The 138,954-nt window shown below is 47.2% G+C and overlaps 2 protein-coding genes across 16 annotated transcripts; one reads left to right on the top strand and one right to left on the bottom strand.

Moving 5' to 3' along the window:
• Positions 1-22,404: 22,404 nt before the first annotated feature.
• LOC137421371 (arf-GAP with coiled-coil, ANK repeat and PH domain-containing protein 2) lies at positions 22,405-56,887 on the bottom strand. 10 transcript variants are annotated; one of them, XM_078771473.1, is made up of 23 exons: positions 56,598-56,887; positions 56,316-56,392; positions 55,734-55,791; positions 55,205-55,324; positions 51,759-51,812; positions 51,433-51,491; positions 49,328-49,511; positions 49,181-49,225; positions 44,674-44,769; positions 43,785-43,859; positions 43,477-43,589; positions 42,903-42,954; positions 42,616-42,719; positions 42,060-42,168; positions 37,547-37,824; positions 37,381-37,450; positions 36,822-36,916; positions 27,593-27,795; positions 26,823-27,025; positions 24,531-24,640; positions 23,844-23,954; positions 23,555-23,616; positions 22,405-23,352 (listed from the first exon to the last, which is right to left on the bottom strand). In XM_078771473.1, the coding sequence occupies exons 2-23, from the start codon at positions 56,366-56,368 to the stop codon at positions 23,255-23,257; spliced, it is 2,352 nt and encodes a 783-aa protein (XP_078627599.1). In that variant the 5' UTR covers positions 56,369-56,392; positions 56,598-56,887; the 3' UTR covers positions 22,405-23,254. The 10 variants fall into 10 exon arrangements, with proteins under 10 accessions (XP_078627599.1, XP_078627596.1, XP_078627595.1 ...); XM_078771470.1 differs by having other exon boundaries at positions 27,383-27,795; positions 37,547-37,821; positions 56,598-56,885; XM_078771469.1 differs by having other exon boundaries at positions 27,383-27,795; positions 56,598-56,736.
• On the top strand, positions 27,798-101,717 carry LOC137421372 (uncharacterized). 6 transcript variants are annotated; one of them, XM_078771479.1, is made up of 7 exons: positions 27,798-27,859; positions 74,232-74,287; positions 77,593-77,697; positions 83,868-83,920; positions 98,771-98,864; positions 99,181-99,514; positions 101,218-101,717. In XM_078771479.1, the coding sequence occupies exons 1-6, from the start codon at positions 27,853-27,855 to the stop codon at positions 99,337-99,339; spliced, it is 474 nt and encodes a 157-aa protein (XP_078627605.1). In that variant the 5' UTR covers positions 27,798-27,852; the 3' UTR covers positions 99,340-99,514; positions 101,218-101,717. The 6 variants fall into 6 exon arrangements, with proteins under 6 accessions (XP_078627605.1, XP_078627602.1, XP_078627606.1 ...); XM_078771480.1 differs by lacking the exon at positions 27,798-27,859 and adding an exon at positions 73,650-73,709; XM_078771478.1 differs by lacking the exons at positions 27,798-27,859; positions 83,868-83,920 and adding an exon at positions 73,650-73,709.
• The last annotated feature ends 37,237 nt before the right edge of the window (positions 101,718-138,954 follow it).

Genomic DNA, 138,954 nt, shown 5'->3' on the forward strand with positions numbered 1-138,954 from the left:
GAGGGAGTTTGTTCCAGAGGCAGGAGAAAAGAGGAATGAAGGAGTGAAGGTGAGCAGAAAGTCTTGATTTTGGCAGTTTAACCATAAGAGGGTTGCAGGCAGATCTTGTGCGACCTGTAGGAATATTTGGGGGACAGAGCCCAGAGAGAGCTGGGGGGGGGGGCAAGGCCAGAGAGGAGTCGGTAGAAGACGGAAAGACCACCAACCTGCCTGCGGTGAGTGAGTGAAAGGCCCTTGGAGCTAGCTTCATCGTGGGAGATTCCAATGATTCTGAACGCTTTGGTTTCAACAGCGTGAAGACGAGCTAGGTGTGAGGCAGGAGCACCAGACCAGAGGGGAGAGCAGTATTCCATAGAGCTGTGGATGAAAGCCTTGTAAGTGGGTGAGGAGCTCAGGTGTACCAAGGAAGGACTTCGCACGACGGAGGATGCCCAGTCGGCGACTGGCTTTGGAGGCCAGATATGAAATGTGGTTTTCCCAGGAAAGATCATGGCAGATAGTGACACCCAAAAGCTTGAGTGACAGAACTTCTTGGAGAGGATTATTGAGTCGGTCTTTTCTTGAGTCGATTATTGAGTCGGATTAATGAGTCGGTCTTTTCGGAGAGACATCGTAAGAGTGTGAAATTTGTCAGGATTGAAAGACATGTTCCACTTGTTTGCCCATTCTGTGATTTTGTCCAGGTCTGCAGAGAGTGAGGAGGCTGCAGACTGCCGATCTGAGGGATGAGGAATGGAGCGACAGAGAGTAGAGTCGTCAGCAAAGAGATAGAGAGGATTTTCAAGAGAGTCAGAGAGATCATTGATGAAGACCAGAAAAAGCACAGGGCCCAGAACACTGCCTTGGGGAACTCCAGCCTGAACAGGAAGAGGAGATGAGAGAAACCCATTCAGGGCCACACGTTGACTATGACTAGAGAGGAAGTCTGCCAGCTATGCGTGGAGATTTCCATGGATACCAAAGGAGGAGAGTTTGGTGAGCAGAGCGGGGTGCCAGACCGTATCGAAGGCACGTGAAATGTCAAGGGAGACAGCTCTAATTTCCTGTTTGGCGTTGAGGACCTCCATCCATTGTTGAGAAAGCAGAAGCAGCATGTCCAGAGTAGAGTGACCAGGTCTGAAACCAAATTGATGGTCAGAGATCAAGCCATTGGAGAAGAGGAAAGATTTCATATCTGAAGCAATGATGGATTCCATGACTTTGCTGATAATTGGGAGAAGGCTGATTGGTCTGTAGTTGCTAGGATCTGTTTTTGCACCTTTTTTGTGCAAAGCGGTGATGTTGGCTGATTTCCAAGCAGGTGGCAGATGACCTTGAGCAAAAGAGAGGATGAAGAGAACAGAGAGAGGGAGTGAAAGAGCGGAAGAACATGATTTTAGGACCCGTGGGCTAATGCCGTCAGGACCAGTTGCAGAATCAGAGTCGAGGGTTGACAGAAACTTTTCCACCTTGTCAGGAGGAAAGGACACAGAGTCCAGGAGCAGCTGGGTACGACTGGGTACGGTGGGTACAGAGAGGGATGGGTTTGGGACACAAGATTTAGAGGCAAACACAGAGTTGAGGCATTCAGCTTTTTCACGTGCGGAGTCAGCCGTGTAGCCGTTTGAGGTGAGGGAGGGGATGGAAGGGGAACAAACACCAGAAACAGATTTGACCAGACACCACCAGGATTTGGAAGAGGGAGACAGATAAGAGAGTTCGGTCTTGAGAACGGTGAGATATTGTTTCCTGGCTCTCCTGAGGGTGGACACACACTTGTTTCGGGCTTTGTGAAAGGAAATGAGATTTCCTTCCGTTGGATTTGCTTTCCAGGAGACGAAAGCAAGTTGTTTCTGGGCAACAGCCTCACCACAAGATTCCGTGTACCATGGACGGGAGGAAGGGTATGACAACTGAAGACGAGATGGGATAAATCTGTGCATGAGAGAGAGCAATTTACTTTGAAAGAATTCCCAGGATGAGTTGATGTCAGAGGTGGTAGAGATGTGAGACCAGTCCAGATGATTGATGGCTGCTTGAAGACCGTGCCAGTTGGCCTGAGTGAAATGCCAGACTCGTCGACGCTGAGGAGGCTCTCTGAGAATGGTCAGAGAGGTGTCCACTTTAACAAGCACATGATCAGATGAGCCGATTGGAGCAGAAGAAGAGCAGCAGACATTTTCAGGGAAGTTAGTCATAACCAAGTCCAGAAGAGAAGATGCTCCGTTGACTGAGAACCGGGTCGGGAAATTGACAGATTGTGTCAGTCCCAATGAGTCGCAGAAGTCCTTTGCTGAAGAGCCATGGCTGGTGAGAGAGGTACCCACACCCAGCCAACTGGCATGGTGACAATTGAAATCACCACACATGAGGAAGAGAGAGTTGGGATCGGTAGATAGAAGTTGGTCCATATTATCAGACAGCGAGATGTAGATGGAGTCATCACTGTTTGGTGGACGGTACAACACACATATGAACAAAAGGTGGGAGCGAAGGGGAAGCCGTAGCCAAAGGTATTCCTGGGGGTGAGGTTGAGAGAGGGCAGTGGATGGTGAGTGAGGAAGAGAGTTTTTTTTATAAAGATAGCAACCCCACCTCCAGGACAAGGCTCAGGTCTATCATACCGGAGGAGGGAGTAACCTGGGAGAGATACCAAGGAATCAGAGACATCATGAAGGAGGAAAGTTTCTGTTAAGCAGATCACATCTGGTTTGTCAGAAGCAATCTGTATGGAGAGATCAGTCAAGTTTGAGCGAAGGCCCCGGATGTTTGAGGTCCATACCGTTAATGAAGAGGAAGGGGGAGCATCGGATACAGAACAGGGGGGGGGGGGGTAGGGTAAGATGTGGAAGAGGAGGAAGAGGTAGGGAGAGCTATTGAAGGTGTGTCAGAGATTTCAGAATAGCTTGGAGAAAGGGAAGAATGGGGCGGACAAAAGGTTTGATGGAGATTGGGTGAGGCACAGTGAGGTGTTATTTGAGGAGGGGGGAAGAGCGAGGCAGAAGGTTGGGGGAGATGAAGGTGAAAGTTGGAAGGGGGAAGAAGCAGGGAGGACGCTTTGAGGAGGAGGGGTGCAAGGGGAGTCTAGGAGGGGAGGAGCGAGCGAGAGTCTCGGAGGGGAGGAGTGTGGGGGGAGTTTAGGAGGGAGGGGAGGGAAGGGGCAAGGGGGGAGATTTGAAAGGGATGGGTGATGGGGAAGATTTGGAGGGGAGGGGCAAGGGGGTAGATTTGGAGGGGAGGGGTGATGGGGAAGTTTTGGAGGGGAGGGGTGATGGGGAAGTTTTGGAGGGAAGGGGTGATGGGGAAGATTTGGAGGGGAGGGGCAAGGGGGAAGATTTGAAAGGGATGGGTGATGGGGAAGATTTGGAGGGGAGGGGCAAGGGGGAATATTTGAAAGAGATGGGTGGATGTGGAAGATTTGGAGGGGAGGGGTAAGGGGGTAGATTTGGAGGGGAGGGGTGATGGGGAAGTTCTGGAGGGGAGGGGGGATGGGGAAGTTTTGGAAGGAAGGGGGGATGGGGAAGATTTGGAGGGGAGGGGTGAGATTGGATTTTGAAAAGTGTATGATTCATGGGAAACGAACATTTTTTGCAAAATGAGTTTGAGACCTTCGAGTCAAAAATACGTTTGAGGACGCTGAAGGAGGGGTGGAGGGCTGGAGAGTTTCGGGAATGTAGAAAAGAGGAACTGTAAGAGCTGGTATTTTTTTTTTTTTGGAATGAATAGATTTGGTGAGCAAGACGAAAGCATCCTTTTATAGGAGAAGAAGAAAAAGGTGTTATAATATATGACAGAATACAGTTCTTCAGGGGAGAGATTAAACATTTCTAACCACGTGATCGCGTGATCACGAACAACGTGAACGAAGAACGAACGAACAAATAAGAACTGAGAAGGAAATATTTTTTTGGGGTTTTTTTTTTTGAGTAGAGATATTAAACAAGGAAGTATGGGGTGAACGACTGGGACGAAACAGAGAACGAAAGAAATTGCAGCGCATTCGACGAACCGCTGAGAGAAAACAAAACCACAAGGTCGGAGACAGTAGCCTAAGCCTACTAGTACAAGTACTCGGCCTCAGAATACGCGACACGAATTAACCGACGATTGTGTATACATGTACGAAAAATTAACACCGAAAATTTTCCTAAAGACACGCTATAGGTACACACACCGAAAGATAGATACAGTCTCGACAAAAACACAATTGTGAAAAAATTACTTAGCTTCGAAAGCGAGAGCGCATGGACAGTTTCGAAAAGACGTGACCTCCGCGGTTCAGAGTTTATTAAATTTTTAAGTGAACTCATAGTAAAACCAGATATAATATGTATCCAAGAAACTTGGTTAAGGAGCCACATTTCATATAGGATTCCTAATTATTTGTTAATTCGCAGGGATAGAGCTAGGGGTAGTGGGGGGGGATGTGGGGTTTTTGTGAGGTCAGGAGTCCCTCATAGGGTTATAGATTGTCATGTGGAGTTGGAGTGTAATGTGGTTTTATTTCCTAGCCCTAGTGAGACCTTCTCAGTGGTTAACTTTTATAATCCGTGTCTCTCTTTGAATGTTCTTGCGCTTAAAGAGGTTTTATGCAAGTGCGAAGGGTCAATCTTTTGGTGCGGTGACTTCAATAGCCACAACACTCTATGGGGTTCTAAGCTCACGGACAGCAATGGTTCTTGTGTGGAGAAGGTGATGGACGACCTTGACTTAGTAATACTGAATGATGGTAGTGGAACTTTCATAAATCCAGGCTCTGGTCGGTCTTCCCCTCTTGACCTCACGATAGTCTCTGCCTCGCTTGCAGCAAGGTGTGAATGGCAGGTTCTTTCAGACAGTCTGGGTAGTGACCACCTTCTGGTGGTCACTCTCCTTAAATTGGAGAGAGATCTGGAGGGGTTGGATAGGCCTCCCTCTTGGAGTATTTCCAGGGCTAATTGGGGAAAGTTTTCCAGATGTTGCTCCGAGGTGGTCAAGCCTGAATTATTTAACGAGAATTCTGATATCTTCAGGAATAGTTTAGTCAAAGGAGTTTATCGCAGTGCTCTCGAGTCTATCCCCACTTGTAAAGGTCAGATCGGTCAGAGAATTAAAGTTCCCTGGTGGAATGAGGATTGCGCGAGGGCCATTAAGGCCAGAAAGTCTTCTTTTAAAAAGTTAGGAAATCCTTGCTGCTTCAAGATGCTATCGAGTTCAAGAGAAGAAGAGCTCAAGCTCAGCGGGTAATTAAACGTGCCAAGTCAGAGTCTTGGCGAACATTTTGTGCGTCTATTAATCCGGACACCTCCATTAGTTCTGTTTGGCGTAGGGCTAGAAGTATGTATGGTAGGAATGGTGGAGGGTGGTCGATAGCTTGGCTGGTCAGCAATAATGGCCCTGTTTACTCGAGCCAGGAGAAGGCCTCTGCTTTAGCGTCCTTCTTTTCAGATCAGTCAGGGGATGATCCTGTCGATTCGGAGTCAGGTGAGGTCAAGCGTCAGTTTGTCTCCCAGCATAAAGACATTCTCTGGGATGTGAGCCCGGACAACTCCCCGCTTAACATGGATTTCTCTCTGGGTGAATTAAAGCATGTCATTTCCAAGTCCAAGAATAGTGCTCCTGGCCCTGATTCGCTCACTCACTCTATGTTCAAGCACATGGATGATAGTGTCTTGGAAGTGTTTCAGGTGTTGATCAATAAGGTCTGGGAATCAGGAAGGCTCCCTTGTGCGTGGAAGCATTCCATAAATCATTCCTGTTCTAAAGCATGGTAAGGATCCTACAGATCCATCCTCTTACCGCCCTATAGCTCTTATTTCTGTTGTTAGCAAACTTATGGAGAAGATGGTTAATGAACGCCTGATATTTTATTTAGAAAAGAATAATCTGCTTAATAGATATCAGAGTGGATTCAGGAGGGGTCGGTCCTCTTCAGATCAAATAGTCTCTCTGGCGAATGACATTAGGAAGGCTTTCATCGTCCGCGAGTCGGTGCTGGGGGTTTTCCTTGATATTCAGAAGGCCTATGATTCTGTCTGGAGGGACGGTCTTCTGTTTAAGATTCACCAGTTAGGCATCAGGGGCAGACTTTTCTGGTGGGTCTGTGATTTCCTGTCTGGCAGATCTTTTCAAGTGCGTGTTGGTGCTGCGCTGTCCTCCGTGTTTTTCACTAAAAAGGGTATTCCTCAGGGTAGTTGTATTCGTCCCACCCTTTTTAACATAATGATAAATGATGTTGCCTCTCTTCCAGGGGTGCGGGGCAATTTGTCTTTGTTTGCCGATGATATAGCTATCTGGGTTCGGGGCAGGAACTGTGCGTTCATCTCCAAGCGCCTTCAGGCTGATGTTGTCAGTTTTGAGCAGTGGGCTGCAAAATAGGGTTTTGCCATCTCTGGGCCAAAGTCTAAGCTCGGAATCTTTACCCTCAAGGGAAAGGTTGAGGATGTCAGATTAACAGTCAATGGCACGGCTCTAAAAGTCTCTCCGGTGGTCCCCTTTTTGGGGGTGATCTTTGATAAGGGCTCAACCTGGAATACCCATTGTGCCAAACTTGTAGCTAAGTGCTTGAAGGGTCTCAACCTTCTCCGTTGTATCTCGGGAACTTCTTGGGGGTGCCCACCAGGATAGCCTCCTTATCTTGTACAGAGCTCTAATACGTTCGCACTTTGATTACGGGTGTCAAGCCTTTTGGGACATGTCCCTGTCCATCTGGAGGAGGTTGGAAGGAGTTCAGTCCAAAGCTCTCCGCATATGTCTTGGTGCCTTTAAAAGCTCTCCAGTGAGCGCTCTCCTGGTTGAAGCGGGTGAGTTGCCTTTGTCTCTTCGATGGGAAGTGTCTATTCTCAAATACTGGTCCAAATGCATTTCCTTCGGGGTAAATCATCCTGGCAGTTCTCTGTTCCTGGATTGCTGGGAGTATAATGCTCTCGGTAATCTCCGTCTGCTTCCCCCTTTTGGTCTCAAGTGTGTTAGGGCGGTTAAAGGGTTGGGGTTGGACCTCCCCCCGGTTAACTCAGCCAATAAAATGTCCCTATGGCCGCCTTGGACCCTTGTGGTTCCAAGAATTCACTTGGATTTACAGAGTATGACAGACAGGGACAATCCCGTCGTGACAAGTAACATGGCTGATGTATTCATTCACAAGTTTTGGAGTCAATCTCTCCATGCTTATACAGATGGCTCCAAAGATCCGGGTCTTGGCCGTACTGCGGCTGCCTTCTGCATCCCTGATGTGAAGGTGACCAAGGCTTTCAGGCTTTCAGACCACCTGTCGGTATTTTCGGCAGAACTTTATGCAATTGTTTTGGCTCTTGAATGGATTATAGACTTTTATCCCCTCAGCGCGGTCATATTTTCCGACTCTCTCTCGGCACTGATAGCGCTTCGGTCGTTCCAGCCTGGCAGTAGGAACGAATTGGTTCTGGAGGTAATTCACCTCGTAAGTTTGGCCCATTGGAGGGGCACGGTCGTCGATCTATGTTGGGTCCTGGCCCATGTGGGCATTGCAGGCAATGAAGTGTGTGATCAGGCGGCCAAACGTGCCCTCAATCTGGATTTCAAAACCCCGGTTCCGCTAGGCCAGGCAGACCTCTCTAATTTAATTAAACAGAAAATTAATGTTATATGGCAAAGTCAGTGGGACTCCTCCCCCAAGGGGAGGTGGTGTCACAAGGTGCATCCATCGATCGTGTCCTTGGGGTCGTCTCCCCGGCTCCCTCGCAGGGAGCAGTCTATCTTATCTCGACTTAGAATTGGACATCGTTTTCTCAATTTTTATCTTCACAGGATCGGGTTCCATCCCTCGGGGTGGTGTGTTCGGTGTAAGGTCCCGAAGATCTGGACCATGTTTTTTCTTTTTGTCCGCGTTATAATAATACTAGATCTCGTCTTCAGCTTTCTGTCCGCGCGGAATGGGGATCACGTGGTCAGGTCTGCCGGAAGCCTTTCGCTGGCTGGATCTGAAACATCCTGGGTTTAAAGTTCATCAAAGATACGGGGTTAGCAGTGCGAGTCTCTAGTTTTTCTAGTGTAAACCTCCTGGTTTTGTTTTGTTTGGATGTTAGGGTGCGTGGCGTATATAGAGCCTCGCGGCTCTGAAAGCGCCATTAAACCTTAAAAAAGAAGAAGAAGATATCGGGAGACCACTATTGCTTGGGTCCTCTGCGATAGTACTTCCTGGTTGCCGCGCTGCAGCTCGGGTGCTGTGCTTGGGTGCATCGGCTCAAGAAGTGTATTTCCGAGTTTTTGTACTCCAGTGAATTCCTGGCTGTCCAGTGGGGGTGTGCATGTAAGCGGCAGACGAAGGTAGGCTTGCATCGAGTATGCGACGCCATTTTGTTCTTTTTATGTATGAATGGAATACGGACGCTGTTGTTAAATGGTAACCGCATTACCATTATGTGTTCACTGTCTCGGCAGAGGTACAGTGGAGTGTTTCCACCATGTTCTGGGTAACCCCTGATCGCTTGTGAAAAGGGTATGTGATTTTGTTTTATGTCGTGTAAACAATTAGCGTTTTGTGTATAGTTGATTTGTATATTTATATTGGTGGGTAGTTGGGTTAAGTTAAACCCTTTTGGGGATGCTTTTATTTAAGTATGAGAAAGGTAATTTTATGTTTTCTTCACAGATATTTGTTCAGTGCTGTCAGCTGCTGTTCTTTTGATAGGTTTTATTACTTGGCTGCTATTTGTCTTTTGGGATATTCTCAAGTTTAATAAAGTGTTGTATTGTGCTCTCCTACCAAACTTTCAAATAAATTCTATTAATTTGAAATCTGTTTGTTCAGTTAATTGAACACTTACCTTTGGGGAATTGCCGTCAAATTACTTATTTAGGGTCTCCCACCCCATGTTGGGGAAGTGGTGTAGTCTGTAAACAAACTACCAGGAGCCCTGGACTCCCCTGGGTGTCACATTACAAGATTGCCTTAAAACCATCTTGACAAATGACAGAAATGTTGATTTTAAATATGAAAATTAAAATAATTTAACTTTTCATGTAGGCGCATCGGGAGAAATACATATGCACAATTAAATTGTAATTATATTGTTAAGGATCTCGGGGGTCGGCACTCCCCTTATCAAGGGGGGATTAATCCCTTTGTCCTTTAAGCTGGCCATCCCGAGTCCTGGAGCTATGACGTCGCTTCCGGTCAGCGCTGAATAGGGTGGTAGGCCGAATTGTTCCTATTACCTAATTACCAGCGTCTTCCGGGAAGCGAGGAAATGAGCCCCGCCCGAGCCGCGGCGTTAGTGGACACGCCGAGCGAAGCGAGCTGCGACTCAGGCCGTTAACAATGACTAACCCGATTCTGAGCGGTTCCTAATCGTGCCACAGGTACTCAATTGATAGAAAGGATGGATGCGATCGGATTAGGGAAAACCAAGAAAGAACAAGGTAATTTATTTACAAACCAAAAAGAAGAGGAAAGGAAAGAATGTACAGGGAGAAGAGGAAGAAGCAGGACACAGGGCAGTCTTAACTACACAGTCTTAACTCATGACCCCAGACAAACATACACACTCACGCGGGGATGGTAGCTGGTTGGGTGGAAGGTCCAGGTAGATGGTCCAGGCTCCAGTCGACTCCGGTCCAGCGGGCGAAAACCCGGCAGGCAGCTTCGCGCGTAGTTGGAACGCGACCGGACCTTACGTATGGCGGGGGGGAGGCTCGTGTCCTTCAGCGTACGTAACAAATGGATGGTCGTGCTAAACGCACCCTCTCAAAGTCCTTTCAATACGTTTGCAATGAGCGCCGCCGTACAATCCTTTCGCCACTGCCGTGTGCACGCGAGTCCTGTTACAAGAGCGCCGCTGAACAAGTCCTCTGTAGGCAAGCTCTCACGCAGTCCTCTGAAAGAAGTCCCTGTGCGCAGTTCGTTTGTAGTGCGCGTTTCCCAGCAAGTCCTTTCACCAATCCTTTTCGCGCGAGTCCTCCAGTAGAAGTCCATAAAAAGGCTTTGCGCTCGCGCTTATATAACGCGCGCCAAGATCACTCCGCGCTCCACCAAGGCCACGCCCGTCGGTGATCTTACATCAGCCCTGGTTGGCTGGTGGGGGCTTACCGGCCACACCTTTGACGGCTGGTTGACGGGCCACACCTTGTTCTTGGCGTCCCACCCCCTTTTTCCTCGAGCCTGACCGCATGGTCAATGGCGGCGCCTGAGCGAACGCCAAGGCAGCGAACGCTGCTGGCAAGGCGCGTAATGGCGGCGCTTGGAGAGGGAGGTCACAAAATGGACGGAATGGATTGGGACCTACTCTTATTTAATTGATGCAACGCAGATTCAACTATTGGAAACACGGCCTTAACTAAAACACATAATAATGAAATAACTGAGTTCCTATGGTGGCCTACGTGTTGCTTGTGGACTAACTAGGGGTGCTACCTTTAACGTCATATTTACAAGTGAGGGTTCTAAAACCGCAACACTATAAAAGGCCCAGAAATTGTAATCCAGATTTGCAATGGAAGAGTATGCATGTAAAACATACCCGTTTTTCATAGCAATGTACAATTAGTTGTATGGTGTACATCTAAACTATTCCAAATTACATACATGTATATAATAATAATAACAATAATAACAGTATTTATATAGCGCCTTAGCATGAAATGAACAAAGCGCTTCACAACATATCTTGAAGACTACAACTTACATTACACAATCTTAGAAGAATACGACTTAAAGCTACTTTTCAAAAAATACAATTAAGTTACTTTGGAAATAAATGTGTTTTGAGTTTTGATTTGAAAGTTTTTATGTTGTGTGAGGTCCGAATAGTTATAGGTAGTTTGTTCCAGAGGGCAGGTACTGAGCTGCAAAAGGCCTTGTCCCCGTATGGCATATGAGTTCTATTACAGACAAGGAGAGTCTTATCAGCGTGTGATCTTAAGTATTTGGCGTCATTAGAATGAGTGTGAGTATTAAAGACAATACTCACATTATTAAGTATTATTAAAGACAACAAACAAAGCCAGACAATAAAAGAGCGTTCCTCGTATGTATTCAATGCAAGGCCAGAACCCGCGAAGATCGGACAGGAAACAACATGGCGTCCACCGACCACGTGACCAATTTTTTTCAGGCTCTTCATGTCGCAACTCTCTATATAGGGACTCTAATTCAAATTACACCACCCCCATGCCAAATAAATAAATAACATATCCTCCAGCACATAGAGACTGTATTGGGAGGAAGAGGTGTACAATAATTAATTGATTAATTATGCAATTAAAATAAATAAATAATAATCGTAAAATAATTAATTTCTTAATCGATTGGCTAATCGCATACCTAAACCACCAGTGTTTCATCCGAAGGTAGAACTTTTTGAAAATTATTTAATTAAATAATTAATCGGGGAATTTTTTTTACATAATTGATTACTTTATTAATCAATAAATACCTAATCGATTTATTGATTAATCAATAAATCAAAAATACCCTTTACAGCCAAATCACTTGGACATTGTCATGTCCAAATATCAGCTTCATAGCTCAAAAGGTGCCTGAGATATTGTCCAGATGAGAAAGAAAATTATTAAGTGATTAATACCAAAACTAAATAAATAACAATTGTAAAATAATTAAATTAATCATCAACTGGCTAATAGAATACCGAAACTACCACGATTTCATCCGAATCTGTAACTAAAAAAATTAAGTCATTAATCAAATAATTAAATTATTCGATTAATTGATGAATCAATAAATCATAAATATCCTTTATAGCCAAATAACTTGGTCATTGTGTCCAAATATCAGCTTCATAGCTCAAAATATGCCTGAGATATTGCCCAGATGAGAAAGGAAAACAAGCGTTACGCCTCGGTCCCCCGTCAGTGAAGTGATGCGAGTTGACAAAGTGGAAGACGCAAGGCGGCCATCTTTGATTTTGACGTGGCGACCCAATTTTCAATAGCCTTCTTCCTGATGCCGAGATACACCCACACACCAAATTAGAAGTTGGTACCTCGCTTATTTTTCAAGATATCCCATGCACAAGGTTCAGACATACATGGCGGTGGCCATCTTGGATTTGGACGTGGCGACCCAATTTTCAATAGCGTTCTTCCTTATGCGTAGATACACCCACACACCAGATTAGAAGTTAGTAGTTCGTTTATTTTTCAAGATATTTCGCTCACAAGGTTCAGACATATATATGGTGGCGGCCATCTTGGATTTTGACGTGGTGACCCAATTTTCAATAGCGTTCTTCCTTATGCGTAGATACACCCACACACCAGATTAGAAGTTAGTACTTCGCTTATTTTTCAAGATATTCCGCTCACAAGGTTCAGACATACAAGGCATCAGACATACATGGTGGCGGCCATCTTGGATTTTGACGTGGCAACCCAATTTTCAATAGGGTTCTTCCTTATGCCTAGATACACCCACACACCAGATTAGAAGTTGGTACTTCGCTTATTTTTCAAGATATTCCGCTCACAAGGTTCAGACATACATGGCATCAGACATACATGGCGGCGGCCATCTTGGATTTTGACGTGGGTTGCACCCACACACCAAATTCGAATGCGGTCCTTCGCTTACGCACGCACGGACGGACGGACACACGGACGGCGGGGAAAACCATAGTCCCCCTTTCGCTCCGTGGACGACGGGGGACAAAAAATAAGTACTTAATTAATCGATAATAAATTAATTGATCAAAAAACAAAAAATAACGTTTTGCCAAAGCACTTGCTCACTATTGTGCCGAAATTTCAGCTTCCCAGCTCAAAGGATGGCTGAGATATTGCCCTGACAAACAAACAAATCAAAAAGAAAACAAGACGTCATGCAGAGCATGATACTTGCAAAATCCAACCCTCCCCTCCAAAAATGTTGCCATGGATACATCAAATTGTTAATTTCATCAAGATTAAAATTGACGAGCTTAATCAAAGCTCAGCTTAATCAGATTAAAATTGATGATTTTTCAGGTGTTGTTTTCCCAATTGGTTTCTCAATTTCCCAATACCTCAAATAGTTGGTTTCCCAATTTATTGACTCAATATGCAAATGCTATTAAATTTTCAAGTCAATTGGATGAAAAATGGCGATTTTATAAATATGACCTCCAGATGACCTTCAACCTCAATCAATAGGCTTCTCAATTGTGACGACCTCTATAACTTGAAGTTTTGTGACGATCGGTTTAGAATTGTGACTTGTCGGCCGGTGACAAACAGAATAACAAACGCAACCGACCAATATACTTGAAAAATCTTAGATTTTGCAAGTAACAAACAAACAAGAAATATGTCCTGCATAGCACGATACTTGCAAAATCCCTAAAATAAGTTGTTCGCCTATGATGACCTCAAAAATAATTGGTGGTTGAATTCAGTGACCAGATATGCAAGTCCTCTTAAAATTTCACATCACATGAAAATTGAGGATTTTAGAAATTTGACAAAGTTGGTGACCTTTGGCCTATGTTGACCTATTGACATTTTGACCCCAAAACAATCAGTTTCTTGCTTAAGACCAACTCTACCATTTGGTGAAGTTTCGTGAAGATCGGTTGGAAAATGTGACCTGTAGGCGACTGACATACAGACAAACAGATGAAAAATCACTCATAGAGCGACATTTGGCAAAAGAGAACAAAGTAGAATGGCACTCAGTAGAACATCCTTTTGACCTCACAAATAATTGGTGGTTGAATTATATGACCTGATATGCAAATAGTCTTCAAAGTTCAAGTTAATCGGATGAAAATTGCCAATTTTAGAGATTTGGCCTATGTTGACCTATGTTGACCTCAAAAATAGTGGTTGGTTTCAGTTAGCCGATATGAAAATCCTATTCAAATTTCAAGTCAATCGGATGAAAATTGAGGATTTTAGAAATCTGAAATAAGTGGTTGACCATTGGCCTACGTTGACCTTTTGACCTCAAAAATAAATAGGTTTTTGTCAGATCTACCATTTGGTGAAGATCCGTTTAAAATTGTGACCTGTAGGCAAGTATAAGTTAGCACACACACACACACACACACACACACACACACACACACACACACACACACACACACACACACACACACACACACATACACACACACACACACACACACACACACACACACACACACACACACACACACACACACACACACACACACACGATCAACATACTTGTCAATTTGTTTTTGTTTTTGCCAAGTACTTGTCAATATTCGACAAAAGCACAATTCTCTGTCTGTCTGTAACAAACAGACAGACAGACAGAGAATAATGCACAAGACCAACCAATATACTTGAAAAATCTTCGATTTTCGCAAAAATGCAAAATGCAATACCCTCTCCTATGGTGATTGAAAACTGAGTACTTACTCCCTTTCAATTCCACCCCACCTCCCCCTCGGTGCCCAGCGATGACGTCATGCAGCGCCTGGAGATGGAATAGGAAAGGAGCGGAGAGGTGTACAATGAAATGTCTTACCTGCCTTTGGATTTGAGCATTATTTGTACGAACCGTAGAGTCGTGATGGGGGAATTGTGTAGGATTTGGGACTCACAAGTATCGGTACGGCATCGTGTTTCAGCAATTTCCGAGGCTTTTCCAGGTAGTGAACCTGTTGATCAACTACCAATGCTGACTGCTCAAAAGAATCTTCACAAACACGATATTTTAAATGAACAGACGTTTTGATGTTTAATTTGGTTGTTCCGAGGTTTTTAAACCACAAAGCACATGATCATTGATGATCTTTAGGTGGGTCTATTTCCAGGTGAAGTAACAATAGCAGTAGAGATAGAGATGATCATTACAGGTGAAGTAAGACCAGGTTGTTAGCATACCTGCCTGCTGGACTCGGTCTTTTGGGTCCTTGTAGTCTTTCGAGTTTTTGTGGTCATTTGGGTCTACTGGGACTTTAACGGTCTTTGGGGTCTTAAAGGGTCTTCAAAGGTCGAAGGGGTCTCAGCAGTCGAGTTAAAAGGTACATTTCAATAGTATGTAATATGCCTAACATGTACACACACACCTCATCCATTTATAGTAGATATAGTCGAGGCTCATGGAAGAGCCATTCTTCCGCCAGGTGTCCCCTCAATGATTTCCCACTGTGTTTCATGTATTTATGGCTTTGCTTCGTCATGACTTCATCCTCGCTAATAACAATCTTCTTGATGCTTTACTAAAGCTGAAATAACCTGATCTTGATCAGCTGACCCAACGTGTGATGTATATATTTACCATATTCCATGATTACAATTTCAACACTTGTCACCACATCCGGTGAATTGCTCTATGAACCAGTACGCTATCCACAGGTACCAAGACACCAATTGATATTTAGATAAGAAAAAGGTTTTTACAAGTTTGTAGTTTTACCAGATTCAGAAATACTACATTTAAAGACATCACAAGGTTCCTTCTTTCGACTCGAGGTGAGACTGCCTGGAAGCAAAGATAATTGCTCGAAATTCTAATTCTTCATTAGTATAATATTACGATATACTTTGATATGGAAAAACTTTAGTACCTTACTGCAAAGGGAGATACATCTTCAGAATTAAGAGATATTCTGGCACTGCAAGCAGTAAGCTCAAGCATGGGGGCTTGGGTTTACAGGGGCAAGGTAGCGGAAATGCTTGGGTTTGTTTGTAGGGGACAAGGTAGCGGAAAGGCTTGGGTTTACAGGGGCAAGGCAGCGGAAATGCTTGGGTTTACAGGGACAAGGTAGCGGAAATGCTTGGGTTTACAGGGGCAAGGCAGCGGAAATGCTTGGGTTTACAGGGGCAAGGTAGCGGAAAGGCTTGGGTTTACAGGGGCAAGGCAGCGGAAATGCTTGGGTTTACAGGGACAAGGTAGCGGAAAGGCTTGGGTTTACAGGGGCAAGGTAGCGGAAAGGCTTGGGTTTACAGGGGCAAGGCAGCGGAAATGCTTGGGTTTACAGGGACAAGGTAGCGGAAATGCCTGGGTTTGTAGGGGACAAGGTAGTGGAAATGCTTGGGTTTGTTTGTAGGGGACAAGGTAGCGGAAAGGCTTGGGTTTACAGGGGCAAGGCAGCGGAAATGCTTGGGTTTACAGGGGCAAGGTAGCGGAAAGGCTTGGGTTTACAGGGGCAAGGTAGCAGAAATGCTTGGGTTTACAGGGGCAAGGCAGCGGAAATGCTTGGGTTTACAGGGACAAGGTAGCGGAAAGGCTTGGGTTTACAGGGGCAAGGTAGCGGAAAGGCTTGGGTTTACAGGGGCAAGGCAGCGGAAATGCTTGGGTTTACAGGGACAAGGTAGCGGAAATGCCTGGGTTTGTAGGGGACAAGGTAGTGGAAATGCTTGGGTTTGTTTGTAGGGGACAAGGTAGCGGAAAGGCTTGGGTTTACAGGGGCAAGGCAGCGGAAATGCTTGGGTTTACAGGGGCAAGGTAGCGGAAATGCTTGGGTTTGTAGGGGACAAGGTAGCGGAAAGGCTTGGGTTTGTAGGGGACAAGGTAGTGGAAATGTTTGGGTTTGTAGGGGACAAGGTAGTGGAAAAGCTTGGGTTTGTAGGGGACAAGGTAGTGGAAAGGCTAGGGTTTGTAGGGAACAAGATAGTGGAAAAGCTTGGGTTTGTTTGTAGGGGACAAGGTAGCGGAAAGGCTTGGGTTTGTAGGGGACAAGGTAGCGGAAAGGCTAGGGTTTGTAGAGGACAAGGTAGCGGAAGGGCTTGGGTTTGTAGGGGACAAGGTAGTGGAAATGCTTGGGTTTACAGGGGCAAGGTAGCGGAAATGCTTGGGTTTGTAGGGGACAAGGTAGTGGAAAGGCTTGGGTTTGTAGGGGACAAGGCAGTGGAAATGTTTGGGTTTGTAGGGGACAAGGTAGTGGAAAAGCTTGGGTTTACAGGGACAAGGTAGCGGTAGGGCTTGGGTTTGTAGGGGACAAGGTAGTGGAAATGCTTGGGTTTGTAGGGGACAAGGTAGCGGAAAGGCTAGGGTTTGTAGGGAACAAGATAGTGGAAAAGCTTGGGTTTGTAGGGGAGGAGGTAGCGGAAAGGCTTGGCTTTGTAGGGGCCGAGGCATCGGAAAAGCGTGGTTGGTAGGGGACGAGGTGTCGGAAAAGCTCGGTTTGTAAAGTAATCGGGAGGATGCATATACCTGAGTAACAATAAGTAATCATTTGCAATTTTGAATTTGCGAATCATTTGCCTTTTCCTCTCAGACATCTTTGTGTGGCTGGACCTCAAGACTGCTATGTGGAACGTGCCTTCCTACCAATCCACTTATAATAATAATAATAATAATAATAATAATAATAATAATAATAATAATATATTTATTTTATATAGCGCTTTTCAAGAAGCCCAAAGGCGCTTTGACAGAGTACAAAAAAACAAGTGCAAAAAGACAAAAATCAATAGGTAAATAATCAAAGCAAAAGGAAGGAGGAGGAGAAGAGATAGTCAGGGGTTAAATGCTGTGGGTTAAATGTTGAATGCAGTGTTGAACAGGTGGGTCTTGAGTGATGTTTTGAATGTGGTGAGTGAGGAGGAGTCTCTGATGCTGTGAGGTAGTGAGTTCCAGAGGGTGGGAGCAGCGATGGAGAAGGCCCTGTCCCCCCAGGATCTGAATTTGGTCCGCATGGGGGGGGGGGGGGGGGTCAGGAGGTTGGTACCAGCAGAGCGGAGGTTGCGGGTGGGAGTGTGTCTGGAGAGGAGGTCAGTCAGGTAGGATGGGGCCAGGTTATGGAGGGCTTTGTAGGTCAAGAGGAGGATTTTGTACTGGATTCTCTGGGGGATGGGGAGCCAGTGAAGCTTGTAAAGGACGGGGGTGATGTGGTCATGGGTCCGGGAATGGGTGAGTAGACGGGCAGCGGAGTTCTGAATGTATTGGAGTTTATTGGTGATTATTGAGGGCGAACCAAAGAGGAGGCTGTTGCAGTAGTCCAGACGGGAGGTGATGAAGGCGTGGAGGAGGGTTTCTGCAGCCGTGGAGGAGCGGGATGGACGGAGACGGGCGATGTTTTTCAGGTGAAAGAAGGCTGTCTTTGTGATCTGTTTAGTGTATTTGTCGAAGGAGAGGGTTTGGTCAAAGATGATGCCAAGATTCCGGATGTGAGGGGAGGTGGATACTGGGAAACCGTCGATGTTGAGGGCAAAGTTATGGGTGGATTTGGTGAGCGTTTTTGGGCCAATGATGATTATTTCAGATTTATCATAGTTAAGTTTGAGGAAGTTGATTTGAAGCCAGGATTTTATTTCAGTGATGCAGTTTGTCAGGATAGAGTGGGTGGCGGTGGAGATGGACTTGGTGGAGATGAAAAGCTGGATGTCATCGGCGAAGCAGTGGAATTGGAGACCATGACGGCGGATTAAGTGACCGAGGGGGGACAGGTAAAGGATGAAGAGGAGGGGGCCAAGAACTGAACCTTGGGGGACACCTTGGGGGAGGGGAGCAGTGGGGGATTTGCAGTTATTGATGGAGATGAACTGGCGTCTGTCGGAGAGGTATGATTTGATCCAAGAGAGGGCAGTGCCAGTAATGTTAAAGGTGGTTTCAAGTCGGGTGAGGAGGATGGTGTGATTGGTGGTGTCAAAGGTGGCGCTGAGGTCGAGGAGGATGAGAATGTTGAGGTTGCCAGCGTCAGAGGAGAGGAGAAGGTCGTTGGTGATTTTGAGGAGAGCAGTTTCAGTACTGTGCTTGGAGCGGAATCCGGATTGGAATGTTTCAGTACTGTGCTTGGAGCGGAATCCGGATTGGAATGTTTCATACAGGTTATTGGCAGAGAGGTGATGTTTAAGTTGAGTGGTTACAGCGCGTTCCAAAACTTTTGACAGAAAGGGTAGGTTGGAGATGGGTCTGAAGTTGTTTAGGGTGTCAGGGTTGAGTCCAGGTTTTTTCAGAATGGGGGTAACAGCAGCAATTTTGAGGGATGGTGGGACGATGCCTGTAGACAGGGAGGAGTTTATTGTTGCAGTGATAAGTGGAGAGAGAGCAGGAAGGGAGGCCTTGACAAAGCTGGAGGGGATGGGGTCAAGAGTGCAGGTGGCAGTTTTCATTCCTATGAGGAGTTCAGAGAGGTCAGTAGGGGAGACTGGGGAGAACTGAGACAGGGGTTGGCAGGATAAGGGGGGGCAGGTGGTTTGAGGGGGAGCAGGTGCGGTGGTGGTTAAGCTGCTGTAGATGTCAATTTTGCTTTGGAAGAATGAAAGGAAGGAGATGCAGTTGTCTACTGTGAATGACTGGGTGGTGGTGTCCAGGGGGCTGAGGAGTTTGTTTATTGTAGAGAAGAGTGCTTTTGGGTTTCCAGAGCCAGAGTGGATAATTTGAGAGTAGTAGGCGGAGCGGGCGCGGGAGAGGGCATCTTTGTAGTGTTGTAGGTGGTCCTTGTAGGCTTGGGAGTGAATTGTGAGACCTGTTTTATTGCGGAGTCTTTCAAGTTGGCGAGCACGAGTTTTCATCAGGCGGAGTTCAGGGGTAAACCAGGGAGCAGAATGGGTGAAAGAAACTGTTTTGGTTTTTATAGGCACAAGTTGGTCAAGGCAGGAGGAGAGAGTGTGGTTGTAGTAGTCAGTGAGGTCAGAAGGGGTGTGGAGGTCAACGAAGGGAGAAGTGGACATTTTTTTCAGAGAGGGTGGATGAGAATGAGGTAGGTGAAAGAGCGTTTAGCTTACGGAAGTTGATAGTGCGATAATGCCTTGGTGCTGGGGTGGGGATGTTGATGGTCATAGTGATGGCTAAGTGGTCAGAGAGGGTGAGGTCGGAGCCAGAGAGATGGTGCAAAATTAATCCAGTAGAGAAGACAAGGTCCAGAATGTGCCCACGGTTATGGGTAGGAAAGTTGACATGTTGAGTGAGGTTAAAGCAGGTGAGTAAATCAGTGAAGTCAGTGGTTATTGTGGAGTCAGTGGAGTCCATGTGGATATTGAAATCACCGAGGAGGAGGATTGAGGGGGAGAGGGAACAGAGCTGGGTCAGAAAGTAGGAGAAGTCAGACAGGAATGATGGGTGTGGTTTGAGAGGGCGGTAGACGACAGCCATGACTGACTGCGTGTGACCAGAGAGTTTAAAAGCCAGGTGTTCAAATGGTGGAGCAGATGAGATGGAGATGAGGCTGGTCTTGATGTCCTGTCGGTGAAGTACGGCAATTCCACCACCTCGGCCCTCCGAGCGTGATTTATTGATGTAAGAATATCCATTGGGTGTAGTGAGGTTGAGTGAGAAGTAGTCCAGTGGTTGTTGCCAGGTTTCAGTGAGACAGAGAAAGTCCAGTTTATTTTCCAGAATGTAGTCGTTCAGGATGAGGCTTTTGTTGTTGAGGGACCGGGTATTGAACAGGGTGAGCTTGATGTTGCTTTGTACGGTGGGGATGAACTCAGGTGATTTAGCCAGGGTTTGCAGACAGGAGGTGCGATCGTGTGCGTTGCTGTGACCAGGTGCGCTGGGACGATGAGTGGGAGTGCGCTGAGCCGACCAGAGTACGGGAATGAAGTGACCTGTTTGTAAATAAACAAACTTACGACCGGAGCCTCTATGAATGTATCTGGGTCGTCGCAGGAGTCCGTGGGATTTGATTGCAGAGATGCATGATGGGGTGGAGTGAGTATTGAGCAGAAGAAGCCTTGCGGCGGAGTACCTTAGAGCCATGCCAGGCAGGAGCGAAGGGACGAGTAAGAGGCCAAGGTTGAGGAGGACGAGTAGGCCTTGCCGCAGCGGCAAACGACCGCAGCCGCTAATCAAGACAGCAAAGGCTGCAGCGGCAAACGACCGCAGCCGCTAATCAAGCAAACCAAGACCGCAGCGGCAAACAGCCACAGCCACAAACAACGGCCACAAACAACGGGAGCGGGCCTGAGGAAACAGTGGAAGAGCCGGGCAGGCGAAGCCAGGAGCAGAGCCAGGACCGAGCAGAGGGCAGACCCAATGGCCAAAAAGCCACCACGACCACCAGAAAAGCAGACTATGTACAATCACCCAGTCGGAGAAGCGGCGAACAAGTAACGCCAGTGTCCTCTCCAGACCGGACCAATCATTATAGTAATAATAATTCATAATCCACAGCATTTATATCAGCTGACATACACTACATGGCCAAAAGTATGTGGACACCCGAACATCACACCCGCATGTGCTTGTCGAACATCTCGTTCCAAAATCATGGGCATTAATATGGAGTTGGTCCCCCCTTTGCTGCTATAACAGCCTCCACTTTTCTGGGAAGGCTTTCCACTAGATGTTGGAACATTGCTGCGGAGATTTGCTTCCATTCAGCCACGAGCATTAGTGAGGTCGGGCACTGGTGTTGGGCGATGAGGCCTGGCTCGCAGTTGGCGTTCCAATTCATTCCGAAGGTGTTCGATGGGGTTGAGGTCAGGGCTCTGAGCAGGCCAGTCAAGTTCTTCCACACCGATCTCGACAAACCATTTCTGTATGGACCTCGCTTTGTGCACGGGGGCATTGTCATGCTGAAACAGGAAAGGGCCTTCCCCAAACTGTTGCCACAAAGTTGGAAGCACATAATCGTCTAGAATGTCATTGTATGCTGTGACGTTATGATTTCCCTTCACTGGAACCAAGGGGCCTAGCCTGAACCATGAAAAGCAGCCCCAGACCATTATTCCTCCTCCACCAAATTTTACAGTTGGCACTATGAAATGAAATGAATGAAATGCATTCAGGCAGGTCGCGTTCTCCTGGCATCCGCCAAACCCAGGTTCGTCCGTCGGACTGCCAGATGGTGAAGCGTGATTCATCACTCCAGAGAACGCGTTTCCACTGCTCCAGAGTCCAATGGCAGGGAGCTTGACACCACTCCAGCCGACGCTTAGCATTGCGCATGGTGATGTTAGGCATGTGTGCGGCTGCTTGACCATGGAAACCCATTTCATCAAGAATCTCTCAACGAACAGTTGTTGTGCTGACGTTGCTTCCAGTGGCAGTTTGGAACTCGGCAGTGAGTGTTATAACAGAGGACGGACGAGTTTTACACGCTACAGCACTCTGTGGTCCCGTTCTGTGAGCTTGTGTGGCCAACCACTTCGCGGCTGAGCTGTTGTTGCTCCTAGACGTTTCCACTTCACAACAACAGCACTTACAATTGACCGGTCAGCACAGAGAGGCTTCTAGCAGGGCAGAAATTTGACGAACTGACGTTGAAAAAGTGGCATCCTCTAACGGTGCCACATTGAAAGTCACTGAGCTTTCCCATTCTACTAGAAGTACGGCCCATTCTACTGCCAATGTTTGTCTATGGAGATTGCATGGCTGTGTGCTTGATTATATATACCTGTCAGCAATGGGAGTGGCTGAAACAGCCAAATCCACTCATTAGAAGGGGTGTCCGCATACTTTTGGCAATGTAGTGTATCTGCTCGTGCTCCATTGTGTAGCAGGCCAGGCCTGCATTAAGGTCGCCAATCTCTTGGTCCAATAAACACCTTTCCTTTACATCACACGTCTACCACCAACAACATGTACCATTTACAAACACAAAGCGATACTACATGAAATGTTGCAGCATTTTATTACATACATGTGTGTGGTTTTTACATAATGATTTGTAGGTGTCTATTGCCCATCCTCAGCAAACTGGTTACCGATGAAACATTATAAATGTGACTGCCTAAACGAGCCACACTGTACGACTTGAGTGGTTGTGCCTGTGCCACCTTTTACCAACAAAGGGCTCAACCAAAGGACTCTCCCCCATGTGCACGAATGTAGCTTCACTGCACATGGAGCCAGTCATCTGAAAAGTGTCATTGGGGGGACATACGAGTTCATGACCTGGAAGAAAACAATCATATTGCTGTCCCTTCTTTGCCTATATTGCTCAGGGAATGACAAAAAGAAAGACGATTCACCTGTAAGAGTAGAGGGCCCTACCTGTAAGACAGGGCGTTCACCGCTTGTACTAACATCGGCGTTCAACGTCCGACATATTAAGAAGTGAGACAAGCAAGACAAAAATATACAAAATCTACCCTTCAGGGCTCTTCACTACTCTTTCGTCTGATCAAAAATAGTTGAAAAGTCAAAGCGAGTGGTGAACGACAACAGTAACTATCCGAGTGCTACGCACAAGCAGGTGTATACAATTCATATAGTTTACCTTTTTGGTGGTAGCAAAGTGAATAAAAAGCAACTTTTAACAACCTTTTTTTTTTCTTTTCTTCCAATAAAGCATTACCTTTGCAGGAATAGTTCGTTCCCAATGAAATATAGAGGAATCGAATGCTGGTACGGGGGGACCGGAGCAGGGCTGCGGGTCCATCAGGGATAAATAGTCGCGGGTGGTGAAGGTAACGTCTGCGACGAGACCCGGGTGGGCGTACAGCGGTCAAAGGGACGGCCGCGTCATGGAGGAGTGTTGTCGAAGCTTCGAGTCAGGCGGTCAGGCTCGTTGGAGGCGAGGTGTGAAAAATCCCTGAAGATATCGTGGTAGGTTGCGTCTCCTAGAAGAGCGCAAGGTATGCGAGGATGAACTGAGCACGAAATGTTAAAATGGCAACCAAGATGGTAAATGGGAAAATGGTAACGGATGCATTGTTTGTCCAACATTTGTCGCTTCAGATGGAAAGGCCGAGCATTTTTCATCGACGGACTACGTGTCGGGTGCAGGTGAGAGGTGTTGGAACAGTGTTGTGGGACGGATACCTTCCTGTGGGTACGGTCCCTCGGATTCTCGCATCTCTTCATACATCCTCGCCAAGCGCAATCTGTTTCCAACAACACCTTTAGATATGCAGGTACTGATCAAATTAAACATGGGATGGGGAGGGGAGAGATCCTCCTAGATTAACAAATGAAGATGTGTAAAGGTAGCACGGTAAGGGAAGGAAAGTGGGAGTTTGCACTCCAGACTCCACCCCATCCCACCTTCATGATATTTGCCTCATTTGTCTCAATAATAACATAGTTACAGGAAGTTGACCAGGATACGTACAGTGTAACGATATCTGCGTTCGCAGCCTGAACAGCAACGCTTAGAGGGTCCTGCCCAGCCTCGTCCAGAGCTATCTGACTTGCTCCTCGCTTCAGAAACATACACACCTGCCTGAAAGCACAGAGTGACGCCTCGTTGAAATGGTCCCTCTGTGGATAACATTTCATTTTGTGCATTCACTCAGTGACACTTCAGTAGCATAGCCCAGGTACGTGTCATTCACTCACAGTGACACTTCAGTAGCGTAACCCAGGTACGTGTCATTCACTCAGTGACACTTCAGTAGTGTAACCCAGGTACGTGTCATTCACTCAGTGACACTTCAGTAGTGTAACCCAGGTACGTGTCATTCGCTCACAGTGACACTTCAATAGCTTAGCCCAGGTACGTGTCATTCGCTCACAGTGACACTTCAATAGCTTAGCCCAGGTACGTGTCATTCAATCACAGTTAGCGCCACTTCATAAGCTTAGTCCAGGTACGTGTCATTAAATCACAGTGACACCAACAGCGTAACACAGGTAGGTACGTGTCATTCAATCACAGTTAGTACCACTTCAATAGCGTAACACAGGTACAAGTACATGTCATTCAATCACAGTTAGCGCCACTTCATAAGCTTAGTCCAGGTACGTGTCATTCAATCACAGTTAGTGCCACATAAGCAGATTAGACTGAAGTGCCTACCCGGTGTGGCCCAGGTATGTGGCATGATGGAGGGGGCTGCGTCCATGGTCATCCCGATGGTTTACCTTCGCGCCGTTTTGCAGAAGGAACTCGCAGACTGCCAGAGAGTTCTGGTTTGGATAGAGATCAAGCGTTAATCGCGAGCACATCTTTACCAAAGGGCCTCGAATGCCCACCACTCGTGAGCAACACTTTTGTCCTACTGATGCCATGTTGGCAGGATGGCCTAGAGGTGTGCACACTCGCCTACGAGCCGTTTAGCCTGGGTTAGATTCTGGCAGGACGGGACATCGATGCGTGTGCCATCCCTCGGATAGACGTTAAACTGGGTGTCCCATCTGCAAGCATTAGCTGTTGAATGGTAAAGATCTCACGGTGTCCTTTGCGAAGAGTGGGCGAGTTATGGCCAGCAACCCGATTATAAATTATTCCTATTCTACCCTACAGAGGGCGCTGCATCAGAGACACAGCCGCACCCTCGCCAATGATGCTAGTTGCACGCTTGTGCTGCATAAGTAAGAAGAAGCATTAGTCCGTGGGCTGAGTAGGGTTTACATGCACCCCCCCCCCACAACTTAACTTCCCGGGTATGTCAATGTACCCCCCACCCTAGGGGTTAGGAAAAACCATGTTAACAGAAAAAAAACTCATTCCCTCATAGTTTGACCTCTGGTGACCTAATTAGTGACCTCATTTGCATATAACACATCATTGTAAAGAGTGTCCCAGGACAAACATTTTGAGGGGTCATATGCAACCATAGGATGACTAGGTAAAAAGTTATGGCCATTTGAATTTCGCCTACCCCTAATTTTCGGAAATCACTGACACAGGGGGGGTAACATCAAAATATGCGTGGGAGGTACCTTGGGAATGTTTTTTTTCTGTTAACATGGTTTTTCCTAACCCCTAGGGTGGGGGGTACATGGACATACCCAGGAAGTTAAGTTGTGGGGGGGGGGAGGTGCATGTAAACCCGACTCAGCCCACGGACTACATCACCTGGTCTGAGTGAACATGCCGAATTGTGGTTAAATACTGAGTTACAAAACAAACGATGATGCAAACAAAGATTCGGAAAAATAAGCACTCGTTCAGTTTAACACATTAATTGACCCCAACCGTCCAGCATCATAACCCAACCGTCCGGCATCATAACCCAACCGTCCGGCATCATAACCCAACCGTCCGGCATCATAACCCAACCGTCCGGCATCATAACCCAACCGTCCGGCATCATAACCCAACCGTCCGGCATCATACCCCAAACTTCCGGCGCCATACCCCAACAGTCCGGCGCCATACCCCAACCGTCCGGCGTCATACCCCAACCGTCCGGCGTCATAACCCAACAGTCCGGCATCATAACCCAACCGTCCGGCATCATAACCCAACCGTCCGGCATCATAACCCAACCGTCCGGCATCATAACCCAACCGTCCGGCATCATAACCCAACCGTCCGGCATCATAACCCAACCGTCCGGCATCATAACCCAACCGTCCGGCGCCATACCCCAACCGTCCGGCGCCATACCCCAACCGTCCGGCATCATAACCCAACCGTCCGGCATCATAACCCAACCGTCCGGCATCATAACCCAACCGTCCGGCATCATAACCCAACCGTCCGGCATCATAACCCAACCGTCCGGCATCATAACCCAACCGTCCGGCATCATAACCCAACCGTCCGGCATCATAACCCAACCGTCCGGCATCATAACCCAACCGTCCGGCATCATAACCCAACCGTCCGGCATCATAACCCAACCGTCCGGCATCATAACCCAACCGTCCGGCATCATAACCCAACCGTCCGGCATCATAACCCAACCGTCCGGCATCATAACCCAACCGTCCGGCATCATAACCCAACCGTCCGGCATCATAACCCAACCGTCCGGCATCATAACCCAACCGTCCGGCATCATAACCCAACCGTCCGGCATCATAACCCAACCGTCCGGCATCATAACCCAACCGTCCGGCATCATACCCCAACCGTCCGGCATCATACCCCAACCGTCCGGCATCATACCCCAAACTTCCGGCATCATACCCCAAACTTCCGGCGCCATACCCCAACAGTCCGGCGCCATACCCCAACCGTCCGGCGTCATACCCCAACCGTCCGGCGTCATACCCCAACCATCCGGCGTCATACCCCAACCGTCCGGCGTCATACCCCAACCGTCCGGCGTCATACCCCAACAGTCCGGCGCCATACCCCAACAGTCCGGCGCCATACCCCAACCGTCCGGCGCCATACCCCAACCGTCCAGCATCATACCCCAATCACGGCTTGAATGAGGGGTGTCGTTCCCTTGGCTGTCCGATGCACATAGTTCACATCTCCTCCGTGAGCGATGGCGAGTGCGAGTGCCCGCAAATCCCCGCGCCGTGCCGCTCCTTGCAAAGCCAGACCGGGATCCCACTCCGCACAATCTTCAGATATTTCCTTCACTTCTACCTCACTCCCTCCCTCCTCCTTACCTGGAAACAACGTCAGAGTAACCGCTGCATGCGTGGAGGGCTCTGGCACACGGTAAACACCTCAAAAGCACTTGGCACACACCACTTGTGTGACGTGGCCTACTCATGCTTCCTAGAATGACCGAATTGGCGAATTATCCAGTTTGGTGGCCACGCGGGCAATGTAGCAGCGGCAATATCATTCGGGTGCATTTCACTGCATTTTGAACTTTGGCCTGTCCCTCCCTCTTTGTGCCATTGTATTTAAGTTGAGGTATTACGTGAAAATAACGAGTATTGTGCTCTTACCCAGTAATAACAACAAATCTATGACACAAACGAGTTTAAATTCTTGCAACAACCATCACTGTTGCTTGCCTGTGACCTCGCGAGAAGAGTCCTGCGATTCCAGATCTGACTTTGCTGACTGAACCACAGGTTTAAAACCAGGTCTTGAATTCCCACTGAGCCTCCATCGTCTCGGAGCTCTCCGATGACCACCACCAACCTCCTTCACCCGCTCTAACACCGCATCTTCCCGGTCGCACTCACAATTTGTCGATTCCATTTCACCCCCTTCTTCCTCACCATTTTTGTGCTCCGACACGGCCGTCTTTTGCCGCTGCTCGACCCCCGGCTCTGTTTCCAGTTGCTCGTCCTGCTGGTGAACACACCCCTCGTCCACATTGCTTCCTTCTTTCCCACAACCTCCAGGCTTCACACGCCTGGGCCGTGGACAAAGAAACCTCCTCTCGACATACTTGGCACGGATCCAGGCTTCTCGCTCTTTGCTGCGGTTTTGGGGAGAAAGGGAAGGGAGAATTGGAAGATGGGGAAGAGTTCAATGGATGAAAGGTGTGTTGAAAAGGTCCATCCGTCTTATCAGTTTACGATTGAGGAACAACTTATTTAAATGAAATGTTATATTTTGAACACCAATCAGAACATGAATAGGAAGATAATTAATTCGTTTTACCGTACTTTGGTTCTGATGTCATTCCGATCGCGCATGCGCAGAGTGAGATAGTATTTTTACTCTGTCTGTCTGGCAGTCAAACAAAATGGAAAATCATTCCAAACAGGAAACTTGCTGTTGTTAAGGACGTCATAATGGACACCACCAACAACAGGCATGAGGAACTAATGTAATGAAGGAGCTGCGCTCCAACGCGAGTCGAAAGAAGTGACGCGACCAAAGACGGAATTCGTCCAAGTTGCTTTATTGAAACAAAACAGCTCAGGTATTCTGACAAAAGCCCGTTTATCGGGCAGCAATATATATACACATTTATGTCGGGAAGTTTGCCCGGCAAAAGCTATACCGGGCATGCCCGGGTGTCAAGGGCGAGCCTTGGAAAGGCGAGTCTGGACCTGCCCGGGCGTGTTTGGCTGCGGCCTGGCAAGTCGAGGCTGGGCGTGCCCGGGCGCTCTGGACGAGCACTGGAAAGGCGATAGCGGGCATGCCCGGACGCTCAGGGCGAGCCCTGGAAAGGCGATAGCGTGCATGCCCGGACGCTCTGGGCGAGCCCTGGAAAGGCGAGAGCGGGCATGCCCGGGAAAGACGAGATCGGGCGTGCCCGGGAGGTTCGGGCGTGCCCGGGAACAGTGAGTACGGGCATGCCCGGGAGAGGCGCATCTGGCCGTGTTCTGGCCGGTGCAAGGCGATTGTGTGCATCCAGCGGTAACCGCTACACACGCCCCTCCAGAATCGACCTGCACCGGCAGGGTCAATTTAAGGGGGGTCCGGATGACCCGGCCGAAGCGACCCCTGGAGGGTCGTGGGGAGGGGTCCGACGTGGTGGTGGGTGGTCGAGCGGGGGGAACTGTGGACGGGGGGCGGCCTCGCCGCGGAGGAAGGGCCAACCGTGGTGGTCGGTCGACATCCATGTGCGCCGGTTTGAGGTGGTCCACAGAGATCTGGTCCGACCGGCCGCCAACGTCGACGACAAAGGACTTGTCGCCCCGTCGCAGGACCCGGAAGGGCCCGTCGTACGGCGGCCGGAGTGGCCCCCGGTGCGCGTCATGACGCACAAAGACGTACTCCGCTGTGCGAAGCGCCGGGGGGACGTAGGACTGGGGGCCACCGTGGCGGGACGTTGGCACGGGGGCAAATCGGCGGGCGGCCTCCTGGAGGTCCGAGCGCTGGTGTGCGGCGGACCAGGGACTGGTAGTGTCGGGCACGAACTCGCCCGGGACGCGGAGCGGCTGGCCGTAGACGAGCTCGGCGGCGGATGCCCGGAGGTCCTCCTTGGGGGCCGTGCGGAGGCCCAAAAGGACCCACGGCAGCCGGTCGGTCCAGGGTGATGCGGTGGCCCAAAACGTCAACGGTCGTCGTGCCGAAGTGGCATTTGGCCGGGTTGACAATTAAGCCGTGCTCGCTGAGGCGACCGAACAGTGTTCGGAGGTGGAGGAGGTGCTCGGCGCGGGACGTGCTGGCGACGAGGATGTCGTCCAGATAGACGAAAAGAAATGGCAGGTCGCGCAGCACGCCGTCCATTAAGCGCTGGAACGCCTGGGCCGCGTTCTTGAGGCCAAACGGCATCCTCAAAAATTCGAACAGGCCGAACGGCGTGATGACGGCCGTCTTCGGGACGTCGGCCGCCCGGACAGGTACCTGGTGGTATCCCCGTATCAGGTCAATTTTGGAAAATATGACCCGTCCCGCCAAACGGGCGGAAAAGTCCTGGATGTGCGGGCTCGGGTACCTGTCGGGGGTGGTAGCGTCGTTGAGGCGGCGGTAGTCGCCACACGGGCGCCATCCGCCCCCCGGCTTTGGCACGATGTGCAGTGGTGAGGCCCACGCGCTATTGGAGCGCCGCACGATGCCGAGGTGCTCCAACGCGTCGAACTCGGCCTTTGCCACGGCGAGCTTGGCCGGGTCGAGGTGGCGGGCCCTGGCATAGACCGGCGGGCCCGTAGTGGGTATGTGGTGCTCGATCCCATGCCGTACTGCGACGGCCGAAAACGTCGGCCGCGTGAGGGCCGGGAATTCCGCGAGCAGGCGAGCGAACTCGTTCGCCGTCGGGAGGGCGCACGCCAGTTCGGTCGGCGCGGAGCTGCTCATCGTGCACGCCAGGGAGCTGAAGGTCTCGGCGTTGACAAGGCGACGACGTTTGACGTCGACCAGCAGCCCGTGCACGCAGAGGAAGTCGGCGCCCAGCAAAGCCATGGGGACGCAAGCGGTCACAAAGGTCCACTGAAAGCGCTGGCTGCCGAAGCAGAGGGTGACGTTGCGCGGGCCGAAAGTGCGTATGGCCGAGCCATTAGCAGCGACCAAAGAGGGGCCGCAAACGGCATCCCGCCTGTCCTGCTCGGAGGCGGGTATGACGCTCAGTTGGGCGCCGGTGTCACAAAGGAAACGCTGTCCGGACGCTTTGTCCCGAATAAAAAGCAAGTTGCCCGAGTGGCCGGCGCTCATGGCTGGGAATGAACGCCGGCCCGGCCGTTTCCCGACTTGCCGAAAGTGCACGGGGGTCGGCACGTCCGAGCCTTGTGTCCGAACCTGGCGTGGTAATAACACCACGCCTGGTCAGGTGGAGGCCCCGGCCGTCGTGTCGGAAGCGGTCGGTGCGGCGTGGCAGCCGCCAGTTTCACCGGCAGTTCGGCCTCCAACCGCGCAGGGCGCTCGGGCGTCGCCTCGGACGGCGGCAGGCTCCAGGTAGCCGCGCCGATGTGTTGGCCCGCCGAGGAGATCTTATCGGCTTCCCTGGCGAGGGCGCGGGGATCGGTGATCGACGTGCCAGCCAGGGCGAGGCGTACCGGGTGAGGCAGCTGGCGAAGGAACAACTCGCGGAACAGAAAATCCGGAGAGTGCTCACCGAGCAACGAGAGCATATAGTCCATGCGCTCGGACGGGCGCGTGTCGCCGAGCTCGGGCAGGTCGAGCAGGCGCCGTGCGCGTGCCGCCGGTGAGAGGGCGAAAGCGTCGAGGAGGAGTGTCTTCAGCACGTCATACTTGTCGGCAGCCGGCGGGTGCTCGAGGAGGCTCAGGGCGCGGGCCGCCGTGGCGGAACCGAGCGCTGCCACGACGTGGTGGAAGCGGGTGTCGTCCGCGGTGATGCCTCGCAGGGCGAACTGAGAGTCCGCCTGGGCGAACCAAACAGCCGCGTGAGCCTCCCAGAAGGTAGGCAGTTTAAGAGTCACTGCCGTGTCCATGTCGGTAGGTCACCAGTGAAGGAGCTGCGCTCCAACGCGAGTCGAAAGAAGTGACGCGACCAAAGACGGAATTCGTCCGAGTTGCTTTATTGAAACAAAACAGCTCAGGTATTCTGACAAAAGCCCGTTTATCGGGCAGCAATATATATACACATTTATGTCGGGAAGTTTGCCCGGCAAAAGCTATACCGGGCATGCCCGGGTGTCAAGGGCGAGCCTTGGAAAGGCGAGTCTGGACCTGCCCGGGCGTGTTTGGCTGCGGCCTGGCAAGTCGAGGCTGGGCGTGCCCGGGCGCTCTGGACGAGCACTGGAAAGGCGATAGCGGGCATGCCCGGACGCTCTGGGCGAGCCCTGGAAAGGCGATAGCGGGCATGCCCGGACGCTCTGGGCGAGCCCTGGAAAGGCGAGAGCGGGCATGCCCGGGAAAGACGAGACCGGGCGTGCCCGGGAGGTTCGGGCGTGCCCGGGAACAGTGAGTCTGGGCATGCCCGGGAGAGGCGCGTCTGGCCGTGTTCTGGCCGGTGCAAGGCGATTGTGTGCATCCAGCGGTAACCGCTACAGTAACGTGTTAGATAAGGTGGTGATATAATCAACACTGCGGAAAATGGTGGTAAAATTGGAATCAATCTATTGATACGAGTTTTACAATCATTATTGGGTTTACTCTCCATGAAATGGAGAGTAACCTATTATTACTGCTAGAGTTTTTCTTATTATTATTCTTCCGCCCTATTTTGCACCTCCGAAAACTTCATAATTAATGTTCTCAGCAACCGCTGGTCGGATTGACAGGAAATTTTCATCAAATGATCGTCTCGGCTCCGATAATTTTTTCATGCTAATTATGACGTCATACGTCACGTGGTATGGGCGCCATCTTGTAAAACACATTCAACTTTTCCCCTCTGTATCTCCGAAACCGCTCAATGGAAAAATTTGAGGAATGGCTCATTCTAAAGAACTCTGCAATGGGAACAAAAAACATGTGTATCGAGTATATTAAAAATGCTAACGTTAAGAGGTTAGAATTCGTCAAACAAAATTTCTTCTCCCTCGAAAATGAGATTTTTTTCCCCAGATGCTTAGTTAAAAAAACCTCAGAATGCAAAAAATTTCGAAGTCATACGTCACATGGTTCGGCCGCCATCTTGTTTTTCATGAAAAAACACAAAAACCCTTTTTCTCCGCAAAGGCTGAACGGATCGAGCCCAAACTTGGCATGCATATTCGCACACCCGTGACGACCAAAAAAGCCTGCGAGCACGATGTCATCCGACACATGGTTTCAGAGTTATGACATTTTTAAGCTCAAACTAGAAATGGTATCACCTCCATAATTTGTGAAGATATCGAGTGGAAACTTTACAAAAATGTTCCTCATGGGGGGATGTTTCAATGTTACTTGAGACGCTTTGATAAGTCACATGGTTTGGCCGCAATAAATAATGGAAGGTAAATTTTAAAAAGCTTGTAACTCTTGAACCACTGCATTGATCGACTTGAATTTTTAATGCAATGTAGATCTCATCAAGCAGAACAAGTGTGCAAAATTTCAAGATGATTGGATGTACGGTCTCGAAGCTACAAGTCTTTATTATTGAAAGAAGAAACGCACCATTTTGTCCTTCCAGGACGTGATTACGATCACACGATCTCCCGCGGTCATTTGAACCTCAAATAAAATTATAATTGAAGATTTGTCAATAGCTGAGGTATATTAACAAACGAATGAAACAGATTTGGTCAAATTCTGACTTTTTTTTAACTCGATCGCATTTCACACAAAGTTGTGAGAAACTAAAGAAGAAGAAACCTCGTTTGGCTTCTCAGATAAATTAATAATTCTGTCTCTGCAATTTCAGGTTAATTTTCTTTTAAAAATCGCTTTTTCTGCAATCAGTGCATGGATTGACATGTGTGGATGTGTGCGTGTGTGTGGGGTGTGTGGGTGTGGGGTGGGGGGATGTGTGTGTGTGGGTGTGGGGTGGGGGGGATGTGTGTGTGTGTGGTGGGGGGGAGGGTGTGTGTGTGTGTGTGGTGGGGGGGAGGGTGTGTGTGTGTGTGTATATGTGGATGTGTGTGTGGGGGGGCGGGTGGATATGTGTGTGGGGGCGGGTGGATATGTGTGTGGGGGGTGGGGGGGTTGGGGTGTGCGTGTGGAGGAGGGAGGGTTGGATGTGTGTGTGTGTGTGTGTATGTGTGGAGGGGTGTGCGTGTGGGGGGAGGGGTGTGTGTGTGTGTGTTTGGGGTGGGGGGTGCGTGTTGGGGGTGGGGGGTGGGGGGTGGGGGATGTGTGTGTGTGTGTGTGTGTGTATATGTGGGGGTGGGGGGGTGGTAGGGGGAATGTGTGTGTGTGTGCATGCGTTTGTGTGGATATGTGTGTGCGTGTGTGTGTGTGTGTGTGCATGCGTTTGTGTGGATATGTGTGTGCGTGTGGGTGTGTGTGTGTGTGTGCATAGGGGGGGGATGTGTGTGTGTGTGTGTGTGTGTGGGGGGGGGGGGAGGGATGTGTGTGTGTGTGTGGAGGGGGGGTTGGTGTGTGTGTGTGTGTGGAGGGGTGTGCGTGTGGGGGGAGGGGTGTGGGGGTGTGCGTGTGGGGGGAGGGGTGTGGGGGTGTGCGTGTGGGGGGAGGGGTGTGGGGGTGTGTGTGGGTGGGGGTAGGGGGGATGTGTGTGTATGTGTCAGGGTTGTATCAAAAGTGGGGTTGTATCAAAAGTGGGTGCGAGTAAACCGGTCATCACTGCCAGCAGTTTTAAAGTGGCAGTTCTAGTTTTATTTCAATGTTCTTATTCACTCAACACTGTAGAACAAAATAGTCTGTCATAATACTTCCAAAAACCTCCACGTTTGCAGTGCGTACTTCAATTTAAAGGTTCAATGAGGTGGTGTTCAGGACTGCACCTGCACTACTTCAAAAGCACTAAACCTCCGCATTTTTTAAACGACCGTTAAAATTGAGATAAATTGAAGTAACAACACTGTGCAGCGTATTGTGTTCTATGAACTCCCTCGTTATTCAGGTACTTGTTCCACCTTTAACAAGTTGAAGCTTCAGATTCTGAGATCAAGGCACTCCCGATAGATCAGGATGCAGATGGGCAGAGAAACCTCCTAATCAAGGTTTTTATTATAGTGGGGCTGCTTAACTGATGAATTGTGCCTTTTCCCTTAAAAGCATGAAACTTGGCACATGGCTAGAATACCCGAAAAGAAAGATTTTTAGTCCAGGGGGCATCCCCAATTTCACCCCATATGGCGGCCATCTTGAAATCCAAGATGGCCGTCATACAAGACCTGTTTTGATGAATATCTCCATAATTAGAACAGATATCAAAATGGTTGAAGTGCCTATACCTACATTTTTAGGGTCTAGGAATCCAATGGCAACATAAAATATTCAATAGTATATGGCAGCCATCTTGAAATCCAAGATGGCCGCCATAACAGACCTGTTTTGATGAATATCTCCATAATTAGAACAGCTATCTAAATGGTTGCAGTGCCTACACCTACATTTTTAGGGTCTAGGAATCCAATGGTAACATAAAATATTAAGCAGTCATATGAAAATATTAATTTTGCATAGTATCATGCATACTTGCATTTTGCATAGTATCTGGGATGCTGTAACTGCAAGCACGACAACATCTGTGTCCACAGTTTGTATGAGGACCTTACTATGCCCTCTCTGTGTTGCATCAGCAGCATGTAGGAACATCCGACCATCTGCCTCTTCCTGAGTGCACGGGGAGAGTGATTCTAGATCAATGCGTGTTGGAGCAGTAAGAACCTCTGTATCAAGTGTGACAACTAGCTCCTTGCGCTGGTCTTCAAATGATTTAATTGTTTCATTGGAAAGGAAGCTGAAGAGTTCACGCTTGTTTTCATCAACTCGAAGAAAGTTCTGCCACTGTCCAGGAATTGCAACTGAGGTATCTACTCGTCGGCGAACCCCCTTGCCACGCTTTTCACGGGTCATGCTCTTAAGGCTGTCGGGTAGGTAACGGTCCCACACCAGATCAAGTCGGGTTGCAGATTTGTACTGTGAGAAAACAAATGGGATGAAGACCTTTTCGGCATATTTGCCAAATGTTTTGACTGTGCCAACATCGGGCTTTAGCTTTTGAACAATTACTGCCCCGTCAAGTATGACACATGTCACCTCTGGCATCTGTGTGCTTGATGGTGAAAGTTCCTCTAAGCAGTCCAAAAGGTCGCTCTTTGTACCAGGTCGAAGCTTCCCATCCTTGGACAGAGATGGAGGGAAAGATTGATTTTCATGACGGAAAAATTCATCCAGGTTTCCCTCGCGGGTTTGACAGGCAATATAGAGGCGAGAAAACAGTTGAACATCACTCTTCAATGAGGCTACCTTGTGTTTATCTGTCAGCTGGTCTGTTACTGATGAGAGTGATGAGCTGCCAAACAGAGGTAACTTTTTGCACGGGACGACATCATTCAAAGGCTTTGAGCGTTCAATCAGCCTCTCTTGCACAAATGACTCCAGAGCCTCCTTTCCCACTTTCACACTTTGTACGACTGATGCACTTGCTATATCCTTTGTGTCAAGGACCAAAAGGTCAGCGGTTTCTTCAAGAAATGGATTACCTAGCTCCTCGATAACTGATACAAGTGATCTGACATGTTTGTCAAAGGTCATCTGGGTGCTTTTATTCTGATCATGATGCAGTGATGGCGCTTTGCTTTCATGTTGCTCCTGTGCAGTCTCAAACTCATCAATCACCCTTGAGACCTCTGGACCTGCAACCATCCATCTTTGCAGAGCATGGGCATTGTCCAGCAGACCCACAGCTCCTCCATCTCCCTTGATACATGCATTGTTCTGTTCATGTGCATGATCTGTAGCAATTGAAGAAAATTTGCGTTGGGTCTTTTGTACTGTGAACATGCCAGCTCGGAAATTATCCAGAACTTTAGGGTGTGTCTTGTGCAAGTCCATCATATCACGCAAATGGACTGTGACCCATCTTGCATAGTGTGTATGGTCAAGAGCAAAGAACAACGGAAGAAGCTCCCATAAAGCATCTAAGTACATTTCAAAGTCAGCCTCCCTCAATGAGCGCACAAAGGTCAGGATGCTGTTCTCCAATGCCATCGTGAGACTCCAGTATTGGAACTGTGGGTGTTCCAATATGTTGCCATTGGATTTTATTTTGCCATTGGATTCCTAGACCCTAAAAATGTAGGTATAGGCACTTCAACCATTTTGATATCTGTTCTAATTATGGAGATATTCATCAAAATAGGTCTTGTATGACGGCCATCTTGGATTTCAAGATGGCCGCCATATGGGGTGAAATTGGGGATGCCCCCTGGACTAAAAATCTTTCTTTTCGGGTATTCTAGCCATGTGCCAAGTTTCATGCTTTTAAGGGAAAAGGCACAATGGATCCGAATTTTTTAGCTAAGCCGCCCAGCTATTAAGTTTTACTGCCCTACCTGTCTTTTTCAGGTACATCATTGCTCACACACCTTTAAACAGGTTACCCTTTCAGTTTGCTGTCAATTCATGCCACATCATAAAAACTCCAAACCGCCACATCACCACTCACTTCACTTTCACCATTATACGTTGATAAGATTAAACACCCCCCCCCCCCCCCCCCCCGGTCCCAAACCCCAACCCCTTGATTATACCCACCGAGAGCTTCCTGGGGGCGGCTTCTTTAGTGTGGATGATTCTGTGTTGCTCTCATAGATTTTGTTTATCTCATTGTTGCCAAGTTCACACATCACCTAACAACACATCGGGAGGAAACGGTGGAGGGATGTAAGTGATAGGCCGAGCATGAATGCAAGATTAATGTGTAGCACGGATAAATAGATATCACAATAAAACAGCCAGAAAACTGGAAAACTTGCTAAAAACGCGAGATAATACTATGTATTCGATTTGGGGACCAATTATTTATTAATTATACACGAGTAGACCAACTTTAAGAGAAATTATAAACGAAGAAACGCAAAAGAAGAGACAATGATTGGTGAGGGTAGGGAGAGTCTGAGGAATAGGGAGAGAAGAAGAATTTATGGAGCATACGGGGAGGGAAGGTTAAAATACCACATTTGTTTCTGTAATAAACAGACGTCCTGGTATTAAAACTGCTGTATGTCTCAGGAAGAACAGACTGGCCTGGGACAAATCAAAATACAAAAATAAGAAAAGAGTTAAAAGCTAAAGGCATTTTAGGTTCAGGTACCTTAATGAGTTCAGGTTCCCAGGTATCCAAAGTGAGAGAGCGCACTTTAGACAGGTGGACCCCGAGACTCCTGCACACAAAGGGATACAGTTACCTTTAGTACCTTGTACCACCCTCGGATCATAAAACATCTAGTTTTCAAGAAGTGTCGAATCGATCTCCTCACCGGTGTATTCCAGAACATTCAATACAGAGCGAGACCCCCAAATTAATGGAGGCCCACCGGGCGTCCTCCCTCCCGCAGTCGCAGCAGCACTGGTTTCCCTGCACCGCTTGTATCCGTCTCAGAGCCGAAGACGTCGGGGGCTGCGAGGTCGCGGCAGAAGGGATGGTCACTCCAGGATTCTGCTGCAAGGTGTCGGAGCCAGCTCCTATCCCAGGCTGATTGGCCTGAAGGGTAGTGTCCTCCGAGATGGGTTGCTGGCTTGGGGAAGTTTTCGCCTGCTGAGATAGTTGGTATTTGTGGAACAATGGCGAGGAAAAGAGAAACCAAACATAGTCGTGGCCAAAATTTTTGGCACCCTTGCACTTTTTTCAATTAACTCAGTTTTCTCTAAAAAGAAGTTGAAATTGACGAAAGTATTTGTCTCCACAATTCTTTATTTCACTGTTAATATTACAGAATCTTTGTTTTTGATTCAGAACATAATACATCCTTTTAAATCAGAAAATAAAAAGAAATGGCATTGACAAAATTATTGACACCCAAGACTTAATATTTGGTAGCACGGCCTTTGGACAAAATACCTGCAGTCAAGCACTTCCTGTAGCCATGAATGAGCTTCCTACATCTCTCTACTGGCAGTTTGGCCCACTCGTCTTGTGCAAACTGCTCCAGTTCTCCCAGATTTGAAGGGTGCCTTCTCCCAACTGCTGTTTTCAGATCTCCCCACAGGTGTTCAATGTGATTTAGATCAGGACTCATTGCTGAACACTTCAGAACAGTCCAGCGTTTTGTCTTTAACCATTCTTGGGTGCATTTTGAAGTTTGTTTGGGGTCATTGTCCTGCTGCAAGACCCATGACCTTCGACGGAGACCGAGCTTTCTGACACTGGGTTGAACATTGCGCTCCAAAAAGCCTTGGTAATCTCCTGATTTCATGATGCCATGCACACATTCAAGGCACCCAGTCCCAGAGGCAGCACAGCAACCCCAAAACATCACTGAACCTCCTCCATGTTTGACTGTAGGGAAGGTGTTCTTTTCTTTGAAGGCTTCATTTTGTTTTCTGTAAATATAGAGATGATGTGCTTCACCAAAAAGCTCTAATTTGGTCTCATCTGTCCACAGGACATTCTCCCAGAAGGATCTTGACATGTTCAGGTGCGTTTTGGCAAACTCCAGTCGGGCTTTCTCAGCAGTGGGGTCAACCCACTTTCGTTGAGTTGGTGACGGATGGTGCAGGTTGAAACTGTCATACCTTGTATCTGAACGTCAGCTTGAATCTGTTTGGCAATTGATCGAGGTGCTTTCTCCACCATTCAAACAATCCTTCTCTGCAATCCAAGATCAAGTTTTCTCTTGCGGCCACGTCCAGGGAGGTTGGCTACAGTGCCATGGGCCTTAGACTTCCTGATAACATTGCGTATGGTGGACATAGGAACATCAAGGTCTCTGGAGATGGACCTGTGGCCTTGAGATTGTCCATGCTTGTCTACAATCTTGTGTATGACCTCCTCAGACAATTCTCTGGTTTTCTTTCTTTTCTCCATTCTCATTGTGGTACACACAGTGACACAAAACAACAGAACGACTCCTTTTCTCCATTCAAACTGGTTGAATAAGTGATTTTTACATTGCAGGCACCTGCAACTCACCACAGGTAAGTTCAATTCCAAAGAAAAGGAGAACCACCTACTTGAAATCTAATTATTTAATTTAATTATTTATCTAATTAAACCACCTACTTGAAAAATTATCTAATTATTTCTCACAACTTCTAAAAAGTGCCAATAATATTCTCCGGGCCATTTTAGGATTTCTGTGTGGAATAAGCTGAAATGTCATAATTTTTTCAGCTTTTTTTGTTTTGTTCCACTGCAAACCAATGAAATACATGTGTGGATACCAAAATATTTTTTTATTTCAACTATTTTCTGGAAAAAATGGTGCATTGTTTGAAAAAAGTGCAAGGGTGCCAATATTTTTGGCCACGACTGTATATACATACATACATATTGTTACGTTTGTGGGGGTAGATGATGGAATACCATAGTACAGGTCGGATTGTACAGTACTAGCACGGACCGTGGACGCGTAGGAGACATCTTGATGTATTAAGCGGGGAAACTGGAGCTTAAGATTGTTTATGCGTCTCCACACGGGGAGTGGAGCTTGTGTTAACTAGGTAGGTTCGAAGGCTAGTTTGCCCCAGTATGCGATTGCCCCTTGTGGTTTTTTTTCCCCCGACGTTTTTACCTCTACCGCAATGCCAGCCATGCAAAGTGCTCCATTAAACCACAACAACCGACATAATCGTCAACAGTACCCGGACGTTACGATCGGCAAGTAAACCCAACCCAACCGCCCCATGGCTGCCAACAGGACCCGAACATTCCCGAACGACCGCTAAACTCCGCCTCCAAGGGATCGTACCCAACAGGCCACGCCCCGAGCTTCGTCATTGGTCAGTAGGACATGGAGTGATGTAATGGAGATCAGCAATTGGCCAGTGTGACGTCAGAGCGAGAAGGTTCAAGGGAAAGGAAGAGGAAGACATCTCGCTTGCTCTCTTGGTCTTTTGTCTCTCGGGTGGCTCGGCTGCTTGTGGCCCGTGTGCGCTTGTGAAGTTTTTGGAGCCTTTGTGGAACTTGTGAATAGTCGAAGAAGGAGGTGTTGCTGGTCTGTGGTGCTCCACGGGGGAGCTGGGGGGCCGTGTTGTGCTGGCTGGTCTGGCATTGAGCGGGAGACATTTGGCTGCTTGCTGCACGGCTCGGTGTGCTCGTGCAATTAACCGGCGCCATTTTTGACCTCTCGTCGACCGACCCCACAAAAGTGCACATCGAGACCAGAGCTGAGTGCCGGCCGACTAGAAAGAACATTTATTTTATTTTCTCTTTTCCCTTGTCTGTGTTTGTGTCTGATTGGAGACATCTCAAAGTAGAATTTAGTTTTACCTCACCTTTCATTTTCACCAATTTCGTATTGCATTAATTTTCATTAAATTATTGTTACATTTTATGTGTCGTGTTTCTTTGTTGTGGGTTTTGGAAATCAACCCGTGTGTTTTGTCCAGGTAAGCACCTTGTTTCTTTCACCCATGCACGATGGACCAACCGCTAGTTTCGGCTACGCGCCTCAGAGTTAAAACCATTACGGCTATTCATCATCCAGCGGTGTTAATCGCCGGGCTGACAGGACAATGGACAACACACACACACACACACACACACACACACACACACACACACACACACACACACACACACACACACACGGTTCATAAAATGTTACCCGCTTCCACATTCACAGCCCTGTGCCCCGCATATTCGCAGTTTTATGTGGCACAAAAAAAAAAAATCCTTCTAACAGCCATGCACACTAAAACATCTTCCATGCGTCACACTTAAAACCATTTCTAGCTATCCATAAACCGTTTTTCCCTCCAGCTGTATACATAACATAACACGTCTGAAAGCATCTTCCACGCGTCACGCATGAAGCCGTTGTCGTGCACGATTCAACATTCTTTTCGCAGGCGTATTCGTGGTTATTCGCGGGCGTATCTGCAGTTTTCCACGGAACGTTTGATTTTTCCCTTATGAATGACGAACCGTCTGGAACCTATGGAAGATGCGTTCTACCAATGGTATGGCAGAACCTTTTCCCATTGAAACAATGCCCCCACATTTGCAGATTTGACATTCATGGTATTTTCCAGGAACGTATCCCCTGCGAATGTCGGGCTCCGACTGTATATACATAAATGTAACATACTGAAAAACAAACCCCAATGTAAAGTATTTGGTCATCCCCATACCACCCACACCCTCTTCTTTCAACAATCCATATCTTAAAAATCATATTCACAACACTTTAAAGAAATCATCAACATGGGAGGTTTATTTGATACGAAGTGATAACGTGCCAATGGAGGGGAGAAATAAAAATGAATGTGACAACAAATACAAACGATAACCAATCATGACCTGAGAGTTCATTGCTAAGATAGGATGCTTCACAAAGGCACAACAAGGAAGTGATTTCGATATAAACAGACAGAACTAAACCCAGCAAGTTTCCTCCAAAGGAAATGCCGATCAGACGCGAGACTCGCGAAATGAAAAATAACATGAAAAATGAATCGGTACTCGTACTTGTCTGAAAACACAAAGTACATTTCAAAACTTTTAAAAGTCAATCTGCGCAAAAAAAAACCACTCCGATCGACCCATTGAAGAGGGCAAGGTCAAAAAAGGATGGTTAAAATCCGCGACTGACAAATTTTGAGGCAAAAACAGTGGAAATCCACAATTTGTCGGATAGATGGAGTGCCCCGATTGCCACGACAAGGAAGAAGGAAGTGGAAGACGTGAAAGGTCTAAGTTTGGAACCGGCATGGATAAGACGTCATCCGTCAGATACAAACAGTGCACGGTCAGGAACAGGTTCCCATATCACGTAAAAAGGAGGCAAGCAACCGAGTCTCAAGCCAAAGCATCCGTCCTCTGGCACTCACCTCTTCCTGTTTATCCGTCGTGTCGTTGTACGCAAGGTTAATGCTCGTCTGTACGGCTCGCACCCACAGCTCGCGCAGCTCCTCCGATTCTGCCTGGAGTACGCACGTCCTACACAGAGATGCACATGCTTGATCAGAATGACACCAGCTCACATGTGCTTTCCTACTCTAACTCACTCGGATGAAATTTTTTTTTTTTTTTTTTTGCACACATAGTCGAGGCTATCTCAGATGTTATTTGTAGATCTCATCAGACACCATTCATCTATAAAAGGATTTAAGCCTGGAACCCTTGGGATCCATATTAATGGTCCATCATGTTGTGATACACTTCACTTGTGATCGTTTTAAGGGTTAATGTGACTGCAATATCAACACAGAATGGCAAAGGTTCATGGAAGAGGTACAGAGTGAGATGCCAGTGCACCGATAATGAAGCAAAGAGGAACGGGTGGGAAAAGGGCAGAATTTTTTTTTAATCAAAGGGTGGGATAGAAACGTTCCATGTATTGGTGTCACAACCCAGAATGAGGGGATTCGATTCCCATTGCCTGACTTGGCCGGAGGAGATGAAACTTCAAAGCAGAATCGTCTCTCCGTCTCCTCGATGGGTTTCACAGAACACAACCGCAGATCCTCCACTACAACCGTCACAGGCTCCTGCAACCGCATCACCACAATAAGTCATGCTAATAACTAAGAAATAGAAGAATGGCAAAGACCCATTTGCACCAAGTACACCCCACAACGACTGTGGCACAAAGACGAGACCAGTTTACTACAGGGAGCATCACAAGAATGTCAGAACAAAACAAAAAAACACAATGTCGAACATTTTCCCACCTTGTACTTCTTCTGGTAAACCAACTGTCGGCTCTGAATGGAGAACCATCGCCTGAAATGCAGAATATAAAACCCGCATGTAAATGCAGTGTGCGGACACACAAACTAGCTCAGAGGTAGCGTACCTGCCTTATCGCCATCTTGTCTGGGTTTCAGTCACTACCCAACTACAAACTACCATTCTGGTGTTTTTGCAGGCAAACCATTGCACGAGTGCACGTGCCTACCGTCCCTCGGATGGGTCATTAATCCACGGGTCGTCTGTTCACGTTTGCCGGTGGATGTTAAAGATCCCGTGGTGCCTTTCAAAAAGAGTGGGCTATTGTGTGCCTGTGTCCTGGCCAAATTACAAAGTCATGCCCTGACGTACAACCATGGCTTTTTGGAAAGGGTGGTTCTCACCGTCCTACGGAAAAAGCTTTTTGGAAAGACCGATGGTCTGACAATGCAATATGGACCATGGTCCGCTGTGGTGTGTATTGTACTTGAAATACAAATACAAAGAAAGGTGCACAAGATGGGTGTTTGGCACCGACGGTTGGATACGTGAGCACACAATCTACGCACGTCCCACCTGTTCCACGTTTTAAATGCGTTGCTCGCACGTTTGAAGAGATAACCCTCCAGCACAACCCCTTGGGGAAGATCTGGCCGAAACTCCATTGTTGCCTCCCTCCAGCAGGGATCCTCAAGAAAGAGGATGGAAAAACAAGAACAGCAAATGAAGGTGGTGAAAAAGGAGAGGGAGACATCAAGGTGAACACAAGATGAGGGCAAAACATGAAAGTGAACATGAGGTGAAGGAGAAACATCAAGGTGAACATGAGGTGACCAAAATGTCACCATCATATGCCCCACACCAAGTGTGGAATTCGCCAGCACCTGCATTTCCACAGAGGCATGACTTGCTTCCATCTCCTTCCTTTCCTGACTTGCCACCTGCCGGAACTCATCCAGCTGTCATGAAAAGCGATAGAGAGAACAGCGATTGAGAGAAGACTTGAGAAGAGCGGGAAGCTAAAATCCCCACCACGGTGGAGTTGTCAGCATCAGGAGCAAAAAAAAAAAAAAAAAACACCTTTAGAGGCCATTTTTCCCCGCTAGCGGGGGTTGGCCTTTTTCGGGGACCATGGTTGTTGTTGTTTTTTTGGTCCCCTTTTTGAAGCAATGTTTTACGGCCGGATGCCCTTCCTGCCGCCAACCCTGTTTGTCGCCTTTTTACGACACACAGGGAATTACCAGTGAACTGGTACTCAATTAGCCGACCTCGGAAGGATGACAGGCTGAGTCAACCCCACTGGCGTTAATTCAGCGATCGACCGGGATTCTAACCCAGGATCCTAGGATCCTAAGCTGGCACCCTAGCCGCTAGCCCAACACCAGGGACACCGCTAGCCCAACACCAACACCAACACCAACACCAACACCATCAGGAGCAAAGACAAATCATATTGAAAAATAAAAAAAACCTGCCACGTAACGTCAGGTGGACGCTGTTATAACCTCTACATTCAGACAGGTGTCTATTACAATAAGCTAACCTGTACATTTATCTTTTAATCAAAGACATTGAGGCTCATTGGAAGAGGAGGCCAGAGGGTCTAAAGAGGAGCATAGCAATAATGGATGGCACAGATCAAGTGGATGAGAGACAATCAAGATTATTTATTTATTTATTTGCTTACAACACCTTCAGATCTTCGATCTACGAGTGGAGTCGAGGAAATTCTCTTAAAATCAGGTCGTAATGCCCTCCTTTGAGGTACCTTACCTTTACGGCCAACTGCTTCATTTCAGGTTCCAAATCGTTAAGCCAATCGTATCCCTGATGGAAGAAGGTGAACTGTGCACGCAGATAAGAGCACACCTGCATGGACAGGAAGGTAAAAGCGATGGATTTCCGTTATTGCTATACATTTTGCTTGCATTACAAAAATGGAACATTCACAGACTTAGTCTCGTGAAAAAGTAAGTACACCCATGTAAAGTTTTGACTTTTTCAATATATTTCAACATGCAGCTATTTCATCTTCATTTCAACAATATTGATAGGTAAAGGTAATATAATATAACAAATATCATGAAACATTTACATTTTGTAGTCGATTGTATCTTATCTATAATTCCAGTAATCTCTGTGTGTGTGTGTGTGTGTGTGTGTGTGTGTGTGTGTGTGTGTGTGTGTGTGTGTGTGTGTGTGTGTGTGTGTGTGTGTGTGTGTATGTCTGTGTGTTTGTCTGTGACCGCTGTTTCTCGACAGCCACGGGTCCGATATACTTGAAACTTGCCAGGTATATTGCTGGGGACCCGAGGATGTGCCTTTTCAAGGTTTCATATTAATCGGACAAGTAGTTACCGAGCTATGTCCAAAAAACGATTCAACCAATCAGAGAGCAGCGAGTTATCACGTGTGCCGAACGTGGCGAACAGACTCTGCCTCGGACGGCACATTTGAGAGCGTATTCATTTATTTCACGTTGGCAAACTATGTTGCCGCTATGTTGGCGTTAAACTATGTTTTAAAACTAATTAAAACTAATTTGCGATTCTTTCGCTTTCCTGCGCGTTTGTGCACGCTATGGCGATTTCTTTACCAAACTCCGCAAGCCGTTCGCTTTGGACCAAACCATTTCATGTAAATAGAGGGGGGGGATTGTCACCGTACTCGCAAGCCGTTCGCTTTGGACCAAACCATTTCATGTAAATAGAGGGGGGGGGATATAATTTTAGATATAGATATAGTACGGGCATGCCCTAGTCTATCTATAATTCCAGTAATCTCTGTGTGTGTGTCTGTGTGTGTGTCTGTATGCGACCGCTGTTTCTCGACAACTACCGGTCCGATATACTTGAAACTTGCCAGGTATATTGCTGGGGACCCGAGGATGTGCCTTTTCAAGGTTTGAAATTAATCGGACAAGTAGTTACCGAGCTATGGCGATTTCTTTACCAAACTCCGCAAGCCGTTCGCTTTGGACCAAACCATTTCATGTAAATAGAGGGGGGGGATTGTCACCGTACTCGCAAGCCGTTCGCTTTGGACCAAACCATTTCATGTAAATAGAGGGGGGGGATTGTCACCGTACTCGCAAGCCGTTCGCTTTGGCTTTGCGAATGGACCAAACCATTTCATGTAAATAGAGGGGGGGGATATAATTTTAGATATATATATAGTACGGGCATGCCCTAGTAATTTAAATAAACATAAATGCAAATTTCGCATGTGGAAAAAGTAAGTACACCCCTTTATTTATCACTACTTCAAATACCTAAAATTAGAATGAGGTGCACCAGCTCAGGTGCAAATGATTAGAACATTGTTACAGAGGATCTTGGAGGAACCTGTCTTTTTTAAACCTCAGACATTTAGTTTGGTTTGCTCTTTGTTGTTGACGTGTGCGGCGTCACCATGCCTAGATCAAAAGAGCTCTCTGAGGCCTTCAGAAAGAAGGTTATAGATGCCCACGAGTCTGGGAAGGGATTTAAAAAGATCTCAAAACAATTTTAAGTCAATCATTCCACTGTACGGAAGATCATCTACAAGTGGAGAAGATTCCAAACAACTGTCAACTTGTTCAGTCGAGGCCGCCCCCGCAAGTTCAGCCTGAGAACAGACCGCACGATGCTGAAAGAAGTCTCAAAGAACCCCAGAATGTCATCACGGGACCTACAGGTAGCTCTTGCCACTGTTGATGTCAAAGTGCACGAGTCTTCCATCAAAAAGAGGCTGCACAAATTTGATCTACATGGGAGGTGTGCCAGGAGGAAACCTTTGCTCTCCAGAAAGAACATCAGGGCAAGACTAAAGTTTGCCAATGAACACCTAGGCAAAGACCAGCACTTCTGGAACAATGTGCTCTGGATAGTTGAGTCAATGGTAGAGCTATTTGGCCACAGTACCAGAAGACATGTTTGGCGAAAACCAAAGACAGCATTTGACCACACGAACCTGATACCAACTGTAAAGCATGGTGGTGGAAATATTATGGATTGGGGCAGCTTTGCTGCATCAGGGCCTTGGCAGCTCACCATCATAGAATCCACTATGAATTCTTCATTGTAACAGAGGGTGCTTGAGGATAATGTGAGGCCATCTGTCGGAAAGTTGAAGCTCAACCAAAGGTCGACCTTGCAACATGACAATGACCCTAAATATAGCAGTAAATCCACCAAGGAATGGCTGAAAAGAAAGAAATGGAGGGTTCTGGAATGGCCAAGTCAAAGCCCAGATCTAAATCCCATCGAGATGTTATGGGGGGATTTGAAACGAGCTGTGCATGCAAGAAACCCCTCAAACATCGCACAGCTGAAAGAATTCTGCATGGAGGAGTGGGCAAAAATTTCTCCCAGTTGATGTCAGAGACTACAACAACAACACAACATGCATTTTAAAGGCCATTTTCCCTGCTAGAGCGGGGGTTAGCCTTGCGGTCCCCATGACAATCTTCTCCATTTTGCCCTATTTTCTGCATCTCTCCTTGTTAACCCCCTTGCCCGCATTTCTTCTTCCACCATCTTTAGCCAAGTCTTTCTCGGTCTTCCCCGTCCTCTGCTTCCTTCTACATTCATTTCCATCACTCTTCTCAACCAATCACTTTCATCCTTCCTCAACACATGACCAAACCATCTCAACCTGTTCCTCTTCACAGCATCAATCACAGGCTCTATTCCCATCATCTTTCGCAATTCATCATTTGTCTTCCTCTCTCTCAACGATACTCCACACATCCACTGAACCATTCGCATTTCCACCCTTTCCAACCTTCGTTGCTGCTCTACGTTCATTACCCATGTCTCGCTCCCATAAATCATAACACTTCTCACACATGCAGCATACACCTTTCCCTTCAGCTTCAACGACACTCCCCTCATCATCAGCACGCCACTCAGTTCCCGACACTTCTTCCATGCACATCTCACTCGAGTAACCGTTGCCGAGTCTGATCCACCTTCTCCATTCAGCATGTCTCCGAGGTAGCAAAATGTTTTCACACCTTCCAGCTTCACGCCGTCTCCAAGATCCAACTCAACATTTCCTCCATCTGCAGCTTCCTCTGTGCACACCTTACATTTGAATGTAGCTGCCACACTGGTTAATGACCCTCTCAGACCACTACATTTTTGATGAACCCACTCAGCGCACATTGTACATTGAATGGAGTTCACTCCGACACCCTTCCTACACACAGCAGACTGGTAGACGATGTCAGAGACTGGTAGACAGTTATAAGAAACGCTTACTTGAGGTTGTTTCTGCCAAAGGGGGCAATACCACCTATTAGAGCCAAGGGTGTACTTACTTTTTCCACATGCGAAATTTGCATTTAAGTTTATTTAAATGATACAATGGACTACAAAATGTAAATGTTTCATGATATTTGTTGTATTATATCACCTTTATCTATCAATATTGTTTAAATGAAGATCAAATAGCTGTATGTTGAAATATGTTGAACAAGCGTTACGCCGAGGTCCCCCGTCGGGGAAGTGATGCGAGTTGGCAAAGTGGAAGACGCAGAAAACATGCTATGATATGATATTTCGCTCACAAGGTTGACATACATGGAGGCGGCCATCTTGGATTTTGACGTGGCGACCCACTGTTGAATAGCGTTCTTCCTTATGCCTAGATACACCCACACACCAGATTAGAAGTTGGTACGTCGCTTATTTTTCAAGATATTCCGCTCACAAGGTTCAGACATACATGGCGGTGGCCATCTTGGATTTTGACGTGGCGACCCAATTTTCAATAAGGTTCTTCCTTATGCCTAGATACACCCACACACCAGATTAGAAGTTGGTACTTCGCTTATTTTTCAAAATATTCCACTCAAGGTTCAGACATACATGGCATCAGACATACATGGCGGCGGCCATCTTGGATTTTGACGTGGGTTGCACCCACACACCAAATTCGAATGCGGTCCTTCGCTTACGCACGCACGCACGCCCGCACGCATGGACGGACGGACACACGGACGGAGGGGAAAACTATAGTCCACCTTTCACTCCGTGGTGCGACGGGGGACAAAAATTCTAAACTTTACATGGGGTGTACTTACTTTTTCACGTGACTAAGATATAAAGGTGAGAGTGCAGGTGAAAGTAATAAATCATGTGAAGATCTGCAAGAATCAGGAGGATGAAGAGTTCTGTACAAGCTGGACATCTTCGACACGAGCCGCTTATTAATGAATCAAAATGGTCATTTCTTAGGACAGTCTTTTGATATGCGGTGTAATGTAAGAAACTAATGTTGTGCTGCGGATACTTACAGAATCGAGAACCACCAACTTATTCTTGGCTTGCACATCGTGAGTCTGCAGGGACACATGCAGTCATATTAATGGAGATACCCGGCACGGGATCATTGGTGTAGCCAATGACGAATCTCGATGAGGTGTGTGGCTATGTGGGCATACCTGAATGAGGTGTTCCAATGCAGTGTGCCTGTACGACTTGCGAGCCGCGAGGTACAGGTTGCGTGCCTCCTCCGCCTCGTGTGGCCGCGTACGTGGTACCTGGACGTGCCGAGCCAGAGCTATTTCCAGCTCTTCTGCCGCTCGCTCGAACGAACGCCGACTCTCCTTGAAGCCCCTCACGTCCCTGCGCAGCGCGAAGAGCTACAATGGCTACGTTGGCCTTCAAAACCGAGTCGAAAACATTTGAATAAATGCACGACATTAAAGTCACATGATATGCAAAGCAATTATTTTTAAGCCCATATAAGTTGCACAAACGTCCTAAACCACTCTTCAAGAACAATCAAGGGGAAAAACCACTTCAATGACAATTAAAATTCGATGAGCAAGGCCCAATATATCAAAAAACAAATCATCCGAGTGCTTCCTGAAACATCAGCATTTGGAGAAAACCCACAATGCAGCTATGCTCAACAGAAACGGTCATATCCGGATCAGTCACGCGAGTGCGGCAGTCAACTAGTCCTCCTCATCATCCCTGCCAATCAGATTGGACAAATATCTCCTCATTATTCCAGAGCAAGTTCATTGCAGAGCACCTGCATCCAAATTGGAACGAGACGGCAAAAGGTCATGTTATCGAGCCACGTTATCGTCAGCATGGTCAAAACGTCCTCAAAGCCCGAGAAAGAGTTCAAACGATTTCCTCCCATCATCCAAACCATCCAATCACCGTCACTGAAAGAATGAGTTGTCGTCTCATCTCAAAGCCATCGGGCATCACCCGCCATTGCCTAAATCTCAGGAGTCTTGTCCACCATTCATGGACAAATCTTACTATAATTCACCAAATGTCTGTCTGTCTGTCTGTCTGTCTGTCTGTTCGAAGGTACCGTAAAAACTGCTGAACCGATCGCAAAGATATTTTGGGTGGGTAATCCTGGGACCCCTGGGAGTAAAATAGGCTATTTAATTTTCCCAATTTCAGCTTTGGTCTCCAGCATTCTCAGGTTTGGACTCCCGCATAACATTCGCGTTCGCATAACGTTCATTGTGACGATCTTACTATAATTCACCAAATGTCCGTCTGTCTGTCTGTCTGTCTGTCTGTCTGTCTGTCTGTTCGAAGGTACCGTAAAAACTGCTGAACCGATCGCAAAGATATTTTGGGTGGGTAATTCTGGGATCTCCAGGAGTAAAATAGGCGTTTTAGTTTTCCCAATTTCAGCTTTGGTCTCCAGCATTCTCAGGTTCGGACTCCCGCATAACATTCGCGTTCGCATAACGTTCATTGTGACGATGTTCTCATTGTGACGATGTATGTGTTCACGGTAGTGTTTGACGTGACGGTGTGAACGGAATTTCGTAATGTTTTTCGTTTCGTAATCCTTTAATGAACGTTTAATGTTTAATGAACGTTTAGTGCCCTTCGATGTCCGGGGCCGCACGCGCGCTACACTGGACGGGCCAGCATGTACCTTGCCCTTCGCCGTCAGGTTCGGGTAAACCGCTGAACCCCATCCGTGATGGGGACTGGGGCTTGAGACAGTGTCCCACGAACGAGGAATTCCCAGTAAGCGCGAGTCATCAGCTCGCGTTGATCAAGTCCCTGCTCTTTGTACACACAGCCCGTCGCTACTACCGATCGGACGGTTTGATGAGATCCTTGGATCAGCCCCTGCACGGGCCGTTCTCAGCTCGTGCCGGTGCACCGAAAAGATTAGCGAACTTGACTGTCTATACTAGAGGAAGTAAAAGTCGTAACAAGGTTTCCGTCGGTGAACCTGCTGAAGGATCATTATCGGGACAACATAAGAGCGAGCGAGACGCGAGACGTACGTTGTACGTGATCGTCCATGTACTGTTTTTTAGCCATGTACTGTTTAGATTTTGATGATTTGCGTGTGATATGATTCAACGGATGTTTATATGAATCGTTTAAAATAAAAAAGCCTTCAATTTCTGATATTTTACCTTTTCATTTGGGCTTCCCAATTGAAGCCCCGCCCGTAGGGCGGGTACCTTTGCTAGTTATTTAAATACATGGACAACCCACGGAATCACAGTAAACTCATCATCGTACATCATGATGTTTTAAAACTCACTCTTTTATGAAAGTCTGTAGATTGGTCCGGATGCACCTCTGAGCTTGATCATAAAGAATCTGGATACAAAATAAGGAGTGTTAAATGAGTGCTCTACCTGAGCATGACAACTTCACACAGACACAGGTGAACAAAACACAGAAACTTCTTTAACAATTGGCACAAGCCTGTTTTTCTTATCAATGCCAATTTATGAAAGGTCATCTTTGCACAGCTACACTTGCAGACATGAGAAGGACACGTACAAGTACCCGGTACAAAGAAAGAAAGGAAATAAAGCATGGAATAAAAGATGCCGAAGTGAAGGACGACAAACACCAACGCACCAAATGATATCCCACCAGCTCCTCCAGTCCTTCAGAGAAATGCTTCAGAGTATCCTGTGAAAGAAGCAACGAGAGCTTCATTCGATCCCTTCAGGAAACGACTCGTAACCAAGCACACAAAATGATCAAAAAACGTTTCAGACTTGGCGCATCAGCACTCAACGCTACTTAACAGCGATGAGAAAAGCTCTCAACTTGGCTCCGAACGATAGCCGATGAGGATGTCCCATGAGCGGTACTATCGTCCAGAAAAGTTGCACCCTCGAGGTCTTCAAGGCTCTGAGCAGAGTCGCATTACAAACTGGAACGGTACTCGGTAGAGCACATACCTCCACGAGGCTGAACAGTTTATGTTTTGTATCCCACCGAGAGGCCGGATCTGGATTCGGACCTGAACCAAAGTCTTTTTTCTTTTTTTTTCTTTTTTTGTATACTGAATCGAGGCTCGTGAACGAGCTAACATTTACTTCACAAACAAATCAATCAGACAAACAAAATATATAAAAAGAGGGAGCGGAAGACAAGATGGGGAGAGAAGGGGAAGCACACAAACATAACATTTGAGAGCAGGGAGATGTGTGGGAGGGAGAGGGCTTGGGGGGAGGAGGCGTGGGGGGGGGGGGGGGGGAGCAGTAAATCTAATCGGGTTGTTCTTGTTATCGAACCAACTCGTCCACCTAATCAGGTTTGTCATAACTTGTCCACTACTTTTTGAGATATCCTACTATATACAGTCACGTGAAAAAGCAAGTACACCCCATGTAAAGTTTTGACTTTTTCAACATACAGCTATTTGATCTTAATTTCAACAATATTGATTGGTAAAGGTGATATAATATAACAAATGTCATGAAACATTTACATTTTGTAGTCCATTGTATAATTTAAATACACATAAATGCAAATTTCGCATGTGGAAAAAGTAAATATACCCCCACATTTATCACTACTTCAAATACCTAAAATTAGAATCAGGTCCACCAGCTCAGGTGCAAATGATTAGAACATCGTTAGAGAGGATCTTGGAGGAACCTGTCTTATTTAAACCTCAGACATTTAGTTTGGTTTAGTCAAGCCCGCTCTAGCAGGGAACATGGCCTTAAAATGCATGTTGTTGTGTTGTAGACATTTAGTTTGGTTTGCTCTTTGTTGTTGAAGTGTGCGGCGTCACCACGCCTAGATCAAAAGACCTCACTGAGGCCTTCAGAAAGAAGGTTATAGATGCTGGGAAGAGTAGGCGGAACTCCCGAGTCTGGGAAGAGATTTTAAAAGATCTCCAAACAATTTGAAATCAATCATTCGACTGTCCGGAAGATCATCTACAAGTGGAGAAGATTCCAAACAACTGCAAACTTGTTCAGGCCAGGCCACCCCAGCAAGTTCAGCCCGAGAGCAGACCGCAAGATGCTGAAAGAAGTCTCGAAGAACCCCAGAATGTCATCACGGGACCTACAGGTAGCTCTTGCCACTGTTGATGTCAAAGTGCACGAGTCTACCATTAGTAAGAGGCTGCACAAATTTGATCTACATGGGAGGTGTGCCAGGAGGAAACCTTTGCTGTCCAGAAAGAACATCAGGGCAAGACTAAAGTTTGCCAATGAACACCTTGGCAAAGACCAGCACTTCTGGAACAATGTGCTCTGGACAGATGAGTCAAAGGTAGAGCTATTTGGCCACAGTACGAGAAGACATGTTTGGCGAAAACCAAAGACAGTATTTGACCACATGAACCTGATACCAACTGTAAAGCATGGTGGTGGAAATATTATGGTTTGGGGCAGCTTTGCTGCATCAGGGCCTGGGCAGCTCACCATCATAGAATCCACTATGAATTCTTCATTGTACCAGAGGGTGCTTGAGGATAATGTGAGGCCATCTGTCAGAGAGTTGAAGCTCAACCGAAGGTGGACCTTGCAACATGACAATGACCCTAAACGTACCAGTAAATCCACCAAGGAATGGCGGAAAAGAAAGAAATGGAAGGTTCTGGAATGGCCAAGTCAAAGCCCGGATCTAAATCCCATCGAGATGCTGTGGGGGGACTTGAAACGAACTGTGCATGCAAGAAACCCCTCAAACATCGCACAGCTGAAAGAATTCTGCATGGAGGAGTGAGCAAAAATTTCTCCCAGTCGATGTCAGAGACTGGTAGACAGTTATAAGAAACGCCTACTTGAGGTTGTTTCTGCCAAAGGGGGCAATACCACCTATTAGAGCCGAGGGTGTACTTATTTTTTCCACATGCGAAATTTGCATTTATGTTTATTTAAATTATACAATGGACTACAAAATGTAAATGTTTCATGATATTTGTTATATTACATCACCTTTATCTATCAGTATTGTTGAAATGAAGATCAAATAGCTGTATGTTGAAATATGTTGAAAAAGTCTAAACTTTACATGGGGTGTACTTACTTTTTCACGTGACTGTATAGTTTTTGGCCCTTTCACTCAATTGGGAAGAATCACTTAAAAATTAAATAATCCTCGTATCCGGAGCCAGATCTTCACCAAAATCAAATCGATTTGTCCTCGTCACACACCCACCCTGTCCACCAAATGTCGTCCGAATCCAACCACAACTTTTTGAGACATCTTGTTCACAGACAAACAGACATACAGGGGTGAAAACATAAACTCGTCCGTGGCGGAAGTATAATTGGATCCTGCTAAGAACATGCATTTGGAAGTACTGACACCAAGCACGTGACTCTCCCGTCAACGAGTTTGTGAAGTCCGAGTGTCAATGAGGATGTATTAGGTGTACCAGAAAGTAATGTCGTTTTTAAAGGTGTGGACAGAGCTTAAAAAAGGACATTACTTTCCGGTGCATGTAATAAAATTAAGTAAAACACAGGAAAAATGATTTGTCTTGCAACATGCAGTTGTTGTTGTTGCGGTGGTGGTTGTGGTAGTTGTTGTGTGTGTATTCCTTCTATGTCCGAAACGGTTCCTGCTGTCATAGCATAATATATATTACCGTTGGAACCGCTGCATTAAGCTCACATTCCCGCTTCTTCTTCAATCCTACAAAAGACGGACTTTTAAAACACGAATTGTTATGCTTAAGCAGACAGGAATTTTGTTCCAAGTAAATCGATTATTAGCTTTCCAACGGTACTACTTGTATTATGCTTCTGCAGCAGGAACCCTTCAGCATGAAGCGTGACGGATACACATACGGACAGAAGGACGCCTTCTCCTTTTCCTGACAGATAAATCAAGGAAGTGGATACGAGTCATCGACTTACAACAGCCTGGTGGCAAAAAAGAGAAGCCAAAGTAAATAAACAAATCCAAATAAGGAGAGGAAGCGCTTACTGGGGCAACAGCGCGCAGCGTTTCAACCCTACAATCTGCCAGGTGAGCATGAAGCACACAAGAGCTACCTGCACACCTGTTCAGCAACACCATGGAGGGGAAAGCAGTGAATGCAAGGTTACCACAAGAAGATTGTCATTGTGGCAATGGCCGGCAAGTTCCTTTATGCTGCCCAGAAAATGCTTGTTGGCAACATTGTAGGCCTTGCCCGCCTCGATCATCCCTCCACAGAGTTTCACCAGCTGGAGTGAAAAAAGGGAAAAAATGGAAAAAAAACATTCCCATGAGAGGGTATGAGTAAGACATGACAATCATTCAATTGTTGCCGGTTGGCATGGTTACACACATCCAAATCGCCGGACAAGTGGATTAGTGTTTTGCACGTGGACAACGACCCTTGTGTTGAGGTGGAAAAGAGCAATATGAGTGCCAAGTCCTCCAACAATACTTTTGTTTTTAACCCTAGATAGGTGTACCCCTGGTGGGTATACACATTCTGTACAGATGGGTATATCCAGGGGTACACCTATCCAGGGTTCATTATTGGTGCATTCATTGACTCCATCCTCAATGCCCATCATGCATGATGTGAGTGGCAGGTGGAGATGCGGTGCTCACAGCCACCTGCACGACCCCCTGGGGTCCTCATACCTTATCCAGCTTGGTCTCCAGATCTCCAACGCCCACTTCCACCACCTCCAAGGACGCCCTGAATGGGGACAGAACGCACGGAGTCGGGCGTGCTCCGGCGATGTGTACACAGCTGTCCGATGACGTGTATGCAAGGTGTACACAGCTGTCCGATGACGTGTATGCAAGGTGTACACAGCTGTCCGATGACGTGTATGCAAGGTGTACACAGCTGCCCGATGACGTGTATGCAAGGTGTACACAGCTGTCCGATGACGTGTATGCAAGGTGTACACAGCTGTCCGATGACGTGTACGCAAGGTGTACACAGCTGCCCGATGACGTGTATGCAAGGTGTACACAGCTGCCCGATGTCGATGACGTGTATGCAAGGTGTACACAGCTGTCCGATGACGTGTATGCAAGGTGTACACAGCTGCCCGATGACGTGTATGCAAGGTGTACACAGCTGTCCGATGACGTGTATGCAAGGTGTACACAGCTGCCCGATGACGTGTATGCAAGGTGTACACAGCTGTCCGATGACGTGTACGCAAGGTGTACACAGCTGTCCGCTGACGCAAAGTGTACATAGACACTCACCGGAACCTCGGCGAGTCCTTGAGACACTCCTCCAACTCAGCCGTGAAAGTCATGGCGAGTCCCGAGCCTCCAGGCTCCTGTTCGGGGCGTGAAAGGGCCACGTCGGGAAAACCAGCGAAAAGGGCGAAGGGAAATGAGCAGTGAGTCGTGCGCTCTGACGTCAGCACCGACGAGTGACGATTGAGGAAGAGCGACGTGAAGAGCAATTAAATAATAAGGTTTCACAGAGCGAATACCAGTAGTGAGAGATCGGGGAAATCTCAACAACCCGGGACGACTCACCGGTTAACCAGAGGTGGATGTGATGCTGCGAATCTTTGGACCTGGATTACCACAGAAACCTCCAGGCGGGAGCGCGTCACCAAATCTCGCGAGAGGTCGCTCGTGATTTTATCACTAATCGCTAACCCTGGCTCATAACAATGTTTTACTTTGAAACGGATCATATCACAAGGTCAAACAAATACATGCGACCTTTCGTAATCGACATTTGTTAAATTTTAACTTGTTTCGTTTTCCTTCACTGAGTTGATCGATCGCCAGGAGGTGGCAGCACATTCATTTCTGAAGGGATTTTGTTTTCGGTCTCGCTTCGCCTCGCCCCCTTACAGTCTGGTTCCGCCTACTTTAGATCTGTCTCCGCCCCTTTTGGCCTCACTCCTCCCATATTGTATTGTTCACTGTTCGTATTGATGTATTTACAGTCACGTGAAAAATCAAATACACCGCATGAAAAGTTTTGACATTTTCAACATATTTCAACATACAGCTATTTGATCTTCATTTCAACAATATTGATAGATAAAGGTGATATTGTGGCGGACACGAAAGCTCACTGGCGTGATGGCATCATTCCGCGCACCAAGTGGGCGGTGGCCACGCCCGAGGGGTAGGCGTGGCCTCGGGATATACACCGGACACGAAGCCCGGAGCGCTCCAGTGCTACAGTGGAGCTCTTGCAATAAAGACTCTTTTAACTTACCGCGTTGTCCGCTTCCTCCTTGCTAAACAAGCAGCGCGCGTAGCACCGCGCTTCATTGGTGACCCTCCGACGTTCTGGTCAGCCGTCGCTGACCACCCGAACACGCCACAGCAATCGCAACCAACGCGGTCACAATCAAACTCCCCGAGTTCTGGGAGGCTCAAGCTGAAGTTTGGTTCCTGCAGGCAGAAGCCCAGTTCCGACTTCGAGGCATCACGGTGGACGAGACCATGTACTGCCACGTGGTCGCCTCCCTCGGGCCCGGCACGGCCGCCCGCGTCGTGTCGGTCCTGAGGAACCCACCGGCCGACGGCAGGTACGAGGCGATCAAGCGTCTCCTCCTCGCCACGTTCGGCCTCACGGTGGACGCACGGGCCGACCGCCTCCTGGACCTCCCCGAGCTCGGTGACACGCGACCGTCGGTCCGCATGGACCATATGCTGTCGCTGATGGGCGACGAAACCCCGGATTTTCTGTTCCGAGCGCTGTTTCAACGCCAGCTGCCGGCACGAGTACGCCTCGCGTTGGCCGGTTCTGCGACGACGGAACCACGAGCTCTCGCTGCCGAGGCCGACAAGTTCTTCGCGGCTTTGGACATGCAGGCGAGTTTTGGCGCGGCCGTCGTGCATCCCAAAGCTGATGCACACCTCGTGGCTGATGCTGATGCACACCTCGCGGCCGCCACCACACCCTGCCCACCACCGCCGCCGCGGAGAAAACCGCCGCCTCCGCCGCCAACCTGGTGTTTTTTCCACGCCCAGTTCGTCCACGAGGCTCGGCAGTGTCGCCCGCCGTGCTCATTCGGCAGGTCGGGAAACGCCCGGGCCGGCCCTCGGTAGTGGCACTGAGCGCCGGCCGTTCAAACAGCCTACTGTTCATAACGGACACCTTATCCGGGCGCCGTTACCTGTGCGACACGGGAGCGCAGGTGAGTGTCGTTCCCGCCAGTACGTCCGACAAGCAAACCACGGGCCGGGGCCCCGCGCTGCTTGCTGCCAACGGTACGTCCATACGCACATACGGAAAACGCTGCCTCTCTCTGCGTTTCGGAGGGCAGGTTTTCCGGTGGTCGTTCGTCACTGCTGACGTGCCCATGGCACTGCTCGGCGCGGACTTCCTGTGCGCTAATGGGCTGTTGGTGGACGTAAAGCACAGAATCCTGGCCGTGACGTTCAGCTCGCTCGCTTGCGCGCTGCCCAGCTCCTTGAGCAGCTCACGGAGCGGCTCATCGAGCGGCTCGCCGAGCGGCTTGCTGAGCGGTTCGGTTCCGGCCAGGTTGATCGGTACGCTTCCGGCAGCGGACGAATTCACCCGCCTCCTCGCTAGCTTCCCGGCCCTCACGCGGCCCACCTTCTCGGTGGGGGCCGTCAAGCACGGGGTGGAACACCACATCCCCACCGCCGGGCCACCGGTCTACGCCCGGGCACGCCGCCTCGAGCCGACGAAGCTAGCGGTAGCTAAAGCGGCGTTCGCTACGCTGGAGCGGCTCGGCATCGTGCGGCGCTCTGAGAGTGCTTGGGCGTCGCCGCTCCACATCGTGCCAAAGCCCGGAGGGGGATGGCGACCGTGCGGGGACTACCGGCGCCTCAACGACGCCACCACCCCCAACCGCTACCCCGTCCCCCACATCCGGGACCTCTCCGCCCGGTTGGCGGGCTTGTCCTTCTTTTCAAAGGTGGACCTTATACGCGGCTACCATCAGGTCCCCGTCAGGCCGGAGGACATCCCGAAGACGGCCGTCATCACGCCATTCGGACTTTTCGAATTTCTTCGGATGCCCTTCGGGTTGAAGAATGTGGCTCAGGCATTCCAGCGACTCATGGACAGCGTCTTGCGCGACTTGGATTTCGTGTACGTCTACCTGGACGACATCCTCGTCGCCAGCGCGTCCCGCGAAGAGCACCTCCACCATCTCCGCACGCTCTTCGAACGCCTGGGCCAGCATGGCCTCATCGTGAACCCCGCCAAGTGCCGGTTCGGCGTCGCCGAAATCGACTTTTTGGGGCACCGTGTCACCAGGCACGGGGCCGTCCCCCTACCGGCCAAGGTGGAGGCGGTGAAGGGGTTTCCGTGCCCCCGCACGATCAAGGGGCTCCAGGAGTTCCTGGGCATGGTAAACTTTTACCATCGGTTCCTGCCCTGCATCGCCCAGCTCCTGCGCCCCCTGCACGAGGCCCTCCGAGGGAAGCCGGGCAAAGGTGACGTTACCTGGACCGAGCAGATGGACGCGGCGTTCATCGGCGCGAAGCTCGCCTTGGCCAACGCCACCATGCTCGCGCACCCGGCGCCCGATGCACCGATCGCCCTCACCACCGACGCCTCGGACTACGTGGTGGGCGCGGTGCACGAGCAATGGGTGCGTGGTGCTTGGCAACCGCTGGCGTTCTTCAGCTGGCAGCTTCGCCCGCCCGAACGCCGTTATAGTACCTTCGACCGCGAGTTGCTCGGGCTCCACCTGGCGGTCAGGCACTTCCGCCATCTGCTCGAGGGCCGTGCGTTCACGGCCTTCGTCGACCACAAGCCACTGGTCTTCGCGATGGGCAAGGTCACCGAGCCATGGTCGGCCCGGCAGCAGCGTCACCTCTCGGCCGTGTCCGAATATACGACGGACATCCGGCACGTCGCGGGGAAGGAGAACCCGGTGGCGGATTGCCTTTCCCGGTCCGTCGCCCACGCAGTCCACCTCGGCATGGACTATGCCCGGATGGCGGCGGACCAGGCCGCCGACCCCGACGTCCAGGCCTTGCGGACCGCCGTCACGGGCCTCCGCGTCACCGAGGTGCCGTTCGACGGCGCGGGCACGGCCCTCTGGTGCGACGTCTCCCTCGGGCGGCCTCGCCCCATCGTGCCCGCGGGCTGGCAGCGCCAGGTTTCTGACGCCATCCACGGCCTGTCCCACCCGGGCACGAGGGCCTCCCAGAGGTTGGTCGCCAACAAGTTTGTCTGGCATGGCCTCCTGAAGGCCGTCCGCGGCTGGACCAGAACGTGCCTCGCGTGCCAGCGCGCGAAGGTGCACCGACACACCCAGGCCCCATTGGCCCCGTTTGCGGTGCCGGAGCGTAGGTTCGACCACGTTCACGTGGACCTGGTGGGACCTCTGCCCCCCTCGCGGGGTTTCACCCATGTCCTCACAATGGTGGACCGCACCACCGGGTGGCCGGAGGCCATGCTTTTGGCGGCGACGATGGCGGTGGACGTCGCGCAGGCGTTCATCGCCAACTGGGTCGCCCGATTCGGCGCCCCCTCGGACATCTCGTCCGACCGCGGCCCCCAGTTCACCTCGGAGCTCTGGGGGGCGGTCACGTGGGGGCTCGGGGTCCAGCTGCACCGAACCACGGCCTACCACCCCCAGGCCAACGGCCTGTGCGAGCGGTTTGACCGCTCGTTGAAGGCTGCGCTCCGAGCCACCCTCAGCGACGGCGACTGGGCCGACAGGCTCCCCTGGGTCCTGCTGGACCTCCGGACGGCACCCAAGGACGACCTGCGCGCATCCGCGGCGGAGTTGGTCTTCGGACAACCACTGCAGGTGCCGGGCGAGTTCCTCCCCGACCCCACGGCACCATGGTCCGCGGCGCAGGAGCGCTCCGCGCTGCAGGAGACCGCCCGGAGGTTCGCTCCGGTGCCGACGGCGCACCACGGGCACCCACCCACGCACGTCGCCCCGGAGCTTCGCACCACAGAGTACGTCTTCATCCGGCACGACGCCCACCAGACACCACTGCGGCCCCCGTACGACGGGCCTTTCCGCGTGCTGGAGACCGGGGTGAAACATTTCACCTTGGACATCGGCGGTACTCCCGACCACGTCTCAGTGGATCGCATCAAACCGGCCCACCTCGACGTGGACCACCCACCGCCGGTGGCTCGGCCCCTGCGTCGAGGCCGCCCCCCTGCGGGCGGACCCCTGGCACCGCCCAGCCCCGCCGGCACGCCGCCCCCCAGTCCGGCACCCATCCCGGGTGCAGCCGCAGGCATCCCAGCTGGCATCCCTGCACCCCGGACGCCGCCAGTCGCCGGAGGGCACTTCGGCTGGGTCATCCGTTTGCCCCGCAAACTGGCCCTCCAGGTGCGCGGGAATTCTGGGGGGGGGGGGCGCGTGTGGCGGACACGAAAGCTCACTGGCATGATGGCATCATTCCGCGCACCAAGTGGGCGGCGGCCACGCCCTAGGGGTAGGCGTGGCCTCGGGATATACACCGGGCGCGCAGCCCGGAGCGCTCCAGTGCTACAGTGGAGCTCTTGCAATAAAGACTCTTTTAACTTACCGCGTTGTCCGCTTCCTCCTTGCTAAACAAGTAGCGCGTAGCACCGCGCTTCAATATAATATAACAAATATGTGGATTTGGGGTGAATATGTGGATTTGGGGTGAAATTAGCGGGGGTAGAAAAGATCAAGGTTTTGGATGGGGGAAGATAAGAGATGGTGGTGAACAGCTGTTTTAAAGACCTGGAGGGAGGAGTGGGATTGAAGAGAGTGAAGGAGTTTGTCCCAGAGGCGGGAGAAAAGTGGAATGAAGGAGTGAAGGTGAGCAGAGAGTCTTGATTTTGGCAGTTTAACCATAAGAGGGTTGCAGGCAGATCTTGTGCGACCTGTAGGAATATTTGGGGGATAGAGCCCAGAGAGAGCTGGGGGGCAAGGCCGGAGAGGAGTCGGTAGAAGACGGAAAGACCACCAACCTGCCTGCGGTGAGTGAGTGAAAGGCCCTTGGAGTTAGCTTCAGCGTGGGAGATTCCAATGATTCTGAACGCTTTGGTTTCAACAGCGTGAAGACGAGCTAGGTGTGAGGCAGGTGCACCAGCCCAGATGGCAGAGCAGTGTTCCATTGAGCTGCGGATGAAAGCCTTGTATGTGGTGAGGAGCTCAGGTGTGCCAAGGAAGGACTTCGCACGACGGAGGATGCCCAGTCGGCGACTGGCTTTGGAGGCCAGATTTGAAATGTGGTTTTCCCAGGAAAGATCATGGCAGATAGTGAGACCCACAAGCTTGAGTGACAGAACTTCTTGGAGAGGATTATTCAGAAAGTGGATGGGAGGGTTGTCCAGTCGGTCTTTTCGGAGAGACATCGTAAGAGTGTGAGATTTCTCAGGATTGAAAGACATGTTCCACTTGTTTGCCCAGTCTGTGATTTTGTCCAGGTCTGCAGAGAGTAAGGAGGCTGCAGACTGCCGATCTGAGGGATGAGGAATGGAGCGACAGAGAGTAGAGTCATCAGCAAAGAGATAGAGAGGATTTTCAAGAGAGTCCAAGAGATCATTGATGAAGACCAGAAAAAGCACAGGGCCCAGAACACTGCCTTGGGGAACTCCAGCCTGAACAGGAAGAGGAAATGAGAGAACCCCATTCAGGGCCACACGTTGACTACGACTAGAGAGGAAGTCCTCCAGCCATGCGTGGAGATTTCCATGGATACCAAAGGAGGAGGGGTTTGGTGAGCAGAGCAGGGTGCCAGACCGTATCGAAGGCACGTGATATGTCAAGGGAGGCAGCTCTAATTTCCTGTTTGGCATTGAGGACTTCCATCCATTGTTGAGAAAGCAGAAGCAGCATGTCCAGAGTAGAGTGACCCGGTCTGAAACCAAATTGATGATCAGAGATCAAGCCATTGGAGAAGAGGAAAGATTTCATATCCGAAGGAATGATGGATTCCATGACTTTGCTGATAATTGGGAGAAGGCTGATTGGTCTGTAGTTGCTAGGATCTGTTTTTGAACCTTTTTTGTGCAAAGCGGTGATGTTGACTGATTTACAAGCAGATGGCAGATGACTTTGGGCAAAAGAGAGGGTGAAGAGAACAGAGAGATGGAGTGAAAGAGCGGAAGAACAGGATTTTAGGACCCGTGGGCTGATACCGTCAGGACCAGTTGCAGAATCAGAGTCGAGGGTTGACAGAAACTTTTCCACCTTGTCAGGAGGAAAGGACACAGAGTCCAGGAGCAGCTGGGTACGACTGGGTACGGTGGGTACAGAGAGGGATGGGTTTGGGACACAAGATTTAGAGGCAAACACAGAGTTGAGGCATTCAGCTTTTTCACATGCGGAGTCAGCCGTGTAGCCGTTTGAGGTGAGGGAGGGGATGGAGGGGGAACAAACACCAGAAACAGATTTGACCAGACGCCACCAGGATTTGGAAGAGGGAGACAGATAAGAGAGTTCGGTCTTGAGAACGGTGAGATATTGTTTCCTGGCTCTCCTGAGGGTGGACAGACACTTGTTTCGGGCTTTGTGAAAGGAAATGAGATTTCCTTCCGTTGGATTTGTTTTCCAGGAGACGAAAGCAAGTTGTTTCTGGGTAACAGCCTCACCACAAGATTCCATGTACCATGGACGGGAGGAAGGGTATGACAACTGAAGACGAGATGGGATAAATCTGTGCATGAGAGAGAGCAATTTACTTTGGAAGAATTCCCAGGATGAGTTGATGTCAGAGGCGGTAGAGATGGGAGACCAGTCCAGATGATTGATGGCTGCTTGAAGACCGTGCCAGTTGGCCTGAGTGAAATGCCAGACTCGTCGACGCTGAGGAGGCTCTCTGAGAATGGTCAGAGAGATGTCCACTTCAACAAGCACATGATCAGATGAGCCTATTGGAGCAGAAGAAGAGCAGCAGACATTTTCAGGGAAGTTAGTAATAACCAAGTCCAGAAGAGAAGATGCTCCGTTGACTGAGATCCGGGTCGGGAAATTGACAGATTGTGTCAGTCCCAGTGAGTCGCAGAAGTCCTTTACTGAGGAGCTATGGCTGGTGGGAGAGGTACTGTTACATATTTATGTGAATGTATGTGAATTACCATTCAGGTCTTTGCTTATCCATGTGTAGTAGATTAAGGGTTGTTGTGGTTGGAGGGTCAGGAGCCCTTCGGAAAAAGAAACCGGAAACGGAAGAAAAAAAGACACGAGGAAGAAAAGCGACGAGTAGTCTTCTTCCTCGCCCCGCTCCGACGAAAGGTGGGATCGACCTTGCGCCGCGTGGAAAAGCGGCGTTCCGAAGCCCGTCTGGCGAGAGGAGTTACTGGGACGTGTACTTACCCGGTGGAGACGTCAAGTTGACGTGGGGCCGTGCATCGACCCCGCGTCTGGCACCGTTCGCGGCACCGTCTAAAAAGACGCGTCCGGGTCGCACGTTGGGGCCTAACATGCCTGGCAAGCGGCGTGGGGCTTTTGGCTTGCTTTACCGTACCCGCTTCGCGTGGCCACGAGGGGCTGCAGCCGTGGTGCCTGGTACGATACCTGCCCGGTGGAGACACGTCCACCCGGGGTTCGTTCAACCGCCCGAGTGCGGCGACGCCGACCAGCATCTTGGTCAGGAGGGGCCCAGAGACATTGTGAGGGGCAGAGATCAAAAGGGGGTCGTGAGTACAGAAGGGGACACACATATATAAGATGGCCATCTTACTCGTCTAGGGGATTGATTGGGGATTGTGAATTGTTGATGGTGGATTGCTCGGGGAAAATCTCCGTGGTTGTATCATTGAAATGGTATGGTATCATTACCATTGAAATATATTCTTGAACATCAGTTTTCTCTTGGGTGGAATTCATATGGATTGCGTGGCGAAAGCGCATATATAATACAACTTTCTGGCGAAGTTCCTCTCACGGTCCGGGGGTCACCGAGACCAGGTATTCACCGAGGGGACCACGTAACAGAATTGGGGGCTCGTCCAAATTACGATTTGCGGCTTCGCAATTGGGTCTACGTCCGGGATCTAAAATTGTATTTGTATAAAATAATAAAATAATATTTTTATTAATTAAAATTTATTAATTAAGTATTAATTGGTAAATTTTTGGGGGAAATTGGGGTAAAGTCTTGGGTGAAGGTTAACAGGTGTTAACGATAGTCACCATGGCGTTTGTGGCACAGAACTTTGCGGTAACACCGAGTGAGGCACAGTTCCGAGCGTTACTAAAGTCGGACCTCTTGAAATTGGCCAAACATTTTAACTTGGAGGTCCGAACTAATTTGAGGAAGGCAGAGTTGCAGACCACGGTGATACAATCTATGGTGGGATTAGGAACATGGGACGAGTTAGCCTGGGAGTGGCTAACCGAAGAACCAGAAGACGTTGAGCTCCGGAAACTGGAGTTGCAATTACGGAGCCAGGAACGGATCAAAGAAGAAGAAAGGAAAGCAGAAGAGAGGAGAGAAGAGAAACAAGCAGAGGAAAGGAGAGTGGAACGAGAACTCCAGGAAAGGTTAGCAGAAGAAGAAAGGAAAGCAGAAAAGGAAAGAGCAGAAGAAGAAAGGAGAGGGGAATGAGAACTCCAGGAAAGGTTAGAAAGGATGAAAACAAGGGAACTCGAAGCAGAGGAGAGAAAAGCGGAAAGGGAATTAAAGGAACGTGACATGGAGCTTCAGCAAGAAATTAAATTCAAGGAGCTGGAGTTAATGAGAGAACGGGGAGAGGCACCACCCTTGCTGACGGGGTCGACACCTAACCAGAAAACCTGGGATGTGGGCAGACATGTGAGGCTGGTTCCACCGTTCAGTGAAAAGGGAGTCGCGAAATTTTTTCCACACTTTGAGAAAGTGGCTCGACAATTAAACTGGCCGGAGGAGGCCTGGACCATACTCGTGCAAAGTGTGCTGGTGGGAAAAGCTCAAGAGATTTATTCGGCGCTACCAATGGACCAATGTGCAGAGTATGAGGTACTGAAGAAGCACATCCTCAAAGCCTATGAGTTGGTTCCGGAAGCTTACAGGCAAAAATTCAGGAATGCCAGGAAGAGGGAGAGTGAGACCCATGTGGAGTTTGCCAGAGTGAAAGAAAACATGTTTGATCGGTGGTGTGAGTCAAAAGGAGTCGGGAAAAACTTCGAAACATTGCGTGACTTGATCCTGGTGGAGGAATTTCAGCAGTGTGTCCACGAGGACATCAAAGTGTACCTGCAGGAAAAGAAAGTACCAAAGTTGTGGGACGCAGCCCCCATGGCAGATGATTATGCCTTAACCCACCGAATAGGGGTCCACGAACCTAACTCCTCGCCTAGATCTCCGCAGGGGAGGTGGGGAACAGCAGGTGCGGAGAACGACAATACATGGCGGCGACCTCGAGAGGATTATGGGGACAACGCGGATACCCCACCTGTTCGAAATCAGAGGGATGCGGGCCCAAGACAAACTTATATTTCGGGGGGCCCAAGGCAGACCACGAGTTTTTCCTCCGGGCCTACTTGCGCTTTTTGCAAGAAACCTGGACACTTGATGTCCAGTTGTTACCGCATGAAAAGGGAAGACCCAGAGTGGAGTCCGACTATTACGACTCCAAATGCAATGGCCATTGTGAGAAATCGCCATCAAAAGGGTTACCAACCATTTATTTCAGAGGGGTTTGTGTCACTGGATGGAGCCTCGACTAACCGGAGACCGGTTAGGATATTGAGGGACACAGGAGCACATCAATCTTTAATGCTTGAAGGCATTTTGCCATGGTCCGAGGAGACGGCAACGGGGGATAGTGTTCGTTTACAGGGGATCGGGGGCGGTGTTAGTGCTCCACTTCATGTCATCCATTTGGAGTCCGATTTGGTGTCAGGACCGGTCACCGTCGGTTTACAAGCCACGCTTCCTGTAGAGGGTGTATCTGTGGTTATCGGGAATGATTTGGCCGGGGGTCAAGTTTATGGTAACCTGAGGGTTGGTAAAGAGCCCAGCAGGGAAAATAACACCACACCAGCTCGGGATGGCGACAAAAGTGCCAAGTTATTTGTAGGGGGACTGAACTTCAAAACAGAGGAAGAAGTTCTGACCTCTGTCTTCAACAGATATGGGCCGCTGGTGGAAGTGCGGTTGGTAAGAGACTGGGAAACGCAACAGTCAAGAGGGTTCGGCTTTGTCACGTTTGCCAGCACAAAAGACGCCAGAGAGGCAGAGAAGAATTGGAATGGCAAGGATTTGGAGGGTCGGACCATAACAGTAGGGAAGGCATTTCGTAGGCGTCGAGAGGTCTACAGGAGTGGACAACTGGGCGGTAGTTTTGGTGGTGGCCGCAATCAATATTATTAGGGAGGCTCCCTGAGTTACGGCAGCTCCCGAAGGAAGGATTGGCAAAGTAGTGGCCGAGAAGGAGACCGCTATTCATGGGACTACAGGGACAAGTGGTCCCACCATAATTATTAGGGAAGTTCTGAGAAGTTGAAGCACTGAATGCGGCGGAGCCGCCGAGCCAAGATTCCTACACGGATTAACCGTGAACGCCGTTCCTAAAGGCGTCCATGTAGTGAACTTTCATGCACGGACTAACCGTGAACTCCACGTTCCTCAAGGCGCCCATGTAGAGAACTTTCCTGCACGGACTAACCGTGAACTCCACGTTCCTAAAGGCATCCATGTAGTGAATACTCGGCTTGGCCTCCCGGAAAAAGTGCTATCGAGTTGCTTAACTTTGGATCTTTGATCAACCCCTTAACCTTCATTCACAAGAAACTGACGGTCAAAGTCAGAGGGTCATGAGATGGAGTTTGATTTGGCAGGGACAATGTCGTTGCTGGTGCTTAGTCCAGAGTGAGTAATCTGGAGGGGTTGTGGTGAAATTTTGGTTGCTTTATTTTTAAGTGATAACTGTGCCCGGGGGGAACTGATAAGGTGGGGGGGTTGAGTTATCTGGTTTGTTTCTCCAAATTGGCCGGCAAAGAAAGTTTTCGCTGGGTTCAAACTTTCTTTCTTGAAGGGGGGGAGTGTTACATATTTATGTGAATGTATGTGAATTACCATTCAGGTCTTTGCTTATCCATGTGTAGTAGATTAAGGGTTGTTGTGGTTGGAGGGTCAGGAGCCCTTCGGAAAAAGAAACCGGAAACGGAAGAAAAAAAGACACGAGGAAGAAAAGCGACGAGTAGTCTTCTTCCTCGCCCCGCTCCGACGAAAGGTGGGATCGACCTTGCGCCGCGTGGAAAAGCGGCGTTCCGAAGCCCGTCTGGCGAGAGGAGTTACTGGGACGTGTACTTACCCGGTGGAGACGTCAAGTTGACGTGGGGCCGTGCATCGACCCCGCGTCTGGCACCGTTCGCGGCACCGTCTAAAAAGACGCGTCCGGGTCGCACGTTGGGGCCTAACACGCCTGGCAAGCGGCGTGGGGCTTTTGGCTTGCTTTACCGTACCCGCTTCGCGTGGCCACGAGGGGCTGCAGCCGTGGTGCCTGGTACGATACCTGCCCGGTGGAGACACGTCCACCCGGGGTTCGTTCAACCGCCCGAGTGCGGCGACGCCGACCAGCATCTTGGTCAGGAGGGGCCCAGAGACATTGTGAGGGGCAGAGACCAAAAGGGGGTCGTGAGTACAGAAGGGGACACACATATATAAGATGGCCATCTTACTCGTCTAGGGGATTGATTGGGGATTGTGAATTGTTGATGGTGGATTGCTCGGGGAAAATCTCCGTGGTTGTATCATTGAAATGGTATGGTATCATTACCATTGAAATATATTCTTGAACATCAGTTTTCTCTTGGGTGGAATTCATATGGATTGCGTGGCGAAAGCGCATACAACTTTCTGGCGAAGTTCCTCTCACGGTCCGGGGGTCACCGAGACCAGGTATTCACCGAGGGGACCACGTAACAGGTACCCACACCCAGCCAACTGGCATGATGACAATTGAAATCACTACATATGAGGAAGAGAGAGTTGGGATGGGTAGATAGAAGCTGGTCCATATTATCAGACAGCGAGATGTAGATGGAGTCATCACTGTTTGGTGGATGGTACAACACACATATTGTTATGAATTATGGTAGAGCAATATGTAGAGCAGAGTAGATCTGAGTAGGTAAAATGCTCCGGGATGTCGCGATAGCTAGAACCCACCATGTACCTTTAAGTTAGTATGTGTAGGCGTATGCCGGGATAATTGCGTATATATTTCCTGTACGGGGACAGGAAGTGTTAAGTAGTTAGGGCGATAAGGGTAACTTTGTGTGTTTTCCCACCCCTGTGGTCAATCCAATGTCCCTTTTGGCATCGCACCTAGACAGTAGGAATTCATGCCCCAAGCACACCTACATTAATTAATTCCCTGCCCTTTTACATCAATGGAACAACACCAACCAAAACGCACCCTGCTGAGACACGATGAGAAGGGGGTGGATCTTTTGACGTCATGGGGAAGGGCGGACGAATGGACGTCACGAGAGGGCGGGACAGTGCGTGAGGGAAGTGACGACACGAAGGAGAAGAAGAGGAGTTCGGAGTTGGACACGAGGCAGAGCAGACGCCATTTGGGGGAGCTGAGAGGATTCAGTCGTGATAGAGTGCACTGGACATTTTTCCCCTCTCGTTCTTTCCTGCCTTCGTTCCCTCCATCTTCCCTGCGATTGGATCGCGTGGGCGGCTGTCGTGCCGAGGTTCGCCCCATTGTTGGCCGTATTCGTGGCCTCTTGCGCACCATCGCCAACCACTCACGATCTCCAAGGCGCCGGGCAGAGACGGCAGCCCTAGAAACCGTGGTCCTTCGGACGGGGCGAGCGTTTGAGAATTGCGGGACGAGAGGACTGGGGTCGGCGAGCGAGTCGCGTCGGGGAGACCACTCCCGCCCACGTGTCAGGGCCTAGCCATCCGAGGCCTGCACGATCTCCACGCCACGCTCCCGAGCGAGCAAAGCTAAGAACGCACCACACACACACACCCTCTTTGTTCATTTCGTCATCTGCCCTGTGGTTTGTTTAATAACTCTGTTGAGCGGGAGTACTCCATATAGGGGGTTTAGAGCATCATATTTCTTTGTTCTCGGAACCGTTAATAAATCCTTATATTATTTTCTGAATATATCTGAACGCAGTTTCCTGTTGGATTTTAATCGGTAAGGCTGCGGAGCTTTGCTGTGTCCGCCATTCCGCGCGTTTGTGCCTGATTTGGAATCCGCTATTGAGTTTTCGCCTCGGGAGTTAAAAGCCTCGCAATTGGCCATCCGCAACTGTGGTGTTAATTGCGGTTGCGTGACAATATGAACAAAAGGTGGGAGCGAAGTGGAAGCCGTAGCCAAAGGTATTCCTGGGGGTGAGGTGGAGAGAGGGCAGTGCAGGGCGAGTGAGGAAGAGTTTTTTTTATAAAGGTAGCAACCCCACCTCCAGGACGAGGCTCAGGTCTATCATACCGGAGGAGGGAGTAACCTGGGAGAGATACCAAGGAATCAGAGACATCATGAAGGAGGAAAGTTTCTGTTAAGCAGATCACGTCTGGTTTGTCAGAAGCAACCTGTATGGAGAGATCAGTCAAGTTTGAGCGAAGGCCCCGGACGTTTGAGGTCCATACCATTAATGAAGAGGAAGGGGGAGCATCGGATACAGAACGGGGGGGGGGGTTAGGGTAAGATGTGGAAGAGGAGGAAGTGAAGAGGAACATTATCCTCTTAGCTCTTTCACGAGCCTCGATCTTGTATCAAAAAAAAAAAAAAAGTGGTGGGGAGAGCTGTTGAAGGTGTGTCAGAGATTTCAGAATAGCTTGGAGAAAGGGAAGAATGGGGCGGACAAAAGTTTTGATGGTGATTGGGTGAGGCACAGTGAGGTGTTATTTGAGGAGGGGGAAGAGCGAGGCAGAAGGTTGGGGGAGATGAAGGTGAAAGTTGGAAGGGGGAAGAAGCGGGGAGGATGCTTTGAGGAGGGGTGAGAGGGGAGTCTAGGAGGGGAGGAGCGAGGGAGAGTCTCTTAGGGGAGGGGTGTGGGGGGAGTTTAGGAGGGAACGGGCAAAGGGAGAGATTTGAAAGGGATGGGTGATGGGGAAGATTTGGAGGGGAGGGGCAAGGGGGAAGATTTGAAAGATGGGTGATGGGGAAGATTTGGAGGGGAGGGGCAAGGGGGTAGATTTGGAGGGGAGGGGTGATGGGGAAGTTTTGGAGGGGAGGGGTGATGGGGAAGATTTGGAGGGGAGGGGCAAGGGGGAAGATTTGAAAGGGATGGGTGATGGGGAAGATTTGGAGGGGAGGGGCAAGGGGGTAGATTTGGAGGGGAGGGGTGATGGGGAAGTTTTGGAGGGGAGGGGATGCACAAATCATGTGCAAGAAATGCACAAATCACATGCACAAATCCCCCCACAACATCTCGGTGGGATTTAGATCCGGGGTTTGACTTGGCCATTCCAGAACCCTCCTTTCTTTTCAGCCATTCCATGGTGGATTTACTGGTATGTTTAGGGTCATTGTCATGTTGCAAGGTCCACCTTCGGTTGAGCTTCAACTTTCTGACAGATGGCCTCACATTATCCTCAAGCACCCTCTGGTACAATGAAGAATTCATAGTGGATTCTATGATGGTGAGCTGCCCAGGCCCTGATGCAGCAAAGCTGCCCCAAACCATAATATTTCCACCACCATGCTTTACAGTTGGTATCAGGTTCTTGTGGTCAAATGCTGTCTTTGGTTTTCGCCAAACATGTTTTATGGTACTGTGGCCAAATAGCTCTACCTTTGACTCATCTGTCCAGAGCACATTGTTCCAGAAGTGCTGGTCTTTGCCGAGGTGTTCATTGGCAAACTTTAGCTTTGCCCTGATGTTCTTTCTGGACAGCAAAGGTTTCCTCCTGGCACGCCTCCCATGTAGATCAAATTTGTGCACCCTCTTTCTAATGGTAGACTCGTGCACTTTGACATGAACAGTGGCAAGAGCTACCTGTAGGTCCCGTGGTGACATTCTGGGGTTCTTAGAGACTTCTTTCAGCATCTTGCGGTCTGCTCTCGGGCTGAACTTGCTGGGGCGGCCTGGCCCGAACAAGTTGGCAGTTGTTTGGAATCTTCTCCACATGTAGATGATCTTCCGGACAGTCGAATGATTGATTTCAAATTGTTTGGAGATCTTTTTAAATCCTTTCCCAGACTCGTAAGCATCTATAACCTTCTTTCTGAAGGCCTCAGAGAGCTCTTTTGATCTAGGCATGGTGACGCCGCACACTTCAACAACAAAGAGCAAAACCAAACGAAATGTCTGAGGTTTAAATAAGACAGGTTACTCCAAGATCCTCTCTAACGATGTTCTAATCATTTGCACCTGAGCTGGTACACCTGATTCTAATGTTAGGTATTTGAAGTAGTGATAAATGTAGGGGGGCCAACGGTGTACTTACTTTTTCCACATGTGAAATTTGCATTTATGTTTATTTAAATTATACAATGGACTACAAAATGTAAATGTTTCATGATATTTGTTATATTATATCACCTTTATCTATCAATATTGTTGAAATGAAGATCAAATAGCCGTATGTTGAAATTTGTTGAAAAAGTCAAAACTTTACATGGGGTGTACCTACTTTTTCACGTGACTGTATGTGGTGTTTTCCTCGACGACAGGTTCAGAATTGTCGATGCAGTTTCTTGGTAAAGGTTACACTGGGTGGTTTGCCATTGCCTTCTTAGCAGTAGTTACTGCAGTAATTTGTAAATTGTTCAAGGTGCCGGCGATGACTCGCCTCCTCTTTGAGAGGGACACCATGGGGTCTTCATCGTCCACCAACTAATTGCAGCAGACGGGACGCCCAATTTAACGTCCATCCGATGGACGGTGAATAAACACTTTGATGAATCATTCTTTTGTCAAACACCAGGATGACAGTTTAGAGCAGGGTTGGGATTCGAACCCAGGTGAGACAGTTTATAATGACAGGTGTGCGTACCTGGAGGCCATATAGAGGGATGGATAAATTGATAAGTGTCACTTTTGTCGACACTTTTTGTGAAAACTCATCAAACAATTCGTATTAGGATCGAGTTGGATGCTGGATGTATTTAGGGCCAAATATGGAATAAAATCACATTTATGATCGCATATGGTAAAAAAAAACAAAAAAAACTCATCGATCTCGCTGTGATTTTGAATGAGAAACATTTCCACTTTCACGAGCAACAGCACCGGGGGTTGTCGGGCAACACGGGGTCCCTCCTCTCACCCAACCACTCCCTCTAGACTCCCACCTCACCTCTTCCCCTTCCTCCTCTCCTCCCATTACACCACCCTTCCTTCCTCCTCCTTCTCCCCTCCCACACAACCACTTCCTCCCCCTCCTCACCACCTTCTCTGCTTACTCCCCCCCTCCTCCACAGCACCCCCATCCCCTCTTTCCTCCCCTCTCCTCCCACACAACCACTTCCCCTCCCTCCCACCCCATCCTCATCCTCATCCTCCGCACCGCCAATTCTCCTCCCTCCTCCCCTTCACACCACTCATTCCCCTCCCATCCCCTCCTCCCACCCCAGCCTCGCCCTCCACACCACCCATTCCCCTCCCTCCTCCTCCCACCCCAACCTCGCCTTCCACACCACCCAATTCCCCTCCAGCCTCCCCTCAACCTCTCATCCTCCTACCCTCTCACACCACCGCTTGAAAGGTACTGATCAGTTATAAGCGACACCTCACTGTGTCCAGCAGACAGAAAGTAAATGTGTTTGGGGGTGATGGTATGAGGAGCTATAACTATAAGAAAGAGGTTGGTGAGGTGGGGGTGATGGTATGAGGGGCTATAACTATAAGATAGAGGTTGGTGAGGTGGGGGTGATGGTATGAGGGGCTATAACTATAAGATAGAGGTTGGTGAGGTGGGGGTGATGGTATGAGGGGCTATAACTATAAGATAGAGGTTGGTGAGGTGGGGGTGATGGTATGAGGGGCTATAACTATAAGATAGAGGTTGGTGAGGTGGGGGTGATGGTATGAGGGGCTATAACTATAAGATAGAGGTTGGTGAGGTGGGGGTGATGGTATGAGGGGCTATAACTATAAGATAGAGGTTGGTGAGGTGGGGGTGATGGTATGAGGGGCTATAACTATAAGATAGAGGTTGGTGAGGTGGGGGTGATGGTATGAGGGGCTATAACTATAAGATAGAGGTTGGTGAGGTGGGGGTGATGGTATGAGGGGCTATAAGATAGAGGTCGGTGAGCTCCCGCGCACATATCGTTGTCCCCTCGCTGTCTCCCTCCTTTTCTCCCTTTCTCTCTCGGAATATCAGGAATGGAGGGACCATCCGGCTGCGCAGGGCACAAAACAAGTCACAGTCAGACTAAGGTACGTGGGGAACGAAAAACTGTTAAACGCTCATTTATGTTTCATTCACGTGTGTATGAAATCATTTTGGATCAATGGTCATGACTCTTGAACGTTACTTATGGACCAGGTATGGAAAGCATCGCATGGCGCATTGTTTGGGGGTTTGCGTAAAGAACTGCGCAGAGTAACAAGTAAAATGGGGATGGAATGGAATTGGAGAAAAGCAAAAATACATCAGAAAGGAATTCTGGTGTTTGCATCGAGATGTTAGAAAAGCACCTGTAATGAGGGTGCTGTGTGATCGGGACACTCCAAACTGAATCCGGTACATACACTCAGTATCACTTTGGTACGTACACTCCGTATCACTTCGGTACGTACACTCAGTATCACTTTGGTACGTACACTCAGTATCACTTTGGTACGTACACTCAGTATCACTTTGGTACGTACACTCCGTATCACTTCGGTACGTACACTCAGTATCACTTCGGTACGTACACTCAGTATCACTTCGGTACGTACACTCAGTATCACTTCGGTACGTACACTCAGTATCACTTCGGTACGTACACTCAGTATCACTTCGGTACGTACACTCAGTATCACTTCGGTACGTACACTCAGTATCACTTCGGTACGAACACTCAGTATCACTTCGGTACGTACACTCAGTATCACTTTGGTACGGACACTCAGTATCACTTTGGTACGTACATTCAGCATCACTTTGGTACGAACACTCAGTATCACTTTGGTACGTACATTCAGCATCACTTTGGTACGAACACTCAGTATCACTTTGGTACGTACATTCAGCATCACTTTGGTACGAACACTCAGTATCACTTTGGTACGTACACTCAGTATCACTTTGGTACGTACATTCAGCATCACTTTGGTACGAACACTCAGTATCACTTTGGTACGTACACTCAGTATCACTTCGGTACAGACACTCAGTATCACTTCAGTACGAACACTCTACCACTTTCGTACGGACACTCAGTATCACTACGGTACAAACACTCAGTCTCACTTTGGTACGGACACTCAGTATCACTTTGGTACGGACACTCAGTATCACTTCGGTACGGACACTCAGTATCACTTTGGTACGGACACTCAGTATCACTTCGGTACGTACACTCAGTATCACTTCGGTACGGACACTCAGTATCACTTCGGTACAGACACTCAGTATCACTTCAGTACGAACACTCTACCACTTTGGTACGGACACTCAGTATCACTTCGGTACAAACACTCAGTATCACTTTGGTACGGACACTCAGTATCACTTTGGTACGGACACTCAGTATCACTTTGGTATGGATACCTAGTATCACTTCGGTACGGACACTCAGTATCACTTTGGTACGGACACTCAGTATCACTTTGGTACGGACACTCAGTATCACTTTGGTACGGACACTCAGTATCACTTTGGTACGGACACTCAGTATCACTTTGGTACGGACACTCAGTATCACTTTGGTATGGACACTCAGTATCACTTTGGTATGGACACTCAGTGTCACTTTGGTACGGACACTCAGTATCACTTTGGTACGGACACTCAGTATCACTTTGGTATGGATACCTAGTATCACTTCGGTACGGACACTCAGTATCACTTTGGTACGGACACTCAGTATCACTTTGGTACGGACACTCAGTATCACTTTGGTACGGACACTCAGTATCACTTTGGTACGGACACTCAGTATCACTTTGGTATGGACACTCAGTGTCACTTTGGTACGGACACTCAGTATCACTTTGGTATGGACACTCAGTATCACTTTGGTATGGACACTCAGTATCACTTTGGTACGGACACTCAGTGTCACTTTGGTATGGACACTCAGTATCACTTTGGTATGGACACTCAGTATCACTTTGGTACGCTCAGTATCACTTTGGTATGGACACTCAGTATCACTTTGGTATGGACACTCAGTATCACTTTGGTACGGACACTCAGTGTCACTTTGGTACGGACACTCAGTATCACTTTGGTATGGACACTCAGTATCACTTTGGTACGGACACTCAGTATCACTTTGGTATGGACACTCAGTATCACTTTGGTACGCTCAGTATCAGTTTGGTATGAACACTCAGTATCACTTCGGTACGGACACTCAGTGTCATTTTGGTACGGACACTCCACACCAATAAGGAATGGACACATCATACTCTTTCGATATATGGACATTGGACACTCTATATACTGATTGGTATGTGAAACACAAGTCTGGACCTTATGGTCATCTAACCAGTAAAAGCACTCACACTCTTCCTCATATTACTCAATCATCATGGGACCATGTATATGTGCACTGCCGTTTGCATTCGGGTTACCATATTTGAACTTTTTAAAAAAGAGGACATTGCGGGGAGGGACACTCCTGAAAGGGACACACTGAAAAAAGTGGACACTCTGGAGAGTGACACTGAAAATAGAGGACACTCCAGAAAGGGACACAGAAAAAGTGGACACTCCAGAAAGGGACACTAAAAATAGAGGACACTCCAGAAAGGGACACTGAAAAAGGACATTCCGAAGAGTGACACTGAAAATAGAGGACACTCCAGAAAGGGACACTGAAAATAGAGGAGACTCCATAAAGGGACACTGAAAAAGGACATTCCGAAGAGGGACACTGAAAATAGAGGACACTCCAGAAAGGGACACTGAAAATAAAGGACACTCCAGAAAGAGACACTGAAAAGGGACATTCTGGAGAGTGACATTGAAAATAGAGGACACTCCAGAAAGGGACATTGAAAATAGAGGACACTTCAGAAAGGGATACTGAAAAATAGAGGACACTCCATAAAGGGACACCGAAAATAGAGGACACTCCATCAAGGGACACTGAAAAAAGGACACTTCAGAAAGGGACACTGAAAAAGAGGACATTCCAGAAAAGGACACTGAAAATAGAGGACACTTCAGAAAGGGACACTGAAAAAGTGGACACTGGAGAGGGGCACTCCAAAAAAAAAAGAGGACACTATGGAGAAGGACACTGGAAAAAGAGGACACTTAAAAAGTCTCCTTTACGTATTGAGGTGTCGTATCTGCAGTCTCATTAGGTGTGCTGAACACTCGGTTAATTTTGACTGCAAACCGCCGCAAACTGCAAACAAAATAGCAAAATCCCAGGCATTTTTATATATTTTAAAAACCTGGCTGGATTTGAGGACTGGAAAGGAGGACATGTCCGGGGAAAAACCGGACATATGGTAACCTTGGTTTGCATAGTCCGGAATGTTTGTTACTCCAGGTACATTGTCACGTGGGTGATTTGCAGGTACTGAAACCAATGCTGGAGAGACAGAGAAGAGCGAGAATGAATGCAAGTCTGGATCGACTTCACCTCCTGCTCTCTGCAGACATGAGGCAGCGAAAGCATGCGGTGTGTGAAACTACGGAATAATTGTCACTACACCTTATACCGTGTACCAGTGTACCACTACACCTTACACAGTGTACCAAGTTCTTTAAAACTCGATAACCTCATTAACTTTTTATGAGCAGAAACCCGTGATAAAAAATACCATGATGTTAAAAAGAAGTCTTTTATTCTTGCGCTAGTTGAAAGAAGTCAAAATGGTGGTTATGTGGCGGACACAAAAGCCCACTGGCGTGGTGACATCATTCCACGCACCGAGTGGGCGGTGGCCACGCCCGAGGGGTAGGCGTGGCCTCATGATATACCCCGGGCGACCAGCCCGGAGGAGTTTAGTGTTACAGTGTAGTCTTACAATAAAGACGTTTATATGTTACCGCTTGTCCGCTTCCTCCTTGCTCACAAGCAGCGCGCGTAACGCCGCGCTTTACTGGTGACCCTTGACGTTGGATCTGCCGGAGCGATCCTTCCACACGCGACGCCATCGCCATGGCCGCCTTCGTCAAACTTCCGGAATTTTGGGAGGCTCAGGCCGAAGTCTGGTTCGTCCAGGCCGAAGCCCAATTTCAGCTTCGGCACCTCACCGGCGATGACACGCGCTACTGCCACGTCGTCGCCTCCCTCGGGCCCGGCACGGCCGCTCGAGTTGTGTCCGTCCTTCGCCACCCACCGGACGGCCACAAGTACGAGGCACTCAAGCGGCTACTCCTAGCCACGTTCAGCCTCACGGACGACGCACGGGCCGACCGCCTCCTGGATCTCCCCGAGCTCGGTGAGACGCGCCCGTCGGTCCGAATGGACCATATGCTGTCACTGTTGGGCGACGAAGCCCCCGGTTCGCTATTCCGGGCGCTTTTCCGTCGCCAACTTCCAGCGCAGGTTCGCCTCGCGTTGGCCGGGACCGGGCTAACGGAACCCCGAGCATTGGCGGCCGAGGCGGACAAGTACTTCGCCGCTTCGGACACGCGGGCGAGCGTTGGCGTGGCCGTCACGGCCTTCGACGCTGATGTTCCACAGCATCATCTTCTACAGCACGCTGATGTTCCACAGCATCATCTTCTACAGCACGCTGATGTTCCACAGCATCATCTTCTACAGCACGCTGTGGTTCAGCAGCATGCTGATACGCACCTCGTGAACGCCGCCACGCCCCGCCCACCGCCGCGGCGAAAACCGCCACCGCGGGGAAACCCGTCGACTCCACCGGCCTGGCAGAGCCAGCCGCACTCCTCCAGCTCCACCACCTGGTGCTGGTTCCACGCCAAGTTCGGCCACGAAGCTCGGCGGTGTCATCCGCCGTGCTCCTTCAACGGGTCGGGAAACGCCCGGGCCGGCGCTCAATTGTGGCGATGAGCGCCGGCCGTTCGAGCAGCCTGCTGTTCATAACGGACACCTTCTCCGGGCGCCGTTACCTGTGCGACACGGGAGCACAGGTGAGTGTCATTCCCGCCGGCACGTCAGACAAGCACGCCGCGGGTGGGGGCCCCGCGCTGCTTGCCGCGAACGGGACGCCCATCCGTACGTACGGAAAACGCTGCCTCTCTCTGCGGTTTGGAGGGCAGGTTTTCCGATGGACGTTCGTCACCGCCGACGTGCCCATGGCACTGCTTGGCGTGGACTTCCTGTGCGCTAATGGGCTCCTGGTCGACGTCAAGCGCAGACGGCTTGTCCAGGCCGAGACGTTCAGCTCGCTCGCATGTGCGTTGCCCAGCTCAACGAGCGGCTTGCCAAGCGGCTTGCCGAACGATTCGGTTCCGGCCACGTTGGTCTGTACGCTTCCGGCAGCGGACGCATTCACCCGCCTCCTCGCCGGCTTCCCGGCCCTCACGCGGCCCACCTTCTCGGCGGGGGCCGTCAAGCACGGGGTGGCCCATCACATCCCCACCGTCGGGCCACCGGTCTACGCCCGGGCACGCCGCCTCGAGCCGACGAAGCTGGCGGTGGCAAAAGCGGAGTTCGCTACCCTGGAGCGACTCGGCATCGTTCGGCGCTCAGAGAGCGCTTGGGCGTCGCCGCTGCACATCGTGCCGAAGCCCGGCGGGGGATGGCGACCGTGCGGGGACTATCGCCGTCTCAATGACGCCACGACTCCCGACCGCTACCCCGTCCCCCACATTCAGGACTTTTCCGCCCGTTTGGCGGGCAGGTCCTTCTTCTCGAAGGTGGACCTCATACGCGGCTACCATCAGGTCCCCGTCAGGCCGGAGGACGTCCCGAAGACGGCGGTCATCACGCCATTCGGACTCTTCGAGTTCCTGCGCATGCCCTTCGGTCTGAAGAATGCGGCTCAGGCGTTCCAGCGACTGATGGACAGCGTCCTGCGCGACTTGGATTTTGTCTACGTCTACCTGGACGATATCCTCGTCGCCAGCGCGTCCCGCGAAGAGCACCTACGCCACCTCCGCACGCTCTTCGAACGCCTGGGCCAGCATGGCCTGATTGTGAACCCCGCAAAGTGCCGGTTCGGCGCCGCCACAATCGATTTTCTGGGGCACCGTGTCACCAGGCACGGCGCCGTCCCCCTGCCGGCCAAGGTGGAGGCGGTGAAGGGGTTTCCGCGCCCTCGCACGATCAGAGGGCTGCAGGAGTTCCTGGGCATGGTGAACTTTTACCATCGGTTCCTGCCCCGTATCGCCCAGCTCCTGCGCCCCCTGCACGAAGCTCTCCGAGGTAAGCCGGGCAAAGGCGACGTTACCTGGACCGAGCAGATGGACACGGCGTTCACGGGCGCGAAGCTCGCCTTGGCTAACGCCACCATGCTCGCGCACCCGGCGCCCGATGCACCGATCGCCCTCACCACCGATGCCTCGGACTACGCGGTGGGCGCGGTGCACGAGCAATGGGTGCGTGGAGCTTGGCAACCGCTGGCGTTCTTTAGCCGGCAGCTTCGCCCGCCCGAACGCCGTTACAGTACCTTCGACCGCGAGTTGCTCGGACTTCACTTGGCGGTCAGGCACTTCCGCCATCTGCTCGAGGGCCGGGCGTTCACTGCCTTCGTCGACCACAAGCCGCTGATCTTCGCGATGGGCAAGGTCACCGAGCCGTGGTCGGCCCGGCAGCAGCGTCACCTCTCGGCCGTGTCCGAGTACACGACGGACATCCAGCACGTCGCGGGGAAGGACAACCCGGTGGCGGATTGCCTTTCCCGGGCCGTCGCCCACGCAGTCCACCTCGGCATCGACTATGCCCGGATGGCAGCGGACCAGGCCGCTGACCGCGACGTCCAGGCCTTGCGGACCGCCGTCACGGGCCTCCGCGTCACCGAGGTGCCGTTCGACGGCGCGGGCGCGGCTCTCTTGTGCGACGTCTCCCTCGGGCGTCCTCGCCCCATTGTGCCCGCGGGCTGGCAGCGCCAGGTGTTTGACGCCATCCACGGCCTGTCCCACCCGGGCGCGAGGGCCTCCCAAAGGCTGATCGCCGACAAGTTCGTCTGGCATGGCCTCCGGAAGGCCGTCCGCGGCTGGGCCAGGACGTGCCTCGCGTGCCAGCGCGCCAAGGTGCACCGGCACACCCAGGCCCCGTTGGCCCCGTCACGGTGCCGGAACGCCGGTTTGACCACGTCCACGTGGACCTGGTGGGACCTCTGCCCCCCTCGCGGGGTTTCACCTACGTCCTCACCATGGTGGACCGCACCACCCGGTGGCCGGAGGCCGTGCCCTTGGCGTCGACAACGGCGGCCGATGTCGCGCAGGCTTTCATCGCCACCTGGGTCGCCCGGTTCGGCGCCCCCTCAGACATCTCATCCGACCGCGGCCCCCAGTTCACCTCGGAGCTCTGGGGGGCGGTTGTGCAGGGGCTCGGGGTCCGGCTGCACCGAACCACGGCCTACCACCCCCAGGCTAACGGCCTGTGTGAGCGATTTCACCGCTCATTGAAGGCCGCGCTCCGGGCCACCCTCCGCGACGGCGGCTGGGTCGACAGGCTCCCCTGGGTCCTGCTGGGCCTCCGGACGGCGCCCAAGGAGGACCTGCGCGCATCCGCGGCGGAGTTGGTTTTCGGGCAACCGCTGCGGGTGCCGGGCGAGTTCCTCCCCGACTCCACGGCACCATGGTCCGCGGCACAGCAGCCCTCCGCTCTGCAAGAGACCGCCCAGAGGTTCGCCCCGGTGCCAACGGCATGCCACGGGCACCCACCGACGCACGTCGCCCCGGAGCTTCGCACGGCGGAGTACGTCTTCGTCCGCCACGATGCCCATCGGACACCACTGCGGCCCCCGTACGACGGGCCTTTCCGCGTGCTGGAGACCGGGGCGAAGCACTTCACCCTGGACATCGGCGGTACTCCTGACCGCGTTTCGGTAGACCGCCTCAAGCCGGCCCACCTCGATGTGGACCATCCACCGCCAGTGGCCCGACCCCCACGTCGGGGCCGCCCTCCTGCGGGCGGACCCCCGGCACCGCCCAGCCCCGCCGCCACGGCGCCCACCGGTCCTGCACCCATCCCAGGGGCAGCCAGGGGCATCCCACCTGGTATCCCTGCACCCCGGACGCCGCCGATCGCCAGGGGGCGCTTCGGCCGGGTCATTCGTCTGCCCCGCAAACTGGCCCTCCAGGTGCGCGGGAATTCTGGGGGGGCGCGTGTGGCGGACACAAAAGCCCACTGGCGTGGTGACATCATTCCACGCACCGAGTGGGCGGTGGCCACGCCCGAGGGGTAGGCGTGGCCTCATGATATACCCCGGGCGACCAGCCCGGAGGAGTTTAGTGTTACAGTGTAGTCTTACAATAAAGACGTTTATATGTTACCGCTTGTCCGCTTCCTCCTTGCTCACAAGCAGCGCGCGTAACGCCGCGCTTTAGTTATATATTTATTCACAGGAAAGAAAAATTCATGGGAGCGATTGAGGCAGTGTTTTGTTGCTTATACACCGCCTTAGTACAACTGACTTTCAGATGGAAATTTGTTTTGTAATTTCCCCATAGGTTTGGATTAATTTGAAGAACTTTTACCTAATATTTTTCCCCCCCAAGGAGCGTTTCCGTTTTCAGGGTCAGACAGACAGACAGACAGACAGACAAACGGACATCATGAGCCTATTATAGCCGGCAAAGCCGGTGTTGTCAATAAACGAGTACGTATTATGTTGAAAACCTGATTATGCCTTGGCTCGAGAATCCGAAGCGCAGTGGGCGCAGCCATCTTGCGGAGGCGGAAGTATGCATAACAAATTTATAGCCGGCGAAGCCGGTGTTGTCAATAAACGAGTACGTAAAATTTATAGCCGGCGAAGCCGGTGTTGTCAATAAACGAGTACGTATTATGTTGAGAACCTGATTATGCCTTGGCTCGAGAATCTGAAGCGCAGTGGGCGCAGCCATCTTGCGGAGGCGGAAGTATGCATAACAAATTGAAAACGTTCATTAGGAGTTTCTTTCACCCGTCGTCATTTGATTCACAATCTTATGCACCTCCGATGTATTAATAAAATAATTTAAGACCAACATCGGCCCGCACGGGCCTGGTTATCTTCAACAAAACGCGTCACCAAACACCGGACCCAATGAGAGTCGAGCATTTGCAAAAATATTTCTAAGATGAAAGCGCTCAATGGTGGGCGCCATCGACCGGATGCGGAAGTTTGCATAAAACAATTGCGAAAAAGTTCAATAGGAGTTTGTTTCACCCGTCGTTCTTTGATTCACAATCTAATGAAACCTCTCATTAGTAATTCAAATACGTTAAGACCAACCTCGTTATCTTCAACGAAAATCGTCATCAAACACCAGAACCAATGAGATTCGAGCATTTGGAAAAATATTTTTTTAAAGCTTATTACGCGTTTCGGACGGTGAAAACGGCGTCAAATATTCTAACATTGACGAATAATTATTTTTTAGAAATCCCGCAGCCGTATGGGATACTTTTTCACGGCCAGAAATACGGTATAAGCGGTTTACATATTTAATTTAGAAATACGGATAGTTTTTCACGGCCGGAAATATCCGAAGTTGAGACGGAATTCAACGAATTAATCACTGCAAGCTAACTTCTTCTGGTGGACGAAGCCGCCGTGCCCGGAGAGTCAGAGAACCAGCCCTGGCGCCTGACAGCGACTGAAGTTAGAAGACTACACACTTACTGTGAAAACGTATGTTAAGCCCAGTTAAAAATAGGCCTTAAGCTAGCACATCGTATAGTTACTTCCTTAAGCTTCTTGTGACATTTATTGTATGCAGGTATTGCCATTGGGAAGGACTGTCTGCTCTTCTCTTTTACCAAGTCTTACCAGGTACGGTACCTACGACACCTGCTTACTACCAACTACCTACCTACCTACTACCAACTACCTACCTACCTACTACCAACTACCTACCTACCTACCTACTACCAACTACCTACCTACCTACTACCAACCACCTAACCTACTGATGCCATGGTGATGGGTAAAATAGTGGCAAGAGGTTTTGGCTTCGCCGGCTCATTGCGGCTTTGCAGTCGGTACTAGTATACTAAATACAGATCTTTCACCACATCACACTGTGGCGGACACGAAAGCTCACTGGCGTGAGGGCATCATTCCACGCACCAAGTGGGCGGCGGCCACGCCCGAGGGGTAGGCGTGGCCGCGGGATATACACCGGGCGCGCAGCCCGGAGCGCTCCAGTGCGGATGAGTGAGCAATGAATAAAGAGCTCGATGATAACCAAAGCGTTGTGGCCTACCTTTGTTCAACATGTGTGCTCCCGCACCACATTGGTGACCTCGACGTGATAAAGCTGTCGGAGTTCTGGGAAGCGCAGGCCGACACCTGGTTTCTTCAAGCCGAGGCCCAATTCCAGCTCCGGGGCGTCACGGCGGACGACACGAGGTACGTCTACGTGGTCGCTGCCCTTGGCTCCGGCACGGCCGCGCGCGTTGTGTCCTTCCTCCGGCACCCGCCGGACGAGGGCAAGTACGCGGCGCTCAAGCAGCTGCTCCTCGATACGTTTGGCCTCCCAGAGGCCGACCGCGCCGACCGTCTTTTGGACCTTCCCGCCCTCGGCGACACACACCCGTCCGCCCGCATGGATTACATGCTAGCCCTGCTCGGCGACGGCCGCGCGGATTTCCTGTTCCGTGCTCTCTTCCTCCGCGCGCTGCCTGTACAGGTGCGGCTCACGTCGGCCGGGTCGACCATTACGGAACCGCGGGCCCTGGCCAGGGAGGCGGACAAGTACTTCGCAGCCCACGACGCGCGGCCGGCATATAGCACGGCCGTCGTGGGTCCCGGCGCCGCGCACGGCGCGGGTGGTTCGGATCCTTCCGATCACGGCGTAGGTTTGGCAGATCGCCGCGTGGCATGGCGTTCGGATCCTCCCGAATACGGTGTAGGTTTGGCGGATCGCCGCGTGGCATGGCGTTAGGTTCCTTCCGAGCGCGGCGTAGGTTTGGCGGATCCATGCATGGCCGCCGCCATGCCCCGCCCACCACCGTCGTCGCAACCGGTGCGGCGACCACCACCGGGCCAGACCTGGTGCCATTTCCATGCCAGGTTCGGCCACAAGGCCAGGTCCTGTCGCCCGCCTTGTACTTTTGGCAGGTCGGGAAACGACCAGGCCAGCGCTCGCTTCCTGCCATGAGCGTCGGCCATACTGGCAGCCTGTTGTTCATCACGGACACCTTATCCGGGCGCCGTTACCTGTGCGACACGGGAGCGCAGGTGAGTGTCGTTCCCGCCGGTACGTCCGACAAGCAGTCCGCGGGTCGGGGCCCCGCGCTGCTTGCTGCAAACGGTACGTACATTCGCACGTATGGAAAACGCTGCCTTTCTCTGCGGTTCAGAGGGCAGGTTTTCCGATGGTCGTTCGTCACTGCCGACGTGCCTATGGCACTGCTCCGGGCGGACTTCCTGTGTACCAATGGTCTACTGGTGGACGTCAAGCACAGAAGGCTTGTCCAGGCTGAGACGTTCAGCTCGCTCGCTTGCGCGCTGCCCGCCTCGTTGAGCAGCTCCTAGAGCGGCTCGCCGAGCGGCTTGCTGAGCGGTTCGGTTCCGGCCAGGTTCATCTGTACGCTTCCGGCAGCGAACGAATTCACCCGCCTCCTCGCGGGTTTCCCGGCCCTCACGCGGTCCACCTTCTCGGCGGGGGCCGTCAAGCACGGGGTGGAACACCACATCCCCACCGCCGGGCCACCGGTCTACGCCTGGGCACGCCGCCTCGAGCCGACGAAGCTCGCCGTAGCTAAAGCGGCGTTCGCTACGCTGGAGCGGCTCGGCATCGTGCGGCGCTCCGAGAGTGCTTGGGCGTCGCCGCTTCGCATCGTGCCAAAGCCCGGCGGGGGATGGCGACCATGCGGGGACTACCGGCACCTCAATGACGCCACCACCCCCGACCGCTACCCCGTCCCCCACATCCAGGACTTCTCCGTCCGGTTGGCGGGCATGTCCTTCTTTTCGAAGGTGGACCTCATACGCGGCTACCATCAGGTCCCCGTCAGGCCGGAGGACATCCCGAAGACGGCGGTCATCATGCCATTCGGCCTTTTCGAATTTATTCGGATGCCCTTCGGTTTGAAGAATGCAGCTCAGGCGTTCCAGCGCCTAATGGACAGCGTCTTGCGTGACTTGGATTTCGTCTACGTGTACCTGGACGACATCCTCGTCGCCAGCGCATCCCGCAAAGAGCACCTACACCATCTCCGCACGCTCTTCGAACGTCTGGGCCAGCATGGCCTCATCGTGAACCCCGCCAAGTGCCGGTTCGGCGTCGCCGACATCGACTTTTTGGGGCACCGCGTCACCAGGCACGGGGCCGTCCCCCTACCGGCCAAGGTGGAGGCGGTGAAGGGGTTTCCGCGCCCCCACACGATCAAGGGGCTCCAGGAGTTCCTGGGCATGGTAAACTTTTACCATCGGTTCCTGCCCCGCATCGCCCAGCTCCTGCGCCCCTTGCACGAGGCCCTCCGGGGCAAGCCGGGCAGAGATGACGTTACCTGGACCGAGCAGATGGACGCGGCGTTCGCGGGCGTGAAGCTCGCCTTGGCTAACGCCACCATGCTCGCGCGCCAGATGCACCGATCGCCCTCACCACCGACGCCTCGGACTACGCGGTGGGCGCGGTGCACGAGCAATGGGTGCGTGGTGCCTGGCAACCGTTGGCGTTCTTCAGCCGGCAGCTTCGCCCGCCCGAACGCCGCTATAGTACCTTCGACCGCGAGTTGCTCGGGCTTCACCTGGCGGTCAGGCACTTCCGCCATCTGCTCGAGGGCCGTGCGTTCACGGCCTTCGTCGACCACAAGCCACTGGTTTTCGCGATGGGCAAGGTCGCCGAGCCGTGGTCGGCCCGGCAGCAGCGTCACCTCTCGGCCGTGTCCGAGTACACGACGGACATCCGGCACGTCGTGGGGAAGGACAACCCGGTGGCGGATTGCCTTTCCCGGTCCGTCGCCCACGCAGTCCACTTTGGCATCGACTATGCACGGATGGCGGCAGACCAGGCCGCCGACCCCGGCGTCCAGGCCTTGCGGACCGCTGTCACGGGCCTCCGCGTCACCGAGCCGTTCGACGGCGCGGCCCTCTTGTGCGACGTCTCCCTCGGGCGGCCTCGCCCCATCGTGCCCGCGGGCTGGCAGCGCCAGGTTTTTGACGCCATCCACGGCCTGTCCCACCCGGGCACGAAGGCCTCCCAGTGGTTGGTCGCCGACAAGTTTGTCTGGCATGGCCTCCGGAAGGCCGTCGTGCCTCGCGTGCCAGCGTGCGAAGGTGCACCGGCACACCCAGGCCCCATTGGCCCCGTTTACGGTGCCAGCACGTAGGTTCGACCACGTGCACGTGGACCTGGTGGGACCTCTGCCCCCCTCGTGGGGCTTCACCCACGTCCTCACCATGGTGGACCGCACCACCCGGTGGCCGGAGGCCGTGCCTTTGGCGGCGACGACGGCGGCGGACATCGCGCAGGCGTTCATCGCCACCTGGGTCACCCGGTTCGGCGCCCCCTCGGACATCTCGTCCGACCGCGGCCCCCAGTCACCTCGGAGGTCTGGGGGGCGGTCGCGCGGGGGCTCGGGGTCCAGCTGCACCGAACCACGGCCTACCACCCCCAGGCCAACGGCCTGTGCGAGCGGTTCCACCGCTCGTTGAAGGCCGCGCTCCGGGCCACCCTCCGCGACGGCGGCTGGGTCGATAGGCTCCCATGGGTCCTGCTGGGCCTCCGGACGGCGCCCAAGGACGACCTGCGTGCATCCGCGGCAGAGTTGGTCTTCGGACAGCCGCTGCGGGTGCCGGGCGAGTTCCTCCCCGACCCCACGGCACCATGGTCCGCGGCGCAGGAGCGCTTCGCGCTGCAGGAGACTGCCTGGAGGTTCGCCCCGGTGCCGACGGCACACCACGGGCACCCGCCTACGCACGTCGCCCCGGAGCTTCGCACCGTGGAGTACGTCTTCGTCCGGCACAACGCCCACCGGATACCACTGCGGCCCCCGTACGACGGGCCTTTCCACGTGCTGGAGACCGGGGTGAAACATTTCACCTTGGACATCGGCGGCACTCCCGACCATGTCTCGGTGGATCGCCTCAAGCCGGCCCACCTTGACGTGGACCACCCACCGCCGGTGGCTCGGCCCCCGCGTCGGGGCCGCCCCCCTGCGGGCGGACCCCCGGCACTGCCCAGGCCCGCCGGCACGCCACCCCCCGGTCCTGCACCCATTCCGGGTGCAACCGGAGGCATCCCTGCACCCCGGACGCCGCCAGTCGCCAGAGGGCGCTTCGGCCGGGTCATCCGGTTGCGCCGCAAACTGGCCCTCCAGGTGCGCGGGAATTCTGGGGGGGGCGCGTGTGGCGGACACGAAAGCTCACTGGCGTGAGGGCATCATTCCACGCACCAAGTAGGCGGCGGCCACGCCCGAGGGGTAGGCGTGGCCGCAGGATTTCCACAGGGCGCGCCGCCCGGAGCGCTCCAGTGCGGATGAGTGAGCAATGAATAAAGAGCTCGATGATAACCAAAGCGTTGTGGCCTACATTTGTTCAACGTGTGTGCTCCCGCACCACAACACCAACATTGGCATCCCTTTTTGAATGAACTTGTATATTTAAATAATACATCAACAATGCTCATATGCAACTTTCTTGCACCTTTCTCCCTCCTCGTCCAATGGTGATTGTATGATTGTGCACCTCCCTGATAGTTTGGGTGTTGATGTGTGAGTGTTGATGGCAATCTCTGGTGTGGAGGGTGTGCGCTTATTGACTGAAGCCTCCATGACGAGCAGCGGTTTCTTATTCATAGTTGAAATATCACTTTGAAAACAAAAAGGTCCGACAGCCAAACTGGGTATCCCGATCAATGTGTGTGACATCCCTCGGATGGATGTTAATCTGGGTGTCCCCATCAATGTGTGTGCCATCCCTCGGATGGATGTTAAACTGGGTATCCCGATCAATGTGTGTGCCATCCTTCGGATGGATGTTAAACTGGGTGTCCACATCAATGTGTGTGCCATCCCTCAGATGGATGTTAAACTAGGTATCCCACATTCCAGCATTATGTTAGTGGAGTTAAAGATCCCACCCACGGTGCCCTTTGTGAAGAGTAGGTAAGTTATCACCAGCATTCTGAACAAATTACAAATTCATTCTCAAATTATCTTCTGTCGAACGTCATATCTGGCGGAAGGGAGGAGGTGGGATTTGTTTGGTTTGTGCATTTTTTGTACTTTACACTTCTTTTATACCCCTGGCAACTTGATAGACCAATGTATATCATTCATAAAACATCCGCAAGACTTAAATTACAAATTACTCAAAAAAGGTTTTGCTTGATGAATTATCTCCGTCACCGAAAGTGGGCAGAGGTTGTTTTCACCCTTGTGTTTGTATGTCTGTCTGTCAGTCTTTGAGCAGAATATCTCAAAACGTTAGAGACATATTCGGACAAAACTTGGTGGACAGGTTAGTTGTTTGACAAGGACAAATCGATTCGATTTTGGTGAAGATCTAAATATGGATTTGATAACGAGAATTATTTAATTTTCCAAGTGATTTTTCACCATTGGAAGATCGGGGCAAAAACGATACATAGCAGGATATCTCAAAAAGTTATGGATGGATTTGGACGAAACTTGGTCGTCCGGTTGGGTGTCGGACAAGGAAGAATCAATTCAATTTTGGTAAAGATCTGAATATGGATTCGGATATGAGAATTATTTAATTTTTAAGTGATGTTTCACCATTGAGAGATAAGGCCAAAAACTATACATACAGGGTGTCTCAAAATAGATGGAACCCATTACCATGATAATAATTTACCATTAACATGATAACTCGGACAAGAAACTCCAAAAAAGATTACATTTCCTGGAAGCTGATATGATAACAATTTAAAAAACTGAAGATTTGAGGTCTCTTGCTCAAAGGATACATTTATTAGAGCACATGTTCCAAATGACCGCCTTTGCGCCTTAGACACACTTGAAGCCGACGAGCGAAGTTGTCAATCACTCTGACACACTTCCTTCCTGATGGCACGAATCCTCTGGGTGATGGCCACTTTCAGTTCAGAAATGGATTGAGGACGATTCTCATACACGTGGTCCTTCAAGAACCCCCAGAGAAAAAAATCTGGGGGGGTTCAGATCGGGTGAATGCGGAGACCACTCGGGTTCGCGGCGCCTGCTGATCAGCCGATCAGGGAATCGGTGGTCCAGACACTCCATCGTGATGTTGGCTGTATGTGGAGTTGCCCCATCTTGTTGGAACCATTGCACATCTCGATTCACGCCACGGCGTCTCCCACGTCCCCTCCAGAACATGTTGAGCACCACAATGTAACGCTCCTTTGTGACGGTGACTGCCTCCTCGTCTGCGTCTTCAAACCAAAACGGTCCGATTATGCCATGTTTTGAGATGGCCACCCAGGCCGTGCATTTCACAGAGTGCAAGGGCCTCTGAAGCACCTCGTCTGGGGCTTGTGTGCCCCAGAACACATTGTTCTTGCTATTGACATGCCCACAGAGCAGGAAGTGTGCTTCGTCGCTGAACCAAACATCATCAAGAAAGTCAGGATCCTCTTCGATCTTGTTCTCGAACCACCGGCACATCACAACACGTTTTGCCATGTCAGCTGGTGTGAGTTTATGCTTGATCTGGATCTTTATGGGTACAGCTGAAGATCCTTGATCAAGATTCTTTGCACTGACGCACGTGAAAGACCCAGCTCTTGGCTACGTCTTCGGATGGACTTTTTTGGGCTCCTTCCGACAGAATGTCTCACCGCATTCACATTGTCAGGAGATCTTGCAGTCAGCTTCCTGCCAGAACTGGGTGTTGCTGCCTTCTTGTTGAGGTTGTTTACTGATCCAGTGGCTTGAAATTTGTGTGCCCAACGATAAATTTGGTTTTTCTGGGGATAGTTGTTGAAGTTGAACTTCCTGCGAAATTTTGCTTGCACCGTTTTGAATGATTTCGTCTCCAAATAAGTAGTGACGCAAAATATTTTTTCCTCCTTTGTCCAAGGCATTTTGATTGATTATAATTATTAGTTGTTATGTTCTCCTCTCTTCAAATCTGAAAAAAAAGAACAAGAACATTAATATTGGCAGAATTATTAGCAGTGACATGGGTTCCATGTATTTTGAGACACCCTGTAGCAGGATATCTCAAAACGTCATGGACGAGTTATGAATAAACTTGGTGGATGAGTGGATTAGCTGACAAGAACAACCTGATTAGATTTGGGTTCAAGTCCGAATCCAGATCCGGCCTATCAGAGGGATACAAACCATAAACTGTTCAGCCTGGCAAAGGTGTGCACTCTGCCGAGTTCAATCTTATTTATCAATTTTTTAAAAGCTTTTAAAATATAATTCCCAATTCATTGAGCACTCGGCTGTGCCACTGGAAACAAATACAAATTACAAACAAATCGATTTTGTCACTCCTGACAAAAAGGCACATGACAACACACCTGGCGTTTGCAAAAAGGTGCGTGAAAGACTGAGAGCACGAGGCGAAGTTTCTGTGAATGAATGAAATGGAAATTGAACTCTTTGTCCTGAATACAAAGTGATACATCTGGTGGAAACCAAGCACAGCTCATCACCCATTGAACACGATCCCTACCATCAAGCATGGTGGTGGCAGCATCATGCTATGGGATGCTTTTCAGTGGCAGAGACTGGGAGACTTGTGAGGATAGAGGGAAAAATGAATGAAACCAAATACAGGTAAATCCATGACGAGAATCTGCTTCAGAGTGCAAAAGACCTTAGACTTCGGCAAAGATTTATATTCCAACAGAACAATGATCCCAAGTATACAGCCACGCAACACTGGAATGGCTTCAGAACAAGAACGTGAAAGTCCCTGAGAGGCCCAGCCAAAGCCCAGACTTGAATCCCGTTGAGAATCTGTGGAAAGACTTGAAGACTGCTGTTCAATGATGCAACCCATCCAACTTGACAGAGCTTGAGCAAATCTGCAAAGAAGAATTGGAGAAACTCCCCAAATCCAGATGTACAAAGGTGATACAGACAAACCCAAGAAGACTCGAAGCTGGAATCTCTGCCAAAGGTGCTTCTATGAAGTATTTACTCAGGGGGTTGAATACTTATGCAAAGTAGATATTTCTAGATTTCATCAGCCATGGCGGGTTGTCCATCCGTCAGTCCGTCCTTCAGTCCATAAACACTTGAAACTACTTCTCCGAAACCGCTGATGGGATTGCGACCAAATTTGGCACAAATGATAATTGTTGTGTTGTGGCTAAAGCTTGTTCACCGCATAAAAAAAAAAAATCGGGGTCTCGGGGGGTTTACCGGGGGTCAAAGTGGGTCCAGGTTTGACCTCCACCCCACCCCTCAAAATAGATATTTGCTTTCTTCTCAGACTAAACACACGCAATTTTGATGAAACTTGACCACAACCTTCACCACCCGTGATGTACCGAAGTTTGTTCACAGCATTAAAAAAAAATTGGGCCGTGTGGGGTCTACTAGGGGTTGCCCCCCAAAATAGGTCTTTGCTCTTTTCTCTGAAACTACACACACAATTTCAATGAAACTTCATCACAACCTCGGATCTCGCGAGATCTTGGAGACGATGTCACGGATTTTCGAAGATCCACACGGTCTCCACGTTTTCAAAGTTAAGTCTTTGTTCACAATTGTATTTTGTCGAAACTGTATTTATCTTTCGGTGTGTGAACCTATAGTGTGCCCCTTGGAAGTTTCTCGGTGTTAATCTTTCATAAATTAATCGTTTCTGTTTGCCGCAGAAACGATTCTGTTTGCCGTCTTGCAGCCTCAGGCTTCCCCCGTCAAAGTTTGTTCCTTCCTTCGCTGTTTTTGCTCGGTTTTTTGATTTTCCCTTCTCCCCCAAACTTCACCAAACATCTACTCTTTGTCTAACGTTGTAACCCCCACCCCCCACCCCCCCCAAAAAAACAAAAAACTTTTAATTATTTCCCTTTCTCCTCGTGTGCTTTTGTCCCATCGTGTGCCTCTGTCCATGTGCGCTGTCCCGCCCCACCCCCATTATCCCCTTGCCTTCCACCTTTTTCCCTGTTCAAGTGACTCGTGATTGTCCCTCTCGGCTCCCTCTCCCCGTTGGTATTTTTGTGAATATAAGATTGTTCTTCACGGTTCTGTTTATATATGTTTAAACTTTCCCCTTCAGTGTTTTATTCAGTGGTTTATTACAACACGCTGTTTTTCTTCCTATTTAAAAGGCTCCTTTCAATTTCCTCTTCAACTCATTCCATTTCAAAAAACTATTCAATCTCTTATAATTCTTTCTCACAACATGCTCTAAATTCTCATTCATTCCACCCCTCCTCCATCGTTCTTAAATCGATCGCTAACTTGAAAATCACAACAAACCCAATTTGTTATCAATGTTCATCTTTCATTATTCATCCACTTTCTAAACTCCCCCTTTGTCCCTCCCCTCCAAATCTCCCCCCTTGCCCCTCCCCTCCAAATCTCCCCCCTGGCCCCTCCCCTCCAAATCTCCCCCCTGGCCCCTCCCCTCAATCTCCCCCCATGCCCCTCCCCTCCTAAACGCCCCCCTTGCCCCTCCCCTCCAAATCTCCCCCTTGCCCTCCCCCTCCACTCAATCTCCCCCCATGCCCCTCCCCTCCTAAACGCCCCCCTTGCCCCTCCCCTCCAAATCTCCCCCTTGCCCCTCCCCTCCAAATCTACCCCTTGCCCTCCCCCTCCACTCAATCTCCCCCCATGCCCCTCCCCTCCTAAACGCCCCCTTGCCCCTCCCCTCCAAATCTCCCCCTTGCCCCTCCCCTCCAAATCTCCCCCTTGCCCTCCCCCTCCAAATCTCCCCCCTTGCCCCTCCCCTCCAGATCTCCCCCCTTGCCCCTCCCCTCCTAAACTCCCCCCTTGCCCCTCCCCTGCTAAACTCCCCCCTTGCCCCTCCCCTCCAAATCTCCTCCCTTGCCCCTCCCCTCCAAATCTCCTCCTTTGCCCCTCCCCTCCAAATCTCCCCCCTTGCCCCTCCCCTCCAAATCTCCCCCCTTGCCCCTCCCCTCCTAAATTCCCCCCTTGCCCCTCCCCTCCAAATCTCCCCCTTTGCCCATCCCCTCCAAATCTCCCCCCTTGCCCATCCCCTCCAAACCTCCCCCCTTGCCCCACCCCTCCCCTCCTAAACTGCCCCCTTTCCCCTCCCCTCCGAAACTCCCCCCTTGCCCCTCCCCTCCAAATCTCGCCCCTTGCCCCTCCCCTCCAAATCTCCCCCCTTGCCCCTCCCCTCCTAAACTCCCCCCTTGCCTCTCCCCTCCTAAACTCCCCCCTTGCCCCTCCCCTCCAAATCTCCCCCCTTGCCCCTCCCCTCCAAAACTCCCCCTTGCCCCTCCCCTCCTAAACTCCCCCCTTGCCCTTCCCCTCCTAAACTCCCCCCTTGCTCTCCCATTCAAAACTCCCCCCCAACCCCTCCCCTTCAAATCTTCCCCCCAACCATCCCTCCCAAATTCTCGCTCCTCCCACCTCCTTCTCAAAGCTGCCTCCTCCCCACTTCGTCTCCCTTCTATCTCATGCCTCCACCTCCCCCAAACTTCTACTTTCCTCTGCCCCCCCCCCCCCCCACCTCAAACAACCCCTCACTGTGCCTCATCCCATCACCATCAAACCTTTCGTCCTCCTCATCCTTCCCTTTCTTGTAACTCTTCTGTAATATCTGACACACAATCAACTGCTCTCCCTACCTCCCCCTCTCATCCTTCATCTGACCCTACCCCTCCCCTCCCCTGTCCTGCACCCGATGCTCCTCCTCTCTCCTCATTAACGGTATGGACCTCAAACATCCGGGGCCTTCGCTCAAACCTGATTGATCTCTCCATTCAGGTTGCTTCTGACAATCCAGACTTGATCTGCTTAACAGAAACTTTCCTCCTTCAAGATGTCTCTGCTTCCTTACTATATCTTCCTGGATACTCGCTCCTCCGGTATGATAGACCTGAGCCTCGTCCTGGTGGTGGGGTGGCTATCTTTATCAAAAACTCTCTCCCTCACTCTCCTTGCACTGCCCTCTCTCCACCCCACCCCCAGGAGTACCTCTGGCTACTGCTTCCTCTCCCCTCCCACCTTTTGTTCATATGTGTCTGTACCGTCCTCCAAACAGTGATGACTCCATTTACATTTCGCTGTTGGACAACATGGACCAACTTCTATCAACTCATCCAAACTCTCTCTTCCTCATATGTGGCGACTTCAACTGTCATCATGCCAGCTGGCTGGGTGTGGGTTCCTCTCTCACCAGCCATGGCACCTCAGCAAAGGACATCTGCGACTCATTGGGACTGACACAATCTGTCAATTTCCCAACCTGCATCTCAGTCAATGGAGTATCTTCTCTTCTGGACTTGGTTATGACTAACTTCCCTGCAAATGTCTGCTGCTCTTCTTCTGCTCCAATCGGTTCTTCTGATCATGTGCTTGTTAAAGTGGACATCTCTCTGGCCATTCTAAGAGTGTCTCCTCAGCGCCGACGAGTCTGGCATTTCACTCAGGCTGACTGGCACGGTCTGCAAGCAGCCATCAATCATCTGGAATGGTCTCCCATCTCCACTGCCTCTGACATCAATTCTTCCTGGGAATTCTTCCAAAGCAAACTGCTCTCTCTCTCATGCACAGATTTATCCCATCTCGTCTTCAGTTGTCTTACCCTTCCTCCCGTCCATGGTACACTGAATCTTGTGGTGAGGCAGTTGCCCTGAAACAACTTGCCTTTGCGTCTTGGAAGGCAAATCCAACTAAAGGCAATCTCAGTTCCTTCCACCAAGCTCGGAACAAGTGTGTGTCTACCCTCAGGAGTACCAGGAAGCACTGTCTCTCCACACTCAAGATTGAACTCTCAAACCTGTCCCCTTCCTCCAAATCTGGTGGCGTCTGGTCAAATCCGTTTCTGGTGTTTGTTCCCCCTCCATCCCCTCCCTTACCTCAAATGGCTACACAGTTGACACCGCACGTGACAAAGCCGAATGCCTCAACTCTGTGTTTGCCTCAAAATCTTGTGTCCCAAACCCATCTCTGTCTATTCCCACCTTTCCTTCCCAGTCGAACCCAACTGCTCCTGGACTCTGTGTCCTTCTCACCTGACAAGGTGGAGAAGTTTTTGTCAAACCTCGACTCTGATTCTGCAACTGGACCAGACGGCATCAGCCCACGGGTCCTAAAATCCTGCTCTGCCGCTCTATCTCACCCTCTCTCTGTTTGTTTCACCCTGTCTTTTGCTCAAGGTCATCTGCCAGCATCTTGGAAATCAGCAAACATTACCTCAGCGCTTTACACAAAAAATGTGAAAAAACAGATCCTTGCAACTACAGACCAATCAGCCTGCTTCCAATTATCAGCAAAATCATGGAATCCATCATTGCTTCGGATATCAAATCCTTGCTCTTCTCCAATGGCTTGATCTCTGATCATCAATTTGGATTCAGACCAGGTCATTCTACTCTGGACATGCTGCTTCTGCTGTCTCAACAATGGATGGAGGTCCTCAATGCCAAACAGGAAATCAGAGCTGTCTCACTTGACATATCATGTGCCTTCGATACGGTCTGGCACCCCGCTCTGCTCACCAAACTCTCCTCCTATGGTATCCATGGAAATCTCCACTCATGGCTTGCGGACGTCCTCTCTGGTCGTCGGCAACGTGTGGCCCTGAATGGATTTCTCTCATCTCCCCTTCCTGTTCTGCCTGGAGTTCCCCAAGGCAGTGTTCTGGGCCCTGTGCTATTTCTCGTCTTCATCAATGATCTCTCCGACTCTCTGGAAAATCCTCTCTATCTCTTTGCTGATGACTCCACTATCTGCCGCTCCATTCCTCATCCCTCAGATCGGCAGTCTGCAGCCTCCTCACTCTCTGTAGACCTCGACAAAATCACAGACTGGTCAAACAAATGGAACATGTCTTTCAATCCTGACAAATCTCACACTCTTACGATGTCTCTCCGAAGAGATCGACTGGAAAACCCTCCCATCTACTTTCTCAACAATCCTCTCCAAGAAGTTCTGTCGCTCAAGCTTTTGGGTCTCACTATCTGCCATGATCTTTCTTGGGAAAACCACATTTCCAAGATGGCCTCCAAAGCCAGTCGCCGACTGGGCATCCTCCGTCATGCGAAGTCCTTCCTTGGCAAACCTGAGCTCCTCACCACATACAAGGCTTTCATCCGCAGCTCAATGGAATACTGTTCCACGTTTGGGGCTGGTGCTCCTGCCTCACACCTAGCTCGGCTTCACGCTGTTGAAACCAAAGCTTTCAGAATCATTGGAATCTCCTGCGATGAAGTTAACTCCGAGGGCCTTTCACTCACTCACTGCAGGCAGGTTGGTGGTCTTTCTGTCTTCTACCGACTCCTCTCCGGCCTTGCTCCCCCAGCTCTCTCTGGGCTCTGTCCCCCAAATATTCCTTCAGGTTGCACAAGATCTGCCTGCAACCCTCGTATGGTTAAACTGCCAAAATCTAGGCTCTCTGCTCACCTTCACTCTTTCATTCCTCTTTTCTCCCGCCTCTGGAACAAACTCCCCACTCCCTTCAATCCCACTCCTCCCTCCAGGTCTTTAAAACAGCTGTTCACCACCATCTCTTATCTTCCCCCATCCAAAACCTTGATCTTTTCTACCCCTGCTAATTCACCCCAGATACACTTTTTTTGGGGGGGGAAATTCCAACTTCTTTCCTGGAAGTCCTTGCAGTGTTCATATTTTTTATACCTCTCCCACCTCCCCCCAAGTCCTCCCCCTCCCACATTTCTCCCGATGTCCCTGCTCTCAAATGTTGTGTTTGTGTCCTTCCCCCTCTTTCCCCATCTTGTCGACCGCTCCCCTTCTTTTTTTGTGTTTTACGTGTCGGTTTGACTTTTTGTGTGATTAATGTTAGCTCTTTCACGAGCCTCAATCTTGTATACAAAAAAAAAATAAACAAAACCTTAATCACCCGTGATGTACCAATGTTTTTTCGAGCCATTAGAAAAATTGGGTTCTGAGGAGGTATACAGGATGGGAGGGGGGGATGGGGAGAAAGGGTTGTAGGGGTTGCCCCCCAAAATTGGTGTTTTTTCGTTTGTTTAAAGTCTTATGATTATGTTAGTATGATTCTACATGCTGCCCTGTCTTCTAGAAACCATTCAAATTGGTTTAAAATACCTTTAGTCGTTGTCGTATTCTGTTTATTCTACCAGGTGAGCACCCAGGAGTATTGCCCCTATGTTTTTAATTGTTTTGGAAAAAATTCTAAAAATATATTCCACTTTGACATTATGGGTTATTATGTGTAGATCAATGACAAAAAAAAAATCTCAATTTCATCCATTTTAATTCAGGCTGAAACAACAAAATGTGATAAAAGTCTAGGGGTGTGAATACTTCCTGAAGGCTCCGTATATACACACACTGATTGTAAACATGCAATGAGACCTAATCGATATCTAATGCCTGGTATTTAACATGATGACATTGTAAGTACCGATAAAGCTATTTAGGATCACCTGTATAAAATGTCCAGATCAATCCTCACAGCACTTTACTCCCACAACAGGGTAAAGTGTGCCATCCATACCTGCTTCAAGGCACTAGATCAGAAATCCCTTAGAATTTATTTGCAGTTTTCTAGATAATAATTATTGACCCCTGACCCCTACATGTGACCTTTCAGGCACTGGGGACCCGGCCCAGGTCACACAAAACTGCCATTCTGGAGCTGGCTGTCGCCCGGCTTCTCCACCTTCTTCCTCAAAGCAAACCTGCAGGTGAATCGCTCGTTAGTAATAGGTGGAGGTATGAAGACTCCGGCATGATAAGGAGACATTAAGCCGGCCGTTCTATCTGCACATATAAAGAAATATTTAGCAAATGGTAGCCATTGTGTGCCGGTGCTATTTTTTTTCCGAGGTTGACCACCCTACCCCTATATGTGCCCCACACCACACCATCCCATCCCATGCCTACGCTACTCCATTCTCTTGAAACACAAACAGAATTTAATTGATTGGAAATGAGAAGCATCAGCTCATCGCCATGACAACCCTCTTCCCTTCCCAATTTCCATCCCTGTCCCCATGACAGAGCGCTCTTGTGACAGAACGGAAGTCTCTGGTGTTACAGAAGCAGCACATCCCTCAATCCCCCCCATCTTTAATAATGGGTTATTCCCTGCCAATCCCGAGGAATCCAAAAACTACCTGGAGGGTCACATCAACAAGCCCCAGATCACCACTGGTTTAGGTACACAGCATCATCATCATCATCACAGCCATGATTGCCACTTCCGTACCCCTGGTGTGTGCTCCTCCTGCACGACCCCACTCCGACCTTGTGTGGCCCCCACCCTGTCCCCCAATCCCGGATCTTCCCCGGATTCACAAGCTAGTGGGCTTTGGAGGCCTTGGTAGGAAAGGGAGTATAATAATAATAATAATAATTCATTTATTTTGTATAGCGCTTTTCCAGAAGCCCAAAGGCGCTTTGACAGAGTGGCAAACATAATGCATAACAATACATGAAAACAACAATTGCAAAAAGACAAGAATCAATAGGGAAATATTTAAAGCAAAAGGAGGGAGAAGGAGAAGAGATAGTCAGGGGTTAAATGCTGTGGGTTGAATGTTGAATGCAGTGTTGAACAGGTGGGTCTTTAGTGATGTTTTGAATGTGGTGAGTGAGGAGGAGCCTCTGATGGTGTGAGGTAGTGAGTTCCAGAGGGTGGGAGCAGCGATGGAGAAGGCCCTGTCCCCCCAGGATCTGAATTTGGTCCGGATGGAGGGGGTCAGGAGGTTGGTACCAGCAGAGCGGAGGTTGCGGGTGGGAGTGTGTCTGGAGAGGAGGTCAGCCAGGTAGGATGGGGCCAGGTTATGGAGGGCTTTGTATGTCAAGAGGAGGATTTTGTACTGGATTCTCTGGGGGATGGGGAGCCAGTGAAGCTTGTAAAGGACGGGGGTGATGTGGTCACGTGTCCGGGAATGGGTGAGTAGACGGGCAGCGGAGTTCTGAATGTATTGGAGTTTATTGGTGATTTTTGAGGGTGAACCATAGAGGAGACTATTGCAGTAGTCCAGACGGGAGGTGATGAAGGCGTGGATGAGGGTTTCTGCAGCCGTGGAGGAGAGGGATGAGCGGAGACGGGCAATGTTTTTCAGGTGAAAGAAGGCTGACTTTGTGATCTGTTTAGTGTATTTGTCGAAGGAGAGGGTTTGGTCAAAGATGACGCCAAGATTCCGGATGTGAGGGGAGGTGGATACTCGGATACCGTCGATGTTGAGGGCAAAGTTATGGGTGGATTTTGTGAGCGTTTTTGGGCCAATGATGATTATTTCAGATTTATCACAGTTAAGCTTGAGGAAGTTGATTTGAAGCCAGGATTTTATTTCAGTGATGCAGTTTGTCAGGATAGAGTGGGTGTCGGTGGAGACGGACTTGGTGGAGATGAAAAGCTGGATGTCATCGGCGAAGCAGTGGAATTGGAGACCATGACGGCGGATTAAGTGACCGAGGGGGGACAGGTAAAGGATGAAGAGGAGGGGGCCAAGAACTGAACCTTGGGGGACACCTTGGGGGAGGGGAGCAGTGGGGGATTTGCAGTTATTGATGGAGATGAACTGGCATCTGTCAGAGAGGTATGATTTAATCCAAGAGAGGGCAGTGCCGGTAACGTTAAAGGTGGTTTCAAGTCGGGTGAGGAGGATAGTGTGATCGATGGTGTCAAAGGCAGCGCTGAGGTCGAGGAGGACAAGAATGTTGAGGTTGCCAGCGTCAGAGGAGAGGAGAAGGTCGTTGGTGATTTTGAGGAGAGCAGTTTCAGTACTGTGGTTGGAGCGGAATCCGGATTGGAATGTTTCATACAGGTTATTGGCAGAGAGATGATGTTTGAGTTGAGTGGCTACAGCGCGTTCCAAAACCTTTGACAGAAAGGGGAGGTTGGAGATGGGTCTGAAGTTGTTTAGGGTGTCAGGGTTTAGACCAGGTTTTTTTAGAATGGGGGTAACAGCAGCAATTTTGAGGGAAGGTGGGACGATGCCTGTAGACAGGGAGGAGTTTATTGTTGCAATGATAAGTGGAGAGAGAGCAGGGAGGGAGGCTTTGACAAAGCTGGAGGCCAAGATGGAGTATCATAGTCAATTTACAGCCCACACAAAGTTGCTCAATCTCTACCCAAATGCCTTCTGTAATGAGGAAACGAAGAACTAACCCAACCGGAAGTTTTGATTGCAGTACTCAGTCCGAGGGTCTTGCATTGACCAGGTGGACGGTGACGTCGCGGTGGTCGTAAAGGACATCATTCTACACACAACACCATTGTCGCCACAATGGAACCCGGTTACACCTTGGACACCGAGGTACATCCTTTGTCTATAAAGCGAACATACCTATTGATGTACAGGTACCCCGAGGAGGAATGAATACAAGATCATCGACGCAGGTGCATATACCTCACTACCTGCAGACTACATACCTACCTGTATGTATATTGTGCATGTTTATGATGTCACAGATACGAGTCGTAATGCTCGGTCAGCGAGTCGCTCACCTTCCGTACCTAGCCGTGGAGGTGTGCAATGGAAACCTGTTGTAGGTGCTTTTGCCAATAAAGTGTCATTTTCACATCATGTGCTTTGTTTATTAATGGTTTCCATGGTGATGGTGATTATGGGATGTAACTGACAACGAACGCGGTGAGAGATCCCCATTCGATATGCAATCCCTCAAGAAAGTCTACACCCCCCTTTCAAAATTCTCACCTTTTGTTACCTTATAACCTGGAATTAAATTGTATTAAATCAGACTTTTTCCACCTTTATTTACACATCGTAACCCACAACTTCCAAGTGAAAAAAAATTCTACAAATTACAAAAAATTCATTAAAAATACAAAACTAGATTATCTTGGTTGGAGAAGTGTCCACGTCCCTTATAGCAATTTTTCAACCAATCACCTTCAAAATCACACACCAAGTTATTTCACCTCCACCTGTGTTAAATTGTGGTGATTCTGATTATTTCAGCATAAAATCATCTGTTCCTGTAGGTTTCCTCTGCTGGGTAGTGCATTCCACAGCAGACTCAACTATGAACACCAAGGAGCTTTCAAAAGACCTCCAGGATAAAGTTGTGGAAAGGGACAAATCAGGGGGTGGGTATAAAAAATATTTCCCTTGGAGCACAGTCAAGACAATCAGCAAGAAGTGGAAGGCATATGTACCACCAAGACCCTGCCTATATCAGGCTGTCCCTCCAAACTGGATGACCAAGCAAGGAAGAGACTTATCAGAGAGGTCACCAAGAGGCCAATGGCAACTTTGATAGAGCTACAGGCCTTTATGGCAAAGACTGTTCACTGTGTACATTTGACAACAATATCCCAAGCACTCCACAAGTCTGGCCTGTATGGTAGGGTGGCAAAAAGGAAGCCATTACTCAAAAAAGCCCACCATGAGTCCTCTGAGATATGCAAAAACAAAACAAAAAAAAAACACCAGAGATTCTGACGCCATCTGGCAAAAACTTTTGTGGTCTGATGAAACCAAGATGGAACTTTTTGGCCTAAATGCAAAATGTTGCATTTGGCGCAACCCCACCACAGCACATCACCCAAAGAACACCATCCCCACTGTGAATGCTGGTGGTAGCAGAATCATGTTATGAGGATGTTTCTCATCGGCAGGGACTGGGGCACGTGTCAGGATGTAAGGGAAAATGGATAAAGAATGAATGAATGAATGATCGTTTTCAGGCCATTTTCCCCTGCGAGAGCGGGGGTTAGCCTTGCGGGCCCCATGACAATCATGGTTCCCTGTTTGAGACAATGTTTTTATGGCCGGATGCCCTTCCTGACGCCAACCCTTCGTCACCTCTTACGATGCGCAGGGATGCGGTGTACCTATTCTAAATCGGGGTACACACCGGGATCATTCATCCCAGCAAGCTGGTACTCATTTTGCCGACCTCGGAAGGATGGCAGGCTGAGTCAACCCCCCTGGCGTTAATTCAGCGATCGACCGGGATTCAAACTCAGGATCCTCGGATCCCAAGCCAGCACCCTAACCGCTAAGCCAACACCAGACCTGGAAAATGGATAAAGCAAAATACAAAATAATCCTGGAGGAAAAACTGCTGCCCGCTGCAAGAAAGCTGAAATTAGGACGGAAGTTCACCTTTCAGCATGACAATGACCCGAAGCACACAGCCAAAGCTACACTGGAGTGGCTTCGGAACAAACATATAAATGTCCTTGAGTGGCCCAGTCAGAGCTTCGATGGCAATCCAATCGAAAATCTGTGGCATGATTTGATGTTTGCTGTTCATCAACACTCCTCGCGCAATTTAACCGAGCTTGAACAGTTTTGTGCAGAAGAATGGCTGATATTGCCCAATCAAGGTGTGTAAAGTTGGTAGAGACCTATCTCAACAGACTCGCATCTGCAATTGCTGTCAAAGGTGTTTCCACCAGGTATTACCTCAGGGGAGGGAACAGTTATTCAACCAAGATATCTAGTTTTGTTGTATTTTACACCGCTCCTTTCCTATGCCATCCCCAGGTGCTGCAAAACGTCATTGCCAGGCACCGAAGGGGGCTCGTTAATGACGCACGCTGAAAGGGAGAACTCGGTTTTCACTCTGGTTGTTTGTTGCTTGCCGGAAAAGATTCCGGCAAGCATGTTGATCTGTTCATCTGTTTGCAGCACTACGTCTACACCGTTGCACGTAGAATCGCCAAACTTTGCACACGTATTTGTCTTGCCCTCTAATATACTGTGCCCAATTGATGACGTCATCGGTCACGTGGTTCGGCCGCCATCTTGGAAAAACTTTGCACCTCCATATCTCTGAAAGTGCTGAATAGAAAAAATTGAGACATGGCTCATTGTAAAGAACTCTCCATGGGGAAGAAAACATGTAAATGATGACGTCATCGGTCACGTGGTTCAACTGCCATATTTGTCCAAAATGGCCGATAAAAAGTACATTCCGGCAAGTCCTCGTCTGTCTGTCTGTCTGTCTGTCTGTTTGTCTGTCTGTTTGCAGCACTACGTCTACACCGTTGCACGTAGAATCGCCAATCTTTGCACACGTATTTGTCTTGCCCTGGAATAGACTGTGCACAATTGATGACGTCATCGGTCACGTGGTTCGGCCGCCATCTTGGAAAAACCGAAAAACTTTGCTCCTCTATATCTCCGAAAGTGCTGAACAGACAAAATTGAGACATAGCTCGTTGTAAAGAACTCTCCATGGGGAATAAAATATGTTAATGATGACGTCATCAGTCACGTGGTTCGGCCGCAATCTTGGAAAAACCGAAAAATTTTGCACCTCCATATCTCCGAAAGTGCTGAATGGAAAAAATTGAGACATGGCTCATTGTAAAGAACTCTCCATGGGGAATAAAATATGTTAATGATGCCGTCATCAGTCACGTGGTTCGGCCGCCATATTTGTCCTAAATGGCCGATAAAAAAGTACATTCCGGCAAGTCCTCTGTCTCTGACCGATTTTTCATCTGTCTGTTTGTCTGTTTGTTCGCAGTACTACGTCTACACCGTTGCACGTAGAATCGCCAAACTTTACACACATATTTGTCTTGCCCTGGAATAGACTGTGCCCAATTTTTAACTCTCTTGGCCCAAGGTCTCCATTATGACGTCATAATTTGATAATTTGACAAGTACAAAACTTCATCCAATCAAGATGCAATTTCTTGAGCGCCATGACGGCATAAACTAGTGGAGAAAAAAAATAATGATGACGTCATCCGTCACGTGGTTCGGCCGCCATCTTGGAAAAACAGAAAAACTTTGCATCTCCGAAAGTGCTGAATGGAAAAAATTGATTAATGGCTCATTGTAAAGAACTCTCCATGGGGAATAAAATATGTTAATGATGATGTCATAGGTGCCTCAATTATGACGTCATAATTCGACAAATACAAAACTTCATCCGATCAAGATGAAATTTCTTGAGCATCATCAAGGAATAAATTAGTTTAGAAAACAAATAATGATGACGTCATCAATCACGTGGTTCAGCCGCCATATTTGTCCAAAATGGCCGATAAAAAAGTACATTCCGGCAAGTCCTCGCTCTCTGACCGATTTTTCATCTGTTTGTCTGTCTGTCTGTCCGTCTGTTTGTTCGCAGTACTACGTCTACACCGTTGCACATAGAATCGCCAAACATTACACACATATTTGTCTTGCCCTGGAATAGACTATGCCCAATTTTTAACTCTCTAGGCCCAAGGCCTCCATTATGACGTCATAATTCAATAATTTGACAAGTACAAAACTTCATCTAATCAAGATGCAATCTCTTGAGCACCATGTCGGCATAAACTGGTTGAGGAAGAAAAAAAAAAAAAAGATGACGTCATCGGTCACGTGGTTCGGCCGCCATCTAGGAAAAACCCCAAAACTTTGCACCTCTATATCTCCGAAAGTGCTGAATAGAAAAAATTGAGACGTGGCTCATTGTAAATAACTCTCCATGGGGAATAAAATATGTTACTGATGATGTCATATGTGCCTCCATTATGACGTCATAATTCGACAAGTACAAAACTTCATCCGATCAAGATGAAATTTCTTGAGCATAATCTAGGAATAAATTGGTTTAGAAAACAAATAATGATGACGTCATCGGTCACGTGGTTCCGCCGCGATATTTGTCCAAAATGGCCGATAAAAAGTACACTCCGGCAAGTCCTCGGTCTCTGACCGATTTTTCATTTTCTTGTTTGTTTGTTGTTTGTTTTCTTGTTTGTTTGTTTGTTTTCTTGTTTGTTTGTTAGTTTCTCTGGGCGATATCTCAGCCATCCTTTGAGCGAGGAAGCTGAAATTTGGACATGACAATGACCAAGTGACTTGGCTGTAAATGATATTTTTGATTGATTAATCAATTAATCAATTAATTATTTCTTGATTAATCAAGTAATCAATTATTTAATTTATTTTTCCCCATCAATTATTAAATTATTTTATTTTCAAAAAGTTCTACCTTCGGATGAAACACTGGTGGTTTTGGTATGCGATTAGCCAATTGATTAATAAATTAATTATTTTGAGCACTGGATGGCAGGGGGAGTGGGAGGAGTTTGGGGGTGTGAGGGGGGGGGGGGAGGAGCAGACAGCAAACTCTGACAGTATGAGTGTCCAAGATAAAATGGATCCGCTTGACGTTTCGGCCACGTCACGTGTCCTTTGTCAAAATGCATCGAATCAAATAGACCCCAAATAGACCCGGAAGACACGTTTCGGTCTTGGTGCTCCCTTATGTTCGGTATTTATTTAATAAATTCGTTTTCATTGCCATGGTTACCTGATCGGCTGTCACGTGGTAACCGTAGGTTTGAATTTCGTGTTGTCCTTGAAGAGCCGCAAATGTGGTTTAGATTTAACAATGGAGGGAAGGGTAGGGCATCCGGGAACGAGGTCATCCCTGTTTGAGAAGGTCAAATCAACTGGGATGTTGGGTTATGGATGCCAGCGGCTCGCTTTTTAAAGGGAAGAACACTGTGTGCCGGTGTCTGCCTCAAAACCGAACTATGTGAATTCAGGTGAATAATCCAATAAAAGCAATTGCTGACCCTTCGATAGACAAGTACTTGCATGAAACCCTCTTTTTATTCCATTGTGTGAGTGTCCAGACGAATGGCTTCGTGATACATGTTGGGAAAATGGGAATGACATTCAAGGATGAACCAACGGTGGGTCTGTCTTAAAGGAGGGAGACCACGACTAGCCCGGCAGACAGAGGGAGACCGCGACTAGCCCGGAGGGCAGTGGGAGACCGCGACTAGCCCGGCGGGCAGAGGGAGACCGCGACTAGCCCGGCGGGCAGAGGGAGACCGCGACTAGCCCGGCGGGCAGAGGGAGACCGCGACTAGCCCGGTGGGCAGAGGGAGACCGCGACTAGCCCAGCGGGCAGAGGGAGACCGCGGATCGCCCGGTGGGCAGAGGGAGACCGCGGATCGCCCGGTGGGCAGAGGGAGACCGCGACTAGCCCGGCGGGCAGAGGGAGACTGCGACTAGCCCGGAGGGCAGAGGGAGACCACGACTAGCCCGGCGGGCATAGGGAGACCGCGGATCGCCCGGCGGGCAGAGGGAGACCGCGACTAGTCCGGCGGGCAAAGGAAGACCGCGACTAGCCCGGCGGGCAGAGGGAGACCGCGACTAGCCCGGAGGGCAGAGGGAGACCGCGACTAGCCCGGAGGGCAGAGGGAGACCGCGACTAGCCCAGCGGGCAAAGGAAGACCGCGACTAGCCTGGCGGGCAGAGGGAGACCGCGACTAGCCCGGAGGGTAGAGGGAGACCGCGATGAGCCCGGAGGGCAGAGGGAGACCGCGACTAGCCCGGCGGGCAGAGGGAGACCACTTTCATCATAACTGTTCGTGTGTCTTAATACCGAGGAAATCTGTTTGTCAGTGGATACAGTGAAGGCGAGGATTGAGTACCAGTCGTCCCTCCATGGAGACACAAAGCATGTCCGACAAGATGGTGCATGTCTGATCAGCTAGGACACCTGCACTGTACCTGTGAGCTGTCCAGTCTGGGTTCGATTACCGAACTGATTGATGCTGCGCAGACGGTGCGTTGGATCACAAAGTACACGTCCCTCTCCCTCGGATGGACGTTAACCCCATCATCCTGTCTGCCAGCATTAACTAGTGGACATTAAAGACCCCACGATGTCCTTCACGAAAAATAGGCAAGTTATCTCCAGCATTCTGAACAAAACACCCTGCCTGAAGTGCGGGTACCAGTGGTCCGGCCGTGTCGGGTGTTCTTCGACATGGAGGGACACGTCTTTGGTGCTGTGCGGGTGGCAGCACCTACACCAGAAAGGGATCCACGTACCAGCAGGTGTTCACAAGTCACGTGCGATCAGCCACCTTCGGACTACGCGGAGCAACCATATGTCCGTAACCACACAGACAGACACAGCACTCCCACGGTACACAGCACTCCCACGGTACCCAGATCTCCCACGGTACCCTACACTCCCACGGTACGCAGCACTCCCACGGTACCCAGATCTCCCATGGTACCCTACACTCCCACGGTACGCAGCACTCCCACGGTACCCAGCGCTCCCATGGCATCCTACATTCCCACGGTACCCAGCGCTCCCATGGTACCCAGCACTCCCACGGTACGCAGCAATCCCACGGTACCCAGCGCTCCCATGGTACCCAGCACTCCCACGGTACCCAGCGCTCTCATGGTACCCAGCGCTCCCATGGTACCCAGCACTCCCACGGTACCCATCACTCCCACGGTACCCAGCACTCCCACGGTACCCAGCACTCCCATGGTACCCAGCACTCCCACGGTACGCAGCACTCCCACGGTACCCAAATCTCGCATGGTATGCAGATCTCCCACGGTACCCAAATCTCCCATGTTACCCAGCGCTCCCATGGTACCCAGCACTCCCACGGTACCCAAATCTCCCACAGTACCCAGCGCTCCCACGGTACGCAGCACTCCCACGGTACCCAAATCTCCCACGGTACCCAAATCTCACACGGTACCCAGCACTCCCACGGTACGCAGATCTCTCACGGTACCCAAATCTCCCACGGTACCCAACGCTCCCATGGTACCCTACACTCACACTGTATGCATGACTACCACGGTATGCAGCACTCCCACGGTACGCAGATCTCCCACGGTACCAAAATCTCCCACGGTACCCAAATCTCACACGATACCCAAATCTCACACGATACCCAACACTCCCATGGTACCCAGCACTCCCATGGTACCCAGCACTCCCACGGTACGCAGCACTCCCACGGTACCCAAATCTCCCACGGTACCCAAACCTCGCACGGTACCCAGAACTCCCACGGTACGAAGATCTCCCACGGTACCCAAATCTCCCACGGTACCCAGCGCTCCCATGGTACCCTACACTCACACGGTACGCAGCACTCCCACGGTATGCAGCACTCCCATGGTACGCAGCACTCCCACGGTACGCAGCACTCCCACGGTACCCAGCGCTCCCATGGTACCCAGATCTCCCACGGTACCCAGCGCTCCCATGGTACCGAGATATCCCACGGTACCCAGATCTCCCACGGTACCCAGCACTCCCATGGTACCCTACACTCACACGGTACGCAGCACTCCCACGGTATGCAGCACTGCCACGGTACGCAGCGCTCCCATGGTACGCAGCACTCCCACGGTACCCAGCACTCCCATGGTACCCAGATCTCCCACGGTACCCAGATCTCCCACGGTACCCAGCGCTCCCATGGTACCCTATATTCATTCACACGGTACGCAGCACTCCCACGGTACCCAGCGCTCCCATGGTATCCAGCGCTCCCATTGTATTCAGATCTCCCACGGTACCCAGATCTCCCACAGTATGCAGCACTCCCACAGTATGCAGCGCTCCCATGGTACCCAGATCTCCCACGGTACGCAGCACTCCCATGGTACCCAGCGCTCCCACGGTACCCAGATCTCCCACGGTACCCAGCGCTCCCACGGTACCCAGATCTCCCACGGTACCCAGATCTCCCATGGTACCCAGCGCTCCCACGGTACGCAGCACTCCCATGGTACCCAGATCTCCCACGGTACCCAGATCTCCCATGGTACCCAGATCTCCCAAGGTACGCAGCACTCCCACGGTACCCAGATCTCCCACGGTACCCAGATCTCCCACGGTACCCAGCACTCCCACAGTACCCAGATCTCCCACAGTACACAGCACTCCCATTGTACCCAGATCTCCCATGGTACCCAGATCTCCCACGGTACCCAGATCTCCCACGGTACGCAGCACTCCCACGGTACCTAGCGCTCCCACGGTACCCAGCACTCCCACGGTACCCAGCACTCCCACGGTACCCAGCGCTCCCACGGTACCCAGATCTCCCATGGTACCCAGATCTCCCACGGTACCCAGATCTCCCAAGGTACCCAACGCTCCCATGGTACCCTACATTCATTCACACGGTACGCAGGACTCCCACGATACTCAGCAGGCCAGCACTCCCACAAAGCCCAGCACTCCCACAGTACCCAATTTACCCAGGGATATACCACGGTACCGTACATCACGAGTGTGCACCTCGACCCGGATCAAGTCGGCACGTGTCCCGATGGTCCCATGGTGGTCCGACCCGCACCTCCGATGTCCCCAATTTCTCGCCAATTTGACGCCCATTTTTCACCGATTTTCGTCAATTTTTTGCCGATTTCTCGCCGATTAGATCCACACACAAGGACACAAAGCAGGCCGCCCCTCGTCCTGTGTGGCCTAAAATCCATGTGCATGATGTCCCGCTCCGCTCGATGATCACATTTCATGAAAAACTCAACTTGGCGACCTCGTCCGCACCTGTCCGTGTGTGTCGAGCCCTGTGTGATCACGGTGATTCTGCCTGTTTGTGTTTACGTCATTGTGGTTCAATGGAGGCACACACATGCGCCATAAAACACAAACAGGTAGGTGCTGGAAGACGAAGACCTAATTTACCCACATGTTCGGTTACGTCCACGACGTGTACCTGTTAGGGAAGGAGGGTGATGTCATGGTGTCGCAGGGAGTCGAACGGAGAGTAGAGGGGTGGGTGGGGGCTTTGGAGGACATTTCCCGGTCTTGAAAGACAATAACGGACATGACCATCGTCCATGGCCAAACGAACATGACCATGGTCCAGGGGCAGGAATCCATGGTACGCTACACCTGTTTTGTTGTTTCGTGGCCCCCTCGAGGTCTAAGGTCTAGTGTAGGCCTAAGGTCTAGTGTAGGCCTACTCGCGGTATTGTGTAACCACAAGTCGAGCTCTCAAATGCACACGTTAGTAGTTCATGGTAATTATATGGAGAGGGGTTAACCGCGTTAACCACGCTTGGTGGAACCACGTCCGTCGTCCCCGTCCCTCAATGCCCCTTCAGAGAATAAGCGAATCCTTTGAATTAAGAGTCGAGCAAAGGCGGCGCCGCACTTTCTCACGCCGCGTCTTTGTCACCGCAAACCACGTTAGCCATGCCTCCATTAATGGCGGCAAGTGAGGCGTCCGCTAGGCCGCCTGGCCACCCCGCGGTGCTTGGCCCACGGGCGCCCTCAATCCACGGTCTGGACGCCCCGATTTCACAGCCCGGCCCGGATCTCCTTATCCCCGATTTCACACCTCATGCCGAGTCCGGAACCGTGGCTAATGGTGGAAACGCCTCCACAACCTGTCACGGTCTCCCCTTGGCCCCCAAGCCGGCCCGTGCTACCCACCAAACTCGGCCATTGTCTGCACGTCTGCGATCTAACTTGGACATTCATGTCTGAGATTCCTATCCTTCCGTCGTCGCACTGCCATCTAGTTTAGATTTAACTTCATTTATAAACTCAACAAGGACTTTATATACAAACTCATCAACGATTTCATATATAAACTCAATAACAGGTTGATTTACAAACAATAACAAGTTCATATATAAACTCAATAACAGGTTGATTTACAAACAATAACAAGTTCATATATAAACTCAATAACAATTTCATTTATAAACAATAATAAATTATATATAAACTCAATAACAAGTTCATTTATAAACAAGAATAAATTAATATATAAACTCAACAACTTCATTTATAAACAATAATAAATTAATATATAAACTCAATAACAAGTTCATTTATAAACAATAATAAATTAATATATAAACTCAATAACAAGTTCATTTATAAACAATAATAAATTAATATATAAACTCAATAACAAATTCATTTATAAACAATAATAAATTAATATATAAACTCAATAACAAGTTCATTTATAAACAATAATAAATTAATATATAAACTCAATAACAAGTTCATTTATAAACAATAATAAATTAATATATAAACTCAATAACAAGTTCATTTATAAACAATAATAAATTAATATATAAACTCAATCACAATTTCATTTATAAACAATAATAAATTAATATATAAACTCAATAACAAGTTCATTTAGAAACAATAATAAATTAATATATAAACTCAATAACAAGTTCATTTATAAACAATAATAAATTAATATATAAACTCAATAACAAGTTCATTTATAAACAATAATAAATTAATATATAAACTCAATAACAAGTTCATTTATAAACAATAATAAATTAATATATAAACTCAATAACAAGTTCATTTATAAACAATAATAAATTAATATATAAACTCAATAACAAGTTCATTTATAAACAATAATAAATTAATATATAAACTCAACAACATTTTCATTTATAAACAATAATAAATTAATAAATAAACTCAATAACAAGTTCATTTATAAACAATAATAAATTAATATATAAACTCAATAACAAGTTCATTTATAAACAATAATAAATTAATATATAAACTCAATAACAAGTTCATTTATAAACAATAATAAATTAATATATAAACTCAATAACAAATTCATTTATAAACAATAATAAATTAATATATAAACTCAATAACAAGTTCATTTATAAACAATAATAAATTAATATATAAACTCAATAACAAGTTCATTTATAAACAATAATAAATTAATATATAAACTCAATAACAAATTCATTTATAAACAATAATAAATTAATATATAAACTCAATAACAAGTTCATTTATAAACAATAATAAATTAATATATAAACTCAATAACAAGTTCATTTATAAACAATAATAAATTAATATATAAACTCAATAACAAGTTCATTTATAAACAATAATAAATTAATATATAAACTCAATAACAAGTTCATTTATAAACAATAATAAATTAATACATAAACTCAATAACAAATTCATTTATAAACAATAATAAATTAATATATAAACTCAATAACAAATTCATTTATAAACAATAATAAATTAATATATAAACTCAATAACAAATTCATTTATAAACAATTATAAATTAATATATAAACTCAATAACAAATTCATTTATGAACAATAATAAATTAATATATAAACTCAATAACAAATTCATTTATAAACAATAATAAATTAATATATAAACTCAATAACAAGTTCATTTATAAACAATAATAAATTAATATATAAACTCAATAACAAGTTCATTTATAAACAATAATAAATTAATATATAAACTCAATAACAAGTTCATTTATAAACAATAATAAATTAATATATAAACTCAATAACAAGTTCATTTATAAACAATAATAAATTAATATATAAACTCAATAACAAGTTCATTTATAAACAATAATAAATTAATATATAAACTCAATAACAAGTTCATTTATAAACAATAATAAATTAATATATAAACTCGATAACAAGTTCATTTATAAACAATAATAAATTAATATATAAACTCAAGAACAAATTCATTTATAAACAATAATAAATTAATATATAAACTCAATAACAAATTCATTTATAAACAATAATAAATTATATATAAACTCAATAACAAGTTCATTTATAAACAATAATAAATTAATATATAAACTCAAGAACAAATTCATTTATAAACAATAATAAATTAATATATAAACTCAATAACAAATTCATTTATAAACAATAATAAATTATATATAAACTCAATAACAAGTTCATTTATAAACAATAATAAATTAATATATAAACTCAATAACAAGTTCATTTATAAACAATAATAAATTAATATATAAACTCAACAACATTTTCATTTATAAACAATAATAAATTAATATATAAACTCAATAACAAGTTCATTTATAAACAATAATAAATTATATATAAACTCAATAACAAGTTCATTTATAAACAATAATAAATTAACATATAAACTCAATAACAAGTTCATTTATAAACAATAATAAATTAATATATTAACTCAATAACAAGTTCATTTAGAAACAATAATAAATTAATATATAAACTCAATAACAAGTTCATTTATAAACAATAATAAATTAATAAATAAACTCAATAACAAGTTCATTTATAAACAATAATAAATTAATATATAAACTCAATAACAAGTTCATTTATAAACAATAATAAATTAATATACAAACTCAATAACAAGTTCATTTATAAACAATAATAAATTAATATATACACTCAATAACAAGTTCATTTATAAACAATAATAAATTAATATATAAACTCAATAACAAGTTCATTTATAAACAATAATAAATTAATATATAAACTCAATAACAAGTTCATTTAGAAACAATAATAAATTAATATATAAACTCAATAACAAGTTCATTTATAAACAATAATAAATTAATATATAAACTCAATAACAAGTTCATTTTTAAACAATAATAAATTAATATATAAACTCAATAACAAGTTCATTTATAAACAATAATAAATTAATATATAAACTCAATAACAAGTTCATTTATAAACAATAATAAATTAATATATAAACTCAATAACAAGTTCATTTATAAACAATAATAAATTAATATATAAACTCAATAACAAGTTCATTTATAAACAATAATAAATTAATATATAAACTCAATAACAAGTTCATTTATAAACAATAATAAATTAATATATAAACTCAATAACAAGTTCATTTATAAACAATAATAAATTAATATATAAACTCAATAACAAGTTCATTTATAAACAATAATAAATTAATATATAAACTCAATAACAAGTTCATTTATAAACAATAATAAATTAATATATAAACTCGACAACAAGTTCATTTATAAACAATAATAAATTAATATATAAACTCAATAACAAATTCATTTATAAACAATAATAAATTATATATAAACTCAATAACAAGTTCATTTATAAACAATAATAAATTAATATATAAACTCAATAACAAGTTCATTTATAAACAATAATAAATTGATATATAAACTCAACAACATTTTCATTTATAAACAATAATAAATTAATATATAAACTCAATAACAAGTTCATTTATAAACAATAATAAATTATATATAAACTCAATAACAAGTTCATTTTTAAAAGCTGAAGGGAAAGGTGTATGCTGCATGTGTGAGAAGTGTTATGATTTATGGGAGTGAGACATTGGTAATGAACGGAGAGCAGCAACGAAGGTTGGAAAGGGTGGAAATGCGAATGGTTCGACGGATGTGCGGGGTATCGTTGAGAGAGAGGAAGACAAATGATGAATTGCGAAAGATGATGGGAATAGAGCCTGTGATTGATGCTGTGAAGAGGAACAGGTTGAGATGGTTTGGTCATGTGTTGAGGAAGGATGAAATTGACTGGTTGAGAAGAGTGATGGAAATGAATGTAGAAGGAAGTAGAAGACGGGGAAGACCGAGAAAGACTTGGCTAAAGATGGTGGAAGAAGAAATGCGGGCAAGGGGGTTAACAAGGAGAGATGCAGAAAATAGGGCAAAATGGAGAAGATTGTCATGGGGACCGCAAGGCTAACCCCCGCTCTAGCAGGGAGAATGGCCTTTAAAATGCATGTTGTTGTTGTTGTTGTATTTATAAACAATAATAAATTAATATATAAACTCAATAACAAGTCCATTTATAAACAATAATAAATTAAGATATAAACTCAATAACAAGTTCATTTATAAACAACAATAAATTAATATACAAACTCAATAACAAGTTCATTTATAAACAATAATAAATTAATATATAAACTTAATAACAAGTTCATTTATAAACAATAATAAATTAATATATAAACTCAACAACAAGTTCATTTATAAACAATAATAAATTATATATAAACTCAATAACAGGTTGATTTATAAACAATAACAGGTTGATTTATAAACAATAACAGGTTGATTTATAAACAATAACAAGTTCATATATAAACTCAATAACAATTTCATTTGTAAACAATAATAAATTAATATATAAGCTCAATAACAAGTTCATTTATAAACAATAATAAATTAATATATAAACTCAACAACAAATTCATTTATAAACAATAATAAATTATATATAAACTCAATAACAAGTTCATTTCTAAACAATAATAAATTATATATAAACTCAATAACAAGTTCATTTCTAAACAATAATAAATTAATATATAAACTCAATAACAAGTTCATTTATAAACAATAATAAATTAATATATAAACTCAATAACAAGTTCATTTATAAACAATAATAAATTAATATATAAACTCAATAACAAGTTCATTTATAAACAATAATAAATTAATATATAAACTCAATAACAAGTTCATTTATAAACAATAATAAATTAATATATAAACTCAATAACAAGTTCATTTATAAACAATAATAAATTAATATATAAACTCAATAACAAGTTCATTTATAAACAATAATAAATTAATATATAAGCTCAATAACAAGTTCATTTATAAACAAAAATAAATTAATATATAAACTCAATAACAAGTTCATTTATAAACAATAATAAATTAATATATAAACTCAATAACAAGTTCATTTATAAACCATAATAAATTAATATATAAACTCAATAACAAGTTCATTTATAAACAATAATAAATTAATATATAAACTCAATAACAAGTTCATTTATAAACAATAATAAATTAATATATAAACTCAATAACAAGTTCATTTATAAACAATAATAAATTAATAAATAAACTCAATAACAAGTTCATTTATAAACAATAATAAATTAATATATAAACTCAATAACAAGTTCATTTATAAACAATAATAAATTAATATACAAACTCAATAACAAGTTCATTTATAAACAATAATAAATTAATATATAAACTCAATAACAAGTTCATTTATAAACAATAATAAATTAATATATAAACTCAATATCAAGTTCATTTATAAACAATAATAAATTAATATATAAACTCAATAACAAGTTCATTTATAAACAATAATAAATTAATATATAAACTCAATAACAAGTTCATTTATAAACAATAATAAATTAATATATAAACTCAATAACAAGTTCATTTATAAACAATAATAAATTAATATATAAACTCAATAACAAGTTCATTTATAAACAATAATAAATTAATATATAAACTCAATAAGAAATTCATTTATAAACAATAATAAATTATATATAAACTCAATAACAAGTTCATTTATAAACAATAATAAATTAATATATAAACTCGATAACAAGTTCATTTATAAACAATAATAAATTAATACATAAACTCAATAACAAATTCATTCATAAACAATAATAAATTAATATATAAACTCAATAACAAATTCATTTATAAACAATAATAAATTAATATATAAACTCAATAACAAATTCATTTATGAACAATAATAAATTAATATATAAACTCAATAACAAATTCATTTATAAACAATAATAAATTAATATATAAACTCAATAACAAATTCATTTATGAACAATAATAAATTAATATATAAACTCAATAACAAATTCATTTATAAAGAATAATAAATTAATATATAAACTCAATAACAAGTTCATTTATAAACAATAATAAATTAATATATAAACTCAATAACAAGTTCATTTATAAACAATAATAAATTAATGTATAAACTGAATAACAAGTTCATTTATAAACAATAATAAATTTATATATAAACTCAATAACAAGTTCATTTATAAACAATAATAAATTAATATATAAACTCAACAACAAGTTCATTTATAAACAATAATAAATTAATATATAAGCTCAATAACAAGTTCATTTATAAACAATAATAAATTAATATATAAACTCAATAACAAGTTCATTTATAAACAATAATAAATTAATATATAAACTCAATAACAAGTTCATTTATAAACAATAATAAATTAATATATAAACTCAATAACAAGTTCATTTTTAAACAATAATAAATTAATATATAAACTCAATAACAAGTTCATTTATAAACAATAATAAATTAATATATAAACTCAATAACAAGTTCATTTATAAACAATAATAAATTAATAAATAAACTCAATAACAAGTTCATTTATAAACAATAATAAATTATTATATAAACTCAATAACAAGTTCATTTATAAACAATAATAAATTATTATATAAACTCAATAACAAGTTCATTTATAAACAATAATAAATTAATATATAAACTCAATAACAAGTTCATTTATAAACAATAATAAATTAATATATAAACTCAATAACAAGTTCATTTATAAACAATAATAAATTAATATATAAACTCAATATCAAGTTCATTTATAAACAATAATAAATTAATATATAAACTCAATAACAAGTTCATTTATAAACAATAATAAATTAATATATAAACTCAATAACAAGTTCATTTATAAACAATAATAAATTAATATATAAGCTCAATAACAAGTTCATTTATAAACAATAATAAATTAATATATAAACTCAATAACAAGTTCATTTATAAACAATAATAAATTAATATATAAACTCAATAACAAGTTCATTTATAAACAATAATAAATTATATATAAACTCAATAACAAGTTCATTTATAAACAATAATAAATTAATATATAAACTCAATAACAAGTTCATTTATAAACAATAATAAATTAATATATAAACTCAATAACAAATTCATTTATAAACAATAATAAATTAATATATAAACTCAATAACAAGTTCATTTATAAACAATAATAAATTAATATATAAACTCAATAACAAGTTCATTTATAAACAATAATAAATTATATATGAACTCAATAACAAGTTCATTTATAAACAATAATAAATTAATATATAAACTCAATAACAAGTTCATTTATAAACAATAATAAATTAATATATAAACTCAATAACAAGTTCATTTATAAACAATAATAAATTAATATATAAACTCAATAACAAGTTCATTTATAAACAATAATAAATTAAGATATTAACTCAATAACAAGTTCATTTATAAACAATAATAAATTTATATATAAACTCAATAACAAGTTCATTTATAAACAATAATAAATTAATATATAAACTCAATAACAAATTCATTTATAAACAATAATAAATTAAGATATAAACTCAATAACAAGTTCATTTATAAACAATAATAAATTAATATATAAACTCAATAACAAGTTCATTTATAAACAATAATAAATTAATATATAAGCTCAATAACAAATTCATTGAAAAACAATAATAAATTAATATATAAACTCAATAACAAATTCATTTATAAGCAATAATAAATTAATATATAAACTCAAGAACAAGTTCATTTATAAACAATAATAAATTAATATATAAACTCAATAACAAGTTCATTTATAAACAATAATAAATTAATATATAAACTCAATAACAAATTCATTTATAAACAATAATAAATTAATATATAAGCTCAATAACAAGTTCATTTATAAACAATAATAAATTAATATATCAACTCAATAACATGTTCATTTATAAACAATAATAAATTAATATATAAACTCAATAACAAGTTCATTTATAAACAATAATAAATTAATATATAAACTCAATAACAAGTTCATTTATAAACAATAATAAATTAATATATAAACTCAATAACAAGTTCATTTATAAACAATAATAAATTAATATATAAACTCAATAACAAATTCATTTATAAACAATAATAAATTAATATATAAACTCAATAACAAGTTCATTTATAAACAATAATAAATTAATATATAAACTCAATAAAAAGTTCATTTATAAGCAATAATAAATTAATATATAAACTCAATAACAAGTTCATTTATAAACAATAATAAATTAATATATAAACTCAATAACAAGTTCATTTATAAACAATAATAAATTAATATATAAACTCAATAACAAGGTCATTTATAAACAATAATAAATTAACATATAAACTCAATAACATATTCATTTATAAACAATAATAAATTAATATATAAACTCAATAACAAATTCATTTTTAAACAATAATAAATTAATATATAAACTCAATAACAAATTCATTTATAAACAATAATAAATTAATATATAAACTCAATAACAAGTTCATTTATAAACAATAATAAATTAATATATAAACTCAATAACAAATTCATTTATAAACAATAATAAATGAATATATAAACTCAATAACAAGTTCATTTATAAACAATAATAAATTAATATATAATCTCAATAACAAGTTCATTTATAAACAATAATAAATTAATATATAAACTCAATAACAAGTTCATTTATAAACAATAATAAATTTATATATAAACTCAATAACAAGTTCATTTATAAACAATAATAAATTAAGATATAAACTCAATAACAAGTTCATTTATAAACAATAATAAATTAATATATAAACTCAATAACAAGTTCATTTATAAACAATAATAAATTAAGATATAAACTCAATAACAAGTTCATTTATAAACAATAATAAATTAATATATAAACTCAATAACAAGTTCATTTATAAACAATAATAAATTAATATATAAACTCAATAACAAGTTCATTTATAAACAATAATAAATTTATATATAAACTCAATAACAAGTTCATTTATAAACAATAATAAATTAAGATATAAACTCAATAACAAGTTCATTTATAAACAATAATAAATTAATATATAAACTCAATAACAAGTTCATTTATAAACAATAATAAATTAATATATAAACTCAATAACGAGTTCATTTACAAGCAATAATAAATTAATATATAAACTCAATAACAAGTTCATTTATAAACAATAACAAGTTCATTTATAAACAATAATAAATTAATATATAAACTCTATAACAAGTTCATTTATAAACTATATATAAACTCAATAACAAGTTCATTTATAAACTATATATAAACTCAATAACAAGTTCATTTATAAACTATATATAAACTCAATAACAAGTTACTTCGTAAACAAAAACGAGTTCATTTATAAACTATAAATAAACTCAATAACAAGTTCATTTATAAACAATAATAAATTATATATAAACTCAATAAAAAGTTTATTTATAAACTATATCTAAACTCAATAACAAGTTCATTTATAAATTTATATATAAACTCAATAACAAGTTCATTTATAAATTATATATAAACTCAATAAAAAGTTTATTTATAAACTATATCTAAACTCAATAACAAGTTCATTTATAAATTATATATAAACTCAATAAAAAGTTTATTTATAAACTATATCTAAACTCAATAACAAGTTCATTTATAAACTATATCTAAACTCAATAACAAGTTCATTTATAAATCATATATAAACTCAATAAAAAGTTTATTTATAAACTATATCTAAACTCAATAACAAGTTCATTTATAAATTACATATAAACTAAATAACAAGTTACTTTATAAACAATAACGACTTCATTTATCAGGCAAGTTGACACAGTTGACAAGTTGGATACATCATCAAAAATTTTGGGAGGGGGAGGGAGGGAGAGGGGTGGGGGAGTGGGGAAGGGATGGTTTAGCAGGTGTGGAAAAGATCATGATTTTGGATGGGGGATGACTTGAGATGGTGGTGAACAGCTTGAAGACTTGGAGGGAAGAAAGAGATTGAAGAGAGTATGGATTGTGGTTCCACATGTGGGAAAGAAGAGGAATAAATGAGTGGAGATGAGCAGTGGTTCTGGATTTAGGCCGTTTCACGAGGAGGGGGTTGCCGGTGGACCACGTGGGTGTCCTGCAGATAGCTGAAGAGACAAAGCACGGGGAGGGTACAGGGTGCAAGTCTTGACAAGGCGCCACCAGGTTTTAGAGGAGGGAGACAAGTCTGAAAGTTCATTCTTGAAATTGGACAGGTGTTGCTTTCTGGCACTCCAGAGAGTAGACACACTTGTTGCGAGTTTTGTGGAATGATCTGAGGTCGTCTTCAGTTGCATTTGCCTTCCAGGAGGATAATGTAAATTGTTTTAAAGCAACAGCCTCACTGCAAGATTCAGAGTACCAAGAGTGGGAGGATGGGTAATATAACTAAAGGCGAGATGGGATGGATCTGTGCATGAGAGAGAGCAGGGTTGTGTGGAAGAATTCCCAGGCCGAGTTAATATCAGGGGCGGTAGATATAGGAGACCAGTACTGATGTGTAAAAAATCCATACATATATAGTTTTTTAAACTGCGAATACCCCACCAATCGCGAATGTAGAAGCAGGTCACAATTGTGTTTTTGTCGAATCTGTATCTTTCTTTCGGTGTATGTACCTATTGGGGTGACTTTAATAGGTTTCTCGGTGTTGGTTTTTCATACCTGTGTACAGAATCGTCGTTTTTTTCGTATCGTGTATTCCGAGGCCTAGTGTAGTGCTAGTAGGCTACCGTGTCAGCCCTTGGCTTGAGGCTTTTTGTCTCAGCGGTTCTTCGATCGCGCTGCAAATTACTTTCGGTCTCTGTTTTTCACGGTCTTTTCACCCCATACTTCCTTGTTTTAAAATCTCAAAAAAAAACAAAAAACATTTATTTTCCTTCCCTGTTCTTATCCATTTGTTCGTTCTTATTTGTTCGTTCGTTCTTCGACCACGTTGTTCGTGATCACGTGATCACGTTGTTAAAAAATGTTTCATCTGTCCCCTGAAGAACTTTATTTTGTCATATTCTATAACACCTTTTTCTTCTTCTTCTATAAAAGGATGCTTTCGACTTGCTCACCAAATATATTCATTCCAAAAAAAAATTCCATCTCTTACAGTGCATCTTTCATTCATTCCCTAAACTCTCCAGAACTCAACCCATCCTTCAGCGTCCTCAAATGTATTTTTGACTCGAATGTCTCAAGAAACTCATTTTGCAATAAATGTTCGTTTCCCATTAATCGTACGCTTTTCAAAATCCAATCTCACCCCTTCCCCCAAAATCTTCCCCATCACCCATCCCTTTCAAATCTCCCCCCCTGCCCCTTCCCTCCTAAACTCCCCCCACTCCCCTCCCCTCCGAGACTCTCCCTCACTCCTCCCCTCCTAGACTCCCCTCTCACCCCTCCTCCTCAAAGCGTCCTCCCCGCTTCTTCCCCCTTCCAACTTTCACCTTCTTCTCCCTCAACCTTCTTCCTCACTCTTCCCCCTCCTCAAATAACACCTCACTGCGCCTCACCCAATCACCATCAAACCTTTTGTCTGCCCCATTCTTCCCTTTCTCCAAGCTATTCTGTAATCTCTGACACACCTTCAACAGCTCTCCCTACCTCTTTCTCCTCTTCCACATCTTACCCTCCTGCTCCCCCCCCCTGTTCTGTATCCGATGCTCCCCCTTCCTCTTCCTTAACAGTATGGACCTCAAACATCCGGGGCCTTCGCTCAAACTTAACTGATCTCTCCATACAGGTTGCTTCTGACAAACCAGACGTGATCTGCTTAACAGAAACTTTCCTCCTTCATGATGTCTCTGATTCCTTGGTATCTTTCCCAGGTTACTCCCTCCTCCGGTATGATAGACCTGAGCCTCGTCCTGGAGGTGGGGTTGCTATCTTTATAAAAAAACTCTTCCTCACTCGCCCTGCACTGCCCTCTCTCCACCTCACCCCCAGGAATACCTTTGGCTACGGCTTCCCCTTCGCTCCCACCTTTTGTTCATATGTGTGTTGTACCGTCCACCAAACAGTGATGACTCCATCTACATCTCGCTGTCTGATAATATGGACCAACTTCTATCTACCCATCCCAACTCTCTCTTCCTCATATGTGGTGATTTCAACTGTCACCATGCCAGTTGGCTGGGGGTGGGTACCTCTCTCACCAGCCATGGCTCTTCAGCAAAAGACTTCTGTGACTCACTGGGACTGACACAATCTGTCAATTTCCCAACCCGGATCTCAGTCAACGGAGCATCTTCTCTTCTGGACTTGGTTATGACTAACTTCCCTGAAAATGTCTGCTGCTATTCTTCTGCTCCAATCGGCTCTTCTGATCATGTGCTTGTTAAAGTGGACATCTCTCTGACCATTCTCAGAGAGCCTCCTCAGCGTCGACGAGTCTGGCATTTCACTCAGGCCAACTGGCACAGTCTTCAAGCAGCCATCAATCATCTGGACTGGTCTCCCATCTCTACTGCCTCTGACATCAACTCATCCTGGGAATTCTTCCAAAGTAAATTGCTCTCTCTCATGCACAGATTTATCCCATCTCGTCTTCAGTTGTCATACCCTTCCTCCCGTCCATGGTACACGGAATCTTGTGGTGAGGCTATTGCCCAGAAACAACTTGCTTTAGTCTCCTGGAAAGCAAATCCAACGGAAGGAAATATCATTTCCTTTCACAAAGCCCAAAACAAGTGTGTGTCCACGCTCAGGAGAGCCAGGAAACAATATCTCTCCGTTCTCAGGACCGAACTCTCTTATCTGTCTCCCTCTTCCAAATCCTGGTGGCGTCTGGTCAAATCTGTTTCTGGTGTTTGTTCCCCCTCCATCCCCTCCCTCACCTCAATTGGCCACACGGCTGACTCCGCACGGGAAAAAGCTGAATGCCTCAACTCTGTGTTTGCCTCTAAATCTTGTGTCCCAAACCCATCCCTCTCTGTACCCACCGTACCCAGTCGTACCCAGCTGCTCCCGGACTCTGTGTCCTTTCCTCCTGACAAGGTGGAAAAGTTTCTGTCAACCCTCGACTCTGATTCTGCAACTGGTCCTGACGGCATCAGCCCACGGGTCCTAAAATCATGTTCTTCCGCTCTTTCACTCCCTCTCTCTGTTCTCTTCACCCTCTCTTTTGCTCAAGGTCATCTTCCATCTGCTTGGAAATCTGCCAACATCACCGCTTTGCACAAAGAAGGTGCAAAAACAGATCCCAGCAACTACAGACCAATCAGCCTTCTCCCAATTATCAGCAAAGTCATGGAATCCATCATTGCTTCAGAAATGAAATCTTTCCTCTTCTCCAATGGCTTGATCTCTGATCATCAATTTGGTTTCAGACCTGGACACTCCACTTGAGTGGAGTCCTCCACCTCCTCCTCATCTGGACATGCTGCTTCTGCTTTCTCAACAATGGATGGAGGTCCTCAATGCCAAACAGGAAATTAGAGCAGTCTCCCTTGACATATCACGTGCCTTCGATACGGTCTGGCACCCCGCTCTGCTCACCAAACTCTCCTCTTTTGGTATCCATGGAAATCTCCACGCATGGCTGGCGGACTTCCTCTCTAGTCGTAGTCAACGTGTGGCCCTGAATGGGTTTCTCTCATCTCCTCTTCCTGTTCAGGCTGGAGTTCCCCAAGGCAGTGTTCTGGGCCCTGTGCTTTTTCTGGTCTTCATCAATGATCTCTCTGACTCTCTTGAAAATCCTCTCTATCTCTTTGCTGACGACTCTACTCTCTGTCGCTCCATTCTTCATCCCTCAGATCGGCAGTCTGCAGCCTCCTCACTCTCTGCAGACCTTGACAAAATCACAGACTGGGCAAACAAGTGGAACATGTCTTTCAATCCTGACAAATCTCACACTCTTACGATGTCTCTCCGAAAAGACCGACTGGACAACCCTCCCATCCACTTTCTGAATAATCCTCTCCAAGAAGTTCTGTCACTCAAGCTTTTGGGTCTCACTATCTGCCATGATCTTTCCTGGGAAAACCACATTTCAAATCTGGCCTCCAAAGCCAGTCGCTGACTGGGCATCCTCCGTCGTGCGTAGTCCTTCCTTGGCACACCTGAGCTCCTCACCACATACAAGGCTTTCATCCGCAGCTCAATGGAATACTGCTCTCCCCTCTGGGCTGGTGCTCCTGCCTCACACCTAGCTCGCCTTCACGCGGTTGAAACCAAAGCATTCAGAATCATTGGAATCTCCCGCGATGAAGCTACCTCCAAGGGCCTCTCACTCACTCACCGCAGGCAGGTTGGTGGTCTTTCCGTCTTCTACCGACTCCTCTCTGGCCTTTCCCCCCCAGCTCTCTCTGGGCTCTGTCCCGCAAATATTCCTACAGGTCGCACAAGATCTGCCTGCAACCCTCTTATGGTTAAACTGCCAAAATCAAGACTCTCTGCTCACCTTCACTCCTTCATTCCTCTTTTCTCCCACCTCTGGAACAAACTCCCTCACTCTCTTCAATCCCACTCCACCCTCCAAGTCTTTAAAACAGCTGTTCACCACCATCTCTTATCTTCCCCCATCCAAAACCTTGATCTTTTCTACCCCCGCTAATTTCACCCCAATTCCACTTTTTTGAAACACCAACTTCTGTCCAGGAAGTCCTTGGTGTCCTTGTGTTTTATACTTCTCCCTCCCCCCCCCCTTCCCATGCCTCCTCCCCCCGGGCCCTTCCCTTCCACACATCTCCCTGCTCTCGGATGTTGTGTTTGTGTGCTTCCCCTTCCCTCCCCATCTTGTCTTCCGCTCCCTCTTTTTGGGTATTTTGTTTGTCTGGTTGATTTGTTTGTGAAGTAAATGTTAGCTCTTTCATGAGCCTCGATTCAGTATACAAAAAAAGGGAAAAAGAAAAAAGAAAAAAAAAGGTCACATGTTATGAACTGCGAATACGGCACCAAGCGCGAATGTAGAAGCAGGTCACATGTTTTGAACTGCGAATACGCCAAGCACGAATGTGGAAGCATTCATATTGTTGCGGATATGGGATTTGGCCTCCATCCATATCCGCTTGTAAATATTCCCCTATTTCCCCAATACTCCCCAACTATCCCCAATCCCCCATTCCCTAGTCCCATTGTCTGTAAACAACACTCTGTAGAACCGACCTGCCCCTTTTTCCCCCATTAAATGTCGTGCCCAGGTTCACCGCATCTCACGTAGACAACTATAGGACATCTTGCTAGTTATTCTTAGTCTATGTCAGTTAAGGACTCGTTTCCATTAATTCTGACTCTTCGTTGCACCAGAATGTGATTGTATGGCACCAGTAGTGAGTTTAGGACCTCCCCATACCTCCTCCCATCTTCCTCATGGAACTACAACAACAACTACAACAACAGCGCGCAGGGAGTGTGCGTCCTCACTCCGGCTTGGTTAGCCGCCATTGCCCATGTGCTCCGACGGGGTTACCACGAAGGGGCTGACTGTCAGCTCCTCGTCAAGGGCGGAGCCCGGTAACCCCCCCGCACCCAATAAGAAGCGGCGGGCCGATTCCATCTGGGGCGGAGCTAACGAGCCGAGGGCGTGTCACTCCCCGCTGGATATACGCAGCCACTTACTGGAGGTGACGTCAGATGCGCCCCCAGCTTGAAGAGAAACAGACGCCACCTCCAGCGCGACGATACCTCCCCGCATATCTGGACCGGACCGTGTGGATCCTGTCCCTGAGCCAAGGTGCACCTTGTGCTATCCATCGACTACCTGCCCTTCCTTGCCATCAATCCCTGTGTGAGTCAGCCTTGTCCTGTTTATCTGTGGTCTGTCGGGGCTACTATAAGACCGTGATTAAGTGCCCACCTTCCTATGCTGTACCTCTTGTCAGTGTAATCTAAACGTTCTGCATACAAATATTATAACCTCCTCCGGAGGTCTTGAGAACTGTACCCCTGGTGTCGTGTCATTTAATCCCAGCCGTTGTGTCCTTTCCTTAATTGATCTAGCATAGCGCGATTTGGCCAACGTTCGAGTGGAATCGGGTAAACTGTGCAGACGCGGTCATACCAAACCGCTCGGTAAACTAACATCCAAAACCGCGTCTGTAACAATATGTTATGAACTGCGAATATGCCAAGCGTGAATGTGGAAGCATTCACATGTTATGAACTGCGAATATGCCAAGTGCAAATGTAGAAGCAGATCACATGTTATGAACTGCGAATACGCCAAGCACGAATGTAGAAGCATTCACATGTTATGAACTGTGAATAGGCCACCAAGCACGAATGTAGAAGCATTCATATGTTATGAACTGCGAATACGCCAAGCGTAAATGTAGAAGCATTCATATGTTATGAACTGCGAATACGCCAAGCGTAAATGTCGAAGCATTCATATGTTATGAACTGCGAATACGCCCAGCGCGAATGTCGAAGCATTCATATGTTATGAACTGTGAATGGGCCACCAAGCACGAATGTAGAAGCATTCATATGTTATGAACTGTGAATGCAGAAGCAGGTCACATGTTATGAACTGTGAATACGCGGGTCCGCGAATGTTGAGGTTCAACTGTATATCAGAGTCGCGTACATAGACACCAGGGCCATGTATATATACGTATATCAGATGTGGGCATAGACATCAAAGCCACGTACATAGACCAGAGCCGTGTTTATAGACACCAGAGCCGTGTTTATAGACACCAGCGTCGCGTAAATAGACGAGAGCCATGTTTATAGACACCAGAGCCATGTACTTAGACCAGAGCCGCGTTTATAGACACCAGAGCCGTGTATATAGACACCAGAGTCGCGTAAATAGACGAGAGCCATGTTTATAGACACCAGAGCCATGTACTTAGACCAGAGCCGCGTTTATAGACACCAGAGCCGTGTATATAGACACCAGAGCCGCGTAAATAGACCAGGGCTGTGTTTATAGACACCAGAGCCATGTACTTAGACGAGAGCCGTGTTTATAGACACCAGAGCCGTGTTTATAGACACCAGAGCCGTGTTTACAGACACCAGAGCCGTGTTTATAGACACCAGAGCCGTGTTTATAGACACCAGAGCCGTGTTTATAGACACCAGAGCCGTGTCTATAGACACCAGAGCCGGTGTCTCCCGTACCCCTCTCTCTCTCCTTCCCCTCACCCCCCCTCTCTCTCTCTCTCTCTCTCTCTCTCTCTCTCTCTCTCTCTCACCTCCCCTCTCTCTCTCTCCCCTCTCCCTCTCTCTCTCCCTCACCTCCCCTCTCTCTCTCTCTCTCTCACCTCCCCTCCCTCTCACCCCTCCCCCCTCCCTTCATATTCCCGTTTATAGACACCAGAGCCGGTGTTTATAGACACCCCACCCTCTCTCTCTCCCCCACGTCTCTCTCCCCCACTTCTCCCTCTCTCCACCCTCCCCAACCCCTCTCTCCCCCACCTCCATCTCTCTTTCTCCCCTCCCCCCTCTCCCCCACCTCTCTCCCCTCCCCCCTCTCTCGCTCTCTCTCCCACCCCTCCCCCCTCTCCCCCCCTCTGTCTCTCTCCCTCTCTCTCTCTGTCCCACCTCTCTCTCTCCCACCTCTCTCTCCCCCACTTCTCCCTCTGTCTCCACCCTCCCCAACCCCTCTCTCCCACACCTCCATCTCTCTTTCTCTCCTCCCCTCCTCTCCCCCACCTCTCTCTCCCCCCCTCTCTCTCTCTCTCTCTCCCACCCAACCCCCCTCTCCCCTACTCTCTCTCTCCCACCCCTCCCCCCCTCTCCCACCCCTCCCCCCCACCTCTCTCTCTCTCTCCCCTCCCCCTCTCTCTCTCTCCCTCACCTCCCCCTCTCTCTCTCTCTCCCTCACCTCCCCTCTCTCTCTCTCACCTCCCCTCCCCCTCTCTCTCTCCCTCACCTCCCCTCTCTCTCTCTCTCACCTCCCCTCCCCCTCTCTCTCTCCCTCACCTCCCCTCTCTCTCTCTCTCTCTCTCTCTCTCTCTCTCTCACCTCCCCCTCTCTCTCTCTCCCTTACCTCCGCTCTATCTCTCTCACCTCCCCTCCCCCTCTCTCTCTCTCTCTCCCTAACCTCCCCTCTCTCTCTCCTCCACCTCCCCCTCTCTCTCTCCCTCACCTCCCCTCTCTCTCCCCTCCCCCTCTCTCTCTCCCTCACCTCCCCTCTCTCTCTCTCTCTCTCCCCTCCCCCTCTCTCTCTCACATCCCCTCTCTCTCTCCCTCACCTCCCCTCTCTCTCTCTCCCTCACCTCCCCTCTCTCTCTCCCTCACCTCCCCTCTCTCTCTCACCTCCCCTCCCTCTCACTCCTCCCCCTCCCTTCATATTCCCGTCGCAAAGCGACTCCATGTTACCCAGCAACGCTGGGTACCTTTGCTAGTTTAGCAGTAAGATAAACGGGATTTTCCAGAGACAGAGAGCTCGTTCATGAAGATCAGGAATAAGACTGGGCCCAGAACACTGCTTTTACAGGGAGAGGAGATGAAAGGATTCCATTGAGAGCCATGCGTTTTCACTGTTGCTTTTCGCACAAACCTTCACGGATGGCTTGTTTAGAGAGTTAAATGTCTTGTGTCAACGAAGCCAGGAACCATTACTGCTTTTGTGGGAGGTTTTCGGTCTACAAAATGCAAATGATGTGCTTGCATGAGTTACTCATGATTAAAGTAAATGTCACGGTGCGCAAGCACAATATGTCATAAATAGAACAAGCGTTACGCCTAGGTCCCCCGTCGGTGAAGTGATGTGAGTTGACAAAGTGGAACACGGAGAAAACATGCTATGATATGATATTTCGCTCACAAGGTTCAGACATACATGGAGGCGGCCATCTTGGGTTTTGACGTGGCGACCCAATTTTCAATAGCGTTCTTCCTTATGCCGAGATACACCCACACACCAGAAGGTACTTCGCTTATTTTTCAAGATATTTCGCTCACAAGGTTCAGACATATACATGGTGGCGGCCATCTTGGCTTTTGACGTGGCGACCCGATTTTAAACAGCGTTCTTCCTTATGCCTAGATACACCCACACACCAAATTAGAAGTTGGTACTTCGCTTATTTTTCAAGATATGCAGGTTACAAGGTTCAGCCATACATGGCATCAGACATACATGGCGGCGGCCATCTTGGATTTTGACGTGGGTTGCACCTACACACTAAATTTGAATGCGGTCCTTCGCTTACGCACGCACGCACGCACGCACGCACGGACGGACGGACGGACGGAGGGGAAAGCCATAGTCCCCCTTTCGCTCCGCTGAGCGACGGGGGACAAAAATAGGACCGTGGGTTCTGAAACTCACCTGGATCAGGAACAACTGTCACTCAAAACCCTCACAGACCCCTCAGATGCTGATATTTTTAATACCGTGAACAAACTTTGATATATCGTGGGCGATGAAGGTTGTGAGCAAGTTTCATTGTGGTGTGTTTGTTTGGGTGTAGTTTATTCGTGTTTGCGTGTAATTTGTGTGTAGTTTCGGAGAAGAGAGCAAATACCTATTTTTGGGTCAAAAACACCGCCGTCGATCACCTTCATGAGCACAGATTTTGATGCAGTAAATTTACCTTCGTTCGGCATCAGTTATGCAGCTTGTGGCCAAGTTTCATCAAAATCGTGTGTTTGGTTCAAGCGATAATGACTGAAGTGTTTACAGACTCACTCACTCACTTACCCACAGACACTGCTCGATCCCATAAGCTCACTGGACTAAAATCCAGTTGAGCTAATAATGGTTATGTGATCTTAGCTAACGTAGATTTTTCTCCATGTAATTCTCAGAGACATGCTCACTTCATTTGAAATACCACATCATTACCTTGCGCTCGCGAAGCGAAAAGTGGGGTAAAGCGATCGGGTGCCTGTTATGTTGTACGTGTCTGCATTTTTAAAATTCATTTTCTCGGCAAGCGTTGGTCCGATTGACACGAAATTTTCAACACAGGAACACGTTCCTGTAGAAGTCATTTAGTGATAATTATGAGGTCATAGATCACGTGGTAACGGCGCCATATTGGAAAAACGTCATACCTCTATATCTCCGAAACCGTTCCATGGAAAAAATTGAAACACGGCTCATTGTCGATTACTCCGCTTGGGGAATAAGATATGTTAATGATGATGTCATCGGTACTTGAATTATGACGTCATAATTCGACAAGTACAAAACGTCATACGATCAAAGATGAAATTTATTGAGCATCATCTCGGGATAAATTGGTGGAGAAAAAAATAACGATGACGTCATTGGTCACGTGGTTCGGCCGCCATATTTGTTCTAACACAAAAGCCTTAAAAACCACTGAAAACACATCCTGGCGAGGGTTTGCAATCTCTGATTGCTCTTTCTTGTTTAGTGATGCAATGCCCTGCTGAAGAAGTGGCAATCAGACAATTTGTCCGGTCAGGAATCAAACCTAGGATATGCAGCACAAAGGTAAGTGCGCTGCCACTGCAGCTTCCTGTTAGACGACTATGTAACAAACCCTACGCAAGTAGTACCACCACATTAGGCATTCCAACTTCTTTTCATTTCAAAATCTTCCAAATGACCTGTTGTTTGAGCACAACATCGACATGCCTAACCCCTCCACAATCCTTACATGCAACACATTTGAGGGGCATGAACCACAGGATTGTGAATTCTACCTAAAACCTCATCGCAAACTAACGAATGAATGAAACTTCAAAACAAACCTGATATCAATCACGCCATACATCGAATGCATGTTACAAAACTCAGAAATTCAGCACAAAGGTGCACACTCACTACAGAGTCAACTGGAACGGCACTCGGAGAGCGCATAGTCTTGCCTTGCGTGTTCATACTTAGGCCTAACAAAAATACCATCGTTAACTGAACATGCTACAATTATGGCATATATACCCGTTATCATCATGCACTCTATTATTTCACGTAGGTTATTAGCATGGGTTATGAACGTCATAAATTTAATTCTTTACTCACATTGGGGCAAATATTAACTACACGAAATTTCAGATTTTTCCGATAAATATTTCAATTCAACCACATGGCTGGAATACCACTTCACTGATGACGTCATCATTATCACCCTATATACCCCATGGGGACTTGATGACATATTTCCAAGTTTCAATTTTTTTTTTCGTTGAGCAATTTTGGAGAAGATGATGTCCGATTTTTTTCCCCTTTAATCCAATATGGGTGCCATACCATGTGACCTATGACACAGAGTTCGCAATAAAATATTCCCCATGGGGAGATCCTCCTATATTTAAGGTTTTGCATCGATCGGAGCTGTTGCAGAGAAAAACATTTTTAAAGCGAAAATGTATAGTCGCGGACACACACACACACACACACACACACACACACACACACACACACACACACACACACACACACACACACACACACACACACACACACACACACATATACACATACACAAAAACAGACACACACACGTACAGACACATATACACACACACAGACATATATATACACATACAACAACAACATGCATTTTAAGGCCATTTTCCCTGCTAGAGCGGGGGTTAGCCTACATACACACACACACACATATGCACGCACACACACACACACACACACACACACACACACACACACACACACACACACACACACACACACACACACACACACACACACACGTACACACACACACACACACGTACACATGTCCCACATGTATATATCCCACATCCCACATGTATATACATGTTTAAAGTGTACGTGCCCTTCCCCCCTCCTCCGCCCGGCAACGCTGGGTACTTCTGCTGGTAACTAATAAAATAAAAACGAAGAAATATCTCTCGGTAATTTCATGAAACTCGGTGGAATTGGATGAAATTCGCTCGGTGAATTCACTCGGTGTATTCGGTTCGGCTCGGTTCACTCGGTTTAAAGAAAAAGCGATAATGTCGACATGTTGCGGTCTGTGTCATGTTGGGCGGTGTATGATACTTGTTGGCTGTTGGGCGGTGATATGGTGTATTTAAAAATACATATCTCTGCATTTTCCCGCGTTGCTGACCCCGAGTCGTTCTTCATCGACTGTGTCATTCATTTTGGAAATGGAAGTTTCCACGCAACGCATGAATTGTCACGAGTCAAGAGGAAGTGTCTCGTCATCATCAAATGACAAATATATTACATTGTGAAAATTAAAGATTTCAAATAAACCTATTTAAAGTGTATGCGCAAATAACTAATAAATAAAGAAACGAAGAAATATCTCTCGGTAATTTACTGAACCATATTTTACTTCCGGCTAATAATGTTGAATGAAATAAAAACGAAGAAATATATGTCGTTTTGTGATGACTGTCATCAAAAGTAAACGGTGAATTCACTCAGTTCGGCTCGGTTCACTCGGTTTAAAGAAAAAGCGATAATGTCGACATGTTGCCGTCTGTCATGTTGGGCGGTGTATGATACATGTTGGGCGGTGTATGATACATATTGGGCGGTTGTTGGCGGTTGGGCGGTGGGCGGTGATATGGTGTATTTTTAAAAATATATCTCTGCATTTTCCCGCGTTGCTGACACCGAATCCAAAACCATCGATAAAAATGAAATCAGATGGTGAGTTAGATTGGAGATAAAGGCGTGAGAGAGACTCAATGGCCTTGAAGTTACAGGCCTTTGAGAATTCATTTCGTTCTATAAACGGCAACTTTCATCGGATTTTCTTCCCGTTTTTTTTCAACCGAGTCTAAAACTATGTTAGCGACTGTGAAAAATGAAATGATATATCGAATTTGATTTGAAATAAAACTGGGAGAGAGAGCAAGACACCACGAGCCTACAAAACAGGCCTCAAAGCTATGCGAGTTAATAAAACTAGGACGTGCCCGTACGTGGGTGCCCGTTCCTTGCCAAAAAAAAAAAAAAAAATGTCTTCGCCCATGGGCGTGCCCGTAAGTGCGTGATGTGACCGTACAATGAATGTATCGTCCCGACGCCGCAGCTCGGATGGCGCTGCAGTTAATCGGGCCTGTATCGGCAGAGTTATTATAAACGTGTACTACAATCGATCGTACCTTACAGCGTCTGCTCGCCACGTTCAGCATCAGTACGTCGTCACTATGACTATCCGTAAGTCCGGAAGTGACGTCCTCATTTGACTGTCCGCAAGGTCGCATATCGCAGTTACGATGAATCGCAAATTAGTTTTAATTAGTTTTAAAACATAGTTTAACGCCAACATAGCGCCAACATAGTTTGCCAACGTGAAATAAATGAATACGCTCTCAAACGTGCCGTCCGAGGCAGAGTCTGTTCGGCACGTTCGGCACACGTGATAGCTCGCTGCTCTCTGATTGGTTGAATCGTTTTTTGGACATAGCTCGGTAACTACTTCTCCGATTAATATGAAACCTTGAAAAGGCACATCCTCAGGTCCCCAGCAATATACCTGGCAAGTTTAAAGTATATCGGACCCGTGGTTGTCGAGAAACAGCGGTCACAGACACACAGACATACACACAGACAAACACACACACAGAGATTACTGGAATTATAGATAGATGGTGGATATTTGTTTATATGAAGCGAAGCCTCTCCCAGAATGGGTGGAGCTATGGGTGGAGCTACTCTGCAAACCGAGTAAGCCACACCCCGGACAGACGCCCAACAGACAGACAGACAGAATCATCTATGGCTATTATAATATAGATTATATTGCACGGAACAACCAATTTCACCAAAATTTTGAGCAGGGTTGGATTAAATCAAGGGAATGGGATAGGCGACAGCATTTATTATTCACTTTGATCTTGCATTGCATAATCCCAAAAAATAAAGCGAAATCCCATGATGTAGATTGGAACAAAATGGCGCACATTCCATACGAGCCGTCCAGTTGTTAGAACGGCTGCTTTTGGATAAAGCGTGAAAACATTGCAAATGCAGCTTTGGGGTTATCCGTTGGCACCATATGTCCTGCACCCTGAAAAATACAAGCGTTCACAGCATTAGAAACATTTTCAATTACAAGATTTAAACATTAGAGACTGGACCACGTGGAGGAAGGCTTGCGGCCTGCAGGGGACTGAAACACAGTGGGATCGTCGAGTCAAACGACATGTTTGAATCGACCTGATTGGACGAAAATCTCGAGTAACAGGAGACAATCGAAGCACCCAGATGACCATAATCTTTCATGTTGTAACATTCTGTGAAGTGAAAATTAATTTCCATCACTCGTCATAAATCAAGGCCTTTTGGGATTCGATTTGCTCCTCCAAGCATATGAGCAGGGATTCTTCTTCTTCTTGTGCATGCAGCACATGGCTGCGAGTGGCATCATTGGCTGAGGTAGCTAAGGTGTGCTGTGTATTAGAGTCCCTTTATACAGAGAGTAACGACATGACGATCCGGAAAAATACGGTCACGTGACTCAGGGAGCCATTTTGGAGCCAAATTCGCGTTCGCTTAACTTCTCGCGTTCGCGTGTTATGCAAGTACAATCGATTCGACTACCTACGGAAGCCTTAGTTCACTGAAAATGCCGGGTTGTTGTGCATTTGGATGCACAAATAGACATGACGAGGGTTTCAAGATGTTCAGATTCCCTTCGGATCCCAATCGACGTAAAATATGGGAGAATAAAGTGAGCCGTGTGGGCTGGAAGCTTCGTCTTCAAAGCTTTGCGAGGTCGGTCAAGTTACTGTTCAGTCCCGTTCAGAAAGTAAAGTGAATTATTTAACTTTCACCTTATAGAGACTACAAGTAATTCCCGCAACAAGTAGTCAAAAGCTGTCATTGTATCATAGTGAGAACCGTTAATTTTTTTGTTTGGAAACATTGGATACTTTGCTTGACAGTACATTGTACTGTATTTTGTATATTTCTATTTAGAAAAAGAACGTTCAGTTCACAATATGCCAACAGTTTGATAATAGCTAGTATTAGGAATCATTGCTAGAGAATGGTTATGAATGGTTATGTTGTAAATTCAACAGGGCCGGACAAAAAAAAGAAGTCTGTTTGGCATTATTGTGTATTCGTGCATGCATCTTAAGGAATAGCTTGCCCATGTAGCATATCCACTTACCCTGTATTTGGTCTTGCCATTTTTTTTTTTCAGGGGAACACAAAAGTTCTCAAAAAATTCCACATAATGCAATGAAAGTTTTAATGATTGTAAAGATAAAAAGCAGGAAGTTGCTATTCATATTGGGGTCTCAACCCTCACAAGACCTCTAATTTGTATCGTTCTTCAAAATGGTAGAGATAAATGCTAAAAAAAAAATTCATCACATATTGCACTTTTGACAGCTGGACTACGTTTCATTTATTCTGATTGTACCCGGATCTGTTGCTGAATGTGGTTAACTGATGAAAAGAAAGCTGAAAAGGTTAATTTACAGTATGTGTGCATTGACCGAGAGTGTGTGTGTGTGTGTGTGTGTGTGTTTATCCCGTGTGTGTGCATGTGTGTTTTAATGTGTTGATGTTTGTGTGTATGTTTGAGTTTATTGGCTCTGAAAACGCATTAAATTTGTTACAGTTTGATAATGTTTACATTAAATTCATTTCTTTCAGACAAAACACACGTGTGTTTTAATGCCCCCCCTGCCCCCCCGCTTTTCCTATCCTCTTAATCAGAGGTTAAAGATTATTTTAGGTTACAAGACTACCTTGTCACATAGTATGTTCAAATTCTCTCCAGGCATCGTGAGTAACCCAAATTATTATTGCCAACATCGCGATAATGAGGATTCAGAAATCACCCATTTTCTCACTTCTCAACCGCTCATTTTTTCAGACAAACTAATATCCCATTATAGGCAATCTGGAACAAAATGGAGCTAATACTCATAGACCTACATCCCGATACAAAAAAAACAAAAAAAAAAACATTCACCGTACCCCCCTAACCCGCCCCGTGTTGGTGCAGTGGTGCATTGCATTACACACGCATAGCTCATAGTGCACTGTGCATGTGCCGGTTCAGTGGTTCCGCACAATTGGCCCCAAAATGGCGGCGTATTCTCAGTTGTCGTTACTCTCTGTATAAAGGGACTCTACTGTGTATCGCTGAGGCATTGCCCTCTCCCGGTTAAGGCGTGGATTTTGAATCTGTTCATGGTGCCGGCGATAGCTCGCCTACTCTTCACGAAGGACACCGTGAGTTCTTTAACATCCGCTACCTCATGCCGGCAGATGGGTCACTCAGTGTGACGTCCATCCGAGGGACAGCAAACACAATGATGAATCACCCTGACTGTGAAACACCGAGATGACAGTTATTATCTGGGCCGAGACTCCTACCCAGGCGAGACAGCTGGGAGGCAAATGTGTGTACTTCTAGTCTAGGCCATCCTGTCAGACCCACAGCCGGAAATGAAGAAAGTGTCCATTTTCCTTGCTAGTTTGGAAGGTTATCCAACGATGATATTCCCATCCAAATGATTTTAACTATAACATCCTGATTACAGAACAAATGAAAACTGTTGCTCATGCCCGAAACGTCGCTTCGCCTTCTTTCCTTCCGTTGAGAGAATATCAATGTGCTCTGCATTTATTACAATTGTAGCTCATGCACAATAATTGTTCAATTGCTGTTATAATGAATGGGCTCCATGGCCAAAATTGAAAAGTTTGTTTCTTATCCATTGTTTGTTTGTATCCAACAGTTCATGTCCATCGCGGAAAAGTTTGATGACAGGAATCGATCTCCGACGTCTCTTTGTCAAACACATCAACATCAGCACCTGGCGACAGATAAGTCATGGTTTCCACTGCCAGATGTCATCAGGAATCATAAACCAGGCCTTTGGCACCAAAACCGAGTGGGTAATGCCACTTGATGAGATAATCAGGGTGAGGTCACAACATCAACATCTTCCTTCATGTAATTCGTGATACCATGCATCATGAAATACTTACTTTCACTGTAACAAGACTCAAGTTTGTGAATTCCTTCACAAAGCCAGCAACCTGGTTTGCTACCTTTCCACTCAACCAAGGTCGACGCTGGACCTCCACCTAGAAAGAAAGCAAATCCATCGACTGAAGTTATTGCAGCGTTCAAGAACCGAAACTCCTAAAGGAACAAGTACAAAAAGTTTTAATTAAAACAAAAGCCGCGTCGATGTTACACAATGCCTAGATGCAGCTGTGCCTATAACGTCGATGTTATAGGCACAGGACATTCCTATTGATTCGATTACTTGATGTTATTTTTGTGCAAAGTGAAAATATATCTCGGCAATTTCCCGTGTGTGGCGACGAATTTTTAATATATCTCGGCATTTTCCCATCTGTTATTTCAGGCGGTGTATGACTGACCATGCCGCGATTTAAAAAATATATATCTCGGCAATTTCCCGTGTGTGGCGACACGTGAACGAAGCTATGCTCCTCTCTCCACATTATTGTGACGACGTATAAATTAAATATTTC

The sequence above is a fragment of the Myxine glutinosa genome, chromosome 2 (genome assembly GCF_964187855.1).
Source record: "Myxine glutinosa chromosome 2, kmMyxGlut1.1, whole genome shotgun sequence".
NCBI lineage: Eukaryota > Metazoa > Chordata > Myxini > Myxiniformes > Myxinidae > Myxine > Myxine glutinosa.

Bases quoted from the DNA above. Each gene is read 5' to 3' on its own strand.
- LOC137421371 (XM_078771467.1), bottom strand. From the start codon at position 56,368: ATGACTTTCACGGCTGAGTTGGAGGAGTGTCTCAAGGACTCGCCGAGG. The intron at 36,917-37,380 runs GTACCTGAACCT...ATGTGTTGTTAG, and splicing joins GGGAACCTGAACTCATTAAG to GTGATGTGTGAACTTGGCAA. The intron at 23,353-23,554 runs GTATCCGTCCCA...GCGCTCTTCTAG, and splicing joins GGGACCGTACCCACAGGAAG to GAGACGCAACCTACCACGAT.
- LOC137421372 (XM_078771476.1), top strand. The intron at 74,288-77,592 runs GTACGTGGGGAA...GGTGATTTGCAG, and splicing joins CAAGTCACAGTCAGACTAAG to GTACTGAAACCAATGCTGGA. The intron at 98,865-99,180 runs GTGAATCGCTCG...TCCCCATGACAG, and splicing joins TCCTCAAAGCAAACCTGCAG to AGCGCTCTTGTGACAGAACG.